Consider the following 144,179-nt stretch of genomic DNA (forward strand, 5'->3'; position numbering starts at 1 on the left):
TTCAGCCGTTGCTGTTCCTGTTCCAGGTTTGGTTAGCTTGGCTTTCCTCTTGTTGTGTGTGCTGGTTCGGAATCTCACCACTATCCTTATCTATCCTTCTCTCAAACTATGTCCGTCTCCTCAGGCACAGTTTCCTAGACTGAGTCTGGTAGGAGGGGTATAGAGGGAGGAGCCAGCCCACACTATCAAATTCTTAAAGTGCCCATGGTTCCTAGTGGACCCGTCTATACCCCATGATACTAAATGGATCCCAAGTATCCTCTACCGGCTACGAGAAAAGGATTTACCGGTAGGTAATTAAAATCCTATTATATCAGCCAAAAAATGTTTTTCACCTGCACTAAACAATAGTAAATATTATATCACAATATTCTCTATAGTTAAGCAGCTCTTACAAACACATCCCCTGATGGGTGTAGTATGGTATGCCGGCGCTCTGGCTCCCGGCAACCAGCATACCGGCGCCGGGAGCCCGACCGCCGGCATACCGACAGCGTGGCGAGTGCAAAGGAGCCCCTTGCGGGCTCGCTGCGCTCACCACGCTACGCGCGCCACACTATTTTATTCTCCCTCCAGGGGGGTCGTGGACCCCCACGAGGGAGAATAGTTGTCGGTATGCCGGGTGTCGGGATTCCGGCGCCGGTATACTGTGCTCCGGGATCCCGACATTCGGCATACAGAAGACCACCCCCCCTGATAGCACGGAATCTAAAACACCAAATACTTTAAACAAAGTCGTTGGAGATGAACCATGTAGGAGAAAATTGTATGACTGACCTTCACTAGGTAATGTCACTGTCAAGAGCACACGCCATCTAGGAGGTTAGGACAGGAAGCTGTATAACAGCGGTGGCCAACCTGTGGCTCTTTCTTTATTCAAATGTGGCTCCCAACACTCTAAATCATGTGACCAGAACAGATACAGAAACCGCTGCACTCCAGCCAGACACGCAGCAGCACTACAGGGACTGAAAACTGAAGGAGTCAGATACTAGAGGTGAGACACCCACAAGCAAACAGAGGACACATTACCGACTGCTGCAATTGCATGAGTTGATGGGAGGGGGGGGGGGGGGGGGCTGTAGTGATACATGAAGGTGGGCTAAAGTGACACATGGCAGAGCTGGCTGGAGAGACACAGGAGGGTCCTGGCAGGAGTGATGCGGGAGGGTGCTGGAAGTAGTGACACATGGGAGAGCTGGCTGGAGAGACACAGGAGGGTCCTGGCAGGAGTGATGCGGGAGGGTGCTGGAAGTAGTGACACATGGGAGATATGGCTGAAGTGACATAGGAGGGTGGTAGCGGGAGTGACACATGGGAGAGCTGGCTGAAGTGACAGGAGGGTCTTGGCAGTAGTGACATATGGAAGAGCTGACTGGAGTGACAAGAGGGTGTTGGCTGGAGTGACACATGGGAGAGCTGGCAGGAGTGACAGGAGGGTGTTGGCTGGAGTGACACATGGGGGAGCTGGCTGGAGTGACAGGAGGCTGTTGGCGGGAGTGACACATGGGGGAGCTGAAGTTTATTATTTGAATCTGGCTTTTTCAATTCTTTTTTTGAAAGTGGCTTTTTCAATGGATCTGGCTTTAAAAAAATTATTTAATGTCGTTCTGGCTTTTTCAATGTATTTTATACCAGGGGTGTGGTCTAGCAGGCACGAGGCCACATTCCATTTTTGCATGCTCGCCATTGGCTCGATGTCGGCCCTTTGACGTACCTAACGAGGTTTTTTGGCTCTTTGTCACTGACCGGTTGGCCGCCACTGCTGTATAACATCACATCACATGTGGGGTCATACTGCAATGGTTCCGAATACTATGTAAGCATATTTTATATTGAGAATATTTTTACAAAAAGCAACTGAAAGAAGATAAAAGGGAATTCGGCTATAGATGAACGCTTTAAGAGGAACATTTGATTGAAAAGACTGAGGTACAGAATTCTTTTTTTCCATCTCTCAATGTGAAGTAGAAGATTCTCTGCTGGGGAACACAAAAGATTTATGAAGGACTACAGATAGCACATTTATTTTGCCGAGACATTGACAATTTTATTGGTTATAAAAGTATTCATACAAATACCATTGAGCGCCTTCCAAGTTGATTGCAGCAGGAAATTTTTTAGCAGTTGGGCATAACCATGTGCACTGCAGGGGAGGCAGATATAACATGTGCAGAGAGAGTTAGATTTGAGTGGGTTATTTTGTTTCTGTGCAGGGTAAATACAGGCTGCTTTATTTTTACACTGCAATTTAGATTGCAGATTGAACTCACCACACCCAAATCTAACTCTCTCTGCACATGTTATATCTGCCTCCCCTGCAGTGCACATGGTTTTACCCAACTGCTAAAAAATTTCCTGCTGCGATCAACTTGGAATTACCCCCATTGTTAGAAAGATATATAAAAAAATAAATAATAATACATTAATTTTATTAAAGTGAGATACCAGTATGATAATGATAGTCGTTGCCACAGATCTCCAAATAGTTTTATTCAGTGAAATTCTGTACACGGAATTCACCCTACCTCTCCATTAGACAGAGGAGCGGAACCATAATCGTAGACCGCAGAGTTACAGCACCACCTGCAGTCAGCTGTATAATACTAACTGCGCTATTTATAGCCCACTGAGTCACTGCGCCTGTATCATACAATTATGTAATGTAATTACAGTTAGATTAGTTGTTTTGCACACCACCAAGCAGCAATGCAGATAAAGGAAATATATTATATACCCAGTTTTCCATCAAGTTCTACGATGCAGAGTAGAGTTGCAAAACATAAAATACAGATTGTTGTATTAGAAGCTATCAATACTGTATTGCAATGCAAGTAAAAATGTGTAAATATACCCGTACACTGGCATTGGATTTACTTTTTATGCAGTTGAGTTTAAGGTTGTTTTTTGTCTGTTCTTTCAGTATTCATACAATCCTATTGCCCCTATTTATCAATGAGTAATACATTTCACTGTGAGTGATACATTGCACCATCCTGTGATATGGAAGTTAGGAGCTGATTGGCTGGTGCAATTTATCACCCACAGTGAAATTTGTCACTCATTGATAAATAAGGGCATTATTGAGAGAGTCTTACTACAATGTCCTTCTATGGATTAAATAAGGACATAAAAAAAATAAAAAAAATGGTTAATGACATTTTTATGCTTGCTGGAATAACTGCTGACACTTAAAATAGAACTTCAGCCTGATAATGAAGAAAGACACTGTTGCTGCTATGTCACCATTATAACTCACTTTCCTAGTCAAATTCTGTAATCATGGAAACACGTTACGAATGGGATCAGTACTAAATTCCGCTGGACGGCATCCCGGCGGTCGAAATACCGACGCCAGAATTCCGACCACACAATCCTGACAGGGGTGATGAGCGGAACGCCACATGCGGGCATGGTGCCTCGCTACACCTCGGCACGCTATTATATTCTCCCTCTATGGGTGTCGTGGACACCCACGGAGGGAGAATATGTCGGGATTGTGCCGGTCGGGATTCCGGCGTCGGTATTTCGACCGCTGGGACTCCGTCCGGCGGGATCTTGACCGCATCCCTTATGAATAGCAGTTGTTGATAATATGTAGATGCTGTTAATAATCTGTCAAATTGTATCATTGGTATGTTTTAGTGTTTTTATTTGGTGTTCTTCCAGAATATATTTATTTTAGCTACATAATAAAAAATTAAATGACAATTTAATATTTGTCTACATTATTATTATTATTACATTTTATTTATAAGGTGCCACATGTGTTTCGCAGCGCCGTACAAAGGACAGTACAGGGAGACAAAACATAGCATTACAGTAAATAAATAACAGAAATAGAGTACAGGTAACATAGAGCACCACACATTCTCAAGACATAATACAGCTAAGATGTAAGTATTGAGGGATTGATCATCGTACTACTAGAGCAGGGGTGGGGAACTTTTTTCTACCAAGGGCCATTTGGATATTTAAAAAATCCTTCGGGGGCCATACAAAAATTATCAACTTAAAAATGAGCCTGCCCCCAGTAGATATGCCCCCAGTCAGTTGTTATGCCCCAGTAGATATGCCCCCAGTAAGTATGCCCCTAGTCACTTGTTATGCCCCATTAGATATGCCCCCAGTAAATATGCCCCTAGTCACTTGTTATGCCCCATTAGATATGCCTCGTCACTTGTTATGCCCCATTAGATATGCCCCCTCAGTTGTTATGCCCCATTAGATATGCCTCGTCACTTGTTATGCCCCATTAGATATGCCCCGTCAGTTGTTATGCCCCATTAGATATGCCCCGTCAGTTGTTATGCCCCATTAGATATGCCCCGTCAGTTGTTATGCCCCATTAGATATGTCCCCTAGTAGCGACGCTTACACACACACACACACACACATTAATAGAAAAAAAAAACACAATACTCACCAGCCCCGCTCCTGCTTCCAGACCGTTGCCCTCCACCTGACCGCTCGCTCAGAACTATGGGAGAGAAGTAATGACGTCTCTCCCATAACACCGCACAGCAGCACACACATACTGCCAGAGATTGGAAGGCGGAGCTCAGGAGTGATCTCCTGCCTCCGGCTGCTACTGAGGGTAAGAAGCCAGGCGCCCAATAGTGACAAAATCTCAGCGGGCGCCCGGCTAGGTGAGCCTGGCCGGGCCGGATCAAGTGGCTCTGCGGGCCTTATTTGGCCCTCGGGCCTGAGGTTCCCCACCCCTGTACTAGAGGCTGGTGACCATAGATGGAGATGAGCCTTTACTTGCAGGGTAAAGATGGTCTTTGAGTAGGGGAGAGCTGCGAGTGAAATGTGTCGAGACGAGGGCTTAGATGACAAGAGGAAAGAGGGCCCTGCTCTGAAGAACTAACAATCTAGCAAAATGAGCTAACCTATTCAGCAAAATGTGATAGGCACTGATTCAGAGTTGTTATAATATTATGAAAGACTTAATAAGTTGCAGCTGCTTGTATAGGCAAATGCGAGGTGGGGGGGGGGTCCAGTTGCCCAGAAATCCCCCTTCCCCAGAGCCTGGCCAGCGGCACTACATGCAGTATAAAAGGTGGAATGGAGTTGCTGCACATGCCTAGTAGCAGCAGATTTTCCTACCAAGCTTGCTGTGTGTGTGTCTGTGGATCGGAGTGCTCATTCATCGCACCAGCTCTGATATGAATGGTCGACCACTATTGGTCGACATGGACTAATGGTCAACACATGAGAATGGACGACACATGAAAAGGTCAACATGAGGTTTTTTTTACTTTTTTTGGTGTCGTTTTCTGCGTAAAATGACGGGGAACCCCAATTAGTGCACCGCGTCCCCTCGCATGACTCACTTCGCTCGCCATGCTTCGGGCAAGGTGCCTCGCTCCGCTGCCGCTGCACTCGGCACAGGTTACTGTTCCCAATCGTAGTCCGCGTGGATCATAAAGTATGAAAAAGTTCCAAAAAAGAAAAAAATGAAAAACTCATGTCGACCTTTTCATGTGTGTAACTTCCACGTGTCGACCATTTTCACGTGTCGACCATTTGCCCACGTCGACCATGTAAATGTTGACCAATAGTGGTCGACCTATTGAGTGTCGACCTTAACATTATCGACGATCTGACCGGATACCCATCGCACCATATATAGACTTTGGTAAGTGGCTTACCACGATCATTGTGCCTGCATATATCTGAAGTATTACATAAACTGCTCTTTGGGGCAGACTATACAGTAACTTGTTATGTGCTAGTTATGCATCTTCCATGGGCTGGCGACTATTGCTCTAAAGTCAAACATTTGGAAACCCCCCTCTAGAAATCCTGCGTTTACCCCTGGCTTGATATACTATTATTACTGTATGAAGGTACTGTACATACAGTATTACCATACTTGCCTACTCTCCCGGAATGGCCGGGAGGCTCCCGAAAATCGGGTGACCCTCCCGGCCCCCCGGAAGAGCAGGCAAGTCTCCCGATTTGCGGGGTCCCCCCTGCCCGTCCGCCCACTTAGTGTGTAAAGTGGGCGGTCCGGGCAGTCGATGACGTGATTCTTGATGAATCGCGTCATCATAGCCACACCCCCTGCAGTGTAATGCCGGTGATTGCGGCATTACAGAGCGGGGCGGGGCTTAAAGGAGGTGTAATCGTGACCCCACCCTTGCTCCACCCCCATCCCGCCTCCGGCACACCCCCTCCTCTACGTCACAGCCTCCCCTGCCCGCCCCCTGAGACGACCTGGCTGCTCTCTCCCGCAGAGAGCAGCCAGAATGTCGGTAACTATAGCCCTCATTCCGAGTTGTTCGCTCGCAAGGCGATTTTAGCAGAGTTACACACGCTAAGCCTCCGCCTACTGGGAGTGAATCTTAGCTTCTTAAAATTGCGAACGATGTATTCGCAATATTGCGATTACAAACTACTTAGCAGTTTCTGAGTAGCTTCAGACTTACTCGGCATCTGCGATCAGTTCAGTGCTTGTCGTTCCTGGTTTGACGTCACAAACACACCCAGCGTTCGCCCAGACACTCCCCCGTTTCTCCAGCCACTCCCGCGTTTTTTCCGGAAACGGTAGCGTTTTTATCCACACGCCCATAAAATGCCGTGTTTCCGCCCAGTAACACCCATTTCCTGTCAATCACATTACGATCGCCGGAGCGAAGAAAAAGCCGTGAGTAAAAAAACTATCTTCATAGCAAAATTACTTGGCGCAGTCGCAGTGCGAACATTGCGCATGCGTACTAAGCAGAAAAACGCTGCGATGCGAAGAAAATTACCGAGCGAACGACTCGGAATGAGGGCCAATGAGTATTACTGCTATAGAGTGGCTGGCTGTTTAGAGTTCATGTATTATAAGATTGATGGGAGTATAGGCCAGGATTTATTTCCCAAATTCGACCATTACACTCCAGGTTTTAAGGATATCCATGTTTCAGATCAAGTGGCTTAATTATTACCACAGGCAATTTGATTTAACTATCTGGAATGAAGCATGGATATCCTTAAAACCTGCACTGTAATAGTGGAATTTGGGAAGCTGGGTTAGTGAGTACGCAAGATCAACACTCACTTGTATGATGACAAGTGTTTTTTTTTGCTTAGCACACTGTTTCCTATCCTCACACTCCGCCCAACAGCTCATTTTTTCAATAGTCCTTTAATCAAGCACAGGTTACTTAGGGCTCGATTCAGTGTAGTACACAAACCCAATAGTTGTTGTGGTTCTGCGCACGGGCCGAGCGTTGTCCTGCATTGTCGCACGCATTGAGAATGGGGTGGGGTGGGGTAGGGCGATAGGTAGACAGTAATGATCGGTGAGAAGGGGGGGGTTTGGGAGACTTAAGAGATCAGTGAGAAGGGGGGGGGAGTTGGGAGATTCAAGTGATCAGTGGGAAGAGGGGGCATATGTGCTGGGTGCCGAGCACCATCCTCACCACCCTAGTTAGGACCCTGAGTGTCTCCCTTGTTTTCTGGGAGTGCTGAGGCAAGGATTTGCTTTGGACGATGCAGATTTAATTACTTCTCAAGCAGACAGCAGATGGCCAGTCTGGTTAATCTTCGGCTTACTCGGTTGGCAGAAGCTGGAAACATCGCGACTTGATCTGCAAAGCTTTCTGCGGCATTAGCATGTTAGTTGCATGGCACTGCACAGCTGCTACTCTGCGGCTGTGCAATAGCGTACACACAGGCCTTTAGTCTTCTGGCTGGGTCAGTAATTGTCCTACCTGTTTCAACAGCGAAATCTTCAAAACATGAAGTTTGTTTGTGCGTGGGGACTGGATTTGGGAAGGACTGGTTTAATGTCTGTCGCAGTGGCATAGCTCATGGAGATAATAGAAGTATTTGGTCAGGGTGGGAGGTTATAGGATGATATTTAGTGAGGGAGTGGAAAGGATGCAGGAGGAAATCTAGGGGTAAATTTACTAAGCATCAAGTTTTTTTTGCAAATTGCCATAAGATTTGGAGATAGTGCCCTTACCAGTATAACATCCACTGCACACACTTCCTTACCATTAAAACTCACTGAAAATGGGATGTCACTCAGTTAGGCAATCAAATCCTATTTAGAAGTCTGGTAAGAGATGAAATCCTGTTGACCTCTTATCTCACATTATTTACTGACACTTCAAGTGCTTCATCCTTACTGGCAGCTTTTGAATCTTATATGTCAGCCTCGTCTGCAGGTCCTTCAGGGCTGAGAAAATTGCCGTTTGCAGTGTGTGTAAAAACATACTTGCCCAGTCTCCTGAATGTTGCAGGAGACTCCCGATATTTCGGGTAGCCCCACACACCTCTGGAAGAGTAGGCTGATCTTCCGCATCCCTCCCGGAATCCATATGTCGTGCTGGGGGGGACGGGCTAGATGGCACAATTCGCATCATTTTAGCCCTCGCTGTGGACCCATGAATCACTGCATTTTGCAGAGGTGGGGTCAGGGCCTAGTGAGTGACGTGTGCGCCTGGTCCCATACCCCCGAAGTATCCAGAATCGTCTCCTCCCCGGGCTTCTCCTAGAGTGGAGACACAAACAATAGGTAAGTAATGCATGTGTAAAGATAGTGGGGGAGGGGGCAAAGACCATCCAGGGATACTTCCTAATTGATCCCCACCTCCAGCACACTTCATAAAGGTTATAATCGTGGATAAGCCTACTCTCTCCAACAGTGCCAAGCTCACTGACTACCTCGCTGTGCCTCTGAGGGTGAAGCGGGGGCACGTGCTGAGTCAGACTGGCTGGCCGGGAAACCGCTTCCGGTCCATTTATGCCAGCACAGTGTCTAGGTTCTCTGCACTCATACCTGCAGTCACCTGTGATGCAGGTAGCGAGTGTAAAGAGCCGGGTGCTTCTAAACAATGTCCTGGAATAAATGGACCGGAAGCGGTTCCCCGGAGAGCCAGTCAGACACTGGGTATGGGTGATGGCTCATATCAGTGGGGAGCTTTACTAAGAGCGAGAGAGAGAAACAACCATCTACATAAGCCGAGGGGTCGGAAGCTGCATCTTTCTGTTACACTGAGGGGCAGACAGCTGCATCTTCCTGTTACACTGAGGGGCAGGCAGCTGCATCTTCCTGTTACACTGAGTGGTCGGCAGCTGCATCTTCCCGTTACACTGAGTGGTCGGCAGCTGCATCTTCCTGTTACAGTGAGGGGTCAGCAGCTGCATCTTCCTGTTACACTGAGTGGTTGGCAGCTGCATCTTCCTGTTATACTGAGGGGTCGGCAGCTGCATCTTCCTGTTACACTGAGTGGTCGGCAGCTGCATCTTCCTGTTACACTGAGGGGCAGACAGCTGCATCTTCCTGTTACACTGAGTGGTCGGCAGCTGCATCTTCCTGTTACACTGAGGGGCAGACAGCTGCATCTTCCTGTTAAACTGAGTGGTCGGCAGCTGCATCTTCCTGTTACACTGAGTGGTCGGCAGCTGCATCTTCCTGTTACAATGAGTGGTCGGCAGCTGCATCTTCCTGTTACACTGAGGGGTCGGCAGCTGCATCTTCCTGTTACACTGAGTGGTCGGCAGCTGCATCTTCCTGTTACACTGAGGGGCAGACAGCTGCATCTTCCTGTTACACTGAGTGGTCGGCAGCTGCATCTTCCTGTTACACTGAGGGGTCGGCAGCTGCATCTTCCTGTTACACTGAGTGGTCGGCAGCTGCATCTTCCTGTTACACTGAGGGGTCGGCAGCTGCATCTTCCTGTTACACTGAGTGATCGGCAGCTGCATCTTCCTGTTACACTGAGGGGTCGGCAGCTGCATCTTCCTGTTACACTGAGTGGTCGGCAGCTGCATCTTCCTGTTACACTGAGTGGTTGGCAGCTGCATCTTCCTGTTATACTGAGGGGTCGGCAGCTGCATCTTCCTGTTACACTGAGTGGTCGGCAGCTGCATCTTCCTGTTACACTGAGGGGCAGACAGCTGCATCTTCCTGTTACACTGAGTGGTCGGCAGCTGCATCTTCCTGTTACACTGAGGGGCAGACAGCTGCATCTTCCTGTTACACTGAGTGGTCGGCAGCTGCATCTTCCTGTTACACTGAGGGGCAGACAGCTGCATCTTCCTGTTAAACTGAGTGGTCGGCAGCTGCATCTTCCTGTTACACTGAGTGGTCGGCAGCTGCATCTTCCTGTTACAATGAGTGGTCGGCAGCTGCATCTTCCTGTTACACTGAGGGGTCGGCAGCTGCATCTTCCTGTTACACTGAGTGGTCGGCAGCTGCATCTTCCTGTTACACTGAGGGGCAGACAGCTGCATCTTCCTGTTACACTGAGTGGTCGGCAGCTGCATCTTCCTGTTACACTGAGGGGTCGGCAGCTGCATCTTCCTGTTACACTGAGTGGTCGGCAGCTGCATCTTCCTGTTACACTGAGGGGTCGGCAGCTGCATCTTCCTGTTACACTGAGTGATCGGCAGCTGCATCTTCCTGTTACACTGAGGGGTCGGCAGCTGCATCTTCCTGTTACACTGAGTGGTCGGCAGCTGCATCTTCCTGTTACACTGAGGGGTCGGCAGCTGCATCTTCCTGTTACACTGAGTGGTCGGCAGCTGCATCTTCCTATTACACTGAGGGGCCGGCAGATCAATCTTCCTGTTAGACTGAGGGTCCGGCAGCTGCATCTTGCTGTTACACTGAGGAGCAGCAGCTGCATCTTCCTGTTACACTGAGGTGTCGGCAGCTGCATCTTCCTGTTACACTGAGGTGTCAGCAGCTGCATCTTCCTTACTGAGGAGCAGCAGCAGTGGTTGCGGTCCCCATCAGTCACATGACACATACAGTGGGTGTGGTCCCTGTCAGTCACATGCAATGGATGTGATCCTCTCTTTCACACATGCAATTGATGTGATCCCAACCAGTCACATGACATGTAGTGGGTGTGCTCTCTATCAGTCACATAACATGCAGTGTGTACTCCCATCAGTCACATCAGTGTGTGATCCCTATCAGTCAAATGACATGCATTGTGTGTGCCCTATTTGTCACATGAGACATGCAGCAGTGGTTGTGCTCCCCATCAATCACATGACACGTGTAATGGGAGAGATATCTATCAGTCACATGACACTTAGTGGGTGTGCTCTCCATCAATCACATGACACGTGTAGTACTAGATGTGCTCTCCATCAATCACATGACATGTGTAGTAGGTGTGCTCTCTATCAGTCACATAACACATACAGTGGGAGGTATCCCTATCAGTCACATGACACATGTAGTGGGTGCGCTCTCTATCAGTCAGTCACATGACACATGGAGTGGGCGGGATACCTGTCAGTCACATGACACATGTAGTGGGAGGGATCTCTAGCAGTCACATGACGCAACCGTTGTCTCAGGTGACCGGTCCAGAACGCCCAGTTGCTATGTATTCTGGTTGCCATAGACACCGCTGGTGCTCGCCGCTCGGTAGTACATTTGTCCTCCCAGTATGCGGCCCCCGGGACCGTTCTCCCGCCGCTTCGTCCTCCTCCTGCTGCTGCTGACGGAGCTCCCAACTTTCTGTCGGGCTTTAGCCACCTCCATCCCACTCATCCAGCCCGGAGACTGCACCGGCAGCCAGTACTATGACGTGACCACCTACTCCTGCCTGGCCTGCAGCTCCGGGGTGGCGGCTGCTGATGGTAAGTGCCTGCATGCTGGGATTTATAGTCCCCTGGCAGCCAGCGGTGATGCTTATGTGCTGCCCCCCAGGCGGTGATGGTTACATTGTATTATACCACTCTACTCTGCTGTGCAGGAGGTAGGGACAAAACATATCTCTTACACTGGCACCTTTATTGTGTTTGGGTGTCAGCTCATACTGTATGTAACAACAGAGCAGCATATAATATATACAGTGGCAGTGACTATAATAAGGATCAGATGAAATAACAGAGCGGTACATACAGTGACTATAATAAGGAGCAGATGTAATAACAGAGCGGTACATACAGTGACTATAATAAGGATCAGATGTAATAACAGAGCGGTACATACAGTGACTATAATAAGGAGCAGATGTAATAACAGAGCGGTACATACAGTGGCAGTGACTATAATAAGGGAGCAGATGTAATAACAGAGCGGTACATACAGTGACTATAATAAGGGAGCAGATGTAATAACAGAGCGGTACATACAGTGACTATAATAAGGGAGCAGATGTAATAACAGAGCGGTACATACAGTGACTATAATAAGGGAGCAGATGTAATAACAGAGCGGTACAGACAGTGACTATTATAAGGGAGCAGATGTAATAACAGAGCGGTACATACAGTGACTATAATAAGGGAGCAGATGTAATAACAGAGCGGTACATACAGTGACTATAATAAGGGAGCAGATGTAATAACAGAGCGGTACATACAGTGACTATAATAAGGGAGCAGATGTAATAACAGAGCGGTACATACAGTGACTATAATAAGGGAGCAGATGTAATAACAGAGCGGTACATACAGTGGCTATAATAAGGGAGCAAATGTAACAGAGCGGTACATACAGTGACTATAATAAGGGAGCAGATGTAATAACAGAGCGGTACATACAGTGACTATAATAAGGGAGCAGATGTAATAACAGAGCGGTACATACAGTGACTATAATAAGGGAGCAGATGTAATAACAGAGCAGTACATACAGTGACTATAATAAGGGAGCAGATGTAATAACAGAGCGGTACATACAGTGACTATAATAAGGGAGCAGATGTAATAACAGAGCGGTACATACAGTGACTATAATAAGGGAGCAGATGTAATAACAGAGCGGTACATACAGTGACTATAATAAGGGAGCAGATGTAATAACAGAGCGGTACATACAGTGACTATAATAAGGGAGCAGATGTAATAACAGAGCGGTACATACAGTGACTATAATAAGGGAGCAGATGTAATAACAGAGCGGTATATACAGTGACTATAATAAGGGAGCAGATGTAATAACAGAGCGGTACATACAGTGACTATAATAAGGGAGCAGATGTAATAACAGAGCGGTACATACAGTGACTATAATAAGGGAGCAGATGTAATAACAGAGCGGTACATACAGTGACTATAATAAGGGAGCAGATGTAATAACAGAGCGGTACATACAGTGACTATAATAAGGGAGCAGATGTAATAACAGAGCGGTACATACAGTGACTATAATAAGGGAGCAGATGTAATAACAGAGCGGTACATACAGTGGTAGTGACTATAATAAGGGATCATCATAGGTGTGCGCACAGGCACCCCCGCACGTCACTCCTGCAATCCGATGTGCAGGCACATATGTAATAACAGAGCAGTACACAGAGCCGGCCCTAACTAATATGATGCCCTAGGCAAGATTTTGTCTGGTGCCCCTTTGCACAGACGCTAGTTCCGCCTCTGACCCTGCACCCCTTTCCCAGCACCATCACCCCTCACCCATAGCAGTCCTCATTTTGGTGCTCCTACCCCCTATACTGTATTTTAAATAGGAACAGTGTGCACATTCGGTGCGTGTTCTTGCTGCGAAGGGGCATGGCCACACAATAATACCCCCAGTTGAAATGACGCCACACAATACTGCAACTTTATTAACATTATATCATGCAATAGTTTCTCTTATTCACATTACTCCTCACAGTAATGCCCCTTATTCACATTACATCACACCATATTGCTCTTTATTCACATTAGACCACTCAGTAGTGCCCTTTCTATAAGTTTCGCCACCAAGTACTGTAGTACACCTTATACACATTAGTGTTCACTCTAGGAGTGAAAATGGGCAGGGCGCCGGACTCTGGGGGCACATGTGCGCACGCGCGTCCGAAATGGGGGCGCGGCCACGCCTCCATCATTTTAGGGGGCGGTGCGGCCCACAGACGCTACTATAGAGAGCGTCTGTGGCTGGCGACGTCACTGTTGGGGGCGTGCCCAGCACCTCCGTCGGTGCTGGGCTTCCCCCAGCCCTCTCCCAATGCGTGAATGGATGCCGCGCGCATGCGCACGGCATCTATACACGCCGGGAGGGCAAGGAGCGGGCGGCTGTTCTAGCAGGGCGCCGCAAAAGGGGCAGGGCGGGTTTTGCCTGTTAAAAAACGGGCAGGGCGCGGCGCCCTGCTAAAACAGCCTAGAGTGAACATTACACATAATGCCGCACATTAGTAAGGTATTTCGTATGCAGATAGAGCCGCAGTCACACACACACAATATAGGCATGCTGCATATTATTTTAATCAGCAGAAGCTGCTTGTGCCCCTAGGCATTTGCCTAGTTTGCCTATGCCTAGAGCCGGCTCTGGCAGTAGATACAGTTGCAGTGATTATAATAAGGGATCAGCTGTGTCAGGATTCCGGCATCGGTATTTCAACTGCCGGGAGCCCGACCTTCAGGAACTTGACCGGCCTGTAATAACAGAGCAGTATATACAGTGGTACTGACTTTAATAAGGGATCATACAGTATGTAATAACAGAGCAGTATGTTCAATGGCAATGATTATAATAAGGGACCATATGTAATAGCAGAGCAGACTGTACAGTGATACGGATTATTTATAATTAGGAATCATATGTAATAACAGCAGTATATACAGTGGTACTGACTATAATATGGGATCATATGTAATAACAGAACAGTATGTACAGTGGTACTGGCTATAATTAGGGATCATGTGTGATAACAGAGCAGTATGTGCAGTGGTACTGACTATAATAAGGGATCATCCTATATAATAAAAGGCTAACGCTTCTCACCTCTATGGGGGAATTCAAGTGTTTTGCGCTCTGGCAGCCACTAGATGGTGCTCAACGGAGCAATTCAAATGTTGCTCCGTTCGGGTGCTCACAGCTGCTGGCGTCGACATTACTGTTTAGGTGTACGGAAACAAATGATATAGTATTAAATGCTCAACGGTTAGTTACAATGTGTCACCTGTGACGGGGAAACAGTTAAACCTCTATTATTCCTTTCTAAAATGAAAATAAAGAATTTATTTAAAAAAAAAAATGGCTTGAACTCCTTCTTCACCTTTTAAATATCACTCCAACACTTGGGAATGTGCAAACAGAAATAAAACAGGAGAATATATAGTGAAGCAGGTTCTATAAATTTAAGTCCAATCAATTCCCAATATTTTCCTGTCTATAAACAAATGAGTTGGTATTTTCTATTTATAGAGGTCACCCTGTGGTGCTTCAGTTATTACATGTGCTCACGTGTGTGCTTCTTATTAGAATATGGGGGGTCATTCCGAGTTGTTCGCTCTGTATTCTTTTCTCGCAACGGAGCGATTAGTCGCTAATGCGCATGCGCAATGTCCGCAGTGCGACTGCGCCAAGTAAATTTGCTATGCAGTTAGGAATTTTACTCACGGCATTACGAGGTTTTTTCTTCGTTCTGGTGATCGGAGTGTGATTGACAGGAAGTGGGTGTTTCTGGGCGGAAACAGGCCGTTTTATGGGAATGTGCGAAAAAATGCTACCGTTTCCGGGAAAAACGCGGGAGTGGCTGGAGAAACGGGGGAGTGTCTGGGCGAACGCTGGGTGTGTTTGTGACGTCAAACCAGGAACGACAAGCACTGAACTGATCGCAGATGCAGAGTAAGTTTGAAGCTACTCAGAAACTGCTAAGAAGTGTCTATTCGCAATTCTGCTAATCTTTCGTTCGCAATTTTGATATGCTAAGATTCACTCCCAGTAGGCGGCGGCTTAGCGTGTGCAAAGCTGCTAAAAGCAGCTTGCGAGCGAACAACTCGGAATGACCCCCCTGGCACACCCGTAATGGTTTCTTTAAGGTGTTCTTAACACCAGTATAACTAAATTTTGCTCGCATGTATTCTTACATATTGGGGGTCATTCCAACTCGTTCGCACGCAACGGTTCTTCGTTGCAGTGCGAACGTGTCAGAAATGCGTATGCGTGGTGGGCGCATTGCGCACGCGCGTCGTTGCCTGGCGATGATTGTCAGCGACAAATGTGATCGCAGATGGACAGGCGGGAGGCGTTCCGGGGCGTATACTCACCGTTTCCACACGTTTTCGGGGAGTGGTAAGAAGAACGCCGGCGTGTCCAGGCGAACGGTGGGCAGATGTCTGACGTCAGGACTGGGACCTTCATCGCTGGATCCGTCGCACTGGGTAAGTAGCTGCAGGGCTGGTCTTGTTTTGAGTGAAACTTTTTTTGCATAGCAGGGCTGCACAAGCGATGGCAGCCTTGCTATGCTAAAAAACACTCCCCCATAGGCGACGTCTAGTTGATCGCACGAGCAGCAAAAAGTTGCTACGTGCGATCAACTCAGAATGACCCCCATAGGAGGTCATTCCGAGTTGCTCGCTAGCAGTTTTTAGCAGCCGTGCAAATGCTATGCCGCCTCCCACTGGGAGTGTATTTTAGCTTAGCAGTAGTACGAACGAAAGGATCGCAGAGCGGTGGCATAATTTTTTTGTGCAGTTTTAGAGTAGCTCAATACCTACTCAGCGCTTGCGATCACTTCAGACCATTCAGTTCCGGATTTGACGTCACAAACACGCCCTGCGTTTTTCCTGGCACGCCTGCGTTTTTTCGAACACTCCCTGAAAACGGACTGTTGACACCCAGAAACGCCCACTTTATTTCAATCATTCTGCGGCGGACATTGCGACTGAAAAGCATAGCTAGACCTTGTGTTAAACTACATCGGCCGCTGTGAAAGTACGTCGCGCGTGCGCATTGCGCCGCATGCGCAGAAGTGCCATTTTTTAACATCATCGCTGCACAGCGAACATTTTCAGCTAGCGATCAACTCGGAATGACCCCACAGTTAGATATGAATCCTCATGTTGCTGTACAGGGTTTGATAACCCCTGTTGAATTTCAAGCTGCTCATTTTTTGCCATACAAGATGCCCAATGAAGGACTTTAGACATGTTTAGCCTTTTTTTCACGACTAAACCCTGATTGTTTGGGTGCGACATGCGTGTGTGCCGAAACAGCAATTGAACAGTGACAATTCTTTGGGTGTCCTGTTTAGACGGGAAAATTAGATGTCCAAAACAATTGAATTGCCGCCATTGTGTCTTAAAGTCTTTTATTTAGTAATGTGGTCTGTAGATGATGTCTATCATAGTGATTGTGTTGCCAAGGGATGTTCTACGTAACTGTCTTCATTCTGCTTCCAGGCCTGAGATGTACGTGTCCTGCTGGCTCTGCTATAGTAGGCAACCTGGGATCTCCGCAAGTAAACTGCAGTGCTTGTGCCATTGTAAGTATAGCGCGCACGTGTAATACGTAGCCAGCATTTCCTTGTGCACTTCTGACTGCGCAGCCCCCTCCGACTGCTGCACATAATGCTCCGACCTTGTACTCTGCTAGAGCGCCCCATCCATCCAGCTCCTCCCGTCATCCAGTGCTTTGGAGTTTCTATCATGGGTGTAATATGTGCAGTGCGCAAGGGCCTTCTCGGTCCAAGGGGGGGCTTACACTGCACCCATGGTGTTCTAATACTTACCTTTTTGGTATCCTGCGATGGGCGCTGCAGCCACAGTTGCCGCTGCAAAAATCACACCCAAAATGGCCACCGCACATGTACAAAATTTGCCTCCGGACCATGGCAGGCGCCATGTTTCCAGATATCTGCGCCTGTGCAGTAGACTCCGGCAAAATGCCGGAGCTTAAGGCGCCAAGGAGGGGGGTTGAGGGGGTCCACCTGGAGTCTGCACACGGGCCCCTTTCACTCTTAAAACCCCCCTGATCCAGTGCAGACCTTTGTAACCCTGCAGAGGCCATAATATGGACTCACAAAGTCATGCCCTTCACCAGGAGACAGGGTGCCATTGCACAAAAGTCCTATAATTCCATCTCTGGCTACAATACACAATACTCCGCCTTATCTTAGAGTGAGTACAATAATACATTTGTTAAACCTTAAAGGGCAATTATCGTTAAATTTAAAATTTTTGTAAAAAATGTATACAATTGAATATAACTCGGCATAATTAAAAGTTAGTGCATATCTTATTTGCAGTCTCAATATTATATTTCAATTGTTGATTGTTACTGCTACGTGTATGTGCAGGAAGATGTGGACTGTTATACCATTGCCTTTTTTGGCTTGTTCTCATTTGTCTTTCCCGTAACTCATTTGCAGATACCTCAATAATATATATATATATATATATATATATATATATATACACAAATGCGGTTCAATCCGGCACTCAGTATATTATGGTCTCCTTATATGCTCGCTCTGGTGCCCTCCCTGGGTTAGCAACCCTATTATAGTAGGCAAGAAGGATGGGCGGCACTCTCCAGACTTTAAAGTTTAATATGGATTAAAGGACATTATTTGAAACTTTAAAGTCTGGAGAGTGCCGCCCATCCTTCTTGCCTACTATATATATATATATATATATATATATATATATATATCCAGTGTCGGCACTCCCTCCTAATACCGATAGTGCCCAGGTGCCTCCAAATAGGTCCAGGAACCTCATACAAAACTCGATACAATGGTGGCACTCATGATGGGACTTGATAGTGCAAAACAACTGCTCAGGACACAGCGGTCACAGGGGCTGAATCAGTTTAGCGCCTGTGACCGCTGTGTCCTGAGTTGTTATTTTGCACTACCAAGTCCCGTGAGTGCCACCATTGTATCAAGATGTGTGTGTGTGTGTGTGTGTGTGTGTGTGTGTGTGTGTGTGTGTGTGTGTGTGTGTGTATAAATATTATATATATATATATATATATATATATATATATATATATATATATATATATATTTATTTATTTATTACACTTTTGGAGATAATATTGTTCATTTTATTATACACAGCACTGGGTAAGGTTGGGGCCCACTGGGGGAATCCCTAATATCATTTACAGTGTGTGAAAGCAGATGTATGGTGAGATCTTTGACACTTACAAGAACTAAACATAGACGGTAGATGCAACAGTGACGTCTTCAGGTACCTGCGGTGGGTTATACTATAACACTAAAGGGGCTTTTGCACACTAATCAGATATAATTACACCTGCATTGCGTTCATGCACCCATACCCCTGGTTAAATAGACATAGGGCCTAATTCAAGGTTGATTGCAAATCAACATTTTCCTCTAATGGGTAAAACCATGTGCACAGTAGTTGGGGCAGATATAACACGTGCAGAGAGAGTTAGATTTGGGTGGGGAGTGTTCAAACAGAAATCTAAATTGCAGTGTAAAAATAAAGCAGCCGGTATTTACCCTGCACAGAAACACTATAACCCACCCAAATCTAACTCGCTCTGCACATGTTATATCTACCCCCCCCCCCCACCCCACCTCCGCGATGCAAATGGTTTTGCCCATTAGAGAAAAATTTTGTTTTGCAAACAACCCTGAATTAGGCCCATATTCCTCATCAGCACTCACTTGCGCAGTCCCTACAGCGGGCGTTTAGCATCCCGATGGACGGGATGTCAGCAGTCATGTGATTGACGCCTGAATCCTGACACCACTCCGGAGAACGGTGTGGGAACACTGACAACCAACATCCTGAAGGTAAGTATCGGGATCTCTGTTAGGGCCAAGGCACTGGTGAGTTAGGCACTGCGGGTGGGGTGGGTGGGGGAGGGTTAAGCCCTAGTCACGTGGCTGCCATTATCCTGACGAGCGGTATTTCATTCTGAACCTGTCCCTGCCTCAGGGTAGGTGGTTTTGTGTTACATCTAATTAATTACTATAACACCCTTTCAGCATCACAACCTGCTCGTGTACTGTAATTAAGTTATATGGATATTACATTCTCTCTTCCTTTACCCGGCAGAATACAAAAGTGTCTCTAGACCAAAGGACCTGTCTAACCTGTGTCAACAGCATATGTGATTGTGCCAGCAGCGCAGCTGCAGGTAAGACGTCCACACAGATGGGAAATTCCAGCTGATATCTCCCAGACACCGGCACCCACCGGACAAGACCGGGGATTGTGTATTAGGAAGACAGAATCATTATAAATTATTTATTTAGATTTTTGTTTTATTGTTTGTTTTCTTTTAGAGCAAAACTTTATAAACAAAACAGTGCAATGCGTCTCGTGTTCCGGAGGTACAACGCCGAATGTTGCTGGAGACCAGTAAGTACTGTAGCAATGTCAACTATTGGTATCCCCCAGATACCAAAAGATGAGTTGGGGCGTGGCACTCCCTGGACTGGTGGGGCTGGGCTGGGCTGCTTTGGGGTAGCACACTGTAACATTTAATTTAGCACTTTATTTATCACTTTCATATGATTTTCTACTAATTTCACTTTTTTAATGACGCCTTTCATGTGTTTCTTCTTTTGTATATAGCTGTAGCTTCTTAATTTTCACTTAAACTTTTCCTTACACTGGTGTGCTGCCCTGGGGTGTCTGGACCTTGTCGGTTTGTGGTGTGTTGCGCCCTGAACTTAGACTTAATGTTAGGTACCCCCAGTACTCAGAGATGCCTTGAAGCGGCCTGGGGGCTTCCCATACCTTTGCAAATGTGTGCAACTGAGATCTCTGAAATTTCTACTACCATGTAGTTATGAAATCCTGTTGCTGATGTCATCCAGTGTGCTGGGGGATACCAATGTTTCTTGTTCAGAATAACGCCTCCCTTTCATGCACCTGGATGACATTACTAATTGGATAAGAGCAGTTTCCAAACTTCTTGTTGCAATGTCAACCATCTAAGGGAACTTGCCCTTATGATAAAGTTAAGCCTTAGGATATAAATGTGCAGGATTACCATGAAATTCCACGCCAATTTGGACATTACCATACCATTAGCTTTTGCAATGGTAAATCACTCTCCCTTCCATGTGGCCCGAGAGTTACACTTTGAGATCCAATGATGGATCTTGGGAGCTCAATATACTGCAGTTGCTTAGGGACAGCAATATGCGCAAGTCAGTCATTGGCTGAACAGATTTATATTCATCCAAATAACCAGCTGATTCCAGTCTTATTTTCTGTTGTCATTTGAACGTTTGGGGCACACACACATAGGGCTCTCAGCATTATTCTGTCTATCTTTCAGGTGTGTGCTGTGTCAGCCAACCTATAGCAGCACCTGCACCTGTCCTGCAGCTAATGAGGTAAGGAAATGATCAGGTAATGTCACCGGTTGTACATTCTATACATAGTCAGCACCTTCTAACTGTGCATTTATGTTTCTGTAGGCTGGAGGTCTCTGTCTGCCGGACGCTAAACAGGTAAGGTCTTGCACGGATTTACTGTTATGTTTACGGATAGTGACGATTATGCATAATATGACATTTGTGCACAGCTTGTAGCTGCCTGAACGACAATCATCGGAGACACTTTACAAAGTAAAAATATTACATCAGTTGTAATAACAAGATCAAGATTTCCTTGTACCAGTGGCCCTGTAAAAGAATTTGTGCTGTGCTTGAATTAGCATGTAGATCACCTGCGACACCATCGGCTGGCTGCACCACCCATGAGGTCGCACAAACTAGCCGCAGCAGTAGTTACCAAGCGGCCAAGAAATCTGGCCTCATCCCTCCAACACAGCGGGGGGGCGACACACCTTCATTTCGAGAAATGGAGGTCGTTCCCGCCCACAAGCGGGATCAGTATGAATCATTATCCCGACAACAATTGACCGACGGTCAAGGTAAAAATCCCAACCAGGTCAAAATACCGACATTTAAAATATCGACATGGTCAAAATACCGACATTTAAAATGTTGACAGGTCAAACAGTCGACAAGAGTTTTTCATTGTTTTGTGGTGTGTATGTCGACATAGGTCGACATAGACACTGTATAAGTGTACCGCGTCCCCTTGCATGGCTCGCACTTTGGGCACAGTTCATCGTTGCGCTCGGCACACTATTATGTTCCCCCTCCAGGTCCACTGGGATGGTAACGTATGAACAAGTCGGTTTCAATGAAAAAAATTATGAAAAACTCATGTCGACTTTTTGACCTGTCGACATTTTAAGTGTTGATATTATGACCTTGGTATTTTAAATGTCGCGATTTTGACCTTGTCAGGATTTTGACCGTCGGGATTTTGATTGTAGGTAAATTGACCGCATCTCCCCCAAACGGCATCAGACTGTCGCTGACAGTCTAATGCTGGCTTGCGTCCGCCGTTGCAGACCTGTACTGCAATAATAAGGCCCAATATAAGATGTACGGCGCTGCAGACTTCTTCTGGCATCTTATAAATTAAATGTAATAATAATATAAATATTGATGTGAGGACAGTCTCTTGGGTAAGTACTTCAATAACTGTGCAAATTATTATTTCTCGGACGTCCTAGTGGATGCTGGGAACTCCGTAAGGACCATGGGGAATAGCGGCTCCGCAGGAGACTGGGCACAAAAGTAAAGCTTTAGGACTACCTGGTGTGCACTGGCTCCTCCCCCTATGACCCTCCTCCAAGCCTCAGTTAGATTTTTGTGCCCGAACGAGAAGGGTGCACACTAGGGGCTCTCCTGAGCTGCTTAGTGAAAAGTTTAGTTTTAGGTTTTTTCTTTTCAGTGAGACCTGCTGGCAACAGGCTCACTGCATCGAGGGACTAAGGGGAGAAGAAGCGAACTCACCTGCGTGCAGAGTGGATTGGGCTTCTTAGGCTACTGGACACCATTAGCTCCAGAGGGATCGAACACAGGCCCAGCCATGGAGTCCGGTCCCAGAGCCGCGCCGCCGGCCCCCTTACAGAGCCAGAAGCAAGAAGAGGTCCGGAAAATCGGCGGCAGAAGACATCCTGTCTTCACCAAGGTAGCGCACAGCACTGCAGCTGTGCGCCATTGCTCCTCAGCACACTTCACACTTCGGTCACTGAGGGTGCAGGGCGCTAGGGGGGGGCGCCCTGAGCAGCAATAAAAACACCTTGGCTGGCGAAAATACATCACATATAGCCCCCAGGGCTATATGGATGAATTTTAACCCCTGCCAGATTACACTAAAAAACGGGAGAAAAGGCCGCCGAGAAAGGGGCGGAGCCTATCTCCTCAGCACACTGGCGCCATTTTCCCTCACAGCTCCGTTGGAGGGAAGCTCCATGGCTCTCCCCTGCAGTCACTACACTACAGAAAGGGTTAAAAAAGAGAGGGGGGCACTAATTAGGCGCAGTATAAACAATACAGCAGCTATAAGGGGAAAAACACTTATATAAGGTTATCCCTGTATATATATATATATATATATATATATATAGCGCTCTGGTGTGTGCTGGCAAACTCTCCCTCTGTCTCCCCAAAGGGCTAGTGGGGTCCTGTCCTCTATCAGAGCATTCCCTGTGTGTGTGCTGTGTGTCGGTACGTTTGTGTCGACATGTATGAGGAGGAAAATGATGTGGAGGCGGAGCAAATTGCCTGTAATAGGGATGTCACCCCCTAGGGGGTCGACACCTGAGTGGATGAACTGCTGGAAGGAATTACATGACAGTGTCAGCTCTTTACAAAAGACAGTGATTGACATGAGACAGCCGGCTACTCAGCTTGTGCCTGTCCAGACGTCTCATAGGCCGTCAGGGGCTCTAAAGCGCCCGTTACCTCAGATGGCAAATACAGACGCCGACACGGATACTGACTCCAGTGTCGACGGTGAAGAGACAAATATGACTTCCAGTAGGGCCACACGTTACATGATTGAGGCAATGGAAAATGTTTTACACATTTCTGATAATACGAGTACCACCAATAGGGGTATTATGTTCAGTGAGGAAAAACTACCTGTAGTTTTCCTGAATCTGAGAAATTAAATGAGGTGTGTGATGATGCGTGGGTCTCCCCCGATAAAAAAAAAACCTGATAATTTCTAAAAAGTTATTGGCATATATCCTTTCCCGCCAGAGGTTAGGGTGCGTTGGGAAACGCCCCCTAGGGGGGATAAAGCGCTCACACGCTTGTCAAAACAAGGGCTCTACCCTCTCCTGAGAATGGCCGCCCTTAAGGATCCTGCTGATAGAAAGCAGGAGGGTATCCTAAAATGTATTTACACACATACTGGTGTTATACTGCGACCAGCAATCGCCTCAGCCTGGATGTGCAGTGCTGGGTTGGCGTGGTCGGATTCCCTGACTGAAAATATTGATACCCTAGATAGGGACAGTATATTTTTGCCTGTAGAGCATTTAAAAGATACATTTCTATATATGGGTGATGCACAGCGGGATATTTGCCGACTGGCATCAAGAGTAAGTGCGCTGTCCATTTCTGCCAGAAGAGGGTTATGGACACGACAGTGGTCAGGTGATGTGGATTCCAAATGGCATATGGAAGTATTGCCTTATAAAGGGGAGGAGTTATTTGGGGTCGGTCTTTCAGACCTGGTGGCCACGGCAACAGCTGGGAAATCCACGTTTTTACCCCAGGTCGCCTCTCAACATAAGAAGACGCCGTATTATCAGGCGCAGTCCTTTCGTTCCCATAAGGGCACGTGGGCAAAAGGTTCCTCATTTCTGCCCCGTGACAGAGGGAGAGGGAAACGGCTGCAGAAATCAGCCAGTTCCCAGGAACAGAAGCCCTCTCCCGCCTCTGCCAAGCCCTCAGCATGACGCTGGGGCTTTACAAGCAGACAGGGAGGCAGTGTTGGAAGCCATTCACAAGCTGTATTCCCAGCAGGTGATAATTAAGGTACCCCTCCTGCAACAGGGAAAGGGGTATTACTCCACACTGTGGTGGTACCGAAGCCGGACGGCTCGGTGAGACCGATTTTAAATCTAAAATCTTTGAACACTTACATACAGAGGTTCAAATTCAAGAGAAGGGGACTACATGGTGTCTCTGGACATCAAGGATGCTTACCTTCATGTCCAAATTTACCCTTCTCACCAAGGGTACCTCAGGTTTGTGGTACAGAACTGTCACTATCAGTTTCAGACGCTGCCGTTTGGATGGTCCACGGCACCCCGGGTCTTTACCAAGGTAATGGCCGAAATGATGATACTCATTCGAAGGAAGGGAGTTTTAGTTATCCCTTACTTGGACGATCTCCTGATAAGGGTAAGATCCTGGGAACAGTTGGAGGTCGGTGTAGCACTATCTCAGGTAGTGTTGCGACAGCACGATTGGATTCTCAATATTCCAAAATCGCAGCTGGTTCCGACGACTCGTCTTCTGTTCCTAGGGATGATTCTGGACACAGTTCAGAAAAAGGTGTTTCTCCCGGAGGAGAGAGCCAGGGAGTTATCCGAGCTAGTCAGGAACCTCCTAAAACCGAGCCAAGTCTCAGTGCATCAATGCACAAGGGTTCTGGGAAAAATGGTAGCTTCCTACGAAGCAAAGCCATTCGGCAGATTCCACGCAAGAACTTTCCAGTGGGACCTGCTGGACAAATGGTCCGGGTCGCATCTTAAGATGCATCAGCGGATAACCCGGTCACCAAGGACAAGGGTGTCCCTCCTGTGGTGGTTGCAGAGTGCTCATCTTCTAGAGGGCCGCAGAGTCGGCATTCAGGACTGGGTCCTGGTGACCACGGATGCCAGCCTGCGAGGCTGGGGAGCAGTCACACAGGGAAAAAATTTCCAGGGCTTATGGTCAAGCCTGGAGACATCATTTCACATAAATATCCTGGAGCTAAGGGCCATTTACAATGCTCTCAGCTTAGCAAGACCTCTGCTTCAAGGTCAGCCGGTGTTGATCCAGTCGGACAACATCACGGCAGTCACCCATGTAAACAGACAGGGTGGCACAAGAAGCAGTCAATGGCAGAAGCTGCAAGGATTCTTCGCTGGGCGGAAAATCATGGGATAGCACTGTCAGCAGTATTCATTCCGGGAGTGGACAACTGGGAAGCAGACTTCCTCAGCAGGCACGGCCTCCACCCGGGAGAGTGGGGACTTCACCCAGAAGTCTTCCACATGATTGTAAACCATTGGGAAAAACCAAAGGTGGACATGATGGCGTCCCGCCTAAACAAAAAATTGGACAGGTATTGCGCCAGGTCAAGGGACCCTCAGGCAATAGCTGTGGACGCTCTGGTAACACCGTGGGTGTACCAGTCAGTGTATGTGTTCCCTCCTCTTCCTCTCATACCAAAAGTACTAAGAATTATAAGACGGAGGGGAGTAAGAACTATACTCGTGGCTCCGGATTGGCCAAGAAGGACTTGGTACCCGGAACTTCAAGAGATGCTCACGGAGGACCCGTGGCCTCTACCTCTAAGAAGGGACCTGCTCCAGCAAGGACCCTGTCTATTCCGAGACTTACCACGGCTGCGTTTAACGGCAGGGCGGTTGAACGCCGGATCCTGAAGGAAAAAGGCATTCCGGATGAAGTCATCCCTACCCTGATCAAGCCAGGAAGGATGTAACCGCAAAGCATTATCACCGCATTTGGCGAAAATATGTTGCGGGGTGCGAGGCCAGTAAGGCCCCGATGGAGGAATTTTCAACTAGGTCGATTCCTGCACTTCCTGAAAACAGGAGTGTCTATGTGCCTAAAATTGGGGTCCATTAAGGTTCAAATTTCGGCCCTGTCAATTTTCTTCCAGAAAGAACTAACTTCAGTTCCTGAAGTTCAGACGTTTTGTAAAAGGGGTACTGCATATACAGCCTACTTTTGTGCCTCCAGTGGCACCTTGGGATCTCAATGTAGTTTTGGGGTTCCTAAAGTCACATTGGTTTGAACCACTTGAGTCTGTGGAGTTAAAATATCTCACATGGAAAGTGGTCATGTTGTTGGCCCTGGCCTCGGCCAGGCGCGTGTCAGAATTGGGGGCTTTATCCTGTAAAGGCCCTTATCTGATCTTCCAGACAGGGCGGAATTGAGGACTCATCCTCAATTTCTCCCTAAGGTGTTTTCAGCGTTTCACGTGAACCAGCCTATTGTGGTACCTGCGGCTACTAGGGACTTGGAGGACTCCAAGTTGCTGGACGTAGTCAGGGCCCTGAAAATATATGTTTCCAGGACGGCTGGAGTCAGAAAATCTGACTCGCTGTTTATCCTGTATGCACCCAACAAGCTGGGTGCTCCTGCTTCTAAGCAGACTATTGCTCGTTGGATTTGTAGCACAATTCAGCTTGCACATTCTGTGGCAGGCCTGCCACAGCCAAAATCTGTAAAAGCCCATTCCACACGGAAAGGGGCTCATCTTGGGCGGCTGCCCGAGGGGTCTCGGCTTTACAACTTTGCCGAGCAGCTACTTGGTCAGGGGCAAACACGTTTGCTAAATTCTACAAATTTGATACCCTGGCTGAGGAGGACCTGGAGTTCTCTCATTCGGTGCTGCAGAGTCATCCGCACTCTCCCGCCCGTTTGGGAGCTTTGGTATAATCCCCATGGTCCTTACGGAGTTCCCAGCATCCACTAGGACGTCAGAGAAAATAAGAATTTACTTACCGATAATTCTATTTCTCATAGTCCGTAGTGGATGCTGGGCGCCCATCCCAAGTGCGGATTGTCTGCAATACTTGTACATAGTTATTGTTACAAAAATCGGGTTATTGTGGTTGTGAGCCATCTTTCCAGAGGCTCCTCTGTTATCATGCTGTTAACTGGATTCAGATCACAGGTTGTACGGTGTGATCGGTGTGGCTGGTATGAGTCTTACCCGGGATTCATAAATCCTTCCTTATTGTGTACGCTCGTCCGGGCACAGTATCCTAACTGAGGCTTGGAGGAGGGTCATAGGGGGAGGAGCCAGTGCACACCAGGTAGTCCTAAAGCTTTACTTTTGTGCCCAGTCTCCTGCGGAGCCGCTATTCCCCATGGTCCTTACGGAGTTCCCAGCATCCACTACGGACTATGAGAAATAGAATTATCGGTAAGTAAATTCTTATTATATGTGAAGTAAGATGTGTAAAATAAACTGTACATACTTAGAAATCGGTCTAATTTCCTCCTATTTCATACATTGTAACCTGTAGTGTGTTTGCCCCACAGGAATTCCCATCACTGACGTTCTGGGAGTCTCTGTACCTGTTTTCCAGCTTTGATGTGTGTTCGGTAAGGAACGGGGACAGGATAATATTATGGCAGGGGGATATTTTGACATCAACAATGGGACTTTGTTATCTTAGTAAAGATTGCAGTGTCGGATCTCTGACTGTGACAGTTTGTCGCTCTCTTTATTTCTGCATTACAAGTCCGAGGACGGCCGCCCCAGCGTACGGTGACTCTCCTCAGATTTGCATTTAAAGATTCTGTTCTGAAATAAATATGGGATAGGTGCAGAGTTCTGTAATATACGCCATATCGGTAAAAATGAACATGGTATCTGTTCAGTTGACTTCTGCACCGGTGGCCGGATCTATCGCCATCCTTACAGCCACAAGTCTGTGAAAGTCAAAGCGTTATTTATTGGTTCATGACAAGGAATGAAAAAAACAACAACTTTTGACGCTTTAAATCTTGAGGCTAGGGCGAGATTCAGTTGTTTTCTCACCGGCAGCCAGTAAGATGGCGCCCAAATCTCCGGACTCTCGACACTTGCTACAAATTGCCGGCTGTTACACTGAGTGTTTTATACGGACTACTGGTACTAACCAGCTCCGCGATAATGTGTTTCCTTTATGTGCCCAGGTTTACAGCAATGCGACTGCCTGCCAAGTCCTCACTAACATGGTCATTATGAACGTCTTCTCCAGCACCAGCACAGCCTATAGCCTCTATGTCAAAGTCAGTAATCCATTGCTCCCGCAGCTGATATATAGCACTTCAAGTCAGCTGGGGTCAACAGCCCCATCTGGTCTGTCATACCAGAAGAATGCTCAGGTATGTTAGTTACTTATATTGGGCTGAGTGAGTCCCATTTCCGAGACCTGTACAGTCACTAGATAAGTCGTATGGTTAGCCACACCTGCCCTCTGCCTATAGATCACCATAGTAGTAGGGCCACTTTTCCGGTGCACGCAGGGTCAGATGAAGGCACTAAACAAGACTCCTCTCTGTTAGTAATCTGGGACCCTCAGTGTGCACATTATATAGCTATGTGCAAATGGCGTTTGGCAGGACATCTGCCGTTTTGGAGTCTAGTGCATGCATGTAAGACCTCTCCCCTGTGTTTAGGGGAATGGGGGGTAATACGTTAGAACTGGTGTTTAAATATTTAGCAGAATTCGGATCTGTCCCCTCATTCTGTGCTGTGTCCGACCCGTCTCATATTTGTGTTCTCCCTAATTCCCTACAGATACAGTTCAGACTTGTGAAGTACGATGTCCGTGGGAACTTCTTGGGTTGGGAATCTGTGACAGGAGGAACTTTACAGGTGAGCCAAAAACAAGACCGTATGGCAGATGGGCTGCACGTGCGTCACCGTAGGGCCGGGTTATACCAATACACAGAGACGCACTGGAGCCAAGTCCTTTATTACAAGAATATCCCCCGTTTTCTCCCTTGTACCTAATTTATTCTAAATGCAATGCAGTAATGAGTGTATACAGACCTCATTTTGATGTGTAAATGATTTATCTAATTATCTTCAGTGGGTTTTTTTTTGGACAGGACATACAGTAACGTCTCAAGGTTTCCCTATCAGGGCTCAGTGTAAACTGATGTCTCTGTAAGGTCATTTTATATGATTGATAATGGATGTCAGGGGAAAACTGGAGTAGATCAGAGCAAATGTCCATTTATAGCAGACTGAGCTCTGTTATATTGTTCTGGTGTATATTTCATCAGATTGCACAGATTGTCCGACACGTATAATAATAACAACATTCCCTGTTCTGTTTCCCGCAGATGTGTCCGAATACGCAGAGTGTGTTGAACGCTGCCTTTGCATTTGGAACATACTACAGCCAGTCTGTAAGTTACAATATGCCGTGTAGGCGAATTCGCCATCATCCGGCGCCTCATGCCGGGTCTTTCTCATCTAACTTTTATTTTTAGAGATCTCATTGCAGAATGCTCTATGGAAGTAACTTTATTATTTTTGAGTACTTTTATTTTGCCCACGGGTCCATGCGGTCCGCGGTGTGACATCAGTCCCGACCACCTGTTATATTTAAGGTGCCACATAGGGTCTGCAGCGCCATACAAGGAAAATACATAGTAACCATGTGACCTGACATAACATAATTACAGTAAATGTCAGCTGACATATCTTTGTAACAGCACAGAGCAATAAAACAACAGGTAAGGACACGGGTAGGATGAGTACATGGGGCGAAGGGGGTGTGGAGAGAAAAAGGTTGGATATGTAGGAGGAGGTGGACGGATTTAGGGTTTTGTATGTGAGGTTGAAGAGTTTGAACTGGACTCTAAAGGGATCGGGAGCTGAGCAGCAGCATTCAGGGTAGATTGAAGTGGAGAAGGCTAGAGTAGGAGGCTACAGAAGAGATGATGAGTTTCTCTGTGGTATCAGGGGTGAGAAAGAGCCTGATGCCAAAGATGTTGCAGAGCTGACAATGGGGATCTCTACTCATTTTTGCAACCAGGACTGGCTTAAAGAGCCCCGGGCTGGTTGTGGTTTGTGGGTGGTGGGAGGGGTACGACTGCACGTCTCTGACTGATTTTAACTATTTAAATACTTTTCCTGACTGAAACATGCACGGATCTCACTGATCTGTGCATGCTTCTGTCACAGTTGCCAAACAAAGGCTGGTCTATCGTTTTTATGAGTTTGGTAATGTGGTGCATCCTATTACTTTGCCCGAGTTGTATGTTTCCAATTGCAAAACATCTGGATGCGAGTTTGGGATTGAAGGACACATGCGAGTTTGCATGTTCCCGTACCCTGTTACATTTGCGAGATAGGCAAAACGTGCAGGTTTAGCGCTAAATTGCCATTTTTCCTAAAGTCGCATCCCATTACATGTGGCCCCATGGTTTGATGAGTTCGGTGTGGAAGAACTTGACTGGCCCCCAAAGAGCCCTGACCTCAACCCCATCAAGCACCTTTGGGATGAACTGGAACGGAGATTGTGAGCCAGGCCTACTCGTCCAACATTAGTGCCTGACCTCATAAGTGCTCTGCACAGAATGAATGGGCACAAAACGCTTCAAAATCTTGTGGAAAACCTTCCAAGAACAGTGGAAGATGTTATAGCTGCAAAAGGGGGACCAACTCCATATTAAAGTGTATGTATTTAAATACAGTGTCATTACAGTCCCTGTTGGTGCAATGGTCAGGCGTCCGAATACTTTTGTCCATGTAGTGTACTTTGAATGTGAGGGTGTTGGAAAGGGAGAAATCCAGAATGCCACCCAGGCAGCACACACTACATACTAGCCATTCGTACATGATAAACATTGAATATAATCAATGTATAATAATGCTTAATCTTATGTTGGGTTGGGATTTACTGTGACACTAAAAGTAAGTGAAATCTAGTGATCATCGTGAATCTGAGTCTGACGATATTTCCATATCCCTGGTGGTGAATTTATAGTGGGTGCAGGGTGTGTGGGGCCACAGGCCTACACTGCTTACCTTTCACCTGTTGACTATAATTACCTTTCAGCCAGCGCTACAGAAATCACTGTGTTAATGACAGAGACGCGAGGTTGGTGCTCACGGAGACTGCACACTGGTCCCCTCCTCTGATACCTCTGCATACCTCCTAATCTCCCGATTCCAGGATCTGTAAAGGGGCAGCTCTTTAACCTTCACCATAACTGGGCATGTTTAGCTGAAAAGTGGGTGGAATAATGCGGTATGGGGGTGGAGTTTGATGGATCATGGTTGCTGTTAGTTATCCTTCACTTAGGTCACTATATAGTATAGTTTTCATTGAGTCCATTATTCTGATCAGTGGGCAGTAATTTATCTGCCTTTCTCCTTGGTTACAGTGTACGCTGCAGGTTTCTGATCTGTTCCAGGCGGTCCCTGTGCCGGTTTTCTATGAATTATTCCTGCTGTATACCACTACCAGTGGCACCAGTATGCTGTGGCCAGTCCCAGTGTGGAACGCCAATATCCTAGGCAGTTCAGGTACGGATTGAGCACTTACCTATAGACATAGAGTTTTATTTATTTCTATTTGATGAGGACTGCAGCATATGTAGCATTTGAGGTCACCCATTGCCTACGTACAGTGGAGGCAGCCCTGATCTCCCGGTTATTCTCTTCCCACTTCTACGCACAATTGCAGTGATTAATATACATGTGAGCTGGCCTAGCAGAGCGGGACAGTGACCAGAATGGTCATATAACAGTAGTTTGTTACATTGGTTTTTATTTGGAGGTGTATTTTTTATTTTATATTTTGAAATGTGTATATTTCTTACAACATGTCCACACCCACACAATTTAACAACACCTGCTGAAAAGTACCGGGGACTGACCATTTTCATGCTTGGCCCTGTTGCTGAATTTCTAATTTTCTAGAGTTATTAATTATCAAGTGTTTGCTGTATATTAGGCTGCAGTACATTCTCATTGCCTGTAGGTGGCACTGTTCCTATTGTTCTTATAGAGATGCAATATGTTACAATCAAAGTTTCTCTGACGTCCTAGTGGATGCTGGGAACTCCGTAAGGACCATGGGGAATAGACGGGCTCCGCAGGAGACTGGGCACTCTAAGAAAGAATTAGGACTACTGGTGTGCACTGGCTCCTCCCTCTATGCCCCTCCTCCAGACCTCAGTTAGAATCTGTGCCCGGCTCGAGCTGGTTGCACACTAGGGGCTCTCCTGAGCTTCTAGTAAAGAGAGTATTTATTAGGTTTTTTATTTTCAGTGAGATCTGCTGGCAACAGACTCACTGCTACGAGGGACTTAGAGGAGAGAAGCGAACCTACCTGCTTGCAGCTAGCTTGGGCTTCTAGGCTACTGGACACCATTAGCTCCAGAGGGATCGAACACAGGCCCAGCCTCGGTCGTCCGGTCCCGGAGCCGCGCCGCCGTCCCCCTTGCAGAGCCAGAAGCAAGAAGAACGTCCTGGAAATCGGCGGCTGAAGACTCCGGTCTTCATTAAGGTAGCGCACAGCACTGCAGCTGTGCGCCATTGCTCCCTATGCACACCACATACTCCGGTCACTGATGGGTGCAGGGCGCTGGGGGGGGGGGGCGCCCTGGGCTGCAATTAGAGTACCTTAAAATGGCAAAACAACACATAATATAGTCTAATAAACTATATATGTGTAAAAATCCCCAGCCATAATATTAATAAAAGAGCGGGAGAAGCCCGCCGAAAAAGGGGCGGGGCTATCTCCCTCAGCACACTGGCGCCATTTCCTCTTCACAGCTCCGCTGGAAGACAGCTCCCCAGGCTCTCCCCTGCAGTTTCCAGGCTCAATAGGGTAAAAAAGAGAGGGGGGGCACTAAATTTAGGCGCAAAACTGTATATTATAGCTGCTATAGGGAAAATCACTTTGTGTAGTGTAAATCCCTGTTTATATAGCGCTGTGGTGTGTGCTGGCATACTCTCTCTCTGTCTCCCCAAAGGACTTTGTGGGGTCCTGTCCTCAGTCAGAGCATTCCCTGTGTGTGTGCGGTGTGTCTGTACGGCTGTGTTGACATGTTTGATGAGGAGGCTTATGTGGAGGTGGAGCAGGTGCCGATAAATGTGATGTCACCCCCTGCGGGGTCGACACCAGAGTGGATGGATATGTGGAAGGTATTAACCGACAGTGTCAACTCCTTTACATAAAAGGTTCGATGACATAACAGCTGTGGGACAGCCGGCTTCTCAGCCAGTGCCTGCCCAGGCGTCTCAAAGGACATCAGGGGCTCAAAAACGCCCGCTACCTCAGATGGCAGACACAGATGTCGACACGGAGTCTGACTCCAGTGTCGACGACGACGAGGCTAATGTACATTCCACTAGGGCCATCCGTTGCATGATTGCGGCAATGAAAAATGTGTTGCACATTTCTGACATTAACCCAGGTACCACAAAAAAGGGTATTATGTTTGGGGAGAAAAAGCAACCGGTGGTTTTTCCCCCTTCAGATGAGTTAAATGAAGTGTGTGAAGAAGCGTGGGCTTCCCCTGATAAAAAAAACTAGTGATTTCTAAAAAGTTACTAATGGCGTACCCTTTCCCGCCAGAGGACAGGGTACGTTGGGAGACATCCCCGAGGGTGGATAAAGCGCTCACACGCTTGTCAAAAAAGGTGGCACTACCGTCTCAGGATACGGCCGCCTTAAAGGAGCCTGCGGATAGAAAGCAGGAGGCTATCCTGAAGTCTGTATATACACACTCAGGTACTATACTGAGACCCGCTATTGCTTCAGCATGGATGTGCAGTGCTGCAGCAGCGTGGTCTGATTCCCTGTCTGATAACATTGATTCCCTTGACAGGGACACTATATTGCTAACCATAGAGCATATTAAAGACGTAGTCTTATACATGAGAGATGCACAGAGGGATATTTGCCGGCTGGCATCTAGAATAAATGCAATGTCCATTTCTGCCAGGAGAGTATTATGGACTCGGCAGTGGACAGGTGATGCGGATTCTAAAAGGCACATGGAGGTTTTGCCTTACAAGGGTGAGGAATTGTTTGGGGATGGTCTCTCCGACCTCGTTTCCACAGCGACAGCTGGGAAGTCGACATTTTTACCTCAGGTTCCCTCACAGCCAAAGAAAGCACCGTATTATCAGGTACAGTCCTTTCGGCCCCAGAAAGGCAAGCGGGTTAAAGGCGCGTCCTTTCTGCCCAGAGGCAGGGGTAGAGGGAAAAAGCTGCACCATACAGCCAGTTCCCAAGAACAAAAATCCTCCCCTGCTTCCACTAAATCCACCGCATGACGCTGGGGCTCCACTGGTGGAGCCAGGTGCGGTGGGGGCCCGTCTCCGGAACTTCAGCGACCGGTGGGTTCGCTCACAGGTGGATCCCTGGGTTCTACAAGTGGTATCTCAGGGATACAAGCTGGAATTCGAGAAGTCTCCCCCTCGCCGTTACCTCAAATCAGCCTTGCCAGCTTCTCCCCCGGACAGGGAGGTAGTGCTGGCGGCAATTCACAAGCTGTACCTCCAGCAGGTGATAATAAAAGTTCCCCTCCTTCAACAGGGACGGGGTTACTATTCCACAATGTTTGTGGTACCGAAACCAGACGGTTCGGTGAGACCCATTCTAAATTTGAAATCCTTGAACACTTACATAAGAAGGTTCAAGTTCAAAATGGAATCGCTCAGGGCGGTTATTGCAAGCCTGGAAGAAGGGGATTACATGGTATCACTGGACATCAAGGATGCTTACCTGCATGTCCCCATTTACCCACCTCACCAGGTGTATCTCCGTTTTGTGGTACAAGACTGCCATTACCAATTCCAGACGTTGCCGTTTGGTCTGTCCACGGCACCGAGGGTATTTACCAAGGTAATGGCCGAAATGATGATACTCCTTCGAAAGAAGGGAGTTATAATTATCCCATACTTGGACGATCTCCTTATAAAGGCGAGGTCCAGGGAGCAGTTGTTGGTCGGAGTAGCACTATCTCAGGAAGTGCTACAACAGCACGGCTTGATTCTGAATATTCCAAAGTCGCAGCTGGTTTCTACGACGCGTCTGCTGTTCCTGGGTATGATTCTGGACACAGATCAGAAGAAGGTGTTTCTCGGGGGGGCGTGGCCTGGAGGCTGAATGAGCAAGCAGCACTTCATATGAGCTCTCAGGGATCTGGGAGTTTATATCTATCTATCTATCTATCTATCTATCTATCTATCTATCTATAAAACTAGCCTTCCCAAGTTTTATTTTATGCCCTGTGTCCTCTGGCTACTGTACTGAGTTAATGAGAAGGCGAGGAAGTGGTGCTGCGGAGTCGGGGAGCCGGTTTCCTGGCTCCCGCGGATTGCGGCCTACTCCTTGCCCTGAAGCCGGGGCCTCAATTTTTGCACATACCCCCCGGCCGTGCGGCTGCCCTCCCGGGACGTTTGGGAGGCCCGCCTGGGCCCTGCTCCTGCTGAGGCTCCACTAAAGCCTGCCCAGTGCCCTTTGCTGGGTGACGGGGGTGCTCCGGGTCCGGATCGGGGCCAAGCCGCGCGCTCCGTGACACGGGCGGCGGCCATCTTGGGAGCCGAACACAGGAGAGAAGTTCAGCCGCAGCGCGGAGGAGATGTCCGGCGGCCCCCCCGGGTGAGTGCGACTGGCAAACCCGGCTCGGACGAGGTGACCGCACACGTCTCTTCCCCTCCCGTAGACTCTTGCCGGGCGCCCGTCTCGTGCGGCTGTGGTCTGACCGCCGGCCTGGCCGCGCCCCCCCCCCCCCACCCTCTGCCTGTCTGGAGCTCAGCTCAGCGGCTCTCACTGCGGGTGCCCCCCCGTGTACCTGGGACCCGTCAGCGGCGCTTTCCCACATCCTGGGGAGAGAGCAGGTTCCTGTGGGCGGCGAAGACCTCCCCCCCCCTTCTGGTTCCCCTTTAGACGCTTGGGGGTCCTGTGGCGCCCCTGCCCCTCTGGGTGAAATCCCACGGCTGTGGGTGGCTTGCCGGGCGGTTCGGGAGGTCGACGCAGCCTCCTGCGGCCCTCAGTTATTTGACAGTCGATACGGAGCTGAAGGTAGAAGCCCAACATACCACAACCGAGGGGGCAAATAAGAAGGACTCTGTCCCTAGCCCTACCGTCTCGTCCCCCCTCTGGCTGGTATCATTCCTGGTGGATGGGATGCACCCCTGTGTCTGCACCGGAAGTTGCCGGGAATTCTTCATCCGCGAGAGGATGGCTAGCCTCATAGCCCTGTCTACCTTGCTCATGCCATTGTAAACCAAGAGATTTCTCCTACCCCTGCCATCATCTACGTGATGTCTTGATCGTCTCTGAGAAAGTGGAGCCTTCAGATTTTTCCATCTTCCGTGTTTGGAACCGTTGAGCTATCTTCTTCTGGGCCTTATTATGCCTACTAGGCGCAGCAAAACGTCAAAGCCTGCACAGCAGCTTTCATTTTTCAAGTCCTCTCCGAAAATGTCTGACTCTAAAGTCGCCGGGCCCTCTACAAAAGGCGCGGTCCCCCAGACCCCTCCTTCACTGGAGGTGCCTCCGTCTGCTACGACCCTGGATAGGGTTGGAGATGGTGAGCCCCTCACTGTGGGCACTATGAAGCTCCTTTTGTCCCGCTTTAAAGAGGAGGTGGCGGCTGAGTTCCGTACCACGTTAACGGCATGCCAACAATCTATAGATGACCTGGGTGGCCGCACGGACCATTTGGAAACTAAAATGGAGGAAGTCGTGGGGTCCCACAACGGCCTACTGGACTCTCATGATGCATTAGAAGCAGAGGTGAAGCTTTTACGGGACAAAGTCACAGATCTGGAGGACAGATCGCGTCGCAGCAATCTTAAATTACGCGGAGTCCCCGAGTCGGTGTCACACAGCAGTCTGCACGATTACGCGGTGGCCCTCTTTAAAGCTTTATTGCCTAAGTCTCCATCTGCAGACTTCCTTATTGACCGAATACACCGGTTACCGAAGGCCAGAGCGGCCCCAGGCGATGCACCTAGAGACGTCCTAATGAAGATGCACTACTTTCATGTTAAAGAGGCCTTACTGAAAGCATCTAGACCGACGTCTGATACATCTTCAGCCCTTCAAGGACTTCAACTCTTTGGTGACCTGTCTGCAGCCACCCTCTACAAACGGCGATCATTTCATCAGATCACTGCGGCCCTCAGAAAGGCTGATATCCCATACCGTTGGGGTTTCCCCACCAAGCTGCTGATTCACCGAGATGGCTCTACTGTCTCTATCTCTACTGCAGATGAAGGAGAAAAGTTGCTTAAATCGTGGAATATTGCAGAACCCATGGCGGACTCCTCCCCCCGTCGACTTCAGCAGGACTGTTCGTCGGTGAAGTGAGGATGCCTGCTTTGGGTCGGACACCTTATATAGCTGTTATGTTCCTACTGTTATGACTCCAGTGACTCTCCAGATAAAGGGGTTTGTTAGGTCAATGTTGCCTTTACCCCTGCATGAGGGGCCGTGGTGTGTCGGGGGGGCGCTGAGTATAGCGGGAGATGTGTCCATGTTTTGGAAATATTTCACTGATTACTCATTTTGCTTTACTAGTTGCCCTCCTATTTGGGGTGCTGTGCCTGGCGCCTCCCCGGACATAACTGTTTACATTAATGTCGGCCTGTTGAGATAGTTTAAGAGTTTGACACGCAGTACGAGTCGCTGGACTGGTTCTAATGTTAGAATTATATGTTCTGTTCCCATGTTGGAGCGTTTTTTTGTTCCGCCTTATTTGTTCTTAAGGTTCCGTGTGCACATATGTGCATTCATCTGCTCTTATGTTATCAAGACGTTCCTATATTCTTTGGTTTAGAGTAAAAAAGAATGGCGGTGCGTGGGAGTTATGCCACTAACCCCTCCTTTAGCCTACACAGTCGCCACATTATGGCGACTGGCTGTGATCTCATGGGAGATCAATTTTAGTTTTGTTTTGTTTTTTACTTTTCTTATGTTTCCCCTCATGTTCTCTAATATGTTTCCCCCCCCTATCAGGTATATCGGTTTCAGCACAGAAATTGGTCATCGGAGTTATCAGTTCTACTTGTAGTTGAATATGGTGAAGATAGTCTCCATTAATGCCAAAGGGCTTAACTCTCCCCAAAAACGAAGAGTAGCCTTGAATTACTTTCATAAGCTTAAGGCACATGTGGTTGCGGTACAGGAGACCCATTTTCAGAGTCAAACCCCCCCCCCCTCTTCACTAATTCACGTTACCCCCTTTGCTATACTGCAAATGGACCCGCCAAGAAAGCTGGCGTGGCTCTCCTTATAGTACAACACTGCCCGTTTGTTCTGTCCTCTAAATATGAAGATCCTGACGGGAGATATTTAATCTTAGTAGGTCGGCTAGATAATGTAGAGACCACTCTGGTCTCTTGCTATGCGCCTAATACCAAACAAATAGCATTTCTTAGAACCTTTTGTAGAATTCTCCAAGAGCATACTAGAGGAGCCCTGTTGATCCTTGGAGACTTCAACATGGTGCTGGACCCCAATATAGATCGCTCCCGCCCAACCCGAACTCTTCGTAGCAGTCCGACCCAGGATCCCTCAGGCAAATTTGGTCAATTGCTAGCTGAGTATGCGTTGTATGATGTATGGAGAGCCAAACACCCAGCAGAACGAGATTACACTTTCTTTTCCTACGTGCATAGCTCGTACTCTAGAATAGACTTAGCATTAGTTGATAAGTGGACGTTAGCGGCTATCAGTAAGGTGGACATATTACCTATGTCTTGGTCGGATCACTCGCCACTTGTTGTGGTTTGGGATGCCGATAAGAGGGTGGTCCCCCATGGCCCCTGGAGACTAGGCCCGTACCTTCTAGCCCGCCCTGAGGCTCGCCAGGCCATCCAGCAATCTTTTGATTTATATCTAGCTACTAATTGTCCCAAGGATACAACCGTTTTCACCCATTGGTGTTCTCTGAAAGCCGTGGTTAGAGGCTCTGCAATCCAAATAGCGGCTAGACTTAAACGTGAGTATAGAAGCAGACACGCCTCGGCCGAAAGTGAGGCTGCCCGACTGGAATCTGCACATAAAAGTAGCCCTGATAATAAAGCCCTCTTTAAGCGACTCCTTGCTGCCCGAGACAAGGTGAATACATTTGCTTTATCTGAAGTTCATCGTAACTTGCAGCGACTCAATCAACAATACTATAGACTTGGTAACAGAGCGGGACGTTTGCTGGCGCGTAAACTAAGGGGACGTAGAGCTAAGGAACGCATACATGCTATCCATACATCTTCGGGAGTTAAAGTAACCGATCCGGTAGAGATAGCTAATGCGTTTGCTGAATATTACTTGCAGCTGTACAACCTCAGAGATGATCCTGATACCCCTCAGCCCTCTTTGGTAGATATCGCTGGGTTTCTGGAGGGGTTGTCGCTCCCCACTATTGATTCTCAGGCCCGTGAATCCATTAGTTCGCCCTGGGTACTCGAGGAAGTCGAGGCAGCCATTGATTCCTGTCCAGTAAATAAGGCCCCTGGCCCAGATTGGTACCCCTCTAACTTCTACAAAACCTTTAAACCAACTCTTGCCCCACTTTTGATGTCAGTTTTCAATGAAGCTTCGGACTCCACATGTTTCCCGAAAGAGATGTTAGAGGCCCGGATAGTTACCATCCCTAAGCCGGGTAAATCTCCTGCAGTGGTCCAGAACTATCGCCCAATAGCATTGCTGAACACTGACCTTAAGTTGTTCGCTAAGATGGTCGCGAATAGGATATCCCCTCTCTTGTCTAGTTTGATCAACCCTGACCAGGTGGGTTTTGTTTTGGGACGGCAAGCGTCAGATAACACACGTAGGGTTATCAATTTGATTGAACGCTGCCAGGCCCGAGGCGAACCTCTCTTGCTCCTTTCTCTCGATGCAGAAAAAGCATTTCATAGGCTCCACTGGGACTATTTACGGGCTACCCTGGGCTGCTTTGGATTTGCGGGTAGGATACTCGACTCCATTTTGGCTCTGTATTCCTCGCCCTCGGCTTCGGTTTTCACCAATGGTTGCAATTCATCTACATTCGATATCACCAATGGGACTCGTCAGGGTTGCCCCCTATCACCCCTCATCTTTGTTCTGGCTATTGAGCCCCTGGCGGAGCGGATTAGGGCGCTGGACTCCATTGTTGGTCCAGGGGTGGGAGGGATGCACCATAAAATCTGTCTTTTTGCTGACGATATTTTAGTCTGCCTTAGTGAGCCTGAATCGTCTTTACCACATTTACACTCTCTCTTAGACTCATATGCAGCGGTCTTCTACTACAAGCTGAATACTACTAAGACTGAGGCCCTCCCTTTGAATGTTTCTGATGACGCTCTTAGGCGTCTAAAGAAAGATTACAAGTACGCGTGGCAACTCAGATCGCTTAAATATTTGGGTGTACATATATCCAGAGGGCGGGATTTAATGGGATGTAATTACGACCCCCTCTTTCGAACATTTGAGCTATTTATTAAAGACTGGATGATGCAGGAGGTTTCCTGGGTTGGACGAGTGGCAGCTGCGAAGATGGTTCTCTTACCTAAATTGATGTACCTTTTTCGTACCATCCCCAGGACCTTCCCTAAAGATATCTGTAATAGATTTAACCGATTGCTATCCAACTATGTGTGGGGGGGCTCAAAACCGAGAATAGCGAAATCCACCTTAATTGCTCCGAAGGGTGCTGGGGGAGTGGCATACCCGGATTTAGAGAGATATCATATCATAATGCTTGTTTACTCGCCCAGGCCAGAGATTGGTTCACCCAAGACACCCCTAAACCATGGGTATCCTTGGAACGGAGTGCTGTATCCCCCTTTATGCTGCCGGACTTGTTCTGGTTGCCTACCATTTCTATCCCTCCCAGAGTTGCTGAATATTCAGCGGTCCAAGCAACGTTGTTAGCATGGAGAACCGTACTTAAATCCCTCCCTGCCGGGGTTCTGCCCTCCCCCCCAATTGTCTCTCCACGCTATAGCCACCTTGATCCCAGACCTACACTAACACCATTGGCGGGACATGGGCCTCTCCACCCTGAAGGATGTCCTTCGAGACGGTATTTTAGTCCCCTTTTCCCTACTCCTGGACCAATTTCAGGTACCTAAACAAGATTTTCATAAATATCTGCAACTGAGGCATTGGCTTCAAAGTTGTTCTCCCAACCGAGTCCCCCATATTGGCTTCCCTAAATTGCTGATGTCCCTTCTGATGCCTAGCGGTAATAGAGGAGGCATCTCCAGATGGTACCAATATCTTGTGACTGAGTCCCGGCAGGGGGTATTCCCCTAACAGACTAAATGGGAAAAAGACCTCCCTGCGGTCTTCACCGAGGATATCTGGAAAGCTGTCTTTCAATCTTGCTTTAAAATTTCTAAATGTGTAAATCACTGTGAAATGTATTACAAATTGGTCCATAGGGTATATTTTACACCGGAACGTTTGCACAAGATTTGGCCTGATGTCTCCGCTAGTTGCTGGAGGAACTGTGGGATGGTGGGAGATATCCTTCATATTTTTTGGTTATGCCCGGCAATCCGGTCGCTCTGGAGGGAGGTGTTCCTTTTTATTTCCCATGTTCTGGGAGTAGTCCTCATACCTGACCCCCTATTGGCACTATTTCACTATTACCGTGGTGAGATGTCCAATTGTGACAGATATCTTCTAGGCCACATTCTCATAGCTTCTAAGGCCGCCATTGCCTCCAAATGGAAGTCGGCGGTCGTCCCCAATTTATCGATGATAGAACAAAAAGTTCACCAACACTATGTGTTTGAAACCGCAGAGGGCAATTGTTCCCCAGGGACAACCACTATGAGTAAGAAGTGGTATAAGTGGTTCCTATATAGGGAGAGATCGGGCCAAATGGGTTCCCCGATCCAAGCTGGACCCTAACTTGCTACGGGCTTCAGACCTCTTCCCCTTCATCATACTCTGATTTCATTGTTGTATTATGATGTCCCTGATATCTACCCTCCCTCTCCCTTGTCTTTATTAGTTCTGTTGTGTACATGTCTTCCCCCCCCCCCCTTTTCTGTTTTATTTCTCATTTACCAATTTAAATGTAATTATAATTTGTATGAAAACTCAATAAAAATTTAATATTCAAAAAAAAAAAAGACAGAACGTTATTAATTAAAGATCCTGTGGCAGATACTACTGATGGATTACAGACCAAAGACTGATCAAATTAAAAATCTTATTATGGCTCAGGACAGCGAGTATGAGGTAATTACCAAGTATACCGAGACACTCCGGATCTTTCAGTAACGTGCAGTTATTCTATTTACTATGGAGAAACCAGATGACATTTGTCCTGAACTTTGGAATTTGTAGTTTTACTCTTAAATGTGTTAATTATGTTTATGAATATGCAGTACTGTGGGTTTTTTTTTCTTCAGAATTAATTAAGGACATGGGTCCAATATTAATATTTTAATTAAATGATTTGCTAATTTTTTTAATTATGTTTTTTAGTCTGATCCATTAAAATTGTGATGTCTCAAAAAAAAAAAAAAAAAAGGTGTTTCTCCCGGAGGAGAAGGCCAAGGAGTTGTCATCTCTCCTGAAACCGAAACAGGTGTCGGTGCATCACTGCACGCGAGTCCTGGGAAAGATGGTAGCTTCTTACGAAGCAATTCCATTCGGCAGGTTCCATGTAAGGATCTTTCAGTGGGATCTGTTAGACAAGTGGTCCGGAACGCATCTTCAGATGCATCGGCTGATCACCCTGTCCCCGAGGGCCAGGGTGTCTCTGCTGTGGTGGCTGCAGAGTGCTCATCTTCTAGAGGGCCGCAGATTCGGCATACAGGACTGGGTCCTGGTGACCACGGATGCAAGCCTCCGAGGTTGGGGGGCAGTCACGCAGGGAAGAAACTTCCAAGGACAATGGTCGAGTCAGGAGGCTTCCCTACACATAAATATTCTGGAACTAAGGGCCATTTACAATGCCCTAAGTCAGGCAAGACCCCTGCTTCAAAACCAGCCGGTGCTGATTCAGTCAGACAACATCACGGCAGTCGCCCATGTAAACCGACAGGGCGGCACAAGAAGCAGGATGGCGATAGCAGAAGCCACAAGGATTCTCCGATGGGCGGAAAATCACGTGATAAGCACTGTCAGCAGTGTTCATTCCGGGAGTGGACAACTGGGAAGCAGACTTCCTCAGCAGGCAAGACCTCCACCCGGGAGAATGGGGACTTCATCCAGAAGTCTTCCAACTGATTGTAAACCGTTGGGAAAGGCCACAGGTGGACATGATGGCGTCCCGCCTAAACAAAAAGCTAAAAAGATATTGCGCCAGGTCAAGGGACCCTCAGGCGATAGCTGTGGACGCTCTAGTGACACCGTGGGTGTACCAGTCGGTTTATGTGTTCCCTCCTCTTCCTCTCATACCAAAGGTGCTGAGGATAATAAGAAAGAGAGGAGTAAGAACTATACTCATCGTTCCGGATTGGCCAAGAAGGACTTGGTACCCGGAACTAAAAGAAATGATCTCAGAGGACCCTTGGCCTCTGCTTCTCAGACTGGACCTGCTGCAGCAGGGGCCCTGTCTGTTCCAAGACTTACCGCGGCTGCGTTTGACGGCATGGCGGTTGAACGCCGGATCCTGATGGAAAAGGGCATTCCGGTTGAAGTCATTCCTACGCTGATAAAAGCTAGGAAAGATGTGACAGCAAAGCATTATCACCGCATATGGCGAAAATATGTTGCTTGGTGTGAGGCTATGAAGGCCCCCACGGAAGAATTTCAGCTGGGTCGATTTCTGCACTTCCTACAGTCAGGAGTGACTATGGGCCTAAAATTGGGATCCATTAAAGTCCAGATTTCAGCCCTGTCTATTTTCTTTCAAAAAGAACTGGCTTCACTGCCTGAAGTTCAGACGTTTGTTAAGGGAGTGCTGCATATTCAGCCCCCTTTTGTGCCCCCAGTGGCACCTTGGGATCTCAACGTTGTGTTGGATTTCCTAAAATCACATTGGTTTGAGCCACTTCAGACCGTGGAATTAAAATATCTCACGTGGAAAGTGGTCATGCTTTTGGCCTTGGCTTCGGCTAGGCGGGTGTCAGAATTGGCGGCTTTGTCCTGTAAAAGCCCCTATCTGATCTTCCATATGGACAGAGCAGAATTGAGGACGCGTCCCCAATTCCTCCCTAAGGTGGTATCAGCGTTTCATTTGAACCAACCTATTGTGGTGCCTGCGGCTACTCGGGACTTGGAGGCCTCCAAGTTGCTGGACGTAGTCCGGGCCCTGAAAATCTATATTTCCAGGATGGCTAGAGTCAGAAAGACTGACTCGCTGTTTATCCTGCATGCACCCAACAAGCTGGGTGCTCCTGCTTCTAAGCAGACTATTGCTCGCTGGATCTGCTCCACGATTCAACTTGCACATTCTGCGGCTGGACTGCCGCATCCTAAATCAGTCAAAGCCCATTCCACAAGGAAGGTGGGCTCTTCTTGGGCGGCTGCCCGAGGGGTCTCGGCTTTACAACTTTGCCGAGCTGCTACCTGGTCGGGATCAAACACGTTTGCAAAATTCTACAAGTTTGATACCCTGGCTGAGGAGGACCTTGAGTTTGCTCATTCGGTGCTGCAGAGTCATCCGCACTCTCCCGCCCGTTTGGGAGCTTTGGTATAATCCCCATGGTCCTTACGGAGTTCCCAGCATCCACTAGGACGTCAGAGAAAATAAGAATTTACTCACCGGTAATTCTGTTTCTCGTAGTCCGTAGTGGATGCTGGGCACCCATCCCAAGTGCGGATTGTCTGCAATACATGTATATAGTTATTGCCTAACTAAAGGGTTATTGTTCTGAGCCATCTGTTAGTGAGGCTCAGTTTGTTATTCATACTGTTAACTGGGTATAGTATCACGAGTTGTACGGTGTGATTGGTGTGGCTGGTATGAGTCTTACCCGGGATTCCAAATCCTTTCCTTATTGTGTCAGCTCTTCCGGGCACAGTTTCCCTAACTGAGGTCTGGAGGAGGGGCATAGAGGGAGGAGCCAGTGCACACCAGTAGTCCTAATTCTTTCTTAGAGTGCCCAGTCTCCTGCGGAGCCCGTCTATTCCCCATGGTCCTTACGGAGTTCCCAGCATCCACTACGGACTACGAGAAATAGAATTACCGGTGAGTAAATTCTTATTTTTTCATAAACCACAATATCAGTTAGAATGCATAATGAATGGTGCACTGACGGTGCATCCAGGCTTGTTGAGCAAAGTGCAGGGTGTTGACAAGGGAAAGTTTCAACAAAATACTTATATAGTATTTCATGTATAAATAATCTATGTTTTGTGTGTTTGCATACAATCCATATTATATTATAATCTACTTTTAAAATATAATCTGTTAGATATTGGTCCCGGTGGCTTCCCTCTTCCCTAGAATTATGACTAATTTAATGGCAGCATAGTCTGGTGGGTGTATGGTAAATGCTAATGTCACGCGATCTTCCAGGCGTTCTCGGATCCAGCGCTTTGAGGCGGTTCTTTCTGATTGACGGCATCTCCGGGAGACAGTCGAACCTCTCCAACCAGCCATCTTATGTCACCGTGGCAACGAGCCTCACCCTAAGGTGACGACATGGCTAATGTGCCATAAGCACCCGGTTTCCATTATATGACGCAACTAATCGATTTACCCTTCCATACAGTGTGTACCTGCCGCTCAGCCCCCCGAGCACTCAGCCACCATTCCAGCTGACCGTGAATTATCAGAGGCAGAGTCTCTCAGCAACCGCACAGGTGAGCAACTTTGTAAACCAAGAGGTCAGATCCCAGAATGCTTTGCTGTCCATCAGCTGTTAATGAGGGTAGTTCCTGCCTATGATAATCAGTATAGGACTAGTATGTACAGTCCCTGGAAGATACATTGGTTGTTTTCTGCAAAGTGTTTGTTTCCCTCTCTTATTATGTGATCCCACTAATAACAGGTCTGTCTTCTGTTTTATTAATTTGTTATTAGGTTTCATTTGCTGTCACATATACGCAGAGCCAGGGGACGTATAAAACAAACACTGATGTAAGTAACTACTTGACTCTGTCACAAAACATTTCCTACACTATACAAATTCTCCTTTTTTTTTATGGCTTACACAAGTGTTTCAAGGCACTAACAGTCCTGGTTTTAAGGATAGTCCTAATTGAGCACAGGTGATTTAATTGGTACCTAAGTTATTTTGATTTAACCATCTGTGTTCAAGCATGGAAACCTGGATTGTTAGTGTGTCTTTAGGACGGAGGTTTGAAAACATTGGCTTACACCAGAGTTTCCCAAACTCTGCCATTACAGTCCAGGTTTTATGGAGATCTATGTTTGAGCACAGGAGACTTTAATTAGTACCTCAGTTTGATTTACCCACATGGACTCAAGTATGGATATCACTAAAACCTGGACTGTAATGGTGGAGTTTGGGAAACTCCGTCTTACACCTTCCAGTATGATTCATATCCACCAGGACCTGGTGTACGGGTGCGGTGGCGTTGTCAGAGCCCCTCCTACTTGATCTTTCTATTCATCTGAATAGTAAGATCATACTGAAGGGTGGTCCAGACAGGACCCGTTGCATTTTGAAGAATACTTCAGGGGGAAAAAGCATCTTCCACATGGACCATTGGAAGCATCACTGTCAGATCAGAGCGTAATAGGCTTTTATTGTTATATTGAATTATCCTTTAGTGGAGAGGTTCTCAAATGCGGTCCTTAAGGCACCCAACAGTCCAAGTTTTAGGTATAACCATGGCTCAGCACAGATGGTCAAATCAAATTGTCAGAGATGCTGATTAAGTCACCTGTGGCTAAGCATGGATATACTTAAAACCTGGACCATTGGGTGCCTTGAGGAATGCGTTTGAGAACCTCTGCTTTAGTGAGTAAATTGCAGGAACCTGGGCTGGATGAAAGGCTGCAATTAAAATCTTTTTAATCGCAAATGGTTAAGCCCAGATTCAAGGAACTGTAATGGAGAATGGAGCAGAGCATTGGCCACAGGTGATGGTGGATGGTATGATGGTAGATAGTCAATGGTAGATACTAGTCCTACTAGTCACTGATGTAGCCTGCAGTCCATGGTGCTTAGTACCGTTGCAGACGCCAGTTGTTGCCATGGGCTGTTCATTCAGCCGCGTCAGGAACCTGTACCCGTAGATGACACCTCCAACTGGATAGTGTTTTTGTTTTGTTTTTTGTTGTTGTTTTAAAAATATTTTAAATAAAATTTAGTCTGGTTTTCCACATGTCCAGGGTAGGACTGGTCCACAGGGGTAATCCCTGCTAGACTCCACCCCCTCCCCTAATGTCAGGTTCCAGACGATGCACTCAAATCATACATTGCAACTCTTTTGGAGGATCAGGTAAACTGGTAGAGCAGGAACAATGGTGCTTAGTTCAGTTCTATATAATATATGCCAAGATCTGTCCTCCTGCAAATCACAATTAGCTGTTGGGTTACAGATATAATGTGTTCTTGTGTGAAAATAACTTAAAATATAGTGTAGTGCAAAGTAAGAATTTAGTAGTCCAAAAAATATAAAAAGTAATTAGCGTTTGACTTGCACAATGTCATGTACATGGTCTTTACTGGACCTAATGTAGTGTGTTGGTGTGTATGTATGTATGTATGTATATGTGTATATATATATATATATATATATATATATATATATATATATATATATATATATATATATAAACATTTTAATCTCCCCCTTTGTCTTTAGTAGCTGGCCACACCCCCTGTGGTGGCTGACCACACTCTGTAAGCATGGGCCTCTACCACTGTATTCCACCTGTGGATCCTTCATGGCCCAGTCTGACACTGTATATGTCAGCGTCACATATGACACAAATGCAGGTCACACCCCCTTGCATGACATCACTCTCTAGGCAGATGTGGCTCATGATGAGATACTAACCTGAATCACCCTAGATGTAAGAAGCAAATTATAGCCTGAGTCCATTCCTTTTCATCCTACAGATTGCCCTGGGAGTCTTGGGGGCTCTGGCTGCACTACTTGCCTTTTTGGAGACCAGCAGTTGGCTGCGGAGATCTGGGCAGCAGAATATTGGCATAATGGTAAGTTTGGTTCCCATGTGTCTGTGGCTGGATACCCAAACCAGTCAGTTTACACTACCCACAATTCCTCCTGGAGGGCAGGCAGAACAGTCGTATGTTTTTTTTTTTTTATTATAGCAACTTCACATATCCTTTATAATAAAAGGCTAATGCTGCTCCTCACCTCTATGGGGGGTAATACAAGTGTTTTGCGCACCGGCATCCACTAGATGGTGCTTGACCGAGCAATACAAGTGTTTCTCCGTTTGGTGCGCTCAGCGGCTGATGCTGGCATTAATGTTATGTTGTTGACAGACTGGTAACTAGTCACTTTATAATCGTTCAAAATTCAAAGCTGTATAGTTTTCCTTTTATGCATTCACCCCCTATACTCTTTATATTCATAATATGCTTACATTTGATCATATACTGTATATTAATCAGAGTATCTTATATTTTTCACAGAAAAATTCCAAAAACGGATTAGTCTGGAACCTTATGTCTCATGTGCTGATACTAATTACACACATTTGGCTTATGAATGTTTCCTATAGTAACGGAACCCTATCTGTTTCTTCTTGTAGGTGATCATTAAATTCCTGGCATTCCTTTGCGGAACACTCGCCAATGCTTTCTTCCTGATTGCATATGGTACTGCGGTCTACTGGCTGATTGCATTTAAGGTGATTAATAATGTGTAATAATGGATGTTACTAGTAAGCTTTTGTTATGTATATGTGTCCCATGTTTACAGACCTAAATCCATGTCGGATACCAGCAGCCGTCCCCTTATTTAATACCTTATACTCCACTATAAGAACTGATCCTACAGACACAGAGATGCAACATTAGGCTGACTGTTGCTAAGATACAAGTGTAATGCTGCAAATTACTGAATATAATGTCCTCACTTATTTATCAATAATATATATATTTTCTCTAACGTCCTAGTGGATGCTGGGGACTCCGTAAGGACCATGGGGAATAGACGGGCTCCGCAGGAGACTGGGCACTCTAAGAAAGATTTAGTACTACTGGTGTGCACTGGCTCCTCCCTCTATGCCCCTCCTCCAGACCTCAGTTAGAATCTGTGCCCGGAAGGAGCTGGGTGCATTTTAGTGAGCTCTCCTGAGCTTGCTATTAAGAAAGTATTTTAGTTAGGTTTTTTTATTTTCAGAGAGCTTCTGCTGGCAACAGACTCTCTGCTACGTGGGACTGAGGGGAGAGAAGCAAACCTACTAACTGCGGCTAGGTTGCGCTTCTTAGGCTACTGGACACCATTAGCTCCAGAGGGATCGAACACAGGAACTTAACCTTGGTCGTCCGTTCCCGGAGCCGCGCCGCCGTCCCCCTCGCAGAGCCAGAAGACAGAAGCCGGCGGGTTGAAGCAAGAAGACGTCAAAATCGGCGGCAGAAGACTCCTGTCTTCATATGAGGTAGCGCACATTGGAGCCATTGCTCCCACACTAACCCACACACTCCGGTCACTGTAGGGTGCAGGGGGGGGGGGGGGGGGGGGGGCGGGCGCCCTGGCAGCAATTGAGTACCTCCTGGCAAAAAGCAGCATATATACAGCTGGGCACTGTAATATGCATGAGCCCCCACCATTATTTTTACACAAAATCGCGGGACAGAAGCCCGCCGCTGAGGGGGCGGGGCTTCTTCCTCAGCACTCACCAGCGCCATTTTCTCTCCACAGCTCCGCTGAGAGGAAGCTCCCCAGGCTCTCCCCTGCAGACTCACGGTAGAAAGAGGGTAAAAAGAGAGGGGGGGGCACATAAATTTAGCGCAATAATCATATATACAGCAGCTACTGGGTAAACACTAAGTTACTGTGTAATTCCTGGGTTATATAGCGCTGGGGTGTGTGCTGGCATACTCTCTCTCTGTCTCTCCAAAAGGCCTTGTGGGGGTCCTGTCCTCATATAGAGCATCCCCTGTGTGTGTGGTGTCGGTACACTTGTGTCGACATGTTTGACGAGGAGGGCTATGTGGAGGCAGAGCAGGTGCAGATGAATGACGTGTCTCCACCGACACCTGATTGGATGGATATGTGGAAGGTGTTAAATGATAATGTAAACTCCTTGCATAAAAGGTTGGATAAAGCTGATGCCTTGGGACAGTCGGGGTTTCAGCCCATGCCTGATCCTACAGCGCAGAGGCCGTCAGGGTCTCAGAAGCGCCCACTATCCCAAATTGTTGACACAGATATCGACACGGATTCTGACTCCAGTGTCGATGGCGATGATGCAAAATTGCAGCCTAAAATGGCTAAAGCCATCCGCTACATGATTATAGCAATGAAGGATGTATTGCACATATCAGAGGTAAACCCTGTCCCTAACAAGAGGGTTTATATGTTTGGGGAGAAAAAGCAAGAGGTGACTTTTCCCCCTTCACATGAGTTAAATGAGTTATGTGAAAAAGCGTGGGATTCCCCTGATAGGAAAGTGCTGATTTCCAAAAGGTTACTTATGGCGTACCCTTTCCCGCCAACGGACAGGATGCGCTGGGAATCCTCCCCTAGGGTAGACAAAGCTCTGACACGCTTATCTAAGAAGGTGGCCCTGCCGTCACAGGATACGGCCTCCCTAAAGGATCCTGCGGATAGGAAGCAGGAAAGTATCCTGAAGTCTGTTTATACACATTCAGGTACTCTACTGAGGCCGGCAATTGCGTCGGCCTGGATGTGTAGTGCGGTAGCAGCATGGACAGATAATCTGTCCGAAGAACTGGATACCTTGGACAAGGATACTATTTTACTGACCCTGGGGCATATAAAAGACGCTGTCCTATATATGAGGGATGCCCAGAGGGACATTTGCCTACTGGGCTCTAGAATAAATGCAATGTCCATTTCTGCCAGAAGGGTCCTGTGGACTCGGCAATGGACAGGTGATGCCGACTCCAAAAAGCACATTGATTTTTTACCTTACAAGGGTGAGGAATTGTTTGGGGACGGTCTCTCGGACCTGGTTTCCACAGCTACGGCTGGGAAGTCAAATTTTTTGCCATATATTCCCTCACAGCCTAAGAAAGCACCGTATTACCAAATGCAGTCCTTTCGATCACAAAAAAGCAAGAAAGTCAGAGGTGCATCCTTTCTTGCCAGAGGCAGGGGTAGAGGAAAGAAGCTGCACCATACAGCTAGTTCCCAGGAACAGAAGTCCTCCCCGGCTTCCGCTAAATCCACCGCATGACGCTGGGGCTCCACAGGTGGAGTCAGGAGCGGTGGGGGCGCGTCTCCGAAATTTCAGCCACCAGTGGGTTCGCTCACAGGTAGATCCCTGGGCTATACAGATTGTGTCTCAGGGATACAAGCTGGAATTCGAAGTGATACCCACTCACCGTTACCTCAAATCGGCCCTGCCAGCTTCCCCCATGGAAAGGGAGGTAGTGTTAGCGGCAATTCACAAGTTATATCTCCAGCAGGTGGTGGTAAAGGTTCCCCTCCTTCAACAGAGAAGGGGATACTATTCCACAATGTTTGTGGTACCGAAACCGGACGGTTCGGTCAGACCCATATTGAATTTAAAGTCCCTGAACTTTTATCTGAAAAGATTCAAGTTCAAAATGGAATCGCTCAGAGCGGTCATTGCAAGCCTGGAAGAGGGGGATTTTATGGTGTCTCTGGACATCAAGGATGCTTACTTGCATGTCCCCATTTATCCACCTCATCAGGAGTACCTCAGATTTGTGGTACAGGACTGTCATTACCAATTCCAGACGTTGCCGTTTGGGCTCTCCACGGCACCGAGAATATTTACCAAGGTAATGGCGGAAATGACGGTGCTCCTTCGAAAGCAAGGAGTCACAATTATCCCATACTTGGACGATCTCCTCATAAAGGCGAGGTCCAGAGAGCAGTTGCTGATCAGCGTAGCACACTCTCAGGAAGTGTTGCAACAGCACGGCTGGATTCTGAATATCCCAAAGTCGCAGCTGATTCCTACGACGCGTCTGCCCTTTCTGGGCATGATTCTGGACACAGACCAGAAGAAGGTGTTTCTCCCGGCGGAGAAGGCTCAGGAGCTCGTGACTCTAGTCAGAGACCTCTTAAAACCGAAGCAGGTGTCGGTGCATCACTGCACGCGAGTCCTGGGAAAGATGGTGGCATCATACTAAGCCATTCCCTTCGGCAGGTTCCATGCGAGGATCTTTCAGTGGGATCTGTTGGACAAGTGGTCCGGATCGCATCTTCAGATGCATCGGCTGATCACCCTATCCCCCAGGGCCAGGGTGTCTCTTCTGTGGTGGCTGCAGAGTGCTCACCTTCTCGAGGGCCGCAGGTTCAGCATACAGGACTGGGTCCTGGTGACCACGGATGCGAGCCTCCGAGGATGGGGGGCAGTCACTCAGGGAAGAAACTTCCAAGGGTTGTGGTCAAGCCAGGAGGCTTGTCTGCACATAAATATCCTGGAACTAAGGGCCATATACAACGCCCTGGTTCAAGCGGAGCCTCTGCTTCGCAACCAACCGGTGCTGATTCAGTCAGACAACATCACCGCAGTGGCTCATGTAAACCGCCAGGGCGGCACAAGAAGCAGGGTGGCGATGGCAGAAGCCACCAGGATTCTTCGTTGGGCAGAGAATCACGTGCAAGCTCTGTCAGCAGTGTTCATTCCGGGAGTGGACAACTGGGAAGCAGACTTCCTCAGCAGGCACGACCTCCACCCGGGAGAGTGGGGACTTCATCAAGAAGTCTTCACGCAGATTACAAATCGATGGGAACTGCCACAGGTGGACATGATGGCATCCCGCCTCAACAAAAAGCTAAAAAGGTATTGCGCCAGGTCAAGGGACCCTCAGTCGATAGCTGTGGGCGCACTAGTGACACCGTGGGTGTTCCAGTCAGTCTATGTATTTCCTCCTCTTCCTCTCATACCCAAGTTGCTGAGAATCGTAAGAAAAAGAGGAGTGAGAACAATACTCATTGTTCCGGATTGGCCAAGAAGGACTTGGTACCCGGAACTGCAAGAAATGCTCACAGAGGACCCATGGCCTCTGCCTCTCAGACAGGACCTGTTGCAACAGGGGCCCTGTCTGTTTCAAGGCTTACCGCGGCTGCGTTTGACGGCATGGCGGTTGAACGCCGGATCCTAGCAGAAAAAGGCATTCCGGCTGAAGTTATTCCTACGCTAATAAAGGCTAGGAAGGACGTGACAGCAAAACACTATCACCGTATATGACGAAAATATGTTGCTTGGTGTGAGGCCAGGAAGGCCCCTACAGAGGAATTCCAGCTGGGCCGGTTCCTGCACTTCCTACAGTCTGGAGTGACTATGGGCTTGAAGTTGGGGTCCATAAAGGTCCAGATTTCAGCCCTATCCATTTTCTTTCAAAAAGAACTGGCTTCTCTTCCTGAGGTTCAGACGTTTGTTAAGGGAGTGCTGCATATTCAGCCCCCTTTTGTGCCACCAGTGGCACCTTGGGATCTCAACGTGGTGTTGGGTTTCCTGAAATCCCACTGGTTTGAGCCACTTAAGACCGTGGAGCTAAAGTATCTCACGTGGAAGGTGGTCATGCTATTGGCTTTAGCTTCGGCTAGGCGTGTGTCAGAATTGGCGGCTTTGTCATGTAAAAGCCCCTATCTGGTTTTCCATGTGGACAGGGCAGAATTACGGACTCGTCCACAATTTCTGCCAAAGGTGGGGTCATCTTTTCATTTGAACCAACCTATTGTGGTGCCTACGGCTACTCGTGACTTGGAGGATTCCAAGTTGCTTGATGTAGTCAGGGCTTTGAAGATTTATGTGGCCAGAACGGCTGGAGTCAGGAAAACTGACTCGCTGTTTATCCTGTATGCATCCAACAAGCTGGGTGCTCCTGCTTCAAAGCAAACCATTGCTCGCTGGATCTGTAACACGATTCAGCAGGCTCATTCTGCGGCGGGATTGCCGCATCCAAAATCAATAAAGGCCCATTCCACAAGGAAAGTGGGCTCTTCTTGGGTGGCTGCCCGAGGGGTCTCTGCATTACAGCTTTGCCGAGCAGCTACTTGGTCGGGTTCAAACACCTTTGCAAAATTCTACAAGTTTGATACCCTGGCTGAGGAGGACCTTGTGTTTGCCCATTCGGTGCTGCAGAGTCATCCGCACTCTCCCGCCCGTTTGGGAGCTTTGGTATAATCCCCATGGTCCTTACGGAGTCCCCAGCATCCACTAGGACGTTAGAGAAAAAAAGATTTTACTCACCGGTAAATCTATTTCTCGTAGTCCGTAGTGGATGCTGGGTGCCCGTCCCAAGTGCGGACTTTCTGCAATACGTGTATATAGTTATTGCTTAATAAAGGGTTATGTTATGTTGGCATCTGTGGTTGATGCTTGGTTGTTGTTCATACTGTTAACTGGGTAAGGTTATCACAAGTTATACGGTGTGATTGGTGTGGCTGGTATGAGTCTTACCCTGGATTCCAAAATCCTTTCCTTGTAATGTCAGCTCTTCCGGGCACAGTTTCCTTAACTGAGGTCTGGAGGAGGGGCATAGAGGGAGGAGCCAGTGCACACCAGTAGTACTAAATCTTTCTTAGAGTGCCCAGTCTCCTGCGGAGCCCGTCTATTCCCCATGGTCCTTACGGAGTCCCCAGCATCCACTACGGACTACAAGAAATAGATTTACCGGTGAGTAAAATCTTATTTTTTAAGTTTCTATTCTGTTGACATGTTACTGTGCCATGTTCTAGTGTATACATAGCGCTAAGTGTTCAGTGTCATTCTGTTTCTCAGGGTCAGACTTCAGCAGTAAGCGTGACTTTACCTCCGGCTGGTGGGCAAGTTGAGAATGATTTCATTATCTACTTATCCGTTGCATTTGCACTGAAGGTAAGTTGTATGTGGATGGGTAAAGAGTGATGGGACACACTGGGAGAGCTGGGGGGACATGAGGAGACCGGATGAGGGACACACGGGGAAAGCAAAAGTGATACAGGGAGAGTGGTTTGTCCTAACTCTTCATCAGGGGCGTGCGGTGAGGTAAATTTCTCAGGAGGCACTGGCTTGTACCAGAGCCAGATTTACACACAATATATGAGCCAAATGGTTCATATGGGCATTATACACAGGGGCAGCAGTATGTACTGTTGAAAATTTGGTGAGTTTTGATCAGAGATGGGCGGAAACAGAAGCGCCTCACCTGCCATAGACTTTTTACTCCAGAGATTTGGCTATAAAAATGATTAGAATAATACAAAGAATATATTTTTTACATATTCTTTGTATTTTTCATATACTTTATACAGTCATGACACAAACGTTAGTATGACAGGAAAGGCTCTGCCTCACCCCACCGCACGCCACTGCTCTTCATCTACTTTATCCTCAGGCTTTGGAATTGCTCCACCTGCTGGTCACACAACTGACTTGCAACATTTTCTTGGTTGACTGGGAAAAATCCAAGGATAGAACTGCATCTAATACACAAGGTGAGTTCTAGGATATCGCATAAGTGTAGGTATAGGATGCCCCAAATAAATTAGATTGTTGTATAGAAGTGGTTCCTTCTAATCCTGAACTAATATAAGCAGGATGGTTATAAATATTTTTGATACAAGGTGCCCCTCCTACCTTCCCGTTAACCCCTTTCAAGTATATATTAGACGAAAATGTAGAAAGAAAAATCTAAATTAGTAGTGGCTAATCAAAAATTTAAAGAGACCAAGTAAATAACAAAATAGCCTCACAATGCAGTTATGTTGACATATACAGGAATACTAACCAGGATCAGTGACGCTCATATATTTCCCTTAGACTGTAAACTCTCACGAGCAGGGCTCTGTAACCGCTTGGTTCTACCCTCATACTGTTCCTTTCTCCGGTGGTTCAGTGGGAGTTCCTTACAGAGTTATAGTTAGGGACTAATCTGATTCCCTAGTCCATTGGTTTCGAAGCTGTGTGCCTAGGCACCCTGGGGTGCAGTGAGGCTGTGCAGGGGTAGTTCAAGACAAAATCAAATTATTTATGGTCAAAGTGATCAGCAAAACCAGAGCTGGTGGCTGCCAATCATAATACATGTGGACAATCAGAAGCACAACTGTACACCACCACATAGCTGGCCCTAAGGATGACAGGTAGGCACAGTGTACTTAATATTTCTCCCCCCCCCCTCCCAATTTATTAATAAAAAACATATCTTAGGGGTGCCGTGACTGTAACTGCATCTCATTTTGGTGTTTGTTTGTTTTTTTTTCACCCCAAATGTGCTGTCTGTTTGATCCCTTGTTCTATTTATCTATATATATATATATATATATAAAAGGCAAAAAAGGAGATTGACTCATCACTAATTCTCTTAAACAACAAAGCCTACAATCTTGAAACTTGGCAGGTAGCTTCTCCTTAGGTCCCAGGTGCTTGCTAAGAATCGGTTTACAAATATCACTGCCCATCCACGGAAATCGACAAAAATGTATGTATGTGTACAGGGGAGTAGCCAGAACTTTGTGGGCCCCATAGCAGCATTTTGAAGGGGCCCCTGACCCAATGCTACTAGAGAGACACTTCTCTGCAGCAGTTGTTAATTTTATGCCCCATAATAGTGCTCTAGTTCATTTTCTGAACCATAATAGTGCTCTAGTTTATGGAATGTCACACTGAGGGGCTGCCAGTATACATTATGCCAGGCAGTACCCCCAATTCACATTATGACATACAGTGCCCCCAGTAAATATTATGCCACACTTTAGTGCGTCCACTTCATAATGTACCACAGTATTAGAGTGCCCCAGTTCTTATTATGTAACATTATATTGTCCTCCATTTCATTTTATACCACATTACAATGAGTATGTCCAGGGGATTAACTATATTAAACATAGAAACATAGAATTTGACGGCAGATAAGTAACCACTAGTCTGCCCCTTTTTTATCCTTTAGGTAATCTCTACCCTTTTTGAACCTTAATTCTTTGTAAGGATATTCATATGCCTATCCCAGGCATGTTTAAATTGCTCTACAGTCTTAGCCTCTACCACCTCTGATGGGAGGCTATTCCACTTGTCCACTACCCTTTCTGTGAAGTAAGTTTTCCTTAAATTTCCCCTGAACCTGCCTCCCTTCAGTTTCAGTGTATGTACTCAAGTTCTAATACTCCTCTTCCTTTGAAGAATGTTTCCCTCCTGAACTTTGTTAAAACCCTTGGTATATTTGAAAGTTTCTATCATGTCCCCCCTTTCCCTTCTCTCCTCCAAACAATACATGTTAAGATCTTTTAGTCTTTCCGGGTAAGTTTTGTGATGTAGGCCATGCACCATTTTAGTTGCCCTTCTTTGTGCACTCTCTCTAATGTATTTATATCCTTCTGGAGATATGGGGGTATATGCAATTGCGGTCGAATTCGCGGCAATTTTCGCCGTTTTTTAATTCGACCAAATTCGCCAGGTGAATTCCGGAAGGTGGCTTCCGGAATTCACCATATTCAATGAAAAACGGATTCGCCAGAATCGCGGGCGAAAATCGGCCGATTTGGCGGATTTTACCGCGATTTTAAAAAACGGGAAAAAACGGGAAAAACCCGGAAAAAAAAATGGCGTGGGGTCCCCCCTCCAAAGCATAACCAGCCTCGGGCTCATCGAGCTGGTCCTGGTTCTAAAAATCCGGGGAAAAATTGGCCAGGGATCCCCCGTATTTTTAAATTCAGCACCGGGCTCTGCGCCTGATGCTGGTGCCAAAAATACGGGGGACAAAAAGAGTAGGGGTCCCCCGTATTTTTAACACCAGCATCGGGCTCCACTAGCTGGACAGATAATGCCACAGCCGGGGGTCACTTTTATGCCGTGCCCTGCGGCCGTGGCATCAAATATCCAACTAGTCACCCCTGGCCGGGGTACCCTGGGGGAGTGGGGACCCCTTCAATCAAGGGGTCCCCCCCCCCAGCCACCCAAGGGCCAGGGGTGAAGCCCGAGGCTGTCCCCCCCATCCAATGGGCTGCGGATGGGAGGGCTGATAGCCTTTTGTGATAATAAAAAGATATTGTTTTTTCCAGTAGTACTACAAGTCCCAGCAAGCCTCCCCCGCAAGCTGGTACTTGGAGAACCACAAGTACCAGCATGCGGAAGTAAAACGGGCCCGCTGGTACCTGTAGTACTACTGGGAAAAAAATACCCAAATAAAAACAGGACACAGACACCTTGACAGTAAAACTTTATTACACACTACCGACACACACATACTTACCTATGTTGACACGCCGACTGCCACGGTCTCCGACGATCCGAGGTACCTGTAAAAAAATTATACTCACCTTCCAGCGTCCAGAGGTACATCCAGGTCCAGAGAGATAATCCACGTACTTGGCAAAAAAAAAAAACGAACACCGATCCAGCGGACTAATGAAAGGGGTCCAATGCTTTCACATTAGACCCCTTTCCCCGAATGCCGGGACATCACGTGACTCCTGTCACTGATGTCCCTTCAGCCAATCAGGAAGCGCTACTGCCGTGGCGCTCACCTGATTGGCTGAGCGCTGTCTGTACTGTGACAGCGCCTCGCAAAGCCGCTCCATTACTTTCAATGGTGGGAACTTTGCGGGTAGCGGTGGGGTCACCCGCCGGTCAGCCGCTGACCGGCAGGTGACCTTACCGCTAGCCGCTAAGTTCCCACCATTGAATATAATGGAGGGAGCTGTGCGATGCGCTGTCACAGTACAGACAGCGCTCAGCCAATCAGGTGAGCGCAACGAAGTTGCGCTTCCTGATTGGCTTAGAGACCTGTCTGTGACAGCTGTCACTGACAGGTCTCATTCGTGGAAAGGTGTCCCATGTGTCAGCATGGGACCCCTTTCAGTCCGGTGGTCGGGTATTTGCGGTTTGTTTTGTTGCCAAGTACGTGGATGTATCTCTGGACCATGGCTGAGGTGAGTATATTGAACTTTTCTTTTCAGGTATCCGTGGATTCTACATGGAGAAGAGGACCGATGTCGGCGTGTGAACATAGGTAAGTATGTGTGTGTCGACGTATGAAATAAAGTTTTACTGTCGACGGTGTGTGTGTCCTGTTTTTATTTGGGTATTTTTTCCCCAGTAGTACTACAGGTACCAGCGGGCCCGTTTTTCTCCCGCATGCTGGTACTTGTGGTTCTCCAAGTACCAGCTTGCGGGGGAGGCTTGCTGGGACTTGTAGTACTACTGGAAAAAACAATATCTTTTTATTATCACAAAAGGCTATCAGCCCCCCCATCCGCAGCCCATTGGATGGGGGGGGACAGCCTCGGGCTTCACCCCTGGCCCTTGGGTGGCTGGGGGGGGGGGACCCCTTGATTGAAGGGGTCCCCACTCCCCCAGGGTACCCCGGCCAGGGGTGACTAGTTGGATATTTAATGCCACGGCCGCAGGGCACGGCATAAAAGTGACCCCCGGCTGTGGCATTATCTGTCCAGCTAGTGGAGCCCGATGCTGGTGTTAAAAATACGGGGGACCCCTACTCTTTTTGTCCCCCGTATTTTTGGCACCAGCACCAGGCGCAGAGCCCGGTGCTGGTTTTAAAAATACGGGGGATCCCCTGTCAATTTTTCCCCCGCATTTTTAGAACCAGGACCAGCTCAATGAGCCCGAGGCTGGTTATGCTTTGGAGGGGGGACCCCACGCCATTTTTTTTTTAGATTTTACCGTTCCAGCATAAAAAAAAAAAAAAAAAATAATATTTTAAAAAATATATAAATAATATTTGTGCCTCCCAAAAAAAAAAAAAAAGTACCTAATCCCTTCTAATATAAATAGATCTGCTATTCCCAAAAAAAAAAACACCAAAAAAAACATGTTTAAATTTTTTTTATTTGTTTTCACCCTCCAAAGTGTGGCGGATTGAAAATGACGAATTTGCTGTCTAAAAGCCCTGCTGTCGAATTTCCAAACTTGAATTGAATATGCTTTGGTCGAATTGCAGCACTTGTATCATTGCAGAAAAATCGAATTTGCAAAAATTCGAATTTCAAAAAGTCGAATTTTGAAAGTCCGTTTTTTGGTCGGAAAGCACTGAATTGCATAGGCAATTTTTTTTTTTGGTCGAAAATGACCCGAAATTCGACAATTTCGGGAATTCGACCGCAATTGCATATACCCCATGGTCTCCAGAACTGGACACAGTATTCAAGATGCAGCCGTACCAATGACCTATACAGTGGCATTATCACTTCTTTTTTCCTACTACTGATTCCTCTCCCTATGCAACCAAGCATCTGACTTGCCTTTCTCATTGCTTTGTTGCATTACTTTCCTGCCTTTAAGTCACTTGAAATAGTGACTCCTAAATCCCTTTCCTCCTCAGTAGTTTCCATTATAGTGCCCTTGATACTATATTTAGCCTTTGGGTTTTTGAGACCCAAGTGCATGATTTTGCATTTTTTAGCATTAAACTGTAGTTGCCACGTTCTTGACAATTTCTCAAGCCTAGCTAGGTCATCAATCATTTGTTTTACCCCTCCCGGTGTGTCTACCCTGTTGCAAATCTTTGTATCATCTGCAAAAGGCATACTTTCCCTTTAATACCATTTGCAATGTCACCAACAAAGATATTAAAGAGAACTGGTCCGAGTACAGATCCCTGGGGTACTCCACTGGTAACATTTCCTTCCAAAGATTGCACTCCATTTACTACAACTGTCTGTTTCCTATCCTGCAACCAGGTTCTTATCCATTTAACTGTTTTGTAATCCACCCCCACGCTTTCAAGTTTATTTAGAAGTCTGCGATGTGGGACAGTGTCAAAAGCCTTGCTAAAGTCTAGATATGCTACATCTACAGCTCCCCCTTGATCTATTATTTTCATCACAGAGTCAAAAAAGTCAATAAGATTTGTTTGGCATGATCTCCCACCAGTAAATCCATGCTGTTTTGGATCCTGTAAATTGTGTGATTTAAGCGTATTCCACTCTTTCTTTTAATAGTTTTTTTCCATTACTTTCCCTACTACTGATGTAAGGCTTACTGGTCTGTAGTTACTTGCTTCTTCCTTGCTTCCACTTTTGTACAGTGGAACTACATTTGCTCTTTTCCAATCCTCTGGAATGGCACCTCTATTTAGCGACTGGTTAAATAATTCTGTTAATGGGGCCACCAGCACATCTTTTAGTATTATTGTATGCCCTAAGGCAGGGGTGGGGAACGTCCAGCCCACTGACCGTATACGGCCCACATAGACACTTTGCCCGCCCAGCCCGGCCACAGTACCGCAGCTGCCAGCAAAGTTTAAGTCGTGGAAAAGAGACTAACTTGATGCGCTGCTGACTGTTCTGCTGAGACGTCTGTGGGAGGAGGCATGGACATCCCAGCAGGGCAGGCAACACTGCATCAAGCTAGTCCCGATCTCCTCTCTGTTGTTCATGGGGCCTCAGACAAGTGCAGCCACTCTTCCACCCGCAGCCACTCGTCCACCCAAACAACCACAAACCCACCGCCACCCGCCTTCTGCTGTTCTGTAGAGGAGAAGAGGAGAAAGAAGGATAAATCAGTCTTTCACGGTCTGGTGCGGGACGTATGGGGTTGCCGGCTACCGCTGCTGATAGATGGGGGTTTGTGTGGGGGGGAGATATGTCTGATGCAGGGTGTGATGGGGTGTTAGCCACCGCTGATGTAGATGGGGTTTGTGCCGTCTTTCTGATGAGGGTGCACTTTGGTGCAGGAGAGAGGGGGTGCTGGAGAGTGGTGACTGATTTGGGGTATTGGCATGCCCTGTACTGGAAGGTAGAGGATAGTCTGTTGTGTGCGCACTGTGCTGTGCCCTCCTCATATATACAGTGGGTGTGTGTGTATGTATGCATGTATGTGTGTGTGTGTGTGTGTGTGTGTGTGTGTGTGTGTGTATATATATATATATATATATATATATATATATTACACACACTATTTTTTATATATATATATATATATATATATAATATAATATATTATGCACCATGTAAACCTCCACTCCCCTCTCTGCCACCATCCCCCATCACGCTTGTGGAGTACACAGGGGGCCCTTTCTGAATTTTGCTATGTGGCCCACTACGGTCCAGTTACGCTACTTTGCCGCCGGGCAAGGCCACAGTACCGCAGGAAAGGAGGAAGGAGGTTCATACTGTGTGGCATAATGTGAATTTGGCTCATACCGTATGGCGCAATGTGAATTTGGCTCATACCATGTGTCGTAATGTGAATTTCGGCTCATACTGTGTGGCATAATGTGCATTTCGACTCATACTGTGTGACACAATGTGAATTTCAGCTCATACTGTGTGGTGTAATGTGAATTTCAGCTCATACTGTGTGGCGTAATGTGCATTTGGCTCATACTGTGTGGCGTAATGTGAATTTGGCTCATACTGTGTGGCGTAACATGTATTTTGGCTCAAAATAGCTAATTTTAAATAATAATTTTTGCATGGCCCCCGAAGGATTTTATAAATATCCAAATGGACCTTGGTAGAAAAAACGCTGCCCTAAGGCAAAAGTTTGTAAGAGCCTGTATGTATGTATGTATGTATGTATGTATGTATGTATGTATGTATGTATGTGTGTGTGTGTGTGTGTGTGTGTGTATATATATATATATATATATATATATATATATATATATATATATACACACAGGTTGAGTATCCCTTATCCAAAATGCTTGGGACCAGAGGTATTTTGGATATGGGATTTTTCCGTATTTTGGAATAATTGCATACCATAATGAGATATCATGGTGATGGGACCTAAATCTAAGCACAGAATGCATTTATGTTACATATACACCTTATACACTCAACCTGAAGGTAATTTTAGCCAATATTTTTTATAACTTTGTGCATTAAACAAAGTGTGTCTACATTCACACAATTCATTTATGTTTCACATACACCTTATACACACAGCCTGAAGGTCATTTAATACAATATGTTTAATAACTTTGTGCATTAAACAAAGTTTGTGTACATTGAGCCATCAAAAAACAAAGGTTTCACTATCTCACTCTCACTCAAAAAAGTCCGTATTTCGGAATATTCCGTATTTCGGAATATTTGGATATGGGATACTCAACCTGTGTGTGTATATATGTATGTATGTATGTATGTATGTATGTATGTATGTATGTGTATATATATATATATATATATATAATGTCTGTCTGTCAATAATATTGGTTTAAAAATGAATATAACACATGTAACTGTGACAGGGAAGGTGGCCCCTCTCAGCTCTGGGCCCCATAGCAGCTGCACTGCCTGCACCTATGGTAGCTACACCCTGTATATAACACATGTAACTGACAGGGAAGGTGGCTCCTCTCAGCTCTGGGCCCCATAGCAGCTGCACTCCCTGCACCTATGATAGCTACGCCCTTGTATGTGTATGTGTATGTTCCAGCATAACTCCGGAATGCTTGCAGCAGTTTACACCAAACTTGGTACACATATGACTTACAATCTGGGAACAAACACTGTGGGGGTAAGACACCTCTAACACCCCTAGGGGTTGGACAGCAGCACAGAGTATTTCAGGAGACCGCATAACTCAGAAGTGCCTGCAGCAATTTACACCAAACTTGGTACACATATGACTTACAATCTGGGAACAAGAACTGTGGGGGTAAGACACCCCTAGCACCCTGTCGGAAAGGACCCGACAGCAATTGAATATACCCCTAAGTCTTTGTTAAATGTGGGTGACAAGCAGGGATTAAAGTGAGCCTCCTCCGGCTCACCTTACCCGATGTGTGCCGGCGCCGCACAGGGCGATGCTGGGCGCCCGCTGAGATTGTGTTTTCAGGGGCGCCCGGCTGTCCCTGCACAGCCGGCGGCAGGAGCTCACTACTGAGCTCCGGCTCAGTGCGCGCTCTGAAGAGAGACGTCATGACGTCTCTCTTGTAGTGCTGGGGAGCGGAGTGAAGCGGACGCCAGTAGATCACAGTGGGAGCGGGGATTGCTAAGTATGTTTTTTTGGGGTTTTTTTTTTTTTAAATGTGTGACTACTACTGGGGGCATAACTACAGGGGGCTAAACTACAAGGGGGCAAGCTACTGGGGACATTACTACTTGGGGCATTACTACTTGGGGCAAACCTACAGGGGCGCATTACTACTGAGGGCATAATTACAGGGGCATTACTACTGGGGGTATAACTACAGGGGCATTACTACTGGGGGTATAACTACAGGGGCTAAACTACTGGGTGCATTACTACTTGGGGCAAGCTACTGGGGGTAAACTACATGGGGCAAACCTACAGGGACACATTACTACTGAGGGCATAACTACTGGGGCGCATTGCTACTGGGGGTATAACTACAGGGGGGCATTACTACTGGGGGCAAACTACAGGGGCGCATTACTACTGGGGGCATAACTACAGGGGCGCATTACTAGTGGGGGCATTACTACTTGGGGCAAGCTACTGGGGGCAAACTACATGGGGAAAACCTACAGGGGCGCATTACTACTGAGGGCATAACTACAGGGGCACATTACTAGTGGGGGCAATACTACTGGAGGGTATAACTACAGGGGCATTACTACTGGGGGCAAACGTACAGGGGCGCATTACTACTGGGGGCATACAGGGAACATTGCTACTGTGGGTATAACTACAGGAGCATAACAACAGGGGCTAAACTACTGGGGGCTAAACTACAGGGGCGCATTACTACTGGGGGCATAACTACAGGGGCACATTACTACTGGGGGAATAACTACAGGGGCGCATTACTACTGGGGACATAACTACAGGGGCATTACTAGGGGCAAACTACATGGGGCTAATCTACAGGGGCGCATTACTACTGGGGGTATGACTACTTGGGGCAAACTACATGGGTTAAACGACTGAGGGCATTACTACAGGTGACATTACTGGGGGCATTACTACAGGTGACATTACTGGGGGCAATACTACACAGTGGCATTACCATTAAGGGCATTACTAATGGGGGCACTACTAATGAGGGCACTGTAAAGGGGGCACTTCATAAGGGGCATCACTCCTGGGGACGTAAGGGGCACTACTACTGAGGGCATTGCATAAGGGGCACCACTACTATGGGCTCTATATAAGGGGCACTACCACTGTGGGCACTACAAGTACAGTGGACATTGCATAAGCAGCACTATTACTGTGGGCATTGTAAAAGGGGTGCCACTGCTGTGGGCATTGTGTATTGGGGGTGCTACTACTGAGGGCATTACTATTGTGTGACCACCCCCTTTCTTTTTTAGACCACGCCCCCTTTTTGGGGCGCGTGCAATACCTTTATTGCATGGGCGCCGGGGGCTTGAGTTCCACCACCTCTCTAGGACCACTTTAAGCACTGGTGACAAGTGCCACATAACTGGTAATGTAATTGTGATTGTGTGTGTTTTTACTGATCGCTTGTCAGCTGAGCCTACAGTAGATCAGTTATTGCAGGCCTGGCCAACCTGTGGCTCTCCAGATGTTGTGAAACTACACATCCCAGCATGCCCTGCCTCAGTTTTAGCATTCCCTAATAGCAAAACTGTGGCAAGGCATGATGGGACCTGTAGTTTTACAACAGCTGGAGAGCCACAGGTTGGCCAGGCCTGAGTTATTGCTTGATGGAAACCTGTCAATAAAACGGTTAATACCTTCCTTACGAGAAACTGTTAATTAGAATTAGTAATTACATTCTGACAGAACAGGGGAAATAAAATTGGCATTAACTTGCAGCACCCAGCTCCCGTCACTAAGAAGGAAGCGGCAGTACTGTAAGAGTCTCTGGGGGCAGCCTGCACGCCTCCGGAGTGAGGTTATTGGGCGCTTTGCCCACTAAGCCACACCCCTAATTAATTTGCTATACATTTTTTTTTTTTTTTTTTTTTTTTTTTTTACATTACATTTGCAGCTCACCTAATTGAGATTAGAGTGTTGGGCAGCGTCTCGTTTTAAATCTCTTTTTATGGGATTTCATATGATATATATAACATGGGAGAATGTTTCAATATAAATTTAAAAATGAAAAATGTTCAGAATCAAAATTTAGATTTTCTCAAAAAGCCAAGTTTTTAACATTTTGAGAAAAAAAAAATACAACTAAAATTGGTAGCACTGATGTTGATAAATCCCCAAATCCCCACGGTTTTATCTTGGGGGTAATTCAGATCTGATCGCTGCTGTGCATTTTCGCACAGCGGGCGATCAGGTCCAAACTGTGCATACGTATGCACCGCAATGTGTTGGTGCATCGGGCAGCTACAACAGGCGTTGCTGGTCAGCGACTGGATGGTGCGAAGGATCCATTCGCACGGGCGTACGCAAGGTGATTGACAGGAAGAGGTCGTTTGTGGGTGGCAACTGACCGTTTAGAGGTAGTGTCCGGAAAAACGCAGGCGTGTCCAAGCGTTTTGAGGGAGGGTGTCTGACGACAGCTCCGGGCCCTATCATCAGGATTCTATCGCACTTGAAGAGTAAGTCCTGGGCTGCGCAGAGACTGCACAAACTGATTTTTAGAGCTCTGCTAACACATAGGAACGCACACTTGCACAGTGAAAATACACTCCACCTGTAGGCGGCGACTATCTGATCGCAGGACAGCAAAAAACGCAGCCCAGCGATCAGATTTGAATTACCCCCCTTGGGACCTTGCTCTGCCAGTTTTATACCTGGCAGAGCAAGGTACTGCCAGGTATAAAACTAAACAGAAGAGAAATATTCCCGTGCTCGGTTTTACCCATATTGTACCCTAGCTGAAGTATCCGGTGTTGCCCATGGTTACATTTTAAAATTATCAAGGAGTTGGATGTAACTGTCAACATTTTAAAAATAATTATCAGCTTTGCTACTTCCATCTTCACGGCGTTTTCTTCTCCTAGCTTTTGGAAATGGTGTGAATTCTCCATCCTCCAGCACTGAAAGGGCAGTGGCAAACGCAGGATTTCTCGAGGGGGGTTTCCAAATGCAGTTCACAATCTCCCACTTTGTGGAACATTAGAGCAAGTGTGGGAGTCTGGGGGAGCGGTAGAAGAACCTAATAATAACCATGGACATTAATGGTCTTTTTATACACTGGATATTGTATGGAATTAAATACAGTATTAATATTTAATACTGTAGATGGTCTATAGTATAGGATGTATTAAACATTTAAATAATTTAATTTAAAAGATTAAACATCCCGTAATAAATAATTACACAAACATAATAGAACCAGTACTGCATTTTCTAAGCTCACATTCTCCCACCTCATGGTAAGGCTCCTGTCTCTTCTTCCTGGTAGCTACTCTGATCCAGTGCACTGATTGAGGAGTCAGATTCACACACACAGCAAACTCGGTAGAAGAAGCTGCTACCACTGGGCTTGCACAGCAACTCTGCTCTGTCCTTTACTAGTGCTGCAGAAACATCATGCAGTTTAATCTAATCATATTATATACCATTGCTATCGTTGCCATAATTTGAGCCATTTGCCAAGTGGAGGGGGGTTTCCAGGCAACCAGAAACCCCCCTGTGTTTGCCTATGAAGGGTGCGTACACACCAGAGCGATGTGCACTCTGTGCAACATCGTTTACGACTGGACTTCGGCATCGGCAAGTGCATACACGCTTGCTGGTGTCGGGTGCGATGGAGGCCGCCATGATGCCGTCTACAACGTGGCCCTGGTCTGCGATATCGCCAGTCACACCTGCATGCAGGTGCGACGTCGCAGAAGACCCACAGGAGTGCACATCGTACGATATATCATCTGTACACACTAGATGATATCGTTCTGAACTGGTCTGGGCGCCAGCATCTAGGGGTAGTAGACAGCTGGGGATAGCGGGGTTGCGGTGGACCGTTGGAGGGAGGGGTGGTTGACTGAATATAGGGGCAAGGTTGGCTAGGTGGATGGTAGTAGTAGCTGGAGTGTTGGTGAAGGTGGGGGGCATTTTGGCACCTGTAGTGCCACGGAGAATGCTGCCGGGCGCCTCCGCTAGATTAGCGGGTGACGGACTAGTCTGGGCGCCAGCGTCTAGGGGTAGTAGACGGCTGGGGATAGCGGGGTTGCGGTGGACCGTTGGAGGGTGGGGTGCAAGTTGGCTTGGTGGACGGAAGTAGTAGCTGGAGTGTTAGTGAAAGTGTGTGGGGCATTTTGGCACCTGTAGTGCCACGGGGGAATGCTGGCGGGCACATCTGCTGTATTAACGGGTCGAGAGTGAGGGTCTAGGCGTCGAGAGACTGTTGAGTGTTTATTTTGTGGATAATGACTTTTGTCGAACATATTCATGTCGATATACAGTGTTGTCTTTCTTGAGTCTGTCTATTTCGTATGTCGATCATTTGTCCTGTCGATGCTGACTATTGTCATTCATATGTTAGTGTCGATGTATTGTGGGTCGCTATTATGTCGCTGTTACTGTTTTAGGTAATTTATTCAGTCGATTGTTACGTTTGTCGATCAGGTACATGTCGATGTATAGTTTTGTCTGTCTGTGTCCCGCCTGTCTGACATTTGTTTTGTCGATTGCAATTATTGTCGATCATATGCATTAATCGATGTACTGTGTGGTCTATCGGGTGTGTGTCGATGTTTCATTTGTCGATCAATTGTTCCGTCAATGTTGGTTGCTGTCGAGCATGTTTGCGTCGATGTACCATCTTGTCTATTTGTTGTATGTCGATGTTTACATTGTAGATCATCTGCTACGTCGACTTTTAATGTTGTCGAACATATGTATGTCGAACTATTGTTCTTGTTTGTGATTAGTCGGTGTAGCGATGCTGTCGGTCTGTGTGATATCGATCTTCGGAATGTGTCGATCATTTGTTTGTCGATGTTGTGTAGCTGTCGATCATTCGTTAATTGACCATGTGGTGTCGATATTTGCATTGTCGATCTAGTGTAGGTCAATGCATCGAACGGATACAGCCAGCAATAACCCGGGTTACATGAGACCCAGCCACATAACCTTCAGTGCCTCCCTTATTACATCCCCTCTGTACAGTACACACATAACCTCACATATTTTGTCTTCACTTTCACACCCTCCTGACCCTTGGGCAACATTGCTGGGTGACCATATCATACAGCCCATTAAGAGCCTAGCAATCTGGCAGGACCATTATGCAATAGGTAGCATCTATCCTTGTGTATCAGTGACCATTTCCCTATAGATTGTAAGCTTGCGAGCAGGACCCTCCTACCTCTATGGCTGTCATTACCCAGTTTGTTCTATTACTGTTGTTCCAGTTGTAAAGCGCAACGGAATATGCTGCGCTATATATTAACCTGTTTAAATAAATAATAAATAAATAATAGACAGGGGTGCATAGCACCACTGTCATTGTACACACTTCTCCGCAGAAATACATGGGGGAGAGGTGGTATCAGTGTACATACCTTGTGCTAATACCGCTTCTCCCGTATAACATAAGATAATACATCTACCCCCTGGACTGTTAGGGTGCCTTGAGAACAGCGTTTGGGAACCGTGGGGCAGATGTATTAACCTGGAGAAGGCATAAGGAAGTGATAAACCAGTGATATGTGCAAGGTGATAAAGGCACCAGCCAATCAGCTCCAATATGTAAATGAACAGTTAGGATCTGATTGTCTGGTGCCTTTATCACCTTGCACATATCACTGGTTTATCACTTCCTTATGCTTTCTCCAGGTTAATACATCTGCCCCCATGGTCTCAGTGTTTAGTGGAAGAGAGTGTATAACCTTTTCCTCCTCACCGCTCTCTGTATTGCAGGAAAGACAAATGTCAGCATCTGGAGAACTATACTGATCGCCAATGAGTGGAATGAGATCCAGGTGCATCGGAAGCTCAGTCCCCTCTTCCAGCTCTTTATGGTATTGCTGCTATTGGAGGTAAAAACAACATATGCCATTTCTTGTGCACTCAGAGTTCTTGATACTGAGATTGACATGGGTCACAGCACCATTTGCATATAAAATACAATTGTTCTGACCTGGTTCTATTCTCTGCAGGTTGTAGGCCTCAAAAACATTGCCACGAAGGATTTAACTCAGAATTTAAATCCGGCAACTGGAACTTACCAGGCTCCGTTCAGCATTATTCTGAGATTCGGCATTTCCGCCTCCATGTGGCTGGCTGTAGGCATAGTTCAGGTTGGTGAAGAAGGGCATTATGGGTATTACCCACAATACTTCCTGTCTCTCATTGTGAAATAGAAAATAGCTAATAACTGACGTGGATGTTTGTGTTCACTCTCTGTATCACATATGATCTTTTGCATTGCAGGTTATATTCTTTGTCTTCATCTATGAACGCTTTATTGAAGACAAAATTCGTCAGTTTGCCGACCTGTGTTCTCTAAGTAACGTGAGTCCTTTTTACATTGAGTCTATTTGTAAGATTGTGAAAGTAACACCCACAAAAACACAATACACAACAGACATGAGATATGTGTAAAATGACAGGTAATATGGGGCTTTGGCACAGTTAGAGATGGGGGCACTAGAAAAGAAAACATCAACTGTGATAAACATATCACAAGGAATGAGCAGCCCGGCCGTAGTCAGGGGCCCAAATATCCAGTATGGTGAACATGTACTACATGAAAAGGACTTATAATGAAAGGAAAAACTGGTCAGACAAATATGGGTACATAGGAGCAATCCCTGTAGATAAAGCATACATACACAAAAACCCATATGGCATGATATGTGAGACAGCCAGGAGAACAGTAGGAATTAAGGGGCAGATTTATTAAGCTCGGTGAAGTGATAAATTGGAAGGTGATAAAGCACCAGCCAGTCAGCTCCTGTCATTTTTCAAACCCAGCCTGTAACATGGAAGTTAGGATCTGATTGGCTGGTCCTTTATCACCTTTCACTTTATCACTTCACCGAGCTTAATAAATCTGCCCCTAAGTGACATTGGGGCAGATGTATTAAGTCTGGAGAAGTGATAAAGCAGTGATAAGTGCAAGGTGATAATGCACAAGCCAATAAGGTCCAATATGTAAATTAGCAGTTAGAAGCTGATTGGCTGGTGCATTGTCACTTTGTACTTATCACTGGTTTATCACTTCTCCAGACTTAATACATCTACCCCTCAGTGATCAATATAAACTCAACCTTTGTAGAAAAAGATCATAATAAGCCTATCACTGACCTGGTTTGAGGAGGTTGTGGACTCTGGGTTTCTTCCGATGACCGGGAAGTGGAACCGCAACTGGGCCGCAGCAGAGATGGCCGGGTGTAAGTCTTCCTCATGCAGGATCTGATCGGCGGACAGGAGGCACGTGCGGACGCTGAAGGTCTCCTGAAAGAGAGAACTTGACAGGTGCTGGTAAATCACGAAGGTGCTGGGAGGCACGGAGGTATGAAGGTGCTGGAGGCACGGAGGTGCTTGGAGGTGCTGGAGGCACGGAGGTGCTTGGAGGCACGGAGGTGCTTGGAGGCACGGAGGTGCTTGGAGGCACGGATGTGCTGGAGGCACGGATGTGCTGGAGGCACGGATGTGCTGGAGGCACGGAGCACTGGAGATCACAGGTACAGTTGAACGATGATACTCAGGCGCCGGAGCACTGCCCGGCGTCTGAATTTAAACTTCCCGCCAGGGCCTGATTGGAGGACGGGCCGATGACGTCACCAGCAGCTCCCGAGGACGTCGGACGTGGAGGCCTGCTAGACGGAGCGCCGGACGCCGGGGGCCACGCCAGCGAGGACGGCCGCACGGAGACCCAGCGCGCCCGGAGAGGTAAGTATGAAGACCGCGGCGCCGTGACAGTACCCCCTCCTCTAGGAGTGGCCCCTGGACACTTTCCCGGCTTCGTAGGATGTCTAGCATGGAAGATCCGGACTAGTCGAGGAGCCGAGACCTCAGAAGCCTTTATCCAACTTCTCTCCTCAGGACCATATCCTTTCCATTCCACCAGATATTGCAGATTCTTGTGAAGGTAACGCGAGTCTAGAATATTTTTGATCTCGAAGTCTGTTCCTGTTTCAGTCTCCACTGAGGTGGGGCTAGAGGTCTTTGAATGGAAACGATTAAGGACGAGAGGACGAAGAAGAGAAACATGGAAGGCGTTCGGTTATGTAGGTGTGAAGGTAAACCCAGCTTGCAGACCACAGGATTCAGGACTTGTAGCACAGGGTAAGGACCGATGAATCTTGGAGCAAACTTCATGGTGGGCACCTTCAACCGGAGATTACGTGTGGACAGCCATACCCTGTCGCCAACCTTGTATTGTGGAGCGGCTCGCCGTTTCTTATCCGCAAAGAACTTGTACCGGACTGAAACCTTCTTAAGATTAGCATGAACCTTACTCCAAATTTGTCTGAAGTGTAGTAGAGTGGACGTTACGGCTGGAACCTCTTCCATCGGAAGGCTTAGTAATTCTGGAACACTTGGATGGAACCCATAGTTGATGAAAAATGGAGATTCACCAGTGGAAGAATGAAACGAATGATTATGGGCAAACTCTGCCCAAGGTAACAACTCCACCCAGTTGTCCTGTGAAGGGGAGAGATAAAGACGGAGGAAAGTCTCTAGATCTTGATTGACTCATTCCGTTTGTCCATTCGTTTGGGGATGATAAGCGGAGGAAAACTTAAGTTTAATCTGTAGAGTCGAACAGAGGGCTTTCCAAAACCTTGCGGTGAACTGTACCCCACGATCAGAGACTACTATTTCCTGTGGCAACCCATGCAACCGAAAATGTTCTTGGATGAACAGTAGAGCTAGTTTCGGGGCTGTTGGTAGACCAGTCAAAGGAACGAAGTGTGCCATCTTCGAAAAACGGTCGACGATTACCCAAACGGTGTTGCAACCCTTGTAATGGGGCAAGTCAGTGATGAAGTCCATGGAAATATGAGTCCAGGGTTTCATAGGAATGGACAGAGGACGAAGCAACCCAGCAGGAGGTAAACGGGGAGATTTATGCTGTGTACACTGGGGACAGGAATTAACGTAATCCTGTACATCCTTCCTCATGGAGTCCCACCAGTAAGATCTTTGCAGAAACTTGTACATCTTCTGGGCGCCGGGATGACCGGAGAATTTGGAGATATGGGCCCACTGAAGTATCCTCGACCGGAATTTGACCGGTACGGACATTCTTCCAGGAAGAGGACCTGGAGTAGTCGAGGCAGCAGAGACAGAAATTGGATTTAGAATTAAACTCCGTTCAAAGGAATCCTTATCATCTGTGGGAGTTTGTGAACGGGACAGTGCATCCGCTTTGGTATTGAAAGTCCCGGCTCGGTATTTGATAATGAAAGAAAATCGAGTGAAGAAGAGTGCCCATCTAGCTTGGCGAGGATTCAAACACTGTGCGGTTTTGATATACAACAAATTTTTGTGATCAGTGTAAATGGTAGTCACATGTTTGGCCCCCTCTAAGAGATATCTCCACTCTTCCAAGGCAGATTTAATCGCCAAGAGTTCCTGGTCTCCAATAGTGTAATTCCGTTCAGCTGGAGAGAATTTACGAGAGTGAAAGCCGCACGGATGTAATTTCTTATCTGAGGCATACTGAGAGAGAACGGCCCCAACTCCGACGAGGATGCGTCGACTTCTAGGAAGAAAGGTTCCTCGAAATTTGGTTGTTGGAGTACTGGAGCGGACATAAAAGCTGATTTCAAGTGGGAAAAGGCCTCTATGGCTTCGGGAGACCACAACCCCGGGTTGGAACCCTTTCTCGTTAGGGCGGTAATGGGTGCAACAATGGTGGAGAAACCTCTAATGAACTTTCTATAATAGTTCGCAAAACCCAGGAACCTTTGTATTGCTTTCAAGGAGAGTGGCTGTGCCCAGTCCCGAATGGCAGAGAGTTTCCCCGGATCCATGCGAAGCTCCTTCCCCGAGATAATATAACCGAGGAACGGTATTGATGTTACTTCAAAGGTACACTTGGACATCTTGGCATAGAGATGATTCTCACGTAGACGGCGGAGTACCTCTTTGACTTGTAATCTGTGTTCAGCAAGGTCTTTTGAAAAAATCAGGATGTCATCCAAATACACCACGACACTTAGGTATAACATGTCTCGGAATATTTCGTTGACGAATCCCTGGAAGACAGCAGGAGCATTGCTAAGACCGAACGGCATCACCAGGTACTCATAATGCCCATCCCGGGTATTGAAGGCGGTCTTCCATTCATCTCCCTCTCTGATGCGTATAAGGTTATAGGCCCCCCTCAAATCGAGCTTGGAAAAAACATGGGCACCACGAACTCTATCAAATAACTCTGTGATTAGAGGCAAGGGGTATTTATTTTTGATGGTAATATCATTTAAGCCGCGGTAGTCGATACACGGTCTTAACCCTCCGTCCTTTTTTTTTCACGAAGAAAAAGCCCGCTCCAGCCGGGGATGTAGAGGGGCGGATGAATCCCTTGTGAAGATTGGTTTTGATATAGTCAGACATAGCCTGTGTCTCTGGGAGAGACAGAGGATAAATGCGACCCCGAGGCGGCATTTTTCCAGGGATAAGGTCAATGGGGCAGTCCCAAGCTCTATGGGGTGGTAACTGGTCGGCTGCTTGTTCCGAAAACACATCTCTAAATTCTTGGTATGCCTCTGGAATAGGTTCCTCCTCCGCCTTAGAAGAAACACGAAGCGGACAAACAGGGGTGAGACAGTTAACGTGACAAAAAGAACCCCAAGACCGAATCTGTGCGGTCTTCCAATCGATATGGGGATTGTGACTTTTGAGCCAAGGTATTCCGAGAACCAGATCGTGATGCATTTCCGGGATCACCAGGAACTCCAAGTATTCTTGATGTAGAGCCCCGACCTGTAGTTTAACTGGAACCGTGCGTTCTGTTATGATACCCTTGGATATCCTAGTACCATTGATGGCTGTCAAGGAAATAGGCCGTTCGATGGACCGTACTTCCAAATTCAGGCTTTGATCACAGAGGGAAGAAACGAAACTCCCCGCAGCTCCAGAGTCCAACAGGGCTTCAAAAGACTTGGAAGTGGCCTTGGTGATTAACGTTACAGGAAGCAAACAGTCCGAAGTGGGAGAAGATTTGGTCGTAACCCCCAACTTGACTCCTCCGGAACAAGCTAGGCCTCCTCGTTTCCCGGACGGGATTTGCAGGACTTGATGAAGTGACCCGCAGCTCCGCAGTACAGGCAGAGCTTACCCTCATGACGACATTGCCGCTCCTCCGGGGACAATCGGGATCGGTTAATCTGCATGGGTTCGTCTGGACTTGGACCCACCGCTTGCCTTGCAGGAGGAAGCCGGAACCTAGAACGATCCGATCGACTACGTTCTCCTCCACGTTCCTGCATCCGGAGATCTACCTTGACACAGAGGGAGATCAATTCCTCTAAAGAACCCGGAAGCTCTCGAGTGACCAACTCGTCCTTCAGGCGATCAGAAAGACCGTTCCAGAAAGCAGCTCTCAGAGCCTCATTATTCCAACGAAGTTCAGAGGCAATGGTTTGGAAATGAACCACATACTGACCCACGGATCGGGAGCCTTGACGGATGCGGAGTAAGTCAGAAGAGGCCGAGGTAATCCTGCCGGGCTCGTCAAAAATTCGTCGAAAAGACGTGATGAATTCGGAGTAATTGGAAACCAGTGAATCAGAACGTTCCCATAATGGAGACACCCAGTCCAAGGCAGATCCTTCCAGCAGAGAAATAATATATGCTACCTTGGACCGGTCTGTAGGAAAGTTGTGAGCTAGTAGCTCGAAATGTACCTCGCATTGGTTTAAGAAACCACGACAATTCTTAGGATTCCCATTGTAACGGGATGGCGTAGGCAGCTGAAGGCGCGGAGTGGCACCGGCCGATGGTTGGACATTGCTGGAGGTGGCAAGTGGTGCAGCTACCGGAACTGGTGCCGGAATTACTGAGGCTAGAGACGCCTGAATCTGATCCAGACGTCCGGACAACTCCTGGAGGTACTGCATCACCTGACCTTGTGCCGCTTCCTGACTTTGTACACGGGAAGCCAGGTCCTGGATGGCACTTGAGTCCGTGTTCCGATTCCCCGGGTCCATGTGGCCTGAGTATACTATCACTGACCTGGTTTGAGGAGGTTGTGGACTCGGGGTTTCTTCCGATGACCGGGAAGTGGAACCGCAACTGGGCCGCAGCAGAGATGGCCGGATGTAAGTCTTCCTCATGCAGGATCTGATCGGCGGACAGGAGGCACGTGCGGACGCTGAAGGTCTCCTGAAAGAGAGAACTTGACAGGTGCTGGTAAATCACGAAGGTGCTGGTAAATCACGGAGGTGCTTGGAGGCACGGAGGTACGAAGGTGCTTGGAGGCACGGAGGTGCTTGGAGGCACGGAGGTGCTTGGAGGCACGGAGGTGCTTGGAGGCACGGAGGCGCTTGGAGGCACGGAGGCGCTTGGAGGCACGGAGGCGCTTGGAGGCACGGAGGCGCTTGGAGGCACGGAGGCACGGAGGTGCTGGAGGCACGGAGGTGCTTGGAGGCACGGAAGTGCTTGGAGGCACGGAAGTTACAGTTGAACGATGATACTCAGGCGCCGGAGCACTGCCCGGCGTGTGAATTTAAACTTCCCGCCAGGGCCTGATTGGAGGACGGGCCGATGACGTCACCCGCAGCTCCCGAGGACGTCGGACGTGGAGGCCTGCTAGACGGAGCGCCGGACGCCGGGGACCCGCCAGCGAGGACGGCCGCACGGAGACCCAGCGCGCCCGGAGAGGTAAGTATGAAGACCGCGGCGCCATGACAAAGCCTCTATAAAAAAACGAGTTTTATGGCAAGAACTTAACTTTGTTAAAACTCTTTCTGCGAGGTACACTGGGTTTCACAAGGATAGACATAGGGGTGTAGAGTAGGATCTTGATCCGAAGCACCAACAGGCTCAAAAGCTTTGACCTTCTTCCCAAGATGCATAGCGCCGCCTCCTATATCACCCTGCCTCTGTGCACAGGAGCTCAGTTTTGTTAACCAGCCCAATGCAGTAGCAAGTAAAAGAGATGACAACTGCCAGTTGCCACAAACACCACACTCTCCCGACAGGAGAAGTGTCGGCGGCTAATGCCATACCAACCCAAAGAAGCTAAGTGCGTCAGGGTGGGCGCCTTGTGGAGCCCAGTGTACCTCGCAGAAAGAGTTTTAACAAAGGTAAGTTCTTACCATAAAACTCGTTTTCTGCTGCGGGGTACACTGGACTCCACAAGGATAGACATAGGGGATGTCCTAAAGCAGTTCCTTATGGGAGGGGACGCACTGTAGCGGGCACAAGAACCCTGCGTCCAAAGGAAGCATCCTGGGAAGCGGCAGTATCGAAGGCATAGAACCTTAAAAACGTGTTCACAGAGGACCACGTAGCCACCTTGTACAATTGTTCAAGGGTCGCACCACGTTGGGCCGCCCAAGAAGGTCCAACAGACCGAGTAGAATGGGCCTTAATGTGATCAGGAGCAGAGAGACCAGCCTTCACATAAGCATGTGCAATCACCATTCTAATCCATCTGGCCAGTGTTTGCTTGTGAGCAGGCCAGCCCCGTTTGAGAAACCCAAACACAACAAAAAGAGAATCAGATTTCCTAATAGGAGCAGTTCTCTTCACATAGATATGGAGACAGATCAGGAGAAACAAGTGCCGGAACTACAATCTCCTGATTAAGGTGGAACGAAGAAACCACCTTAGGTAGATAGCCGGGACGAGTCCTAAGAACCGCCCTGTCACGGTGAAATATCAGATATGGGGAACTACAGGACAAGGCACCCAAATCCGACACTCTTCTAGCTGAAGCAATAGCCAGCAGAAACACCACCTTAAGGGAAAGCCACTTAAGGTCAGCTGAACCAAGAGGTTCAAACGGAGACTCTTGTAACGCCCCCAAAACCACCGACAAGTCCCAAGGAGCCACAGGCGGGACATAGGGAGGTTGTATACGCAACACGCCCTGAGTAAAGGTATGCACATCAGGTAAGGTTGCAATTTTTCTCTGAAACCACACCGACAAGGCAGATATTTGAACCTTGAGGGAGGCCAGACGCAGGCCTAAGTCCAGGCCCTGCTGAAGAAAAGCCAACAACTTGGCTATACTAAACTTGGAAGCATCATAATCGTTAGATGCGCACCAAACAAAGTAAGAATGCCAGACCCTATAGTAAATCCGGGCAGAAGCCGGTTTCCGGGCCCGCAACATAGTTTGAATGACCGCCTCAGAAAACCCTTTAGCCCTTAAGACGGAAGCTTCAAGAGCCATGCCGTCAAAGACAGCCGGGCTAGGTCCTGGTAGACACAGGGGCCCTGAACGAGGAGGTCTGGGTGTTGTGGAAGTAAAATTGGACGCTCTGACGATAGGCCTTGCAGGTCTGAGAACCAGTGCCGTCTGAGCCACGCTGGAGCTATGAGAAGCAGAATTCCTTTTTCTTGCTTGAACTTCCGAATTACCCTGGGCAGGAATGACACCGGAGGGAACACGTACGGCAGCCGAAACCTCCACTGTACCGCCAGCGCATCCACGAATGCTGCTCGAGGATCCTTTGTCCTTGCTCCGAAGACCGGAACCTTGTGATTGTGTCGAGACGCCATCAGATCTACGTCTGGAAGGCCCCACCTTTCCACTAGGAGTTGAAACACTTCTGGATGGAGGCCCCACTCGCCGGCATGCACGTCCTGACGACTGAGAAAGTCTGCTTCCCAATTCAGGACTCCCGAAATTAATATTGCCGATATGGCCGGAAGATGGCGTTCTGCCCACTGTAGAATCCGTGAGACTTCCTTCATTGCTAGGCGGCTTCGAGTGCCACCTTGATGATTTATGTAAGCCACTGTGGTGGCGTTGTCCGACTGTACTTGAACAGGACGGTTCTGAATTAAATGCTGGGCTAGGTTCAAGGCATTGAAGACCGCCCACAACTCCAGAATATTGATCGAGAGGAGGGACTCCTCCTTGGTCCACCGCCCCTGAAGGGAGTGTTGCTCCAGCACCGCGCCCCAACCTCTTAAGGCCCGTACACACTGGTCGATATATCGGCCGTTCTCCTGAACGGCCGATATATCGCGGGACCGTCGGCCAGTGTGTACGGCCGATACATCTGTGAACTCCCGTCGTTCAGACGTATCGTGTTGGCCGCGCAGCACAGCCGACGGCCAATATATCTACCGATATATTGGCGCATCGCTGCGTGTGTACGGGGAGGTCGGCCGACCGCCCGTACACATGCTGCAGCGGCCGGCGGTGATTGACAGCTGAACTGGGTGGGCGTGTGTACACGCCCGCCCAGTTCATGACGTCAGTCCCCGACGGATCGAGCAGTGTGTATGCTGAACACACTGCTCGATCCGTCCATAGATATATCTGCAGATCAATTGATCTGCAGATATATCTGTTAGTGTGTACCCACCTTTAGACTGGCATCTGTCGTCAACAGGACCCAGTCGGATATCCAGAACGGACGGCCCCTGCATAGTTGCTGGTCCCGGAGCCACCAGAGCAGCGACAGACGGACCTCTGGAGTCAATGAGATCATTTGAGACCTGATCCGGTGAGGAGGCCGTCCCATTTGGCTAGAATCAGCCTCTGGAGAGGGCGAGAGCGAAATTGAGCGTACTCCACCATGTCGAATGCTGACACCATGAGGCCCATCTCCTGCATCGCCGAATGTATCGACACTTGCGGACGAGATAGGAAGCAACAAATCCTGTCCTGAAGTTTCAGGACTTTCTCCTGAGACGGGAACAACCGCTGGTTGTGAGTGTCCAATAGTGCTCCCAGATGCACCATGCTCTGAGCAGGGATCAGGGATGACTTCTTCCAGTTGATGAGCCACCCGTGGGCTTGCAGAAACCGGACCGTCACATCTAGATGACGCAGGAGAAGTTCTGGGGAATTTGCCAGGATTAACAAGTCGACCAAATACGGCAGTATCCTGACCCCTTGACGGCGGAGTATCACCGTCATCACCGCCATGACTTTTGTAAAGACTCGCGGAGCCGTTGTTAAACCAAAAGGTAACGCCCGAAACTGGTAATGGCAGTTGCCAATCGCAAATCTCAGGTATTGCTGATGAGACTCTGCTATAGGAATATGCAGGTAAGCATCCTGTATATCCAGGGAGACCATGAAGTCCCCAGGTTCCAAGGCCAGAACTATAGAGCGAAGGGTTTCCATCCGGAACTTGGAAACCTTCACAAACCTGTTCAATGCCTTGAGGTTGAGAATGGGCCGGGAGGACCCATTCGGTTTCAGGACTAGAAACAGCGGAGAATAGTATCCCCGACCCCTCTGCGCAAGAGGCACCTGTACTACGACTCCTGTATCCAGGAGGGTCTGTACCACCGAATGTAGAGCGTTTGCCTTTGTCTTGTCCAACGGGACAACTGTCTGGCAAAATCGATGAGGGGGTCAGTTTTTGAAGGCTATGGCGTAACCTCGAGTGACGACTTCCCGTACCCAGGCATCTGAAGTGGTCTTCAACCATTCCTGGGTATACCCTAGAAGCCGGCCCCCCACCCTGGGATCCCCCAGAGGGAGGCCTGCCCCGTCATGCGGCAGGCTTATCTGTCTTGGAAGCTGGCTGACGGGCCGCCCAGGCTCTTTTGGGCTTAGGCTCATCAGGTTTGTAAGTGCGGGCCTGCTTGTTGTACGCCTGACCTTTTGCTTTACCTGAAGGGCGAAAGGAAGTACCTTTAGCCTTCGACACAGAAGGAGCAGTACTTGGCAGACAGGCAGTTTTGGCAGTAGCCAAGTCAGCCACAATCTTATTTAAATCCTCTCCAAACAGAATATCTCCCTTAAAAGGGAGTACCTCCAGGGTTTTTCTAGAGTCCAGATCCACAGACCAGGATCTCAGCCACAATATCCAGCGAGCCAGGACTGACGTAGTAGAGGCCTTGGCTGCCAGTATACCGGCATCAGAAGACGTCCCTTTAATACAACGAGAAGCTGTGACAATATAAGACGAGCATTGTCTAGCATGGTCAGAGGAGATTTCAGCATCTAACTCCAAGGCCCATGCTTCAATGGCCTCTGCAGCCCAAGTAGCTGCAATAGTGGGCCTTTGTGCAGCACCCGTGAGGGTGTAAATCGCTTTCAGACAACCCTCCACACGTTTATCCGTAGGCTCTTTTAGAGACGTGACTGTGGTGACCGGTAGAGCTGAGGAAACCACCATCCTAGCCACATGTGAGTCCACTGGAGGAGGCGTTTCCCAATTCTTAGACAGCTCCGGAGCGAGGGGATAGCGAGCCAGCATCTTCTTTTGAGGCACAAACTTCGTACCCGGGTTTTACCAGGGTTCATGACGTATATCAATTAGGTGGTCAGAGTGAGGTAAAACTTGTTTAATCACCTTCTGATGCTTGAACCTATCTGGTTTCTTAGGAGGAACGGATGGCTCGGGATCATCCGTAAACTGTAAAATCAACTTAATAGCCTCCAAAAGATCAGGACCATCCACATGTGAACCCCCCTCCATCAGCCGTATCTGAGTCCGAACCTGTGGGGTCAGTGTAAGTGCCGTCTTCATCCGACGAGGTGTCAGTGACAGCAGTGGATTGTGAGGAGACAAGTGCTTGCTTAGAGGACCACTTGGACGTAGGCGAGCACCGGTCAGACTTTTTAGTAGTCAGGGACTGGTTCAACTTCTTTTCTCTATCGTCCTAGTGGATGCTGGGGTTCCTGAAAGGACCATGGGGAATAGCGGCTCCGCAGGAGACAGGGCACAAAAAGTAAAGCTTTTCCGATCAGGTGGTGTGCACTGGCTCCTCCCCCTATGACCCTCCTCCAGACTCCAGTTAGATTTTTGTGCCCGGCCGAGAAGGGTGCAATCTAGGTGGCTCTCCTAAAGAGCTGCTTAGAGAAAGTTTAGCTAGGTTTTTTATGTTACAGTGATTCCTGCTGGCAACAGGATCACTGCAGCGAGGGACTGAGGGGAGAAGGAGTCAACTCACCTGCGTGCAGGATGGATTGGCTTCTTGGCTACTGGACATCAAGCTCCAGAGGGACGATCACAGGTACAGCCTGGATGGTCACCGGAGCCGCGCCGCCGGCCCCCTTGCAGATGCTGAAGACAGAAGAGGTCCAGAATCGGCGGCTGAAGACTCCTGCAGTCTTCTAAAGGTAGCGCACAGCACTGCAGCTGTGCGCCATTTTCCTCTCAGCACACTTCACACGGCAGTCACTGAGGGTGCAGGGCGCTGGGAGGGGGGCGCCCTGGGAGGCAAAATGAGTACCTATAAAGGCTAAAAATACCTCACATATAGCCCTAGAGGCTATATGGAGATATTTAACCCCTGCCTGATTTCTCAAAATAGCGGGAGACGAGCCCGCCGGAAAAGGGGCGGGGCCTATCTCCTCAGCACACGGCGCCATTTCCTCTCACAGCTCCGCTGGTCAGGACGGCTCCCAGGTCTCTCCCCTGCACTGCACTACAGAAACAGGGTAAAACAGAGAGGGGGGGCAAATTTATGGCGATATTTTTATATAACAAAGCAGCTATAGGGGAGCACTTATTATAAGGCTATCCCTGATATATATATAGCGCTTTTGGTGTGTGCTGGCAAACTCTCCCTCTGTCTCCCCAAAGGGCTAGTGGGTCCTGTCTTCATTAGGAGCATTCCCTGTGTGTCTGCTGTGTGTCGGTACGTGTGTGTCGACATGTATGAGGACGATATTGGTGTGGAGGCGGAGCAATTGCCAAATATGGGGATGTCACCTCCTAGGGGGTCGACACCAGAATGGATGCCTTTATTTATGGAACTACGGGATAGTGTCAACACGCTAAAGCAGTCGTTTGACGACATGAGACGGCCGGACAATCAATTAGTGCCTGTCCAGGCGACTCAAACACCGTCAGGGGCTGTGAAACGCCCTTTGCCTCAGTCGGTCGACACAGACCCAGACACAGGCGATGACTCCAGTGGTGACGGTGACGAATCAACCGTATTTTCCAGTAGGGCCACACGTTATATGATTTTGGCAATGAAGGAGGCGTTACATTTAGCTGATACTACAGGTACCACTAAACAGGGTATTATGTGGGGTATGAAAAAACTACCTATAGTTTTTCCTGAATCAGAAGAACTAAATGACGTGTGTAATGAAGCGTGGGTTGCCCCTGATAAAAAGCTGATAATTTCAAAGAAATTATTGGCATTATACCCTTTCCCGCCAGAGGTTAGGGAGCGCTGGGAAACACCTCCTAGGGTGGACAAGGCGCTAACACGCTTATCTAAACAAGTGGCGTTACCCTCTCCTGAGACGGCCGCACTTAAAGATCCATCAGATAGGAGGATGGAAAATATCCAAAAAAGTATATACACACATGCAGGTGTTATACTACGACCAGCTGTAGCAACTGCCTGGATGGGCAGTGCGGGGGTAGTTTGGTCAGAATCCCTGATTGAAAATATTGATACCCTGGACAGGGACAATATTTTACTGTCGTTAGAACAAATAAAGGATGCATTTCTTTATATGCGTGATGCACAGAGGGATATATGCACACTGGCATCACGGGTAAGTGCTATGTCCATTTCGGCCAGAAGAGCTTTATGGACGCGACAGTGGACAGGCGATGCGGATTCAAAACGGCATATGGAAGTTTTGCCGTATAAGGGGGAGGAGTTATTTGGAGTCGGTCTATCAGATTTGGTGGCCACGGCTACAGCCGGGAAATCCACCTTTCTACCTCAAGTCACTCCCCAACAGAAAAAGGCACCGACTTTTCAACCGCAGCCCTTTCGTTCCTTTAAAAATAAGAGAGCAAAGGGCTATTCATATTTGCCACGAGGCAAAGGTCGAGGGAAGAGACAGCAACACGCAGCTCCTTCCCAGGATCAGAAGCCCTCCCCGGCTTCTACAAAAGCCTCAGCATGACGCTGGGGCTTCTCAAGCGGACTCGGGGACGGTGGGCGGTCGTCTCAAAAATTACAGCGCGCAGTGGGCTCACTCGCAAGTAGATCCCTGGATCCTGCAGATAATATCTCAGGGATACAGGTTGGAATTAGAGACAGATCCACCTCGCCGTTTCCTGAGGTCTGCTTTACCAACGTCCCCCTCCGAAAGGGAGACGGTGTTGGAAGCCATTCACAAGCTGTACTCTCAGCAGGTGATAGTCAAGGTACCTCTTCTGCAACAAGGGAAGGGGTATTATTCCACTCTTTTTGTGGTACCGAAGCCGGATGGCTCGGTAAGGCCTATTCTAAATCTGAAGTCCTTGAACCTGTACATAAAGAAGTTCAAGTTCAAAATGGAGTCACTCAGAGCAGTGATAGCGAACCTGGAAGAGGGGGACTTTATGGTATCCTTGGACATCAAGGATGCGTATCTCCACGTTCCAATTTACCCCTCACACCAGGGGTACCTCAGGTTCGTTGTACAAAACTGTCACTATCAGTTTCAGACGCTGCCGTTCGGATTGTCCACGGCACCTCGGATCTTTACAAAGGTAATGGCCGAGATGATGATTCTTCTTCGAAGAAAAGGCGTATTAATTATCCCATACTTGGACGATCTCCTAATAAGGGCGAGGTCCAGAGAACAGCTAGAGATGGGATTAGCACTGTCTCAAGAAGTGCTAAAACAGCACGGGTGGATTCTGAATATTCCAAAATCCCAGTTAATGCCGACAACTCGTCTGCTGTTCCTAGGGATGATTCTGGACACGGTTCAGAAAAAGGTTTTTCTCCCGGAGGAAAAAGCCAAGGAGTTATCCGAGCTTGTCAGGAACCTCCTAAAACCAGGAAAGGTGTCTGTACATCAATGCACAAGAGTCCTGGGAAAAATGGTGGCTTCTTACGAAGCGATTCCATTCGGCAGATTCCACGCAAGAATTTTCCAAAGGGATCTGTTGGACAAATGGTCAGGGTCGCATCTTCAGATGCACCTACGGATAACCCTGTCTCCAAGGACAAGGGTGTCTCTTCTGTGGTGGTTGCAGAGTGCTCATCTATTGGAGGGCCGCAGATTCGGCATACAGGATTGGATCCTGGTGACCACGGACGCCAGCCTGAGAGGCTGGGGAGCAGTCACACAAGGAAGAAACTTCCAGGGAGTATGGACGAGCCTGGAAACGTCTCTTCACATAAACATTCTGGAACTAAGAGCAATATACAATGCTCTAAACCAGGCAGAACCTCTCTGCTTCAGGGAAAACCGGTATTGATCCAGTCGGACAACATCACGGCAGTCGCCCATGTGAACAGACAGGGCGGCACAAGAAGCAGGAGGGCAATGGCAGAAGCTGCAAGGATTCTTCGCTGGGCAGAGAATCATGTGATAGCACTGTCAGCAGTGTTCATCCCGGGAGTGGACAACTGGGAAGCAGACTTCCTCAGCAGACACGATCTTCACCCGGGAGAGTGGGGACTTCATCCAGAAGTCTTCCACATGCTGGTAACCCGTTGGGAAAGACCAATGGTGGACATGATGGCGTCTCGCCTCAACAAAAAACTGGACAGGTATTGCGCCAGGTCAAGAGATCCGCAGGCAATAGCTGTGGACGCGCTGGTAACGCCTTGGGTGTACCAGTCGGTGTATGTGTTTCCTCCTCTGCCTCTCATACCAAAAGTATTGAGAATTATACGGCAAAGAGGCGTAAGAACGATACTAGTGGTTCCGGATTGGCCAAGGAGGACTTGGTACCCGGAACTTCAAGAGATGATCACGGAAGATCCGTGGCCTCTACCTCTAAGGAGGGACTTGCTTCAGCAGGGTCCCTGTCTGTTTCAAGACTTACCGCGGCTGCGTTTGACGGCATGGCGGTTGAACGCCGGATCCTAAAGGAAAGAGGCATGCCGGAAGAAGTCATTCCTACTTTGATTAAAGCAAGAAAGGAAGTAACCGTGCAACATTATCACCGAATTTGGCGAAAATATGTTGCGTGGTGCGAAGATCGGAGTGCTCCGACGGAGGAATTTCAACTGGGTCGATTCCTACATTTCCTGCAATCAGGATTGTCAATGGGTCTCAAATTGGGATCTATTAAGGTTCAAATTTCGGCCCTGTCGATTTTCTTTCAAAAAGAATTGGCTTCAGTCCCTGAAGTCCAGACCTTTGTTAAGGGAGTGCTGCATATACAGCCTCCTGTGGTGCCTCCAGTGGCACCGTGGGATCTAAATGTGGTTTTGGACTTCCTAAAATCTCATTGGTTTGAACCACTAAAAAAGGTGGATTTGAAATATCTCACATGGAAAGTGACCATGCTTCTAGCCCTGGCTTCTGCCAGGAGAGTGTCAGAATTGGCAGCTTTATCTTACAAAAGCCCATATCTGATTTTCCATTCGGACAGGGCAGAACTGCGGACTCGTCCGCATTTTCTCCCTAAGGTGGTGTCAGCATTTCATCTGAACCAGCCTATTGTAGTGCCTGCGGCTACAAGTGACTTGGAGGACTCCAAGTTACTGGACGTTGTCAGAGCATTAAAAATATATATTGCAAGGACAGCTGGAGTCAGAAAATCTGACTCGTTGTTTATATTGTATGCACCCAACAAGATGGGTGCTCCTGCGTCTAAGCAGACGATTGCTCGTTGGATCTGTAGCACAATCCAACTTGCACATTCTGTGGCAGGCTTGCCACAGCCTAAATCTGTAAAGGCCCACTCCACAAGGAAGGTGGGCTCATCTTGGGCGGCTGCCCGAGGGGTCTCGGCATTACAACTTTGCCGAGCAGCTACGTGGTCAGGGGAGAACACGTTTGTAAAATTTTACAAATTTGATACTCTGGCTAAGGAGGACCTGGAGTTCTCTCATTCGGTGCTGCAGAGTCATCCGCACTCTCCCGCCCGTTTGGGAGCTTTGGTATAATCCCCATGGTCCTTTCAGGAACCCCAGCATCCACTAGGACGATAGAGAAAATAAGATTTTACTTACCGATAAATCTATTTCTCGGAGTCCGTAGTGGATGCTGGGCGCCCATCCCAAGTGCGGATTATCTGCATAAGTTGTACATAGTTATTGTTAACTAATTCGGGTTATTGTTGAAGGAAGCCATCTTTCAGAGGCTCCGCTGTTATCATACTGTTAACTGGGTTTAGATCACAAGTTGTACGGTGTGATTGGTGTGGCTGGTATGAGTCTTACCCGGGATTCAAAATCCTCCCTTATTGTGTACGCTCGTCCGGGCACAGTACCTAACTGGAGTCTGGAGGAGGGTCATAGGGGGAGGAGCCAGTGCACACCACCTGATCGGAAAAGCTTTACTTTTTGTGCCCTGTCTCCTGCGGAGCCGCTATTCCCCATGGTCCTTTCAGGAACCCCAGCATCCACTACGGACTCCGAGAAATAGATTTATCGGTAAGTAAAATCTTATTTATTTAAGCAGATAAATCGTCCGCCCACGGCGGGTTAGCTGCAGGGACCACAAACAGTTGCACCGGCATTGGGGATCCCATAGGGGGTGTTAGTTTATGAACTAGCGTATGCAGAAGCGTGGAAAAAGTGGCCCACGGCGGGTCATTATTTGCCCCCGTTGCCACCATCCCGCTGGGGGGCAAGGAGCCCCCAGAACCAGAGCCCAAAGCTGCTATATTCTCCTCATAGGTATCTGCGGCTTCAGCAACACCGGCAGTGTGTTCAGCCCCAGAACCGTTACCCTCAGAAGCAGACATGATATAACTTGCAGTATCAGGTAACACAGTACAATTTGTCAGCAGCACAATACCTCTGAACCCAAACCCCTGCGCAGTGTAGTCAGCACCAGCAGAGATAAAGGAGAGATATGGTGACTAAATCACAGAGAAAAATACGTAATACAGTATATCTTTGTGAAAATCCTATATTAGATAAAACCTGACGCACCAAGCCCCCTCAGGTTATAGAATATAGGGATAGCAGGTTGAGTGAAAGACACGAAATGGACACCACTCGGCTATCAAATGCACACACATATAGTCACAGTCTGTACAATGCAGAGGTTATTACGAACAATAATACTGCACTGGACTAGCTTACACAGCTATATAACAATAGATATAACAGTACACAGTAAGAACTGGATGTATATCACAGGGTAATTGTACTAGGAAACCCTGACTAAGTGCACTCTTTCTTAACTAACACTGACTAAAAAAGGCAGGTAGAATACTTAAGTGTCTTGTAAAGTCACAGCACTGACAACCAGGCGGCTTTACATAGGAGGATTTGCCCAAGCATTCCCAGGAACAGTGAGCTGAGGGATAATGGCGCCGCAGACACTGCCAGGGAGTGAGGGAGAGACAGATATGCAGCTCCAGGGCGGGAACATTTGCGGGAAATGGCGCCCTGGGGCTGGGGGAGGGGCTCCAGGTCTAAGCCTTATCCCCTCTGCTGGCAAAACCACCGGGTACTGCGGGTTACTTGTAAAAAAGGTTTAGAGAGAAAACCTGACCTGCACCCATGCCCTGGTGATCTAGTGGGATCGCCTGTACTGCCACAGTGTCCACCGCCAGTGCGCGCGGCCCGCCTCCCACCGGCCGCGCCGGATCGCGATAAAGTGCGGGTCCCGCGAGCGGGACTCACTTACCTCCTCCCGAAGTGCGGCCACGCGATCCCGGAGAGCCCCAGCCGTGTGTGACTAACTTGGAAGAAAACCGGAGCCTCCTGCTGTAGGTACCCGGCAACCAGGGCGCGGGAGTGTACAGCGCCGCTGAGGGAGAGATGGAGCTGCAGCAGGAAATGTCTACTGACATCTAACACAATCTGTGCCTCTGCAGCCCTTGTAGTCTTCTTTTTTCCTCAGAAAAAGCTTTTTCTAGAGCTGCTGTGAGCAACTCTTCCTGTTACATGCTTGCACTGCAAGCACCAACTACAAACTGAGCTCCTGTGCACGGAGGCGGGGTGATATAGGAGGCGGCGCTATGCATCTTGGGAAGAAGGTCAAAGCTTTTGAGCCTGTTGGTGCTTCGGATCAAGATCCTACTCTACACCCCTATGTCTATCCTTGTGGAACCCAGTGTACACCGCAGCAGAAATATAGATAACCTAAATAAGGTATACAGCAGACCAGGCCACCCTGGTGCAAACCAAAGTTCTGTAAAGCTGTTTTATAACAAGTACACATGAGCTATTATCTCTAAGACGTGGGCAATGACAGTTAAGGGCCCCATACACTGGAACAATTATGCCCCATTTCATCCGATTTCGACCTTTCGGGAATATAAATCGGATGAAATGTGGCAAATCGGATGTGTTTTACATCCGATCCGATGCGCGGTCCCGTGAGCATCAGAACGAAGCCCCTAGGTCGTTAAGTGCTGCACTCGTGATATGTCGGATCCCGCAGGCATGGCTGGGATCGCATACGATACACCGCATGCAAAAGGTATCGTATGCGATTCTGCTGCCCGGGAAGCTGCCTGGCCGTTCAAGGGAAATTGCATCCGACTTTGGGCCTAATTCTGAGTTGATCACAGCAGCAAATTTGTTAGCTGGTGGGCAAAACCATGTGCACTGCAAGGGGGGACAGATATAACATGTGCAGAGAGAGTTAGATTTGAGTGGGGTGTGTTCAAACTGAAATCTAAATTGCAGTGTAATAATAAAGCAGCCAGTATTTACCCTGCACAGGTGGGGGGTGGGGGGGGGGGGGGGGGGGGGGCGATGTTATTATCCAACCAATTTATTCTACAATAAATACTGTAGAAAGCTGAAACTCTTCTATATAATAATGTTTGGTGCGAATAACGGATGTATAAAGAAACGTATTTCCCTTCATTCTCTTTAATGCATGAAAGTCCTGCATTGTAATATGGGATATACCCGCAGGTCTCGGTGTTTATCCTGACACACAAGTGTTACGGATATTACATCCATGGCCGGTCAGTACATGGGCAGGCAGACGTCAGTATGGAGACTATGCTGGACAATCTCCGCAAAGAAGAGGTAAGTGCTTATTATATATGAATATGTGCAGAAATGCTCTGTCAGGCTAATGTTAAGCGTATTAATGAGCTTCAGTGGTAGTCCTACCCGGCCGCCGTGGTAGAAAACAGCGTCATTGGGATAATGCCAATCTGGGCGCCCCCTGCTGGGAGGATGACTGTGGTTACACCTGTCTGTATTATAGCAACTTATTTGCAGCTAATGGTGCACCAGTCTCCATAAATAGTCCCACTCTTGTTGCTTTAAAAGAGAATAGAAAGGAAAACTGACGTCGGGTACTATTCCCCATGTGACACTTCTGTTTGTGTTAGAGCCGCTAATATATCTATATACAGTATAGGCGCAATGGATAAATACCAGAAATCACCATCTTAATGATCTGTCACTCTCTCTGCAGGAAAACTTGTGTCCTATGAGAGGCCTAGAACCGGGCAGTGATGTCCAGACCTTTGAGGTTCTGCTCAGCGAGCGTGTCCGCGATCAATACGAGAAGATCATGCAGCCACTAATAGAGGTGATGTCTGTCTCTCGCTGGCGTCCATTCATCACTGCCTATAGATGATGAGGAAGCGCCTCCCAGACTGGCAGTTACCTCACAGCGTTCAGCCTTTGCACTGTTATCCTGTAATCTGTGCTGGTAACTAAATACATGTATGATGTCACTGTGTTCCAGGCTCCCAGGAACCAGAAAGGGGGAAATGAGAAGAACCCTCTGCTACAGCAAAGAATAAAGACCTATTACACCATCAATCGCTTCCTCTCTTCCTTCCTGGATCATGTGAGTCATGTGTACAGTGACATCCACGCTGCTCACACAGCCTACAGTATATCCGGGTAATACATAGAGTAATGTACAGTGACGTCTATACTGCTCACCCGGCCTATATCACTATAATACATAGAGTAATGTACAGTGACATCTATACAGCTCACCCGGCCTATATCACTATAATACATAGAGTAATGTACAGTGACGTCTATACTGCTCACCCGGCCTATATCACTATAATACATAGAGTAATGTACAGTGACGTCTATACTGCTCACCCGGCCTATATCACTATAATACATAGAGTAATGTACAGTGACATCTATACTGCTCATCCGGCCTATATCACTATAATACATAGAGTAATGTACAGTGACGTCTATACTGCTCACCTGGCCTATATCACTATAATACATAGAGTAATGTACAGTGACGTCTATACTGCTCATCCGGCCTATATCACTATAATACATAGAGTAATGTACAGTGACGTCTATACTGCTCACCCGGCCTATATCACTATAATACATAGAGTAATGTACAGTGACGTCTATACTGCTCACACAGCCTACAGTATATCAGGGTAATACATAGAGTAATGTACAGTGACGTCTATACTGCTCACACAGCCTACAGTATATCAGGGTAATACATAGAGTAATGTACAGTGACGTCTATACTGCTCACACAGCCTACAGTATATCAGGGTAATACATAGAGTAATGTACAGTGACGTCTATACTGCTCACACAGCCTACAGTATATCAGGGTAATACATAGAGTAATGTACAGTGACGTCTATACTGCTCACACAGCCTACAGTATATCAGGGTAATACATAGAGTAATGTACAGTGACGTCTATACTGCTCACACAGCCTACAGTATATCAGGGTAATACATAGAGTAATGTACAGTGACGTCTATACTGCTCACACAGCCTACAGTATATCCGGGTAATACATAGAGTAATGTACAGTGACGTCTATACTGCTCACACAGCCTACAGTATATCAGGGTAATACATAGAGTAATGTACAGTGACGTCTATACTGCTCACACAGCCTACAGTATATCAGGGTAATACATAGAGTAATGTACAGTGACGTCTATACTGCTCACACAGCCTACAGTATATCAGGGTAATACATAGAGTAATGTACAGTGACATCTATACTGCTCACACAGCCTACAGTATATCAGGGTAATACATAGAGTAATGTACAGTGATGTCTATACTGCTCATCCGGCCTATATCACTATAATACATAGAGTAATGTACAGTGACATCTATACTGCTCACCTGGCCTATATCACTATAATACATAGAGTAATGTACAGTGACATCTATACTGCTCACCTGGCCTATATCACTATAATACATAGAGTAATGTACAGTGACGTCTATACTGCTCACCCGGCCTATATCACTATAATACATAGAGTAATGTACAGTGACGTCTATACTGCTCACCTGGCCTATATCACTATAATACATAGAGTAATGTACAGTGACATCTATACTGCTCACCTGGCCTATATCACTATAATACATAGAGTAATGTACAGTGACGTCTATACTGCTCACCCGGCCTATATCACTATAATACATAGGGTAATGTACAGTGACGTCTATACTGCTCACCCGGCCTATATCACTATCATACATAGAGTAATGTACAGTGACATCTATACTGCTCATCCGGCCTATATCACTATCATACATAGAGTAATGTACAGTGACATCTATACTGCTCATCCGGCCTATATCACTATAATACATAGAGTAATGTACAGTGACATCCACGCTGCTCACCCGGCCTATATCACTATAATACATAGAGTAATGTACAGTGACATCTATACTGCTCACCCGGCCTATATCACTATAATACATAGAGTAATGTACAGTGACGTCTATACTGCTCACCTGGCCTATATCACTATAATACATAGAGTAATGTACAGTGACATCTATACTGCTCACCCGGCCTATATCACTATAATACATAGAGTAATGTACAGTGACATCTATACTGCTCATCCGGCCTATATCACTAGAATACATAGAGCAATGTACAGTGACGTCTATACTGCTCACCCGGCCTATATCACTATAATACAGAGTAATGTACAGTGACCTCTATACTGCTCACCCGGCCTATATCACTATAATACATAGAGTAATGTACAGTGACATCTATACTGCTCATCCGGCCTATATCACTATAATACATAGAGTAATGTACAGTGACGTCTATACTGCTCACCCGGCCTATATCACTATAATACATAGAGTAATGTACAGTGACGTCTATACTGCTCATCCGGCCTATATCACTATAATACATAGAGTAATGTACAGTGACGTCTATACTGCTCACCCGGCCTATATCACTATAATACATAGAGTAATGTACAGTGACGTCTATACTGCTCACCCGGCCTATATCACTATAATACATAGAGTAATGTACAGTGACGTCTATACTGCTCACCCGGCCTATATCACTATAATACATAGAGTAATATTACAGTGACGTCTATACTGCTCACCTGGCCTATATCACTATAATACATAGAGTAATGTACAGTGACATCTATACTGCTCACCCGGCCTATATCAGTATAATATATAGAGTAATGTACAGTGACATCTATACTGCTCACCCGGCCTATATCACTATAATACATAGAGTAATATTACAGTGACGTCTATACTGCTCACCTGGCCTATATCACTATAATACATAGAGTAATGTACAGTGACCTCTATACTGCTCACCCGGCCTATATCACTATAATACATAGAGTAATGTACAGTGACATCTATACTGCTCATCCGGCCTATATCACTATAATACATAGAGTAATGTACAGTGACGTCTATACTGCTCACCCAGCCTATATCACTATAATACAGAGTAATGTACAGTGACGTCTATACTGCTCACCCAGCCTATATCACTATAATACAGAGTAATGTACAGTGACATCTATACTGCTCATCCGGCCTATATCACTATAATACATAGAGCAATGTACAGTGACATCTATACTGCTCATCCGGCCTATATCACTATAATACATAGAGTAATGTACAGTGACATCTATACTGCTCATCCGGCCTATATCACTATAATACATAGAGTAATGTACAGTGACGTCTATACTGCTCACCTGGCCTATATCACTATAATACATAGAGTAATGTACAGTGACGTCTATACTGCTCATCCGGCCTATATCACTATAATACATAGAGTAATGTACAGTGACGTCTATACTGCTCACCCGGCCTATATCACTATAATACATAGAGTAATGTACAGTGACGTCTATACTGCTCACCCGGCCTATATCACTATAATACATAGAGGGGGTAATTCCAAGTTGATCGCAGCAGGATTTTTGATAGCAATTGGGCAAAACCATGTGCACTGCAGGGGAGGCAGATATAACATGTGCAGAAAGAGTTAGATTTGGGTGGGTTATTTTATTTCTGTGCAGGGTAAATACTGGCTGCTTTATTTTTACACTGCAAATTAGATTGCAGATTGAACACACCCCACCCAAATCTAACTCTCTCTGCACATGTTATATCTGCCTCCCCTGCAGTGCACATGGTTTTGCCCAATTGCTAACAAAAATCCTGCTGCGATCAACTTGGAATTACCCCCAGAGTAATGTACAGTGACATCTATACTGCTCACCTGGCCTGTTATTTCCTTTATATTATTCAGTAATATGTGGCTCCTCCATTGCTCTTCTGATATCTCCTCCTGCAGGTGTATAAAGATATGGATTACATGGTGAAGGACAAACTGTTTCTGGAGAGCGTTCTTGACATTGAGTTTCAGCAGCCCATTGAGAAGTCTATTCTGTACAAAGGTGAGAGGTCACTAGTGAATAATCTCTGCACGTGTGTTGCTGGTGACCGCTCTCCTATTGGTGTTTGCCGCTTGTACCGATAAACACAACATGATACTGTTGACAGACAAACACCATAATGCCGTGTCCTCCTCTTGCCCTGTGACGCATGTCAGATCTCTGCATAGACAACGATTGTGTAGTAGAAGTCTTCTCTCTATTTAGTTGTCATCACATTTTTTTCATTTATCTTTATTTAAAAACCGCAAACCTATTCCACAGCACTTCACAAAGAAGGTCTATCATTCACATATGATCCTGCACCTGCAGAGCTTGCAATCTATATGATCACTATGTCTCCGTTCACCAGGTTGACATTGTCAAAATGTCGACAATTTATGATGACACCTGCAAAATGTTGACATTTCCAGGATTCTTAAAATTAAAGATGGAAGCATTAGAAAACCAACATGTTGACATTTTAACTATGTCAACATAACACCAGTGTTGACATTCTGAATATGGGACATGTATACCGAACCCTTTAATTTGGGTACTGAAGCAGGGTCCATATCAACAGGAGACGGACATATCCAAGGATGAAGCTAAAGAGTTGTCATTTCTACAAAATTTGCTTGTATTTCTTTTCATTTTGACATCTTTTTTTTTTCTCTTACGTCCCAGGGGATACTGGGAATCCATTCAGTACCATGGGGTATAGACGGGTCCACTTGGAGCCATGGGCACTATAGAAGTTTGATAACATGTGCTGTCTCCTCCCTCTATGCCCCTCCTACCAGACTCAGTTTAGAAAATGTTCCCCAAGGAGCCAGTCACATCTCTGGAAGCTCCTGAAGAGTTTTCTGCATTTATTTTCAAAGTTTGTTATTTTCAGGCAGGACTGGATGACACCAGCCTGCCTGCTTCGTGGGACTTAGGGGGGTGAAAGGCCCAACCCCACTAAGGGTTAATGGTCCCGTTCCCCACTGACAGGATGCTAGCTTCTGAGGGACCTATTCGCAAGCCCCTTCTGAGGGACCTATTCGCAAGCCCCAAATTTAGCACAGCTACGATCAACTCGGAATGACCCCCACAGAGTCTCAGAGAGTGTTCCTTCCCTTGGAAAAGGCAATGGTGATCCAGTCGATGGCTCGGGCTGTCTTGAAGCCGTCCCCAATCTCAGTACATCTCTGCATCCGCCTTCTGGGGGAAATGGTGGCTTCTTACGAAGCAATTCAGTACGGAATCGCCAAAAGCCAGGATCTCCCTCCTGTGGTGGCTACAAACTTCTCACCTAGTGGAGGGTCGAAGGTTTGGGATTCAGAGTTGGATTCTCCTGACCACAGACGCAAGCCTCAGAGGTTGGGGTGCAGTCACCTGGGGGGTGCAGTTTCAAGGAAGATGGTCAAGTTAGAAAAGCGTTCTTCCAATAAACATCCTGGAACTCAGGGCTATCTACAATGCCCTTCTGCAGGCCTCATCTCTTCTTCAGAATCAGGCCATTCAAGTTCAGTCGGACGATGTGACAGTGGTGACTTACATCAGCTGACAGGGCGGAACGAAAAGCGGAGCCGCAATGTCAGAGGTGTCAAGGATTCTTCTCTGGGCGGAAAAACACGCCGTGGCATTCTTGGCAATCTTCATTCCGGGAGTAGGCAACGGAAGCAGATTTCCTCAGCAGACACGACCTGCACCCGGGGGAATGGGGCCTCCACCCGGAGGCGTTCCAGTGGCTAACACGTTGGTGGGGATATCCACAAATCGACATGATGGCCTCTCGACCCAACAAGAAGCTCAAGCGGTTTTGTTCCAGATCGAGGGACCAACAAGCCGTATCGGTCGACGCCCTGACAACTCCGTGGGTATACCAGCTGGTGTACTTGTTTCCTCCCCTTTCTCTGATCCCAAAAATCCTCAAAAGAATAAAAAGGGAAAGAGTTCATGCAATTCTCATGGCTCCAGACTGGCCGCAAAGGGCCTGGTATGCGGATCTTCTCGAGATGCTAATCGAAGATCCGTGGCCTCTGCCTCTTGGAGAGGATCTTCTGCAACGGGGCCCGTTTGTCTATCAAGACTTACCACGGCTACGTTTGACGGCATGGAAGTTGAACGCTGATTCTAGCCAGGAGAGGGATTCCGGACAAGGTCATCCCGACTATGATCCAGGCCAGGAAGGGGGTAACGTCAAAGCATTAACATTGTATCTGGAAGAAATATGGTGGTCATTTTGAGTTGTTCGCTTGCTAGAAGTTTTTAGCAGCCTTGCAAACGCTATGCCGCCTCCCACTGGGAGTGTATTTTAGCTTAGCAGAAGTGCGAACGAAAGGATCGCTCAGCGGCTAAAAAATAATTTTGTGCAGTTTCGGAGTAGCTTCAGACCTACTCAGCGCTTGCGATGACTTCAGACTGTTCAGTTCCTGTTTTGACGTCACAAACACACCCTGCGTTCGCCCAGCCACGCCTGCGTTTTTCCTGGCACGCCTGAGTTTTTTCGACCACTCTGAAAACGGCCAGTTGACACCCAGAAACGCCCACTTCATGTCAATCACTCTGCGGCCACCAGTGCGACTGAAAAGCTTCGCTAGACCTTATGTAAAAATACATCGGCCGTTGTGAAAGTACATCGCACGTGCGCATTGCGCCGCATACGCATGCGCAGAAGTGCCATTTTTTTGCATCATCGCAGCGCATCAAACATTTTCAGCTAGCGATCAACTCTGAATGCCCACCTATGTCTCTTGGTGTGAAAGCAGACATTATTCCACGGTGGAATTTCATCTGGGACGTTTCCTGCTTTTTCTGCAGTCGGGCATTGACATGGGCCTACGCCTGGGCTCCATAAAAGTTCAGATTTCGGCCTTGTCTATTTTCTTTCAGGAAAAAAAATTGGCTTCTCTCCCTGAGGTCCAGATGGTCTTGAAAGGTGTTCTTCACATCCAATATCCCTTTGTGCCTCCCACGGCACCCTGGGATCTCAATTTGGTTCTGACATTCCTCCAGTCGGACTGGTTTGAACCGTAGAGGTAGACATAAAGTATCTTACGTGGAAGACCGTCACGCTGTTGTTCGGCAAGGCACGTGTTGGAGCTGGAGTCGTTGTCTCACAAGAGCCCCTACTTGATTTTCCATGAGGACAGAGCTGAACTCAGGACTCATCAGCAATTCCTTCTTAAGGTGGTGTCGGCGTTTCACATCAACCAGCCAATTGTGGTCCCGGTTGTTACTGACACCTCTGCTACCTCAAAGTCCTTGGAGGTTGTAAGGGCTATGAAGGTCTATGTAAAGTGAACCGCTCGTCACAGGAAATCGGACTCGCTGTTCATTCTATATGATGCCAACAAGATTGGGTGTCCCGCTTTAAAGCAGTCAATTGCTCGCTGGGTCGGGCTCACTATCCAGCATGCTTATTCCATGGCAGGCTTGCCGATTCCAAAATCTGTACAGGCCTACTCTACTAGGTCGGTGGGTTCCTCTTGGGTGGCTGCCCGGGGTGTCTCGGCATTACAGCTCTGCCGAGCAGCTACTTGGTCGGGTTCGAACACATTTGTCAAGTTTTACAAGTTTGATACCTTCGCCTCTGAGGACCTTCAGTTTGGTCAATCTGTTCTGCAGGAACCTCAGCAGTCTCCCACCCAGTTTGGGAGCTTTAGTACTTCCCCATGGTACTAAGTGGATTCCCAGTATCCCCTAGGACGTAAGAGAAAATAGGATTTTAATTACCTACCGGTAAATCCTTTTCTCGTAGTCCGTAGGGGATACTGGGCGCCCGCCCGGTGCTTCGTTCTTCCTGCACAGTTACTTGTTTAACTACTGTTGTTTGGTTCAGCTGTTGCTGTTACGGTTTTCAAGTTTGGTTAGCATGGCTTTCCTCTTGTTCTGGTTATGCTGGTTCGAAATCTCAGCACTTTCCTTATCTATCCATCTATCAAAGTATGTCCGTCTCCTCGGGCACAGTTTCCTTGACTGAGTCTGGTAGGAGGGGCATAGAGGGAGGAGCCAGCACACGTTATCAAACTTCTATAGTGCCCATGGCTCCAAGTGGACCCGTCTATACCCCATGGTACGTATCTCCTACGGACTACGAGAAAAGGATTTGCCGGTAGGTAATTAAAATCCTATTTTTGCATAGCATTAAATATGGAATTAGTTATTCACAGTGATGGGGGCGTTTCACTGCCGCTCTGTCCATGATGGGTTTGAATACAACCTACGAGAAAATCTTTGTTTCCAGGATATTGTGAATGTAACTTAAAACAAGATTGCACTTTATACTCCTGCATGTGAGATAAGACGACTGCTCTCTCTCCTGTGTTCTGCATTCAGACGATCGGTATCTGTTCAGCCGCACCCTGTTCTACAGCCACGAGCTGGTGCTGCTTCTCTTCGACACACTTCTGTTTGGCGTCATTGATCTGGGAACGCAGAATTTCGTGCTGGCGACCATTCTAACCTTTGTAGTGCAGATGGTGAGTCTTAAGGGGGAATTCAGTTGAGGATGACCAGATTTACTTGGCCGAATAAGCACGGCAGTGGGACCTCGCTCAAAAGTGTTTGCTACCCCATAGGGTAACCAGCACCTTTGAGCGAATTTGGGTATATATGGCAGGCAAAGGGTGCAAGTTGGGCTGGCGTTGCTGGTGTGCAGGGTCGTCTTTTCATACGGGCTCAATGGGCTCTTGCCTAAGGGCCCCAGGAGTATCTGAAGGTGTGACTCTAGTTTTTTTATCCCATTCAAAGCTAAGAAATCTATTTTCAGAAACTGGAGATATCTGCAGTCAAGCAATCTGCCCTCCCACCGGAAATAATAAATATTAAGCCCACTCCACTATCCACCCCTTCCCTGCATATTAAACACCCCCTACCACCCTGGAAGTCATGTACCAGGGCCCCTTCATTCAGCCCAATGTCCCCTTCTACAGTTTAGTCCCATCTGTGCAGTAAAGGAGTATTTAGCAGAAATTACTGCTCCAGGTCCTACCTGCTGAGCGGAAGATAGAACACCCCATACCGCCTGCCGGACATCAAAGCTGCCGCTGATAGCATCCCCCACCCCTACCGCTGGAGGATGGGTAGGGGGCCCAGTGCATTGCTATGCCCAGGGGCCTACACTGCTGTTAAGACGGCCCTGCTGGTGTGTTAACGCTGCGGCAACTGCAATTCACACCCTTTGCTGCCAATTGAATTTGCCCTTAGTATGTGGCTGACCACAAAGCCATGAACTTAAACAGAGGCTGTGACAAACCCTATCATGTGTATTTTACATTAATTCAAATTGACATTCTACACAATAATATCCACTATGAAATTGTAGCTATAACAGGTACAGTGATAAAGAGCATTGTCTACACATTATATTATATATTTGTGTGTGTGTGTGTGTGTGTGTGTGTGTGTGTGTGTGTGTGTGTGTGTGTGTGTGTATGTACCAACAGGTGTTTCAATCGCTGTGGCCATATGGGAACCGGTGTGTTCTTTGCCACTTTTTTTGGGGTGTCGTACGGTATGCCGGCGCTCGGGCTCCCGGCGACCAGCATACCGGCGCCCGGAGCCCGACCGCCGGCATACCGACAGCGTGGCGAGCGCAAAGGAGCCCCTTGCGGGCTCGCTGCGCTCGCCACGCTGTGGGTACGGTGGCGCGCTACGCGCGCCACACTATTTTATTCTCCCTCCAGGGGGGTCGTGGACCCCCACAAGGGAGAATAGTTGTCGGTATGCCGGGTGTCGGGATTCCGGCGCCGGTATACTGTGCGCCGGTATCCCGACATTCTGCATACAGAAGACCACCCCTTTTTTTGTAGTACTGAAATGTTGGTCACTAGGGGGAGCTCTGTTCCATCGCTGTGCAGAGCTCAATAGATATTATTTAGTGCAGGGGTGGGGAACCTTTTTTCTACCGAGGGCCATTTGGATATTTATAAAATCCTTCGGGGGCCATACAAAAATTCTCAACTTTAAAAAATTACCCTGCCCCCCAGTAGGTCTGCCCCTTAGAGGTACTGTGTGTGCGCGCCTCCGGCGCGCACGCGCCAAAAAAATGGGTGTGGCCAGTTAAAATGGGACGTGTTACACATATGCCCCCAATAGTGCGGTGCCAGATCCACAATTGCCCCCACAGTGCCAGGTATACAAATGCCCCCCACAGTCCCAGGTATACAGATGCCCCCACAGTGCCAGGTATACAAATGCCCCCTACAGTGCCAGGTATACAAATGCCCCCCACAGTGCCAGGTATACAGATGCCCCCACAGTGCCAGGTATACAAATGCCCCTCACAGTGCCAGGTATACAGATGTCCCCACAGTGCCAGGTATACAGATGCCCCTCACAGTGCCAGGTATACAAATGCCCCTCACAGTGCCAGGTATACAAATGCCCCTCACAGTGCCAGTTATACAAATGCCCCCCACAGTGCCAGGTATACAAATGCCCCCCACAGTGCCAGGTATACAAATGCCCCCCACAGTGCCAGGTATACAAATGCCCCCCACAGTGCCAGGTATACAGATGCCCCCACAGTGCCAGGTATACAAATGCCCCCCACAGTGCCAGGTATACAGATGCCCCCACAGTGCCAGGTATACAGATGCCCCCACAGTGCCAGGTATACAGATGTCCCCACAGTGCCAGGTATACAGATGCCCTCCCCTCTCCCCTCCGTGCTTCTTACCGTGCTCCTTTCGGCGGGACACGGAGGAGAGCGCGGATATGTTGGGCGGCGGCGTGTAGGACTTGAAACCAGCCGCCGGTTCGAGAGCCAATCAGAGCTCGCGGACCGGCAGCCGCGGCTCCTGATTGGCTGCCGGTCCGCGAGCTCTGATTGGCTCACGGACCGACGGCTGGTTTGAAGTACTACACGCCGCCGCTCCCACCCGACAGCCGCGCTCTCCTCCCTGTCTCCCTGTTCTGACAGCTGAGACACGCTGCCGCCGGACTGAGCGGCAGCGTGTCTCACTGACGCAAGCTGGTGGGCCGGGCCAAACGGCTTTGCGGGCCGTATACGGCCCGCGGGCCGGAGGTTCCCCACCCCTGATTTAGTGCCACATGCAGATAAACCACATTCTCTATGAGCAATGGTATGTGTTCATATATTTTAAAAAAATAAATAAATAGCTGCAAACAGAAATGGTTTATAAATGGTACAATTCCTCTGTGCACAGTTATAGTGCCAGGGGTAAGATACTCTATTCATATATACAATGTAAATTTTTTACTTTTTTTTTTTTTTTTCTATGTAGTTTGTAAAATTTCTTCGTTCCCTAATTGGAAAGAAAAACCTGGCAACGCAGACTTTAGTAGAAGAAAACTTTCTCATATGAAGAATGAAAATACTTGGGAGACGCTGGTCAGACCCCAGAGAGAGGACTTAATGAGAAGCGGCCGGAAAAACGTGTATGCAGACAAATGGGACAATTAGGGATGTAGATTAATTTGCATAGGTTATTACTGGTATTTACTGAAAATACCCTCATGGAAGCGGTTTTAGGAACACCACCTTCAGACATTCCCAACAGTCCACTTTCAGGTCTATCTGGATGTCCCTTCGGGGCAGGAGGCGGTGCCTGTTGTCCTGATTTTCTTCATTTTTTTTAAATGTTGAAAGCTGTGCCATAAGGGAATAGCAGTTACACGTGAGATGCAGTGTAAACGGGAACAAAACTTCCCTTTAAAATAAATAAACAAATGGCAGTTTATTTTTATTTTTTTCATATGTTTTAATGTTAAATGCAAATCCTGCATAAAAGTGGGATCAGAGGAAATAATCGAACGGTTATTGTGATACAGCTCCTTTTTTCATGTACTTGCCTTTCACGGTATAATCCAGCTTTTTTATTTTTGTAATTAATGAGTTTAAAAATATTTAATAAAAATTTGTATTTTTGCACTAATTGAAAATTAAATGCAGATTCCACTTTGCTGGTTCTCTCAGCAGGAACCATATTTCAAGTCAGATGTACTTGCGTGGGTTTCCTCCAGGTTCTCCGGTTTCCTCCCACAATCCAAAAATATACTGGTAGGTTAATTGGCTTCCAACAAAATGAACCCTAGTGTGAATGTGTGTGCGTGTACATGTGATAGGGAATATAGATTGTAAGCTCCACTGGGGCAGGGACTGATGTGAATGGGCAAATATTCTCTGTATATTGCTGCGGAATATGTGTGTGCTATATAAGTAACTGGTAATAAATAAATAATGACTTAAAGGCAGATAAGCAATGTAATAAAGCAATGAGGAAGGAAAGTCAGATGCTTGGCTGCATAGGGAGAGGAATCCGTAGCAGAGAGAAGTAATAATGCCACTGTATAGGTCATTGGTGCGGCCTCATCTAGAATACGGTGTCCAGTTCTAGAGGACTTACCTTCAGAAGGATATAAATACATAAGAGACTTTCAAATATACCAAGGATTTTAACAAGGTACAGGAGGGAGGCATACTTCACAGGAAGAGAAGTATCAGGACTCGAGGACATATGCTGAAACTGGAAGGCGAGGAAAATTACATTACAGAAAGGGTAGTGGATAAGTGGAATAGCCTCCCAGCAGAGGTGGTAGAGAGTAAGACAGTAGAGCAATTTAAATATGCTTGGAATAGACATAAAGATATTCATACAAAGAACTAAGGATCAAATAGTGTTGTGGTTACCAAAAGGTAAAAAAGAGGCAGACTAGATGGGCCAAGTGGATTTTATCTGCCGTCACATTATATGTTTCATAGTGGTTAGGCACTTTCCTAGTACAGCTTTTCTGTAAGTAATTAGTATAAATGTCTCCCAACAATCTCACACTGACACATTGAGGTCCTTATTCAGCTTCAGTTGCAAAATCGCAAATTGCCTCATTATCGTCCGACTGCGCATCTGCGTTGAGCGACCGCAAAATCTGCGGTGCGATGTCAGGTCCAGCAAAATGCAATCAGCAACTGTCAATGCTGCTCTGTTTCTGCCTATGCATCGCAATTATGTGACTGCAGCGGTGGCCGTCTTTATCCTTTCTGGGCGGCTCTTCACATGCTATTTATAGCAGAAGCAGGATTGAGAAAATCACAATTTCTGTCTGAATAACGATCCAAGCTAAATGCAGTCCTGAGCCACAACTAAATGTGGAGACAAGGGATCACTAATGGACGTGGCAAACACTGCCAACTATCCAATTAGGATTTCTACATGGCACATGTAGAAAGTGTGCAGCTTACTGTCCACACCAGTACCAGCAAGGCATTGTGGGACTGGTCAGTCTGTTTTGCCATCAGCTAGTAATGGGCACTGCGGGGGAAGTCTAACTGTACACTCAGTGGTGCCAGAGAACAGAGATGTGGGTCAAGGTCGATATTGAATTGATGGGTTTTGATGAGGACACGGCAAACAACTGTCTCAGATTTAAGAGATTTGAGAAATCAAAGTACAGGTATACCCATTATGGACCTTACCCCCAGGGCTTGGGTGGCAGATAGATCAGACACTTCTGTATTTGAAGAGGTTGAGGATAGGGAAGACCCTGCAATGCTGATATAAAGGTACTGTATGAAGAGCAATCATGAATAGACACATGTTCAACATTAGTTGGGAAAAATGACCGTTCTAAAGTGGAGATAAAGTACCAATCAGCTTCTCTCCCCGCCAAGCTTTGATAAATCTCCCGTCAGGTGCAGTGTTACACTTCCAGCAGACAACACAGAGAAGAATACAGTGAGGGTGGTATTCAAATGATATATCACGCCCAATCTCCTTTCTAAAGTGATCGCCGTTTCTGCGCATATCACGCTCATAGAAATTGTGTTTAGCTGCCTAAAGGATTGTGCGCCCTCGCTACCCCAGGGGTAGTGAACTGAAATGATTATACCAAGCCCATCAGCAGAAACAGAAGGGTGTGCAGGGGGGTGAAAAGAATTGAATATCGCACTAATTGTCCAGCATTTCACAAACGTTGCAAATGGAATCGTTTTGCCAAATGCTGCAGATCTAGACCTAACATGACCTAACCCGTAACAAAAAAGCAAGATGCAAGTACACACATGGAATCAACAATTAGACACTGTGGAGGACATAGAACACACAATTATAGAGATGGACATTGACAGCTGATAATTTGTATTGTTGACGCACTGAGAGAATATGGATTAATTTTAAAATATAACCTTTATTTGATATACATTAAGATAAAGTTGAATATCGTCCTGAACTACAGTGAAACATAAGAGTTTAAAATGACAATACTAACATATATGTGAAAAGAATGAAAAAATGTGAATAAAGAATTAAAAAACGTGTCCACATGTGTTTCACGTCTGATTCTTAGGAGTTGCTATGATGACTTGTATGTCACTAGTCTTTATCCAATAACAAAAAAAGGGGCTCTCACAATCTATGATGTTGGAACCCGCTATACAGTACAGGTTGAGTATCCCTTATCCAAAATGCTTGGGACCAGAGGTATTTTGGATATCGGATTTTTCCGTATTTCGGAATAATTGCGTACCATAATGAGATATCATGGCAATGGGACCTAAATCTAAGCACAGAATGCATTTATGTTTTATATGCACCTTATACACACAGCCTGAAGGTAATTTTAGCCAATATTTTTTATAACTTTGTGCATTAAACAAAGTGTGTCTACATTCACACAATTCATTTATGTTTCATATACACCTTATATACACAGTCTGAAGGTCATTTAATACAATATTTTTAATAACTGTGTGTATTAAACAAAGTTTGTGTACATTGAGCCATCAGAAAACAAAAGTTTCACTATCTCACTCTCGCTCAAAAAAGTCCGTATTTCGGAATATTCCGTATTTCGGATATTTGGATATGGGATACTCAACCTGTATTAATATTCAAAATATTCACTCTACATATGGGTATCTTCTCAACTCCATGGAGATTATTATTTGACAAGTACTTCCCCCTATATAGTAGAAATATGTGGACTATAAAATTAGATGAATGCACATATATCACCCAATTTTAGGTAAAAATTGATCTTTGAATATATGTGGTTGCTTTAATCTTAATTTCCCTATTACTGTAGACACAATTCTCTACTGAAATATGGATCTCCACACATAAGGAGTCCTGACACTTATTATCAATACCTACAGAAGATCTATTGTATATGTGGGTAGAATTGCCTCGGAGGTTATGATAATCCCCACTTTAATGGGAACGGCCTGTGTGTATATTGATACACATCGGTTCTATTGGACTGATTCTATTAGGAGTGTGGCTGAAAATTGCCTCTGTTAGGGGTATAGCAGCCCCAATTTTTCTTAGAGAGCAATCCGCCTGTAGACGCAACTCCTTTCCTATGCGTCTATAGTATGTTAATATTGAGGATTATGCCATTGAAGGAAAAAACCTTATTTTATTGATTAGCAGTAACAGTGAGATTAGTGATGGAGTATAACAGTCCAAGTTTTAATGTAAACTGACCCACATATACATTGATTATGGTAGCCTTAAGGAATAATTCCTATTTTTTTTTGGCTACCAATATACATAGAGTGATAACTGAAAGGTATAGTGCTCTTAGTCCTTGTGTCACAAAATTATTCTCAGATTGTTAGACTTCAGATATAGGGAAATTTATTATTATTTATGTTGGATTTATTACATTTATCAAAAAAAAAAAAAATAATAATAATAAAATAAACCTTAATTTGTGAAGCAACCACTGTATGGGGAGACCTGTTATAGTTTCAGATCAGTAGAGGTCATAACATAGATTTATGTATGGATATTGCGGGTATCTCAAAGAGTGTGTGTCATGATGTTATATGCCCTGGCTGTCAATTATGCCACAGTCACAGAATTATAACTTTTATAAATGAGATTCACAATTTGGAGCTGCTCTTGGCGTGAATTCTCTTGCTGGTAGCTACTTCAGTAATATCTTAGAACACGTAGCTGTCCTGGCTCTTATATGTTGCCAGTTCGGTTGCTACAGTGTGTTGTGTTCAGTATGTTGAATTAAAGTATGCAGCTGCTTCTGGCTTCTCAATGTTGCCAGTTTATTCCTATGTAACAATATTATTCCTATCTCAGCTGTCTAAATGTGTTACAATTAGATAGTTGCAACAATGCTCTATTACAACACTACTGGTATTTTTAGCTCCCAGCACAGTGTCAGAGATTTGTTACACTCCGCCAATAATCATTGGGTATGTCCGTTTAGGTAGCTAGTGTAGACTTAGCTGCAGCTAAATACAGTCTCCCTCTTCCTAGGGACTGTTACTGAGGACTATTAATTATCACCATTTTTAATACAGAGGTTTCTAGAGATTTGGGCAATCAGATATCCCTTCATTTAATCTGTATATACAGCCCTCTATAATGAGATATCCCTGTCACTCAAAGCTAACAGCTAGTCTCCTATAGTGATTCCTATAATGACATCATGACATTACACATTATTTTTAGCCCTTTGCAGTGAGTATCCTTATTGCTGCAAATTATCAGCTAACATCCTTTAACCATATCTTTGCATAATAGCATTTAAACACTAAACACACGTGGACACGCCGTGCCCTACACGCGTGTTTCACTGCGCTTGTTTCACTGCGCTTGTTTCACTGCGCTTGTCGCAGCTTTGCGTGTATGGCACGGCGTGTCCACGTGTGTTTAGTGTATAAATGCTATTATGCAAAGATATGGTTAAAGGATGTTAGCTGATAATCTGCAGCAATAAGGATACTCACTGCAAAGGGCTAAAAATAATGTGTAATGTCATGATGTCATTATAGGAATCACTATAGGAGACTAGCTGTTAGCTTTGAGTGACAGGGATATCTCATTATAGAGGGCTGTATATACAGATTAAATGAAGGGATATCTGATTGCCCAAATCTCTAGAAACCTCTGTATTAAAAATGGTGATAATTAATAGTCCTCAGTAACAGTCCCTAGGAAGAGGGAGACTGTATTTAGCTGCAGCTAAGTCTACACTAGCTACCTAAACGGACATACCCAATGATTATTGGCGGAGTGTAACAAATCTCTGACACTGTGCTGGGAGCTAAAAATACCAGTAGTGTTGTAATAGAGCATTGTTGCAACTATCTAATTGTAACACATTTAGACAGCTGAGATAGGAATAATATTGTTACATAGGAATAAACTGGCAACATTGAGAAGCCAGAAGCAGCTGCATACTTTAATTCAACATACTGAACACAACACACTGTAGCAACCGAACTGGCAACATATAAGAGCCAGAGGACAGCTACGTGTTCTAAGATATTACTGAAGCAGCTACCAGCAAGAGAATTCACGCCAAGAGCAGCTCCAAATTGTGAATCTCATTTATAAAAGTTATAATTCTGTGACTGTGGCATAATTGACAGCCAGGGCATATAACATCATGACACACACTCTTTGAGATACCCGCAATATCCATACATAAATCTATTTCATGACCTCTACTGATCTGAAACTATAACAGGTCTCCCCATACAGTGGTTGCTTTACAAATTAAGGTTTATTTTATTATTATTTTTATTTTTTTGTTGTTTTTTTGTTGTTGTTTTTTTATAAATGTAATAAATCCAACATAAATAATAATAAATTTCCCTATATCTGAAGTCTAACAATCTGAGAATAATTTTGTGACACAAGGACTAAGAGCACTATACCTTTCAGTTATCACTCTATGTATATTGGTAGCCAAAAAAAATAGGAATTATTCCTTAAGGCTACCATAATCAATGTATATGTGGGTCAGTTTACATTAAAACTTGGACTGTTATACTCCATCACTAATCTCACTGTTACTGCTAATCAATAAAATAAGGTTTTTTCCTTCAATGGCATAATCCTCAATATTAACATACTATAGACGCATAGGAAAGGAGTTGCGTCTACAGGCGGATTGCTCTCTAAGAAAAATTGGGGCTGCTATACCCCTAACAGAGGCAATTTTCAGCCACACTCCTAATAGAATCAGTCCAATAGAACCGATGCGTATCAATATACACACAGGCCGTTCCCATTAAAGTGGGGATTATCATAACCTCCGAGGCAATTCTACCCACATATACAATAGATCTTCTGTAGGTATTGATAATAAGTGTCAGTACTCCTTATGTGTGGAGATCCATATTTCAGTAGAGAATTGTGTCTACAGTAATAGGGAAATTAAGATTAAAGCAACCACATATATTCAAAGATCAATTTTTACCTAAAATTGGGTGATATATGTGCATTCATCTAATTTTATAGTCCACATATTTCTACTATATAGGGGGAAGTACTTGTCAAATAATAATCTCCATGGAGTTGAGAAGATACCCATATGTAGAGTGAATATTTTGAATATTAATACTGTATAGCGGGTTCCAACATCATAGATTGTGAGAGCCCCTTTTTTTGTTATTGGATAAAGACTAGTGACATACAAGTCATCATAGCAACTCCTAAGAATCAGACATGAAACACATGTGGACACGTTTTTTAATTCTTTATTCACATTTTTTCATTCTTTTCACATATATGTTAGTATTGTCATTTTAAACTCTTATGTTTCACTGTAGTTCAGGACGATATTCAACTTTATCTTAATGTATATCAAATAAAGGTTATATTTTAAAATTAATCCATATTCTCTCAGTGCGTCAACAATACAGACTTCCTTCTGTTTCTCTCCTCTCACACTCTAGTTCAAATACCCTGTAGTTGACAGCACCCCCTGAGTGTATTCTATAACAGTTATGATATAAGAAAGGGGCTTGCCAAGTGAATGTATGGTGATGAATCACATACACTCACAAGGAACATAATAAATAAATACATAGTGAGTGTGCAGATACCCAATCTATGCAGCTGATAATTTGCAATTACCAATATTTCAGTCTAATATGATTTATTTTAATTGAAAAATTCACATGGTATAGCGCGCCATACAGTTCTGCTGCTGTTTATCTTTCCCAGCCACCCAAATACTTGTCCCGTCACATCGCTCTCCTGCATCCGTTTGGGGATGTCCTGAGATTCTATGGGGGAGATGTATGAAGCAGTGAAAAGAGTGGCGAAGTTGCCCCTGGCAATCAATCAGTAGCTACGTATTATTTTTATAGAATGCACTTCATAATGTTATCTTGCAAAGCTGATTGGTTGCCATGGGCGACTTCTGCACTCTTTTCACCGCTTCATACATCTACCCCTGTGGTCTTCTGATAGTTTATCTGAGCCTCTCAGAGTAGCAACGTAGGGGTGGGCATCGAAAGCTGATGGTGTGAAATCATAGCTGTTCCTGTTTCAATGGAAGCACTTCTATCATCGATTTACAGGTATTCCATAGTTCTGTGCAGCTAGAGACACCCGGAGGTGGTGTCCGCAGCTCAGCTAATGTGCGCACACTAAACAGCCATCGATGGTTATACCATCAAATGATTGCGATGCAATGTCTTGATGTCAGAAGCCTGTCAACCATTCAATGCTGGGCTTCCAATGTACTGATTATGAATAGGAGAGCTGGCCAAGGAGGTAGACTGTAAGGAGACTTGGCCACCATGGTCTGAAGCAGTGCATAGCCGTTGCGACAGACAAATCTGGAGCGATTTAGGAGGGCCGAAAGAGCCACTGGTCGAATGCGTCGAAGCACTGACTGGATTTTGCCAGAGGTAGAAACAAAAGGCTTAATTCAGATCTGGTCGCAGCAGCAAATTTGTTAGCAAATGGGCAAAACCATGGGGGTAATTCAGACCAGATTTGCTGCCCTGCAATCAGATAGTCGCCGCCAAACATAAGTTTGTGCAGTCTCTGCACGGCCCAGGACTTACTTAGCCACTGCAATTTGTTTGCTGCTGATTGGGGCCAAAGCTGGCGTCAGACACCCTCCCTGGAAACGGACAATCCTGTAAAATGGTCAGTTGCAACCCACAATCACCTTGCAATCGCCCGTACGATTGCTTATTTTGCACCATTTTGCTAGGCCCCGGTGCTATTGTGCGGCGCGGCGGCCCATTGCGGTGTATACGCATGTGCAGTTCAGATCTGATTGTGCACTGTACGAAAACATCTGAATTACCCCGCATTGTGCACTGCAGGGGGGCAGATGTAACATGTGCAGAGAGAGGTCGATTTGGGTGGGGTGTGTTAAAACTGAAATCTAAATTGCAGTGTAAAAATAAAGCAGCCAATATTTTCCCTGCACAGAAACAATATAACCCACCCAAAACTAACTCTCTACCAGTAGCCCTACCAGCCTGAGACCATTTTCAGATGTTTCACAGTTATTATTTCTTACGCAATATTTTCACGTTAGATTAATCTCTGTCTTCTCCATCTATTCCTTTCTACTCTTCTTTCTCCCTTTCAGTCTTCTTGCCCTCCTCTCTTTCATCCCGGCGGATGAATGCGGTATCTTCTGCATATTTCACGCACGTCTACCATCTTTTCTATGGCTAAGTTAAGGCAATTGTCCAACAATGTTAAAGGCCTTAACATTCCTGAAAAACGTTCACATTTTCTACATACTTTACATACGGATAACATAGATATAGGGGTATAATCAATAAGAGTCTGATCCATTCCGACATGCAGTTGTCGTAATGGATCCGACAACCCCTATTCAATGGACTGCCAAATCCGACTGTCGGATTTGGCCGTACACAGTCCTGTCAGACCGCTGCTGCCAGCAGCAGCCACGGGAGCAGAGATCGGTGGCCGTGAGCGGGAGGGGCTCTGGCTGCGGAGGACATGTGTGAGGCGGCGGGCGGAGGCGCCGCAAGTAGAGAGGTGCCTGCAAGCAGTGGGGGGGAGCAGAGATCGGCGGCTGGCGGGAGGACATGTCTGCGGCGGCGGGGGGAGGCGCTGCAGGGAGAGAGGTGCCTGGCCGGGGGACAGCCAGGCACCTCTCTCCCTGCAGTACCTCCCCCCCCGCCGCCGCAGACAGCTCCCCCCGCTGGCCGTCGATCTCAACTCCCTAGCCGCTCACAGCACCACTTGTCTCCTCACCGCAATCCAACTTTGTTTTCAAGTCGGATTGAGTTTGTCGGAAAGGGGGCCAAAACCTGTCGGATTTGGCCCCATTTCCGACAGAAGCACATGGATCCACGTGTTTTCCGACAAGTCGGGAATTTCTGACTTGTCGGAAAAATCAGCCCCTATTTCTGGCAGAAGCTGCCATCTTTCCGACAAGGCGGCAGATTCTGACAGTTAGTGAATTCACCCCATAGCGTTTCTACAAGAGACACACTTCAAAAAGGGATTCGCTCTGCATCTGATTTCCCGGTATTATACAACAGGTTTTTTTTAAATAATTTCACAGCTGCCAAGGGGGGTCGCTATCTTGTTTTCTAAACATCTGCAAATGTCCGACATACAAGAGGTCCCAACTATTGCTTCACGGATGTATACCTTTGTTAACTTGTATATGCCCAACCAGGGTCAGACCCGATTATTTTGCATGACCTTAGAATCCATAGAGTCTCACATTGAAGGGAAGTTGTGTCATGTAGCTCATAGGCTACAACTGGCTAATGCCATCCTCAGATTATGTTAAATGTGTGGGCCAAGCTCGGAAGGATCACAGTAGATATCTGTTGCAGTCCCTCAGTTATACATTTTTGTGATACTACAGATTTGCGCTTACCCCGAAAACATGTTTTTCGATGAATAAGCCACAAATATTTAGTGATAAATTCGCCCCTTATGCTTTACAGCAAGATATACACCTGAAAGACATGATGCTTCTATATACTATTTACATGTAACTACTACCTGACCTGCTGTACATACAATATACAATATATTATGCCAGGGGAACAGTACCGTCCTGCATTGTCCTCTCTGACATGCAGCACATCATATGGGAACGTGTGTAAATGACCTATTGTGCTCACACACTACACAATGGGGATACAGTTACAATCCTGATGGTTGGGATTTTGTGCACTAGATACCAGATGCGGAATCCCAAAAGCGAATGGGACACAGACACTGGAATTCCAACTGTTGGGATCCCGATCATCTAGACATTGGGGTGGGTAGTAAGTACGGTTCCGGTATGAATGGTCGACCATGTTATGGTCGACAGTCATTAGGTCGACCGCTATTGGTCGACATTGACATGGTCGACATGGACACATGGTCGACACATGGAAATTGTCGACACATGAAAAGGTCGACATGAGTTTTTTTTACTTTTTTTTGGTGTCGTTTTTTACGTAATGTGACTGGGAACCCCAATTAGTGCACCGCGTCCCCTCGCATGGCTCGCTTCGCTCGCCATGCTTCAGGCATGGTGCCTTCGCTCCGCTACTGCTTCGCTCGGCACAGATTACCGTTCCAATTGTAGTCCACGTGGATCGTAAAGTATGGAAAAGTTCCCCAAAAGAAAATAAAGTTAAAAAACTCATGTCGACCTTTTCATGTGTCGACCATTTGTCCATGTCGACCATGTCAACGTCGACCAATAGTGGTCGACCTAATGACTGTCGACCATAACATGGTCGACCATGTGAACGGATACCAGTAAGTACTACCCTGGGGATGCAAGGGTTAGGTTTAGGTGACCCCAGGGGACTTAGGGGGTATGTGTGGGAGGAAAGGTTATGTTTAGGGGACATATTGCCAGATGGTTTCATCTTGGTTTACTGAAACTTCATCCCTCATGATCCCTCTTCTATTCGTTGACATGTTCATCTGCGTCACATCCTTGGTTATCACTCCCTGGATCTATAAGCTGTTTGATGGCTGATGCCCTCCCCTCTATTTTCAGCCCAGAGTATACCACCCCATGAACTTCAGGTCAAATAAAGACAAGGAGATGGATGTATGGGAGAAAGGGATCAGTGCTTTTATTTAGAACTGACTGATGGTAATTTAAGTCATCCTTTAGCACTCAGGAGAGGAAAACCCCTCCTGTGGGGGAAACCTCTGGGGAACCATCAGTGGTGGAACTAGGCTCTGCTTTTATCAGCCACGTCCAACACGTTTCGTCCTATGGGGACCCCCTGACAAAGTCCCCATAGGACGAAACGCGTTGGGCGTGGCTGATAGACGTGGATGCTGTGACGTCATCCTCTGGAAGCAGAGCCGGTGTGGATACGAGCCGGGATTGTGAATACCTAAACGGCTGAATTGCGGTGGAAACACCCTTGCTGATTAATTTTAACCTCTATGTATGTGAGCATATGTCTTCGTGTAAAGTTTGTTACTTTTTAATATATTCATGAGTGCGCTCCTTGTTCTTTGACAGTTTTTATATATATATATATATACATATATATATATATATATAGGTAAAGAAGGTGGCACTCAAGCAGACGTTTGTAGCAGTTAAAACTGTGGTCAGTTTACTCCGACGTGTTTCGAGGTATTCCCCCCGTCCTCAGGGTCATCATAGCCCAAACTTAACCATAAGACATACATAAATACACACAACACTTAACCATCAAGACTCTAATTCTACTCACCTGCTCCCCCACGCCATTCTGAACCGCCGGACGCTCAGCAGCGCTTCCGCGTCGCTCTCCGGTGACGTCATTAAGCCGCGCCTGGACCAGGTTCCCATAGTAACCGCCGGGCACGCTCTCTGGATGCGAGTATAGGCTTCGTGCTGCCGGCACGTGATGACAAATGGCTGCTCGGAGCAGGACGGTGTCTAGGCAACAAAAACAAACACCATTAGAAAAAAACACAGTTAAGAAAAATTAACACATACAGTGCTACATATTACCCAACCTAATCCAGCCCACATTAACCATGGTTTAAACAGCATTCATAAGGCAGTATTAGATGAAATAATGTGCAATAAACTAACAATAACATAATCTCCGTTAGATATAATACAGTACGGAGTTAGGTGCGCCAAGTGGACAAATTCTTTTTGTATAGAAGGGGTGATGTTGTTGTAATGACACTCAGACTAATTGTTTTAGCTATCGAAAGAGGGTACGTCGGGCTAAAGCATTATGGCCCATTTTTCAGTCCGAGGGGTCACTATCATCACTAGCCAATACTTCTCTGTTACCTAGTCATAACAGGGGACGTAATATAGGGGACCACATTGTTAAACTAGATGTTTCCAACCTGACAGGTACACAGGAAACCCATTTCCTTAGAACCAAATTGGGGTGCTTTAGATGTTTGGGGTGCGCCACTTGCAACACGTTAATGACTGGTAATACCTTTAACCATCCCCTCACGGGTAAGAAGATACCTTTTCGCCACCGTTTAACTTGTACATCTACCCATGTAGTGTACTTATTAACCTGCCCATGTGGCTTAGCCTATGTGGGCAAAACAGTCCGCCAGTTCCGGGAACGTATGGCACTACATAGGAGTGCCATAAAAAAAGCGTTTGAAAAGGGTAGTAGTGATCAACTTTTTGCACGACATTGTTTGCTGTTTAAACATGGGGTACCTAGTATCAGGGCCATAATAATTGATCATGTCCCTAGAAGCCTTAGAGGGGGTGATCGTGACAAAGCCCTGTTACAGCGAGAATCCAGGTGGATTTTCAAGTTGAGAACCCTATCACCACGGGGACTCAATGAAAATCTGGGTTTACAGTGCTTCATGTAACATCACTTTTATATGTGATCATTAATGCCTAACGGAGATCATGTTATTGTTAGTTTATTGCACATTATTTCATCTAATACTGCCTTATGAATGCTGTTTAAACCATGGTTAATGTGGGCTGGATTAGGTTGGGTAATATGTAGCACTGTATGTGTTCATTTTTCTTAACTGTGTTTTTTTTCTAATTGTGTTTGTTTTTGTTGCCTAGACACCGTCCTGCTCCGCGCAGCCATTTGTCGTCACGGGCCGGCAGCGCGAAGCCTATACTCGTATCCAGAGTGAACAGAGAGCGTGCCCGGCGGTTACTATGGGAACCTGGTCCAGGCGCGGCTTAATGACGTCACCGGAGAGCGATGCGGAAGCGCTGCTGAGCGTCCGGCGGTTCAGAATGGCGTGGGGGAGCAGGTGAGTAGAATTAGAGTCTTGATGGTTAAGTGTTGTGTGTATTTATGTATGTCTTATGGTTCAGTTTGGGCTATGATGACCCTGAGGACGGGGGGAATACCCCGAAACACGTCGGAATAAACTGACCACAGTATTAACTGCTACAAACGTCTGCTTGAGTGCCGCCTTCTATACCTAACAGTATCCAGAGGTACCTGCCTCCAGGAGGGCACCGCAGCATATACTAGCTTATCAGAGTGAGTGCCGAACACACAGCACAAAAAGTATATATATATATATATATATATATATATACACACATACACACACACACAGTGGTGCAAGCAGAAAAAAATGGTAGCTGTACTGTAGGCGCGCGCCGCGGCAAAAAAATGGGTGTGGCCACATGCCACATGGGGTGTGGTCAGTGAAAATGGGGGCATAATACACGCATGAAAATAGTGTAGTGCCAGATACACATATGCCCCCACAGTGCCATATATGCCCGCACAGTGCCAGATACACACATGTCACCACAGTGAAAGATACACATATGCCCCCACAGTGCCAGATATGCCCCCACGGTGCTAGATATGCCCCCACATTGCCAGATACACATGCCCCAACAGTGCTAGATATGCCCCCACAATGCCAGATTAGATATTTTTACCTGCACGTTGCCAGGGGTTTCATGCGCATCGCCAGCGGTTTTACATGTTGTGTCATGCTTGTTCCCAGGGGTTTTATGCTCTGGGATCCATGCTTGTTGCCACGGGGAATGCTCGTTGCCTAGGGGTAGCTAGGGATGGTAACTGATCATCGATGTTATCCATCGATGGTGACTATCAACGGATAACCCACCGATGGCCATCCCTAGCATTTGCTGGTGGGCACTAGCCCGCCAGCACTATAATGCTCTCCCCTCCTCCTCCTTGACAGGGGTGGGCTTCTCTCCCCCTCCCTCCTCTCCTCTCCCCTGTACTCTGCTCGGCTGGCGGAGTTTTCCGAAATGACTCGATCGCGTCATCCACCGGGCCAGCCGTGCACCGCACAGTCAGCACCGAGGGGCACCACCAGTAGCAGATCTTGCCACGGCGGCGGCAGCCTCCGGGAGGCGGTGCCCCGGGCAAAAATCCTGCGTGCCCGTAGCAAGATCCGCTCCTGTTGATACCTTTCCATGTCGTATCCTTAAAAAATACGCAAATAAGCGGATCTAATGCCATGTTAAATAAGAGTGGCGAGAGGGAACAGCCCTGACGGGTACTAAGTCATATACATAGGTCACCCTTGCAATAAGGAGAGTAAAATTTATCTCAACGGCAGAGGAAGACATCCCATTCAGTAATAAATAACCTAGAATGGCAGGGAACCTCTCTCTGTTGAAGCCATATTGTACCACATGGTAAGGCGTACCATACCACGAATAAATTCTTTCTCCCTACAGACAATGTAAGTATATAAGGCAGCCACATGTCAAACAATTTATGAGTTCTAGATTCTAAATCCAGAGAGCACTCAATCCACTCCATCCTGTAAACATGGGCCAGTCTAGGTAACATAAGCGACAATTTGATGGAGTCAGTCTGGATCCATTGGGATAGAATCTTTTTTTTAGCCGCTGCTGCTATTTTGGCTAGTAATAATCTAGTGCCTTTATTGTATTTGGGAATTATAGATGGGGTATAGTGGTTCCACATCGCCCATGGCATTTATTACAATGAAAGGAATATGTAAATCATTATTCACATAAGATTGAACTTTGATCCAAAAAGAGTGAACCACAGTACAAGACAATGGCATGTGTCAGCATCCGGGCAGTGACACTTGAAACAATTTGAGTTATCAGCTACTCCCGTGATAAATCTAAGCTTTGGAGTATAATATCCCCTATGAAGTATCTTGTATTGCATTTCTGCAAATGAATAAGAAATCAATTGTTTATTCAATGCAACAGAAGTCTTGACAATAGTTTGTAGGGGGAGATCAGAAGTAGAGTCCCTCCACTTAGCCATACCCGTAGTCATGGTAGAAAGAACTAATTTCTTCCTGACCTGTTCCTATAGTAGCGAGGTAGGAAAAGAGACACCCAAATAGCTTTTTTATCAGGACATCTAATACATTAGGTTGATTTGAAAGTCTAAGATCAGTCAGCAATTTAATAATAAAACTACGGGCCTGGAAATACGCAAATAAGGAGATCTGAACCCCCGGGAATAACTCTTTGGGGTATATTCAACTGTTTGAAAAGTCAGTTGGGTGTCTGTTTTTTTCCTATATAATAGACAGGGAAAAAATAGACACCCAACCGACTTTTCAAACAATTGAATTCCCCTCTTTGAGTTTGGTCAGGGTGTGGGCAGAGGAAAGACCATCATTCATGAAATGATAAGCCAAGGTAAGTCCATGAAGATGCCAAGCCTGAAAAATCGCATCCGGTGCACCCTTTTGGAAGTCTCGGCTATATAGCAATGGTGAAAAAATTGTGCGAGTATAAGATAAGCCCAACCGTCTCCGAGAGACACACCAAGCCATACAAGGGCTATATAACAGCGGGCAGTGGCGTAACTAGAAATTTTTCTCCCCCAAGCCAAAAAAATCTTTGGCGCCCCCCCCCCCCCCCCACCACCACACACACACAAATTCCCCATAATTGGCCCTAGTAAAGGGACAAACATGCGCGCGCCTGCGCCGCAAAAGGGGTGTGGCTTAATCGAGATGGGCGTGGTTTCACATAAAGGGGCGTGGCATTGCAGGAAAAGACTACCTTATACCTCAGTTTTGCAACCTGAACGCCCAGACGTTAGCCACCACAGGAAAGAAAAATAATCCTGATTCATGCCCCTTACATTATTTGTCATTTTTCCTCCTTATAGTAATGCCCAGTATACATTATGCCACATACTGCAATGGCCCTTAGACATTATGCCACACACAATAATGCACATGACACAATATGCACACACTGTAATGCCCCCCGACACATGATGCCACACACCGTAATGCCTGTGACACATTATGACAGGAATCGCAATGCCCGTTATACATTATGCTACACACTGCAATGCCCGTTATACATTATGCTACACACTGCAATGCCCGTTATACATTATGCTACACACTGCAATGCCCCTGATACATTATAGCACATACAATGTCTGTGACACATTATGACACACACCGCAATGACCCTGAGACATTATACCACATACCACAATGCCCGTGATATAGTATACAACACACCGTAATGCCTGACACATTATGACACACACCGCAATGTCCGTGATACATTATGTCACACACTGCAATGACCCTGAGACATTATACCACATATCACAATGCCCGTGATATAGTATACCATACACCGTAATGCCTGTGACACATACCGCAATGCCCGTTATACCCTATGCCACACACCGCAATGCCCGTTACACATTATGCCACAATGCAATGCCCCTGAGACATGATACCACATACCACAATGCCCGTGATATAGTATTCCACACACCGTAATGCCTGTGACACATTATGATACAAACCACAATGTCCGTGATACATTATGCCACACACCGCAATGCCCATTACACATTAAGTCCTACTGTAAGGCTTCTAATTACTTTTAAATTACCTGCTCGTTGCCAGGGGTTTCATGCTCTTGGCTCCATGCACGGTGCCAGGGGTTTTCATGCTCAGGGTGTCATGCTCGTTGCCAGGGGTTTCGTGCACTGGGTGTCATGCTCGTTGCCAGGGGTTTCATGCACTGGGTGTCATGCTCGTTGCCAGGGGTTTCATGTACTGGGTGTCATGCTCGTTGCTAGGGGGTAGTGCTTGTTGCTAGGGCTGTGCTCCCAGTGCCACATATGCCCCCAGTGCCAGATATTCCCCCACAGTGCCAGGTACTCACATGCCCCCAGTGCCAAATATAGCCCCCCTTCCCATGTGCCAGGTACACATATACCTCCCCAGTGCCACATATGCCCCCAGTGCCAGATATTCCCCCACAGTGCCAGGTACTCACATGCCCCCAGTGCCAAATATAGTCCCCCCCCATGTGCCAGGTACACATATACCCCCCCAGTGCCAGATATTCCCCCAAAGTGCCAGGTACTCATATGCCCCCAGTGCCAAATATAGCCCCCCCCCATGTGCCAGGTACACATATACCCCCCCCCCAGTGCCACATATGCCCCCCGAAGTGCTCCCCCTCCCCCGAATATGCTCCCCCAGTGCCAGTTAAATCCCCCCCCCACCCCCGCGCTCCCCCGCTGTTTTGTGATGGAGGGACACGAAGGGCACAGCGCGCGCCTCACCTGTGTCCCTCCTGCATCTCCGGCGGGTCTGTTAAAGGAAGTGCTGGTTCGTGAGCCAATCAGAGCTCATGAACGGCACTTCATTTATTAGACCCGCCGGAGACCCAGGAGGGACACAGGAGAGGCGCGCGCTGTGCCCTCCATGTCCCTCCATCACAGCAGGGAGGGAAGGAGGGAGAGGAAACAGCATATTGACATGCGGACACTTGTCCGCATGTCAATCTGCGCTAAATCAGTGGCGGCGCCCCCGCAGCCCTGCGCCCCCAAACCACCGCGAGGGCTGCGGGGGCAGTAGTTACGCCACTGACAGCAGGTTATCCCTCACCACCATTGGCAAAGAAAGTGTCGGAGTATGTAAGAGAGAAATTAAAGAGCCATCTGAAAGAAAAGCCTGATCAATGTCTAAATGGACAAAATTATTGGCATTTTCCACCCAGTCCAATGCATACCGTAGATTTGATTCTATAGCATAATCTTGTATATTGGGGAGATTAATGCCCCTCAGCGACAATGGTTGCTGTAATTTCATTAACGATATCCTAGGGCATTTACCCGTCCAAATAAATTTGGACAGTGCCCTATGGGTGGTCTTCAGGTTGCCAATTGTCGGGATCCCGGCGCACAGTATACCGTCGCCGGAATACCGACAGCCGGCATACCGACAGTTTATCTCCCTCGTGGGGGTCCACGACCCCCCTGTGCCTGCAGCGTGGCGAGCGCAGCGAGCCCGCAAGGGGCTCATTTGTGCCGGCGGTCGGGCTTCCGGCGCCGGTATGCTGGTCGCCGGGAGCCCGGCCGCCGGCATACCATACCACACCCGTGCCCTATTAATAATATAATTTTGGTGTAAAAGATAAGGCAGCATTTGGACCAGGTACAAAAGCCGGGGGAAAGATATAATTTTAAATAAATGACATTGCCCAATATAAGAAAGTGGTAGGTGCCTCCATTTTTTTTTTTTCAATGCTTTTAACATTTGGGCTAGAAAATGTGAATAATTAATTGAGTAAATATTAGTTACATCACTGGGGAATCTCAGACCCAAGTATGTTAAATGGTCCTGGGCCCAGCGAAAAGGAAACGAGCAATCCCAACCTCACTTAGCGTCATTATGTAGTGGTAAGGCTTCCGTTTTATTAGAATTACTAAGAAAACCCGACACCATTCGGAAATCTGTCAGAATACCTTGCAGACTAGGAAGTGCCTGTTTGCGAAAGCTGATACTGTTATCTCTGTGCCACCCAGCTTGATACCTTTCCAGGTCATATCCTTAAAAAATACACAAATTACCAGATCTAATGCCAAGTTAAAGAAGAGTGGTGAGAGCGGACAGCCCTGACGGGTACCCCTAGACAGTAGCGGATCTTGCCACGGGCAAGCAGGACGCTACGGTCTAGTTTCCCTTCATAGAGAGGACCTTTGCTGTGCGGTGCGCAATGACGTCATCGCGCACCGCACAGCATAGTGGCACAGACATTAGGGGTCATAACTGACCTCTAGTGTCGATGCTGTTCTATGGGAGAGACGTAATAACGTCTCTCCCATAGATCGAGGAGAGGAGAGGAGAGAAGAGCGGCGCCGGCGGAGGAGGTCTGCAGCGGTCTGGATCAGGAACGGGGATAGTAAGTATACTTTTTTTATTTTTATTTTTTTTTCAGCGGCGCTACAGGGGGCACAAATGGGGGCGTAACTGACCACGCCCCCATTTGAAGCCACACCCCTATACTTTGCCCGGGGCGCCACAAGGGCAAGAACCGGCCCTTCCCCTAGATAATGTGAAAGGCATTGAATTCAGACCATTAATCGTCAAACGTGCTACCGGGTGTGAGTACAACTTTTGGAATATACTTATAACCTCCGGGCCAAACTGTTGAGCTTGAAGTGTTCTCCGTATAGGTGACCAGGAAACTCGATCAAAAGCCTTATCAGCATCACAACTGACAATTATGGCTTCTTTATTACCCTCTTGGTGATAACAATGCATAGAAGCCATTAACATACGTACATTATGCACCAACGTTCTCCCCTTGACAAAACTGTTCTGGGCTGGATGTAATATCTGAGGGAGAAAAGTTTGCATTCGCTGCACCAATAATTTGGGGAAGAGTTTCAGATCCTGATTCAATAAGGAAATAGGTCTATAAGATTGGACCTATGTAGGATGCTTCCATGGTTTTGGGAAAACTATGATCCTAGCCTCAGTGAAGGTTGAAGGGGGTTATTTTCCAGTAAGTAGGGAATTAAATAATGTGAGTAGGTGCGGCAAGAAATGGTCTTGAAGCAGTTGATAGTAATCCGCCCCAAAACCATCTGGGCCTGGGGATTTACCAGTAGCTAAGGATTTAATCAAAAAGGACAATTCAATGTCTGTTACTGGTGCAATCAAAAGAACTCTTTCCACCTCTGTAAGAAGAGGCAGTTCCACTCTACAAAGAAATTGCAGACCTTCTGTTGGACAATCAGGCGGAGATTCATACAATGATTGGCGATAGTTTTCGAAATTGATTAGAAATACCCACCGTGTCCGTGACAGGGACACCTGTCAGAGGGTTGATTTGAAGAATAATGTGACTTAGCAAGATAGGTAAGAAATCTCCAATTATAAGAGGTGGACAGGGGGTCTTTAATAGATAGGGTAACCCAAACCGGGGCATGGTCAGAAAGTGAGATAAGACCTACAGTATACCCATAGCAGTCACGCTATTAAATAATGTATCCGAGAGTAACCAAAAATCTATTCGTGAAGACGTATGATGGGGGTGAATAAAATGTATACTCGCATGAAATTGGGTGTTGGCATCTCCAAGGGTCACACAGCCTCAATGAGTCTATCAGTAAGGCCAAACAGGGGTCATCCCCGCCCACACTCAGACCAGAGGAGCGATCCAAGCCCCTAGATATAATACAATTAAAATCACCTCCTAGCAATATTTCCCCTTCCGCCCAAGATTGGAACTTTGCATATAAATTGGTGAAGAATGACTTAGTCATGCCTGTCGGGGCATATATTGCTGCCAATGTGTATAGGGAGCCTAGAAGAGAAATTTTAATAAAGAGAAAATGGCCATCTGGATCAGACCACGTGTCACTAATGGTATAAGGTAAGTGTTTTTTAAACAGAATCAATACCCCTCTACGCTTGGCAGTAAATGAAGCTGTTTTGAATTCACCAATCCAGGATCATTTAAGTACGTTAGGGTCTTTCACATCCCAGTGGGTCTCCTGTAAAAATGCAATGTCTGGACTAAGACGTTTTAAATATGTCAATATTTTGCGTCTCTTAATAGGGGAATTAAGCCCCTCTACATTCCATGAAACAAACTTAACAGAGGATTGAATCTTCGTGGAGCTATCAACCATAGTTACCATATTATCCTACACCCACCCTAGGCCATGAGACCGTAAATAAAATTATATATAGTTGTATCTTGCCCGTCCCAGCGAGCGGGCAAGGAGGAAGACATAAACACCTAGGGCGTCGTGTTATACCTGCACATACATACCAAAAAATTAGATCAATAAACTAAATAACCAAGTAATGAAGAATCGTAAATGTTTTCCGAACCCAAAAGGGCAGTCCATTGGAGTGCCTAACTCGGAAAAATATATAGAAGGGCCAGAGAAGAAGAGTCGAGGAGAATACAAAGAGAACATAGAATAATAATAATATACATTCAGTAACATACCAGGAAGTATACCGCGACCAGTTAAGTATAATTATAGTGAGTACGAGAGAAAATAACCCATTAAAACTTTGAACGTCTCTCCGTCAGCCATACTTGAACACATAACAAGAAGCATATCCTTGTTTCAAAAAGAAGTATTAGTAACGTAAAAAACTTGAATGGAAAGATTCAACAGATAATAATGCAACCAATACCAAGTAACTTCAGACCTCATCTGATCTGCGTGTTGTTGATCGCGTTGAGAGTGAGTCCACAAAGTTTTTGGCCGTATGCGAAGAATCAAGAAAGTGAGGTTTTGTGTAAAAAAACACAACGTTTTGCGGAATACATTAGAGAGAAATGACATCCCATTTAAAACAATTTCTTGCAGGCCGGGGCAAATTCCCTCCGTTTCATCGCCACCATATAAGAAAAATCTTGAAATAGTAGTAGCTTCGCACCTTGATGGCGCAGATTCATACATTTATGATAAGCTTCCAACAGACGGAATTTATCGGCATAGTTCAGAATCCTCAAGATAACGGTGCGAGGGCGATCTCTGGACACCTGTCTGTCAGGGCCCACACGGTGCATTCTTTCCACCAGCAGCGAAGTAGCAACAGGTATGCACCCCAATTCCTGTGGCAACCATTCAGAGACCAGTGGCATCAGATCCGCGTGATTAACTGATTCCGGGAAGGCGACAATACTGATATTATTTCTACGATTTCTGTTTTCTAAATCTTCCAATTTGTCCGCCATGGATACCACCATCTTCTCCTGAACGGACAAAGTGGCCTTGGTTGTCAAAAGCTCATCTTCTAGATCCGAGATGCGTTGTTCCGCTTCAGAGAGATGCTGATCATGTTTCGTGAGCTGGGTGAGAGCAGAATCTATGGAATCCTTCAGAGGTGCTAGCTTCTGGTCCAGAAGTGAGGCCAGGAGACAGGTGAGCGCTTGTGAAGTTAAGGAGCCAGTGACGGCCAAGGGAGAGGCATCAGACGCTGAGTCCCCAACAATTCCTATTGGTCTCACACCAGGAGAGGTGGGGGAAGCTGTAGATGGGGTGTCTCTACCACAGCCCTTGCCCACCTGACCACCCTTAAGGCCTCTCGAAGCTCTTGCCACATATTCACTGAGGTAGAATGTACAAAGCACGTGAAGAGAATCAAAGTAAACTGCCGTAAAATAATATTATTGTATTCCAAAGCACCAGATGTCAGACAGCTTGGCCAGCCAGCAGCTATCTGAGCTTACAATAACACACAGGTACTCCCCTGACAGCCTCTACTCACCACTACACCTTCTTGAAGTGAATAAAGGAAAAGGAGAAAAGGAGTAAAGGTGAGGGGCCTCCTGGCAACCTGGGGCAATGTGGTCACCAGTAAGCGTAATCGCAGACAGTAATAGAGAGGGGGGGTGAGCTTACCCCTGGATATACAGTTCAATATGCGTCCGTGTGCTGCTCCACTGTGTCAGCAACTAAGGCGCCGTACAGACTCTCAGCCGAGAACCGCATTTTCTCCCAGTCACCGCCTCCCCGCCGATCCCACACTAGGTCCCGTGAGGCAGCCGCGGGTGGTCGCACGCCCGCCGACGTGTATAGTAGGGTCCCTGGGGCAGTGCTGCGTGCGCAAGTCTGTGGTGTAACATGAGACAGCAGGCCGTAACCCGCGGGAACCGACTCTTGTGTTCCCCGGCTCTGCGCGCCTGCCTCCCGGTCTCCAGTGCGCTCCGGCCAGTCAGGAGAGCGGGCAAAGTGCCTTGGCTCGCAGTAGCTCGCTCCCCCAAGATGTTACAGGGAGATGAGCCACGGAGCACAGCAATGGCACATCTGTCTCCTTTGCCCGCAAGGCCCCGCCCCCCATTCCTCATCTTTCTTCATTAAAATGATGTATTTAATTACTTTTTGTGGCCATTATCTAATTGTATTGACCTTTTATTTCCTGTCATGTAAGTGCCTTTATTACTCTTTTATTTTGTACTAATACATTGACTCGGTTGGAGTTATGTGCTTTTCTGGCAGTGCAGATATATGTCACGTTCTTATTTATATAATGCTCAATGGGCCTAATTCAGACCTGTTCGCTCGCTAGGGTTTTTCTGCAGTCCTGCGATCAGATAGTTGCCGCCCATAAGGGAGTGTATTTTCACTTTGCAAGTGTGCAAACGCATGTGTAGCAGAGCTGTACAAACAGATTTTGTGCTGTCTCTGAGTAGCCCAGAACTTACTCAGCAGCTGCGATCACTTCAGCCTGCACAGTTTAGACCAGATCGCCCACTGAGCGAAAACGCAGCCTAGCGATCAGGTCTGAATTAGGCCCAATGTTTTCTCACATATATGAATGATTATATTACCTATCCTTAGTCCACTCTTGGCGATTTTTCCATATAGTGCTAAGGACCCTATATCCAGGAAGCGATCTTTATTTTGGAACAGCGCTATCCCGATCCTTCCTCTCCCCTTTATAGTAGTGGCCAGCACGGTGGGACCCAGGTTATATTGGGACACCTTCAATTACAGAAAGATACAATTCACTATCTAGTTACACACACAACTATTGTATAACTGCTACACAGTAATGCAGACACATATCTGTATATAACATATGAAAGACTGTACAAATAACAAAGTACAATAAATAAAAATAACAGCACACTTACCCCTCTCCGTGAGCACAACCAACGGATCTTAGATGCAAACCAGCCACTCATGGCTAATACGGATGCTTCTAAATCTGTATCCTATAAAACTTCAGGAGCTGCGACAATCGCGTGCTACTCAACCGAGGTCAGGCAACAGAATAACCCCTAGTGTGCTGCCCTGGCTTATTACTCATGGTGTAGGACCATTATGATGTCATAACCGTGTCATAGCACAGACAACCGTGTCATAGCACACAGACATTAGCAGATACTTGAGTCCTATTGGAGAAAGCCTTGAGTCCTATTGGAGAAAGAGTGCTATATAAATAAAATAATAATTATTATTATACTGATGCAAACCAGGAGAAACTATTTCAAAGAGTATAGATATATAGGTAAACAGATATTATTAAAATGACTGAACATATGCCATTACTGATTGGTATCTGTCTTTAATTAAATGTAGTTTTTAGCTATTGCTGAGATTTAGAGCAATGGGCCTAATTCTGAGTTGATCGCAGCAGCAATTTTGTTAGCAGTTGGGCAAAACCATGTGCACTGCAGGAGGGGCAGATATAACATGTGCAGAGAGTGTTAGATTTGGGTGGGGTGTATTCAAACTGAAATCTAAATTGCAGTGTAAAAATAAAGCAGCCAGTATTTACCCTGCACAGAAACAAAATAACCCACCCAAATCTAACTCTCTCTGCAAATGTTATATCTGCCCCTCCTGCAGTGCACATGGTTTTGCCCAATTGCTAACAAACTTACTGCTACGATCAACTCAGAATTACCCCCTATGTGCACCCCTATTGTTTAAAGCAGAGGTTCTCAAACTCGGTCCTCGGGGGCCCACACAGTGCATGTTTTGCAGGTCTCCTCACAGAATCGCAAGTGAAATAATTAGCTCCACCTGTGGACCTTTTAAAATGTGTCAGTGAGTAATTAATACACCTGTGCACCTGCTGGGTTACCTGCAAAACATGCACTGTGTGGGCCCCCGAGGACCGAGTTTGAGAACCTCTGGTTTAAAGCATTGGAGTGTATCAGGTTGCTAAACGGCAGCTGATTAATCATCAATAAGACTCTGCTGCCATCTTGTGGATATATGAAAAAAATACAGTGGGAGACCCAATACTGTAAATCAGGATTTTCAAGTGAACGGCTGAAATATATTAAAATAAAATCTCTTAATACAGTATTGAAGCCTCACCTAAAACCAAGCTGACTCAGTGAAACCTGCATAACCAATACAAGCATCTATGAGAGAACACAGCTATATAAGTAAATTGTTGGGACACACTGAATAGAGAGTCCATTAAATTATTGCTCATATGCCATTACTGATTAGTGTTTGTCTTTGAATAAAACTACGGTAGTTTTAACTTATTGCTGATATTAAGAGCAATGTGCTCCCCTGAAGATTTATATCAGAGGTTCTCAAACTCGGTCCTCAGGACCCCACACAGTGCATGTTTTGCAGGTAACCCAGCAGGTGCACAGGTGTATTAATTACTCACTGACACATTTTAAAAGGTCCACAGGTGGAGCTAATTATTTCACTTGCGATTCTGTGAGGAGACCTGCAAAACATGCACTGTGTGGGCCCCCGAGGACCGAGTTTGAGAACCTCTGATTTAAATGATCATCTATAAGGCTATGCTGCCATCTTGTGGATGTATAGGACAATACATTGCGCTGGGCCAAATCTTGGGTTTTGTGTTTTGGTTTTGGATCTGTATTGCCTTTGTGTTTTGGATCTGGATTGGTTTTGCCAAAACTGCCCTTGTGGGTTTTGGTTTTCGATCTGTATTTCTTTAAGCAAAACATAAAAACAGCTAAAATTACAGAATTTTTACCCGTTTTTGCCCCTACAATATTATTAACCTCAATAACGTGCATTTCCACTCATTTCCAGTCAACTTTGACCGCCTCACCAACATAGGCCAAAGCCTGGCTAAGCAACAGAGCAGCGTCACAAACACACGGCAGTTATTTCTGTTTAAAAATGTTTTACAAATTAATAATGCATTAGCAATAACCAATCAGACCAACTCACAAGTACTATCAATAGAAAACAATCCAACACAGAAATTTCCTGAGAATCATGTGTAGAATATCATTGCTCTAAAGTAGTTGCCAAACAGCAAAGAAAAAAACCCCGAAACCATGTGTAAAATATCAACAGCAGAGATTGATGCCCTCTACACAAGCGTGCATGCCGCAATTACACATGCCTATTCTCAGTGCCCAGTCTGTACTTCCCTTCTGGGGGCCCTGGGTCACTGCTGACTGGCACCCTGTGCCCCTGTAAAGCAGCGATCAATCAGACTTTTTGTCGAGCAGCTCCCCAAATTTTCCCCAATCACAGAAAACAGCATTCTGTACCTGCGTAGTACAGTGCGGACTACTTTGGGACACACTTAAAATATATACCAGGTTAAGTGCTGGTCAGGTACAGCGCTGGTCGGATACAATGCAGGTCAGACACAGTGCGGGTTCCAGTGGAAACAGTGTGTGCTGGATACAGTGTGGTTTGGATACATTGCAGTTTGCAGTGTGAGTCGGATACAGTGCAGGTAGCATAAAGTGTGGGTTGGCTACAGTGCAAGGTCAGACACAGTGCGACATACAGTGCAGGTCAGATACAACAACAGTGCACTTACTGTGGCTGGGAGTGTCAGCATTGTCCTCAGTGTGGGGCTGTGCACAGTGTGGAGGTGTCCTCAATGCAGAGGTGCCAGTGGTGTCCTCAATGTGGGTATGCCAGCGGTGTCAGCAGTGGTGGGTGAAGTTGGGGTCCTCAGTGCAAGAGTGTTGCTGGTGTCGGCAATGCGGGGGTGCCGGCAGTGTCTTTATTGTGGGGGGTGCCAGCAGTGTGAGGGTGCCAGCGGTGTCCTCAATGTGGGTATGTTGGCAGCGGGGAGGGGTTCAGACATTGTCAGCAATGCAAGCGTGCCGGCTGTGTCTTCAGTACAGGGGTGCCGATGGTGGCCTCACTGCAGGAGTGTCAGCAGTGTCGGCAGTGCGGGTGTCCCAGTGGTGTCCACAGTGCAGGGGTGCCATCAGTGTCGGCAGTGCGGATGGCCCAGTGGTGTCCTATTTGCAGGGGTTCTGGCTGTGTCAGCAGTGCAGGGGTGCCAGTGGTGTACTCTGTGGGGGGGTTGCCAGCAGTGTCGGCAATGCGGGGGTGATGCTGGTGTCCTCTATTCGGGGGGAGTTGGCAGTGTGGGCTACGTCCTCTGTGTGGAGGTGTCGGCAGTGTGGGATCTGACAGCGGGATCCTGAGGTGCAGACAGGGAGATCCGAGCTGTGGATCAGATCGCCCCAGATCCCCTATGTTCAGGTGGGTTCGGTTCTCTGAGAACTGAACCCGCTCATCTCTACTTCAAAGTTCAAACTAGGATTTTAATAAGAACAGCAGAAATACATTAAAAATTCTTGAAGACTGTGTTAAAACCAGCTCTGACATTGTAAAGCCCATCCTACTAATACAAACATGAGGAACATCAGTGTCAACCTATTAACCTTTTTTAGTAAACTACATTAGCTACTTACAGTCTTACATCGTTCTCAACTCAATATACTTTTCATAGTCCACTCCTCATCACTCAGATCCTGAGTCAGTGGTGGACCCTATGCTGATGTTTGCGCAGTGGAGTGCATTACCCCGAATGCATGCAAAGACCTCTGTTGCATAAGGAATTACTTGCAATAGAGCTTGCGGTGAACAGCCATGGGCGTTCCTGGGAAGTGGCCTGAAGTGTTCACAAAAATAGACCGTGTTATGGGAATGTCAAATGCTTTTAGGGAACATGGCTGCATTCCCAAATGCAGATCCACAGGCCATAGGGTGAAGTGTCAGTGCGCATGATGGGGCTCAGAACCACCGACTCGGTTGCAATGTCTATGGCAAAGGTTCTCAAACGTGGTCCTCAAGGCACCCCAACGGTCCACGTTTTAAGTTTATCCATGCTTGGCCAATTAGTACCTCAGTGAATTTGATTTAACCATCTGTCAATTTGATTTAACCATTTTGATTTAACCATCTGTGCTGAGTCATGTATATATCCAAAACCTGGATCGTTTGGGTACCTTGAGGACCACGTTTGAGAACCTCTGGTCTATGGACACTAAAAATAGGCATCTCGGTGCTTGTATTCTCCATCGCAGTGAGTGACTGTCACTGCTTATTCACCAATACAGTCCAAAACTGCCAGCCAACTTGCCACCCTGTTCTGCATGCTGCTGCTGAAGGCCAACCAGAGTGTCTGTTACTCTTTAGCCACCGCCCTCTGGAGTCAGCAGCATATGGCAGCAACAGACCCAGTTAGCTGTGGTGGCTGGTGTACCCAAGGGAGTAGCTACCATAGGTGCAGGCAGTGCAGCTGCTATGGGGCCCAGAGCTGAGAGAGGCCACCTTCCTTGTCACAGTTACATGTGTTATATACAGGGTGTAGCTCCCATAGGTGCAGGGAGTGCAGCTGCTATGGGGCCCAGAGCTGAGAGGGGCCTCCTTCCCTGTCACAGTTACATGTGTTATATACAGGACGTAGCTACCATAGGTGCAGGCAGTGCAGCTGTTATGGGGCCCAGAGCTAAGAGGGGCCCACCTTCCCTGTCACAGTTACATGTGTTATATACAGGGTGTAGCTACCATAGGTGCAGGGAGTGCAGCTGCTATGGGGCCCAGAGCTGAGAGGGGCCACCTTCCCTGTCACAGTTACATGTGTTATATACAAGGGCGTAGCTACCATAGGTGCAGGGAGTGCAGCTGCTATGGGGCCCAGAGCTGAGAGAGGCCACCTTCCCTGTCACAGTTACATGTGTTATATACAGGGTGTAGCTCCCATAGGTGCAGGGAGTGCAGCTGCTATGGGGCCCAGAGCTGAGAGGGGCCCACCTTCCCTGTCACAGTTACATGTGTTATATACAAGGTGTATCTACCATAGGTGCAGGGAGTGCAGCTGCTATGGGGCCCAGAGCTGAGAGGGGCCCACCTTCCCTGTCACAGTTACATGTGTTATATACAGGGTGTAGCTACCATAGGTGCAGGGAGTGCAGCTGCTATGGGGCCCAGAGCTGAGAGGGGCCACCTTCCCTGTCACAGTTACATGTGTTATATACAAGGGCGTAGCTACCATAGGTGCAGGCAGTGCAGCTGTTATGGGGCCCAGAGCTAAGAGGGGCCCACCTTCCCTGTCACAGTTACATGTGTTATATACAGGGTGTAGCTACCATAGGTGCAGGGAGTGCAGCTGCTATGGGGCCCAGAGCTGAGAGGGGCCACCTTCCCTGTCACAGTTACATGTGTTATATACATTTTTTACCATTGGGTGGTATGTAGGGGTCCTTTCAAACTTTTTCCATACGGCCTACAATATATCTGGGTATGCACCTGGACCTGCTCATTGTAGTGTGGTATAAAATGAACTGGAGGGCATTTTAATGTTATATAATATGACCCGGGGCACTGTGATGAGGCACAATATGAACGGGGAGCACTATATATCATAATGTGAATTGGGGGTACTGTGCGGCATAATGTGTACTGGCAGCTCTGAAAAGTGACTTAGGGTGAACCTAAGCACTACTGCGAGTAATAAAAGAAACTAGGGCACTATGTGGCATAACATTAAATAAGGTTCTACTATTATAGGGCATAAGATTAACAACTGCCGCAGAGAAGTGTCTCTCTAGAAGCATTGGATGGGACCCCTTCAAAATATGGCTTTGGGGCCCACAAAGTTCTGGCTATGCCCCTGGGTGTACCGAACAAGAGAGGAGCCCTGTTGAGCTGCCTGACTCCTGTCAGTGTAATACTGACTCTTAGGCCCAGATTTATTTAGGCTTTGGAGAGCAATAAATAACACGGTGATAAAGTACCAACCAATCAGCTCCTGTCATTTTTCAAACACAGCCTGTATCACCATGCAATGTATCACTCTCCAAGGCTTGATAAATATGTCTAATATTGTCTAGATAACAAACAATAGAGAGAGAGCATGAGTAAAAGAGATAACAATTTATTATTAATAAACCTATTAAAAGGCAATATTGCTGAACATTAAAAAATGAAATAAAGTAAAACCGCACCAATGGAGACCACTGAAATCAACAGTTATTAACACTGATATTCCCAAATGCATATTGCCGTACCATCTATGTTGTTTATGTCATCAATTGTATGTGTGGCATTCAATACGTTGGGCGTACCACACGTATGCTACACATACGATTTTTGGAACATAAAAACAACATACGGAGGGGTACAATTCAACATAGCCTTGTGAGGCATGTGATACAAGAACATGATGGTGATATCAAATGTATCAAAATACAGGGTATAGAACAGATCAAGCCCACTACTAGAGGAGGAGACAGATATAATTTACTGTGTAAACGTGAGGCTTTCTGGATACATACACTGGGGACTTTATTCCCCAGAGGCCTCAATGACTATATAGAGATGAATAATATCTAGAATATATTTTTAGGAAAGTCTAATAACCTCCTCTTTGAGATCCTTACTTCTCTGTGCAGTTTGGTAGGTGTTTAGGTAGATAACACTCTTAATACTTCTTATGATATTAGCAGTGGCCATATATAAATAACTCATTTTCAAAAAATCTGTTATCATCTGTTTTATTATTAGGTTTATTAATTTATTTAAGTATATGGGCATTTTTCACTCTATTTTTGGGTTGGACGTAGTTATACTGGGTAAAAATGCCCATGTTTCATAATTGGATATCCTATCAACCTATTTGGGCTATAGATATCTGACTGTCAAAATATATATCCATATTTATATACATTATCTAGACTTCTTTGCTATGTAGCATATTTGTTACCTAATTTAAATGTGTTACTATAGGGGAACATTGCCGGAGTGATTGTCAGGAGGTGGGTGGTGGCGTCTCTTGGGTCATTTTTCCCTCAATATTTATTTTATCTTGATTCTCCATTGATTCATGCCTATTTATTTTCATTATTTCTTTAGTGTTTGGTCTCTAGTTTATTTCTTATGTTTATATGTACTAAGTGCATTATGATTATAATATATTATTTTGTGAAAAATAATTGATCGCCTAGTGGGACCCGAACCCAGGTCTCCACCATCCACAGTCTCGAGCATCAGTGTGGTGAGCCACACAGACTAATCGTATAGCTTACTGGCTGGTAGTTTTATTTCACATTGATTTATGTTGTATTATATAGTTTTTTCTCTCCATGATGCCATATTATATTGAGAATTATTATTTAGTTATACAATATATTATATATTTTTATAAATGTATGTGTCTATTTTGATGTTATAAGTCCGTTATATTAATAGGTTGGCTTGTATCTTGTATATAATAGAACAGCATTTATGAAATCGCAGGAGACCTTTACACCTGTTATACTAATTGTAATTAGGGTGAGGCAAATTCAGATTGGCTATTAATCTCCTTAAATGCAACATTTGATCTTGTAAACTACCTTCTGATGAAACCGACTTGCCCTATGTCGGAGAAACGCGTTAAGGCTAAGGGACGTTAACCGCACCATCGTGAGCCCTGACTACTGCATTGTACAGCCGCAGTGCTTATCCTAATACACTGATTGGTCTTTCCAGCCGTGGTGTGTGGTTCCACCCTTTCCCCCGCTGTGATATCCTCTGCATCCGACCACCGCATCGACGATTACCGCACTGCCCAGGAGCTCTGGAAGCGGCCAGCTTTATACATCTGCAGCGGTGAGCAACCATTCTGTCGGATAGCAGTGGGGGGTTGTAGCCTAACCACGTGCTGTGGGAGGAATCATCTCCATTCTTTCTAATTATTCTAAGGAACTTTGCAACAGTATCTTGAGAGGATTAAGTGGACCTGCTACGGTTCTATTGTTCTACTAAGCACTTATCACCTATTTGGTGGGACATTGGCCCTCATTCCGAGTTGTTCGCTCGGTAATTTTCTTCGCATCGCAGCGATTTTCCGCTAACTGCGCATGCGCAATGTTCGCACTGCGACTGTGCCAAGTAAATTTGCTATGAAGATTGGTATTTTACGCACGGCATTACGAGGGTTTTTATTTGTACTGGAGATCGGAGTGTGATTGACAGGAAGTGGGTGTTTCTGGGCGGAAACTAGCCGTTTTATGGGAGTGTGTGAAAAAACGCTACCGTTTCTGGGAAAAACGCGGGAGTGGCTGGAGAAACGGAGGAGTGTCTGGGCGAACGCTGGGTGTGTTTGTGACGTCAAACCAGGAACGACAAGCACTGAACTGATCGCACTGGAAGAGTAAGTCTCGAGCTACTCAGAAACTGCACAGGGAAGTCTTTTCGCAATATTGCGAATCTTTCGTTCGCAATTTTGATAAGCTAAGATTCACTCCCAGTAGGCGGCGGCATAGCGTGTGCAATGCTGCTAAAAGCAGCTTGCGAGCGAACAACTCGGAATGAGGGCCATTGAACATTTTCACTCCTCAGCTCAATTGCGAACTGCTTCCTCTTTTCCCTATATGCATTTGGGAATATCAGTGTTAATAACTGTTGATTTTAGTGGTCTCCATTGGTGCGGTTTTACTTTATTTAATTTTTTAATGTTCAGCAATATTGCCTTTTAATAGGTTTATTAATAATAAATTGCTATCTCTTTTACTCATGCGCTCTCTCTATTGTTTGTTATCTAGACAATATTAGATTTGTTTTATTTGGTGTTCAGAGCACCTTTTGAGAGCAGCTATTGTTAATTAATAGACTCATTTTAAGATCAGCGATTGTTAGCACTTGATTTATTCCTCTTTATTGAGGATCTTTTGTTATTGATAAATATGTGTCAATGACAGGCTAGCCAATGAGCTGCCAGTGAGAGAGCATGGCACGTCCTGTGCAGGTCACAAAGCCTGAGCTCATTGGTTTGCAATCGACCAATCACAGCACCTGCTGACCGCTGCCACCTCTAAATACATTGGAAACCATTGGGGAAGGGAAGCTAGCATTGATGAAGAAACCTTGGATCCTCAATATACATGTTATACATCGACCATTGGAACCATCCCATCAATGGTTCAGATGAAACATCATATGATTTCCAGCCATAGACCAAATAGGTTGTTTGGAATATAATAAATGTGCAAAAGGTAATGTTTCAGTTTCACTTACACTAAGGCTGGGTACACACTTGCGCTGCACACATATTGTTTACTATATCATCAGTGACGGCAGATCCAGGATCATGCACAATGGGGTAACTTTACTAAGATGGGCGTTCTATTTGAGATGGGATGTTGCCCATAGCAACCAATCATATTCCAGATATTATCTTCTAGAGAAGGGACGGGGAACCTTCGGCCCTCCAGCTGTTGTTGAACTACACATCCCAGCATGTCCTGCATCAGTTTTAGCATGGCCAAATAGCAAAACTGTAGCAAGGCATGCTGGTATGTGTAGTTCAACAACAGCTGGAGGGCCAAAGGTTCCCCATCCCTGTTCTAGAGGGTGCTATATATATGAGTAGAATCTAATTGGTTGCTATGAGCAACATCCTATCTTAAATAGAACTCCCACTATTGGTCGACATGCATTAGGTCGATATGGTCATAAGGTTGACATGGTCACTAGGTCGACATGGCAAAGGTCAACACATGAAAAGGTCGACATGAGTTTTTCAAATAAAAATTTCATACTTTTCGATCCACATGGACTACATTTGAGAATGGTAACCTGTGCCGAGCGCAGCAGTAGCGGAGCTAGGTACCTTACCCGCAGCTGAGCCATGCAAAGGGAAACGGTGCACTAACTGGGGTTCCTGGTCACTTTACGAAGAAAACTACACAAACCCCCCCAGCCCAAAACCTCATGTTGAACTTTTTCCATGTCAACCTAATGACCACAGGGCCGTCTTTTAGTATGGGCTCAATTGGCTCTTAAGGGCCCCAGGAGTATAAGGGCCCTAGGCTGATAGCTGAGAGTCCCCTCTTTCCAGTGGTACCAGCCCTGGGGAACCGGAGATATCCGACTTGAAAGCAGTGGTCCCCATCCAAGCCTGTTAATTGCTCTTCCCAGACAAATTTCTCGGGTTCTGTCTGACTTAGAGTTTTGAGGGTATATTCCAAAAGCTGTGATTCTCCCCTTTTGGTGGACACTGGCAGCCTCTTTCTACTGTGCCCAGAACCAGAGATATCAGCCTTCAAGCAACTGGTCCCTGCTCCAGCTCCACATGCCTAATATGCAGTTTTAGATTTTCATTGGTGAATTGCTCTGTCTCCTGAACTCTGATCCCCAAGTCCTCAGAACCTCCTGAAAGGTGGGACTCTCTAGTTTGTTATCCCATTCAAAGCTAAGAAATATATTTTCAGGAACTTGAGATCTGCAGTCATGCAAGCTGCTCTCCTATCCGAAAATGATAAATATTAAGCACACTCCGCTATCCACCCCTCCCTTACATATTAAACACCCCCTACCACCCTCGAAGTCATGCACCAGGGCTTCTTCATTCAGCCCAATGCCCCCTTCTACAATTTAGACCCATCTGTGCAGTAAAGGAATAATTAGCAGAAATTACTGCTCCAGGTCCTACATGCTGAGCAGAAGATAGAACACCCCCTACCGCCTGCCGGACATTAAAGCTGCCGCTGATAGCACCCCCCACCCATACCGCTGGAGGATGGGTAGGGGGCCCAGTGCACTGCTGTTCCCAGGGGCCTACACTGCTGTTAAGACGGCTCTGAATGACCATGTTGACCCATTTCAGGTGTCGACCTAGTCACTGTCGACCAATAGTGGTCGACCTAGTTACTGTCGACCCAACGATCCACACCCGTTTTTGCTCCCTTGAAAGGAGAAAAAAATCCAGAAATTCTCCAACAGAATCCATGTCATTAAAATGCAAATAAAGAAGGAGGCGTCTGTAGGAGATAGACACCACCTGTTTGCATTAACGAGGATTCAAGTGCGCCATCTGAGGACGCAGCTTCGGATCATTAGCGTGACCATCGGTCGCGATTCCAGATGGTTTTAGGCACCAGCCAACCTGGGTAAGCTGAGGATTCGTACTATGGCATCAATACAAATGTGTCTTGGTAATCTGTATGGGTTGTGTCTGTACATAGACATTGTTTTTGAGAAATTTACTTGTATTAACTGTTTGTGAACCCAAAATTTTGACTGTTCGTTCCGACATCACACAAACACTACTGGATGAATTTGGATTGTGTTGTCACTATTGTATAGCTTAGTGGCCTAGAAAGAAAAGAGGTATTTATGATCTCAATGCGACATCAGGGAGAGGAGCAATAAAGGAAAAACAGACGCTTGACAATCAGCGCATTATATACATATATTGCGCACCCCAAACATGAAAAGTTATACATGTATGCATATATACAGAGCCGACCATAGGCATAGGCAAACTAGGCAATTGCCTAGGGCATTTGATATGCCTAGGGGCATCAGCAGCTTCTGCTGATTAAAATGATATGCGGTATGCCTATATTCTGTGTGTAGCATTTCATATGCAGATACAGCCACAGTCTCACACAGTATATAGGCATGCTGCATATCATTTTAATCAGCAGAAGCTGCTTGTGCATCCTAGCCACATAGCAATGCAAATAAGATGCATTTTCATAAAAAAAATGAGCCCGACGTTAGCATTGAGGCAAGATTTACGAGGACACATCTGTATCCAAGCAGAGGGCAGAGGTCACATTGTTAGTGGCAGTGTGAGTGCTGTGTGCATGTGAGTGGGTTGGTTGTGCAGTAGTGTTCAGAATATGTGTAAGAAGCATTATGTGTGTCATGTAAAAATGCATTAATAATGTGCAACATACTGTATATGTAAGGGGCACTATGTCTGTCATAATGTGTATAAGGGCATTAATAATGTGCAGCATATGTGTAACAGGGTACTACTGTATGTGTGTCATTATGTGTATAGGGGCACTAATAATGTGCAGCAAATGTGTAGGGGGCACTATGTGTGTCATTATGTGTATAAGGGCATTAATGTGCAGCATATGTGTAAGGGACATTATGTGTAAAAGGGCATAAATAAAGGTTGTCATAATGTGTAAGGCACATTATGTTTATTAGGACATTAATAATGTGTCTCATATGTGTAAGGGGCATTACTGTGTGGCATTATGTGTATAAGGTGCTCTACTATGTGGCATTGTGTATAGAAAGGGCACTACTGTGTCGTCTAATGTGAATAAAGAGCAATAGGGTGTGATGTAATGTGAATAAGGGGCTCTATTGTGAGGAGTAACGTTTATAAGGTATAGTGATGCTACTGTGGTATGCAATATGAATTATGGACACTATCGCATGATCAAATGTGAATAAAGTTGCATTACTGTGTGGCATAATTGGAATTGGGGTTACTATTGTGTGGCCATACCCCTTGCCAGCAAAAACACACCCCTTTTTGGGCTGTGCGCCAAATGTGCGAACTGTTCCTATTTAAAATATAGGGGGTACAAACACCAAAATAAGGACTGCTATGGATGAGGGGTGGTGGTGCTGGAAAAGAGGTGCAAGGTCAGAGGCGGAACCAGCGGTGGTGCTACGGGGCACCAGCCAAAATCTTGCCTAGGGCATCATAATGGTTAGGGCCGGCTCTGCATATATAAATATATCGATATACAAGATGTATTTTGCATGAAAATCTGACTATATATCAATCGCTAATCAGGCAGGTCATCTTGACTCATGACGTTTCAGTTTACAGGTCAATCCAGTTGGTCTTTTCAATTGACGCGGCTGCAGTTTCCTGTAAGTGTCTGCTGCACTATGACGATCAACAAGATGATCAACAAGTCGCAGGTGTAAAATGCTCAGAGCTGCAGGCGTAGATCTCATGATCAGCTGCTTCTCCCGTGGGCAGCTTTACATGGCTTGCTCATGAGTTAGTAGCCCCAAGCATCTTTTTTTGTGTTAATCCCTGAAGGAAACATAGCTTATATTATTTACAAAGAGATTTTGTGATCAATGTTCGCAAGATAAAATACATCACACTATTAGATGGCACTACTGTCTTTGTAAAATGAGTTCCGCTGAGCAGCGAACCCACGGGCAAACGCTAGTAGTCTGATATAAAGATTATTGTTCTTCAAAGGTGGTGAGACTGGAGCATGTTTCAGTCTCCGCAGTCCCGCATCATATATTTATGGTGAGACGACCGTGTGTAGTGCACCAGCAATTTGCCATAGATATCACCAAACTAAGGGGCCCTACTCACTGGCCGACCCGCCGCCGAGCTGCCCGACGGCGGATACGGCCGACGAGCGACCCGGCGGCGGGGGGGCAGTGAAGTTTCTTCACTCCCCCCGTCACGCGGCTGCATTGAAGTGCAGGCAAATATAGACGAGATCGTCCATATTGGCCTGCATGCACAGCCGACGGGAGACCAGCGATGAACGAGCGCAGGGACGCGCATCGTTCATCGCTGGAGTATCCACACTGAAAGATATGAACGAGTTCTCGTTCATTTATGAACGAGATCGTTCATATCTTTCAAAAAATCGCCCAGTGTGTAGGGCCTATAAGATGTCATCTCTTTTCCAATTAACCTCTCACAAACCTACACCCACCCATCCATCCATCTATATATATAAATAATGCTTGCATGATGTCACTGGCTTTAATAAAGTATACAGCTAATTCCATTATTTAGATCAGCGGTTCTTAAACTCGGTCCTCAGGACCCCGCACGGTTCACGTTTTCCATGTCACCCAGCAGCTGCACTGTGTATCACCAACTATCACATTTTAAAAACCTGCAAAACATGAGCTGCTTAATTTCCTCTATTGTCACCCTCACAGCCACTGATTGCCCGCATCTCTATAGGGCGGAATATCAGTGCATGTGCACGGCAGCGCGTCTGCCTTGTGCGCTGCAGTACGCATGTGCGAGTGTACACCGTAGGTCGCATCCACAGCTGCTGGATAGGTTCTAATCCTGGAAGAGAAGCTGGCAGATGCACCTGGGGAAGGGGCTTTCAGGTGAGTTGTTCGCTCACTAGCAGTTTTTAGCAGCCGTACAAACGCTATGCCGCCGCCCACTGGGAGTGTATTTTAGCTTAGCAGAAGTGCGAACAGAGGGATCGCAGAGCGGCTACAAAAAAATTTTGTGCAGTTTCAGAGTAGCTTCAGACCTACTCAGCGCTTGCGATCACTTCAGACCATTCAGTTCCTGATTTGACGTAACAAACACGCCCAGCCACGCCTGTGTTTTTCCGAACACTCCCTGAAAACGGTCAGTTGACACCCAGAAACTTCCTCTTCCTGTCAATCACTCTGTGGCTGCCTGTGCGACTGAAAAGCATCGCCTGTGTAAAACTACATCGTTCATTGTAATAGCACGCCGCGCATGCGGATTGCGCCGCATACGCATGCGCAGATTTTTTGCCTCATCACTGCACAACGAACGAATGCAGCTAGCGAACTCGGAATGACCACCCACATGCGGTGCTGCCGCGGCTCAGTGCTGACATCATTAGCACCCAGTGATCTGCAGAACTCTGCTCCCAGCATGTGGGATGATGTGCAGAAGTATGGACAGGGGAATGTGGGTTGAGGGATGTACTATGGGGGTCATTCCGAGTTGTTCGCTCGTTGCCGATTTTCGTTATACTGCGATTAGTCGCTAACTGCGCATGCGCATGGTACGCAGAGCGCATGCGCTTAGTTATTTTACTATAAACTTAGCTGTTTTGCTGTAGTGTCTGCAGCGCTTTTCAGTCGCACTGCTGTTCGGTAAATGATTGACAGGAAAGGGGCGTTTCTGGGCGGCAACTTAGCGTTTTCCCAGCGTTAGCTAAAAAACGCAGGCGTGTCAGGGAAAAACGCGGGAGTGTCTGGAGAAACGGGGGAGTGGCTGGCCGAACGCAGGGCGTGTTTGTGACATCAAACTAGGAACGAAATGGGCTGAGCTGATCGCAGTGTAGGAGTAAGTCTGGAGCTACTCAGAAACTGCTAAGAATTTTCTGTTCGCAATTCTGCTAAGCTAAGATACACTCCCAGGGGGCGGCGGCCTAGCGTGTGCAATGCTGCTAAAATCAGCTAGCGAGCGAACAACTCGGAATGACCCCCTATATGTGGGGTGACGATAATATCCCTTTAATCTGGGACACCTATGATTTACACAGGTTCTGTGGCTGGCTAAACTCTAGCCTAAATTTCACCTGGTTTTAGCCAGCCACAGAACCTGTGTAAATCACAGGTGTCACAGATTAAAGGGATATTATGGTCACCCTACTAAAACGAATGGCCCTCTGGTCTGCATAAATGGAATGCCAATTGACTATAATCCAATTGACTATAATGGGAGCACATTGAACTTTTGTGTATATTTCAAAAACTCTTAAACTTATGAAGTATATCTAAAGCACACATCTTCCTAAGGTGATGTCACATATTTTAATGAATGAAAGCTGTTTGCTATGGAATGACAGCTGTTTTATTCGCCGCCTCTACGCAAAATTAGCAATAAACCAATGCATATGTCCCATATAAAACCCCTGATTTTTCTATGATCCCTAAGCGCAAACACTAATAACTTTCCATATGTGTCCACCTATATCTATACCCTACTACACGTCACACAATGCGGAATTATGGCGGTTTGCTATGGAATGACAGTTGTTTTATCCACCGTCCCGAAGCAAAAATAAGATTTTAAACCTACCGGTAAATCTTTTTCTCCTAGTCCGTAGAGGATGCTGGGGACTCCGTAAGGACCATGGGGAATAGACGGGCTCCGCAGGAGACATGGGCACTATAAAGAAACTTTAGAATGGGTGTGCACTGGCTCCTCCCTCTATGCCCCTCCTCCAGACCTCAGTTAGAGAAACTGTGCCCAGGGGAGACGGACAGTACGAGGAAAGGATTTTGTTAATCCAAGGGCAAGATTCACACCAGCCCACACCATCCACACCGTATAACCTGGAATATACGAACCAGTCCACAGTATGAAACAAAACAGCATCAGTCAAAGACTGAACAAAACTGTAACATAACCCTTATGCAAGCAAATAACTATATACAAGTCTTGCAGAATGTTGTCCGCACTGGGACGGGCGCCCAGCATCCTCTACGGACTAGGAGAAAAAGATTTACCGGTAGGTTTAAAATCTTATTTTCTCTTACGTCCTAGAGGATGCTTGGGACTCCGTAAGGACCATGGGTATTATACCAAAGCTCCCAAACGGGCGGGAGAGTGCGGATGACTCTGCAGCACCGATTGAGCAAACATGAGGTCCTCCTCAGCCAGGGTAATAAACTTGTAGAATTTAGCAAAAGTGTTTGAACCCGACCAAGTTGCCGCTCGGCAAAGCTGTAATGCCGAGACGCCTCGGGCAGCCGCCCAAGAAGATCCCACCTTCCTAGTGGAATGGGCCTTCACCTAAGTAGGTAACGGCAATCCAGCCGTAGAATGAGCCTGCTGAATCGTGTTACAAATCCAGCGAGCAATAGTCTGCTTAGAAGCAGGAGCGCCAACCTTGTTGGCTGCATACAGGACAAACAGAGCTTCTGTTTTCCTAATTCGAGCCGTCCTGGCTATGTAAATTTTTAAGGCCCTGACTACATCAAGGGATTTGGAATCCTCCAAATTTCCCGTAGCCACAGGCACCACAATAGGTTGGTTCATATGAAAAGAGGAAACCACCTTAGGCAAAAATTGAGGACGAGTTCGCAACTCAGCTCTGTCCACATGGAAAATCAGATAGGGGCTTTTGTGAGATAAAGCCGCCAACTCAGACACTCGCCTTGCAGACGCCAAGGCCAACAACATAACCACTTTCCAAGTGAGATATTGTAATTCCACGGTTTGAAGAGGCTCAAACCAATGAGACTTCAGGAACTGTAACACCACGTTAAGGTCCCATGGTGCCACTGGGGGCACAAAAGGAGGCTGGATATGCAGCACTCCCTTCACAAAAGTCTGGACTTCTGGAAGAGAAGCCAATTCCTTCTGAAAGAAAATAGACAGGGCCGAAATCTGTACCTTAATGGAACCTAATTTTAGGCCCAAATTCACTCCAGTCTGTTGGAAGTGGAGAAAACGGCCCGATGGAATTCCTCCGAAGTAGCATTCTTGGTCTCACACCAAGACACATACTTCCTCCAGATACGGTGATAATGTTTCGCTGTCACCTCCTTCCTAGCCCTTATCAGAGTAGGAATGACCTCATCCGGAATGCCCTTTTCAGCTAGGATCCGGCGTTTAACCGCTATGCCGTCAAACGCAGCCGCGGTAAGTCTTGGAACAGACAGGGCCCCTGTTGCAACAGGTCCTCTCTGAGAGGAAGAGGCCACAGATCTTCTGTGAGCATTTCCTGTAGCTCCGGATACCAGGCCCTAGGAGGTCAATCGGGAACAATTAGAATTGCCTGTACTCCTTTTCATCTTATGATTCTCAATATTTTTGAGATGAGAGGAAGAGGAGGGAACACATAGACCGACTGAAACACCCACGGAGTCACCAGGGCGTCCACCGCTACCGCCTGAGGGTCCCTTGACCTGGCACAATACCTCGGGAGCTTTTTGTTGAGGCGTGACGCCATCATGTCTATTTGAGGCAGTCCCCACTGACTTGCAATCTCTGCAAAGACTTCTTGATGAAGTCCCCACTCTCCTGGATGGAGATCGTGTCTGCTGAGGAAGTCTGCTTCCCAGTTGTCCACTCCCGGAATGAAGACGGCTGTCAGAGCGCTTACATGATTTTCCGCCCAGCGAAGAATTCTGGTGGCTTCTGCCATTGCCACTTTGCTCCTTGTTCCGCCTTGGCGGTTTACATGAGCCACAGCCGTGACGTTGTCTGACTGAATCAGAACCGGTAGGTCGCGAAGAAAATTCTCAGCTTGACATAGGCCGTTGTATATGGCCCTCAATTCCAGTACGTTGATGTGTAGACAAGCCTCCTGGCTTGACCACAGACCCTGGAAGTTTCTTCCCTGTGTGACTGCTCCCCAGCCTCGGAGGCTCGCGTCCGTGGTCACCAGAACCCAGTCCTGAATGCCGAACCTGCGACCCTCTAGAAGGTGAGCACTCTGCAGCCACCA

General features: G+C 46.7%; 1 protein-coding gene across 2 annotated transcripts; it reads left to right on the forward strand.

Annotated features, from left to right (window-relative positions):
- Positions 1-11,310: 11,310 nt before the first annotated feature.
- On the forward strand, positions 11,311-102,481 carry LOC134969610 (meckelin-like). Of its 2 annotated transcripts, XM_063945680.1 has the most exons (27): positions 11,311-11,601; positions 17,098-17,180; positions 19,732-19,813; positions 19,962-20,037; positions 20,966-21,023; positions 21,108-21,140; positions 27,789-27,851; positions 28,428-28,619; positions 29,035-29,112; positions 29,586-29,651; positions 31,638-31,779; positions 45,687-45,804; positions 45,883-45,973; positions 46,194-46,250; positions 48,205-48,303; positions 48,867-48,965; positions 55,008-55,103; positions 55,603-55,702; positions 69,924-70,042; positions 70,163-70,303; positions 70,437-70,517; positions 89,847-89,963; positions 90,361-90,477; positions 90,637-90,741; positions 94,520-94,622; positions 98,925-99,067; positions 101,837-102,481. In XM_063945680.1, the coding sequence occupies exons 1-27, from the start codon at positions 11,409-11,411 to the stop codon at positions 101,915-101,917; spliced, it is 2,733 nt and encodes a 910-aa protein (XP_063801750.1). In that variant the 5' UTR covers positions 11,311-11,408; the 3' UTR covers positions 101,918-102,481. The 2 variants fall into 2 exon arrangements, with proteins under 2 accessions (XP_063801750.1, XP_063801751.1); XM_063945681.1 differs by lacking the exon at positions 89,847-89,963.
- Positions 102,482-144,179: the final 41,698 nt, after the last annotated feature.

The sequence above is a fragment of the Pseudophryne corroboree genome, chromosome 11 (assembly GCF_028390025.1).
Source record: "Pseudophryne corroboree isolate aPseCor3 chromosome 11, aPseCor3.hap2, whole genome shotgun sequence".
In the NCBI taxonomy this organism is placed as follows: domain Eukaryota; kingdom Metazoa; phylum Chordata; class Amphibia; order Anura; family Myobatrachidae; genus Pseudophryne; species Pseudophryne corroboree.

What these genes read in the sequence shown, in the direction of transcription:
- LOC134969610 (XM_063945680.1), top strand. Translation starts at nt 11,409, where the DNA reads ATGCGGCCCCCGGGACCGTTCTCCCGCCGCTTCGTCCTCCTCCTGCTG. An exon ending in CCGAATGTTGCTGGAGACCA is followed by an intron (nt 20,038 to 20,965) that starts GTAAGTACTGTA and finishes TCTATCTTTCAG; the next exon opens with GTGTGTGCTGTGTCAGCCAA. An exon ending in GCAACGAGCCTCACCCTAAG is followed by an intron (nt 45,805 to 45,882) that starts GTGACGACATGG and finishes CCTTCCATACAG; the next exon opens with TGTGTACCTGCCGCTCAGCC.